At 51.1% G+C, this 137316-nt stretch overlaps 10 protein-coding genes and 1 non-coding gene across 25 annotated transcripts in view; 5 read left to right on the forward strand and 6 right to left on the reverse strand.

The window, feature by feature from the left end:
- Window positions 1–6395, reverse strand: part of CAPNS1 (calpain small subunit 1) — a 7292-nt gene extending 897 nt beyond the window's left edge. The window contains exons 1-9 of the mRNA XM_032614644.1: window positions 6256–6395; window positions 5226–5446; window positions 4274–4307; window positions 3901–3990; window positions 3675–3732; window positions 3513–3577; window positions 1962–2030; window positions 1782–1860; window positions 1528–1644 (exon numbers count right to left, since the gene is read on the reverse strand). Of these exons, the coding sequence (XP_032470535.1) occupies window positions 1528–1644; window positions 1782–1860; window positions 1962–2030; window positions 3513–3577; window positions 3675–3732; window positions 3901–3990; window positions 4274–4307; window positions 5226–5428 (715 nt within the window). The 5' untranslated portion in view covers window positions 5429–5446; window positions 6256–6395. The remainder of the gene's footprint in view (window positions 1–1527; window positions 1645–1781; window positions 1861–1961; window positions 2031–3512; window positions 3578–3674; window positions 3733–3900; window positions 3991–4273; window positions 4308–5225; window positions 5447–6255) is intronic.
- Window positions 6396–23848: 17453 nt separating this feature from the next.
- TBCB (tubulin folding cofactor B) lies at window positions 23849–33331 on the reverse strand. Of its 2 annotated transcripts, none has more exons than XM_032614649.1 (8): window positions 33231–33331; window positions 32168–32254; window positions 31808–32092; window positions 31265–31408; window positions 27820–27916; window positions 26895–27083; window positions 24277–24349; window positions 23849–24121 (listed from the first exon to the last, which is right to left on the reverse strand). In XM_032614649.1, the coding sequence occupies exons 3-8, from the start codon at window positions 31919–31921 to the stop codon at window positions 24007–24009; spliced, it is 732 nt and encodes a 243-aa protein (XP_032470540.1). In that variant the 5' UTR covers window positions 31922–32092; window positions 32168–32254; window positions 33231–33331; the 3' UTR covers window positions 23849–24006. The 2 variants fall into 2 exon arrangements, with proteins under 2 accessions (XP_032470540.1, XP_032470542.1); XM_032614651.1 differs by having other exon boundaries at window positions 31808–31932; window positions 32031–32254; window positions 33079–33304.
- POLR2I (RNA polymerase II subunit I) lies at window positions 32235–33783 on the forward strand. Its single transcript, XM_032614682.1, has 6 exons — window positions 32235–32635; window positions 32714–32768; window positions 33061–33134; window positions 33222–33296; window positions 33395–33446; window positions 33677–33783. Exons 1-6 carry the CDS (start codon window positions 32577–32579, stop codon window positions 33737–33739), a joined length of 378 nt encoding a protein of 125 aa, XP_032470573.1. The 5' UTR covers window positions 32235–32576; the 3' UTR covers window positions 33740–33783.
- Window positions 33784–33833: 50 nt separating this feature from the next.
- On the reverse strand, window positions 33834–35777 carry OVOL3 (ovo like zinc finger 3). The gene is given in 6 exon segments (XM_032614673.1): window positions 33834–34042; window positions 34559–34690; window positions 34693–34759; window positions 35543–35587; window positions 35590–35609; window positions 35684–35777. Coding segments are annotated over 6 exon segments (567 nt in total).
- A 1796-nt stretch (window positions 35778–37573) lies between these two features.
- On the reverse strand, window positions 37574–85865 carry WDR62 (WD repeat domain 62). 6 transcript variants are annotated; one of them, XM_032614435.1, is made up of 33 exons: window positions 85309–85865; window positions 82445–82536; window positions 81022–81084; window positions 76766–76823; window positions 76359–76529; window positions 75360–75497; window positions 74762–74944; window positions 73214–73374; window positions 71587–71776; window positions 63804–63941; window positions 61984–62162; window positions 60299–60390; window positions 58648–58773; window positions 55459–55526; window positions 55257–55378; window positions 54397–54472; window positions 53510–53621; window positions 53351–53414; window positions 52625–52750; window positions 50808–50941; window positions 48580–48632; window positions 46383–46601; window positions 44456–44583; window positions 44237–44272; window positions 44016–44119; window positions 43554–43661; window positions 43111–43266; window positions 42702–42816; window positions 42436–42577; window positions 42294–42354; window positions 41429–42112; window positions 40721–40878; window positions 37574–40626 (listed from the first exon to the last, which is right to left on the reverse strand). In XM_032614435.1, the coding sequence occupies exons 1-33, from the start codon at window positions 85483–85485 to the stop codon at window positions 40363–40365; spliced, it is 4698 nt and encodes a 1565-aa protein (XP_032470326.1). In that variant the 5' UTR covers window positions 85486–85865; the 3' UTR covers window positions 37574–40362. The 6 variants fall into 6 exon arrangements, with proteins under 6 accessions (XP_032470326.1, XP_032470328.1, XP_032470327.1 ...); XM_032614437.1 differs by lacking the exon at window positions 44237–44272 and having other exon boundaries at window positions 43111–43245; XM_032614436.1 differs by lacking the exon at window positions 44237–44272.
- Window positions 85866–86090: 225 nt separating this feature from the next.
- Window positions 86091–97859, forward strand: THAP8 (THAP domain containing 8). 3 transcript variants are annotated; one of them, XM_032614641.1, is made up of 4 exons: window positions 86091–86269; window positions 94914–95106; window positions 95268–95660; window positions 97286–97859. In XM_032614641.1, the coding sequence occupies exons 1-4, from the start codon at window positions 86187–86189 to the stop codon at window positions 97424–97426; spliced, it is 810 nt and encodes a 269-aa protein (XP_032470532.1). In that variant the 5' UTR covers window positions 86091–86186; the 3' UTR covers window positions 97427–97859. The 3 variants fall into 3 exon arrangements, with proteins under 3 accessions (XP_032470532.1, XP_032470533.1, XP_032470534.1); XM_032614642.1 differs by having other exon boundaries at window positions 86091–86255; XM_032614643.1 differs by having other exon boundaries at window positions 86091–86255; window positions 95035–95106.
- A 465-nt stretch (window positions 97860–98324) lies between these two features.
- On the forward strand, window positions 98325–111504 carry CLIP3 (CAP-Gly domain containing linker protein 3). Of its 3 annotated transcripts, XR_004347096.1 has the most exons (15): window positions 99442–99542; window positions 99857–100080; window positions 103091–103230; window positions 103316–103409; window positions 103597–103758; window positions 104171–104289; window positions 104798–105034; window positions 107321–107456; window positions 107596–107724; window positions 108364–108507; window positions 108575–108698; window positions 108906–108970; window positions 109351–109423; window positions 109964–110475; window positions 111428–111504. XR_004347096.1 is itself a non-coding variant. In XM_032614554.1 (14 exons), the coding sequence occupies exons 2-14, from the start codon at window positions 99915–99917 to the stop codon at window positions 111328–111330; spliced, it is 1623 nt and encodes a 540-aa protein (XP_032470445.1). In that variant the 5' UTR covers window positions 98325–99542; window positions 99857–99914; the 3' UTR covers window positions 111331–111504. The 3 variants fall into 3 exon arrangements, 2 of the variants coding, with proteins under 2 accessions (XP_032470445.1, XP_032470444.1); XM_032614554.1 differs by lacking the exon at window positions 109964–110475 and having other exon boundaries at window positions 98325–99542; window positions 111297–111504; XM_032614553.1 differs by having other exon boundaries at window positions 99389–99542; window positions 109964–111504.
- TRNAV-CAC lies at window positions 109685–109757 on the reverse strand. Its single transcript has one exon. It is a non-coding gene; the product is annotated as a tRNA-Val (tRNA).
- A 386-nt stretch (window positions 111505–111890) lies between the features above and the next one.
- Window positions 111891–117054, forward strand: ALKBH6 (alkB homolog 6). 4 transcript variants are annotated; one of them, XM_032614634.1, is made up of 7 exons: window positions 111891–111971; window positions 112763–112845; window positions 113160–113228; window positions 114563–114623; window positions 115004–115155; window positions 115359–115475; window positions 116628–117054. In XM_032614634.1, exons 2-7 carry the CDS (start codon window positions 112765–112767, stop codon window positions 116889–116891), a joined length of 744 nt encoding a protein of 247 aa, XP_032470525.1. In that variant the 5' UTR covers window positions 111891–111971; window positions 112763–112764; the 3' UTR covers window positions 116892–117054. The 4 variants fall into 4 exon arrangements, 3 of the variants coding, with proteins under 3 accessions (XP_032470525.1, XP_032470524.1, XP_032470526.1); XM_032614633.1 differs by lacking the exon at window positions 111891–111971 and adding an exon at window positions 112186–112646 and having other exon boundaries at window positions 116628–116919; XR_004347099.1 differs by lacking the exon at window positions 111891–111971 and adding an exon at window positions 112186–112646 and having other exon boundaries at window positions 114983–115475; window positions 116628–116660.
- A 383-nt stretch (window positions 117055–117437) lies between these two features.
- SYNE4 (spectrin repeat containing nuclear envelope family member 4) lies at window positions 117438–121283 on the forward strand. 2 transcript variants are annotated; one of them, XM_032614614.1, is made up of 8 exons: window positions 117438–117599; window positions 117800–117950; window positions 118450–118590; window positions 118849–119043; window positions 119115–119363; window positions 120150–120227; window positions 120931–120989; window positions 121082–121283. In XM_032614614.1, exons 1-8 carry the CDS (start codon window positions 117472–117474, stop codon window positions 121257–121259), a joined length of 1179 nt encoding a protein of 392 aa, XP_032470505.1. In that variant the 5' UTR covers window positions 117438–117471; the 3' UTR covers window positions 121260–121283. The 2 variants fall into 2 exon arrangements, with proteins under 2 accessions (XP_032470505.1, XP_032470503.1); XM_032614612.1 differs by having other exon boundaries at window positions 120931–120978.
- Window positions 121284–125260: 3977 nt separating this feature from the next.
- On the reverse strand, window positions 125261–128492 carry SDHAF1 (succinate dehydrogenase complex assembly factor 1). The gene has a single exon (XM_032614683.1). It carries the CDS (start codon window positions 128385–128387, stop codon window positions 128031–128033), a length of 357 nt encoding a protein of 118 aa, XP_032470574.1. The 5' UTR covers window positions 128388–128492; the 3' UTR covers window positions 125261–128030.
- Between the last annotated feature and the right edge of the window lie 8824 nt (window positions 128493–137316).

The following is a 137316-nucleotide window of genomic DNA, read 5'->3' on the forward strand; positions in this document are numbered from 1 at the left end:
TCCAGTGGGTAACACTCCACACTCCCAATGCAGGGGGCCCGGGTTCAATCCCTGGTTCGGGAGCTAGATCCCGCATGCATGCCACAACTAAGAAGTCCGCATGCCACAACTAAGAAATCCACATGCCACAACTGAAAAAAAAAAAGATCCTGCATGCCACAACAAAGATCCCACGTGCCACAACTAAGACCCAGTGCAGCCAAAATAAATATTTTTTTAAAAAATGAAAACAAAATAAGGCACAGAGAAGTGCAGTTATGTGCCCCATGTCACATAGTGTAAAAGTCAGTAAAATGGGATTGGAACCCAGACTGCTACCCACCTCAATAATGGGCTCCATATCCTGACCTGCATGCCCCCCATCACCCCTCTGCCCAAGCCCCAGCCTCCCACCGACAGGCTCCACACGCCTGGTACCCCGGAAGCTGCACTCACTACTGGCCCTCTTGCTGGTAAATCGAAGGCCATTTCTTGGGCCCTCTCATACATGACTTTTGGCATCATCTGCCCTATTGTCCTCTCCCACCTTCCCTTCATGTCCCCGACACACCTGCCCCTTTTCCTCTCCCCAAACTCTTAATGCATTGTCTTCCCTGGGCTCTTGGGACACCGGGAGATCTTCCTAAAGTTAAACCTGAGACCCTGTCATTCCCCTGCCTGGACCCTGTCCACTGTCCCCAGTAGAGTCTGAGCACCCCTGAACTTGGCATTCACAGCCTGCACAGCCTGACCAGGCCCATTGCTCCTGCCTCCTTTTATGCAACTCTCAGACAAATCTGAGTTCAAATTCTAGCTTTGCAACTTCCTAGCTAAGTGGCTGTGAGCAAGAAATTTTGCCTCCTTGAACCCTAGGTTCCTCCTCCAGAAAATAGGGACAATAATTCCCACTTCGCAGGGCTGTCTTAAGGATTCAGTGCATTAATGTTCACAAGAGACCACATGATCCAGCCCCTACTGACCCCTCCCAGCCTTATGTCTCCCCATCCCACCCCCTTCCTAAAATGTTTAGCACTCTGAACCAAGTCCAACCAAAATCATCCAAAGCACCATCTACTCTTTCCTTTCTAGGCCTTCGCACAGGCTGTTCCCGCTGCAACACTCGTCCCCACCCTTTTGCTGGGGTCACTCCTCCTCATCCATCAGGTCTCAACTCACATGTGCCCTCCCTCCTCCAGGAAGCCCTCCTTGACCCCTTAAGCTGCATCAGGTACCTTGTTAGGGTTGAATAGCTGTGAGAGCTCCCCCAGTCACAAATCTAAACCCAATCTGCCCTGAGCTTCCCCCTCACAGCCCTCATCACTCTGCCTAGGCTTCCCCGATCCCAGCCGTAACCACTGTGAGCTGTCACTGTCTGGGAATTTGCCTCTCCTCCTCTGGACTGTGAGCAACATGCGGGCAGAAACTAGGGCTATTTCAGCCGCTGCTGTGCCCCTAACACTGCCCACCTCAGGGTCAGGCTCAGAGGAGGCTTGGCGGATGGAAGTTGGACAAATCCCCACCCAGGAAGAGAGCTGGGGTGTCACTCACGGAACATGGCATCCAGTCTGACCAGGCAGCTGATGAAGTTGTCAAAATCCATGTTCCCCTCCTCATCTGAGTAGCGTCGGATGATCATGTTGTAGAGATGCTCATTCAGGTGGAATCCTGAGGACGACTGTCTCTCAGGTGTGGGGGCCACACAGCCCAGCCCTCCCAGCCCCAGGATTCAGGCTCAGCCCAGCTCAGCGGGGGCTGCCTCACCAGTCCCACCCCCAGCCCCATCACGTTCCCGCCAGCCACACCTGCTGCCTCAAAGGCCCCCGGGAGTTCACTGCTGCCAATGGTCCCTGAACAGTCAATGTCAAACCGTTTGTATATGGCCTGTGGGGACAAGGAGGTCAGGGTTCAACTAAGCATCATGGAGCATGGCATCTCCATGGCTTGGGGGTCTTCGTGCTAGGAGTTTCAGAGGCTGCACACACCTGCCACTTTTTGATGTTGTTCCACAAGTACTTGAATTCCTCGAAGCCCAGCTTGCCGGTCGTGTCACTCTGGTGAGAGGGTGTTAAGAATAAATGTGCCCTGTGTACGCGATGAGGATAATGGCCAAGCAGGGGAACCTGGGCTAAAACCCCAGCTCCCATCCCACCCTAGTCATGTCACCTTGGGTGTGGCTTCATTGTTCATTTTGCCATACTTACTTTAGTCTATATTTCTAAATATAGACTATTTTAGTCTATATTTCAAAATATAGACTCTTCAAACATAACCACGGGGAGCTCCTCATTTATAAAATTCTTCAACAGTAATTCAATGTTATAAATGTTAGGACATGTAAAAAACAAGGGTATCTTAAAACTCTAAGGAAATAAGGGATAAGAGTAAATACCTGCTGGGTTGCTGATAAAAAGTGAATGAGGGGCTTCCCTGGTGGCGCAGTTGTTAAGAATCCGCCTGACAATGCAGGGGACATGGGTTCAAGCCCTGGTCTGGGAAGATCCCACATGCTGTAGAGCAACTAAGCCCGTGCACCACAACTACTGAGCCTGCGCTCTAGAGCCCGCGAGCCACAACTACTGAGCCCGCGAGCCACAACTACTGAAGCCCTCGCGCCTAGAGCCCGCGCTCCGCAACAAGAGAAGCCACCGCAATGAGAAGCCCGTGCACCACAACGAAGAGGAGCCCCCGCTTGCGGCAACTAGAGAAAGCCCACGCGCAGCAACAAAGACCCAACGCAGCCAAAAAATAAATAAGTAAAAAAAAAAAAAAAAAAAGTAAATAAAAATAAATAAATAAAAGTGAATGAGAGGGCTGTATATTGGTATAAAGACCTTAGCTCAGGGGTTGGTACTTGATAAATTCTCAATAAATAGCAACAATGGCCAAGACTTATCAAATGACCAAGTACACGTCAGACAGTGCTAAGCTTCTCAGGAACATCACTTTTGTCACTAAATCCTCAAGACACCAGTCCCACCAGTATTACACCCCAGTGGCAGAGAAACAGATTCAGAGCTGAAAAATCTACCTGGGTGAGATCATGGTACAGACCACTTATGTGCTATATACTGTGCTAAACCTTTTGCATGTAACTCCAATTTGGTATCACCATTATCATTCACCCGATTTTACAGAGAGGCAAATTGAGGCACAGAGAGGCTCAGTAACCTTGCTAAGGGCAGAGCTGGATTTGTTTAACCCTATGCAACATGTTATGACAGCTGTTATTATGTATTGCCGCATGTCCAAGGTGGGTGTGTGTTGTGATATATACACGTCTACATCTGTGGATATGAAAGCTACACACTGACCGCCCCAATCAGGCGCTCAGAAAATCCCCTCTTGGGAATTCCCTGGCAGTCCAGTGGTTAGGACTCAGTGCTCTCACTGCCGAGGCCCCGGGTTCAATCCCTGGTTGGGGAACCAAGATCCCACAAACCATGGAGCACAACCAAAAAAAAAAGAAAGAAAGAAAAGCAAAAAAGAAAATCCCCTCTTCACCAAGGCCTCCGCCAGACTGCCCTCAAGGATACATCCATGACAGCCACCATGCTGCGACATGTGTCAATGCCAAAACCATCAGTCTTCAGATCAGGATCTGTGGGATGCAGGTTGAAAGTCAGAGGCCAGAGATCACAGCTACCCCAGTCGCCATGCCTCTAAACCTGCCCTGTGTGTTGACCCCAGTCACTCACGTCGGGTCACGACTTTGTTGAGAATGTTCATGAGTTCTGTGGCACTGACCTCCATGTCCTAGGGGGAGAAGTTAGGAATGGGTCAGGGGTGACTGAAAGGGGTCTGGGCATGTCATGAAGGAGGATGGGAACTTTGGGATTGCCATGGTCGAATGTACATGTAAAGGGCATCCAGAGGGAAGGCATGGAAGGGTGAGGACACTTCTGGGGGCCCCAGGTTACTTACCTCTCCAGCCAGCTGGGCAAAGAGCCTCCGGAACTGCCGGACCTCCTCACTCTCATTGGCCTCGATGTTGGAGTAATGGGTGCGAGGGGGCTGCAGAGGGAGGAAATCTCAGAGCAGGTAGGGGGAGGGGTGCCCTGGCCAGGACAGCCTTAGATGGGAAAGTCAGAGTGGGCTGGGTGGCTGAGTGACCAATGAATGAGAGGTGGTCAATGAATAGGGAGTGGATATAGCTAAGTTTAAGGATGTTACAAGGGAGAGACTTAATGAGATAAATGTCATAAGGAGGAGTGTGGGGCTTCTTCAAAGGGACAATGATGGGTGGGTCCTTGTCCCTTTGAAGAAGAGGGGTCTCCGATTGTGAAGGGTGGCTTACCGGGGGCTCTGGGTTGTACTGCGCAGCCGCCTCACTGAAGGGAAACAAGGGGCAGTTAGTGCCAGGGGGCGGGTCCTCCAACGGGCAGCACCAGCCCCCACACCCCAAGCCCCCAACCCCCAGCTCGCCGCCCTACCTACCTGTTCCCTCTGCCCGCCACATCAGTCCTTGTCCTCACCTGTCCCTATCCTCGCTGCCCTGGTTGTGCCCCCACGGTAGGACCCCCTCTTGCCAGGACACACCCACGCAATGGCAGATTTCTCAAAAGACGGGAGCTCATTTCATAGAAGCTCGGCCCCAGCTTCCCGGGGCCCCACCCTCCTGGGTTCCACCTGTCTAGGAACCTGCTCCATCGCCACGGCTTCTGAACACTTGTGTCTTCCCAAGATCCCACCCCAGCTCCATTAGTTCTCACCCCTTTAAGGGATCACACTCAGTGGCCAAGACTAACGAGGCCCCTACCGACGCCCTGCCCTACCTCCACCAGGACATTTTTCTATTTTAACCAGCCAGTTCCCAGCCAGGCCCTGCCCCTTCAAGGACATTTCCCCTGTCCCATTACGGTTAGACCTCTTCTGGGCACACCTCATTGACCCACCTACGAGGGCCACGCCGCGCCCATAAGACTAGCCGTGCCCCCATGAAGTGATACCCAGCCTCACTGGCTCCGCCCCCTTAACGTTTGTCTCCAGGTTAGCGGAAGTAGGCCGCGCCAGCCCCATTAAGCCCCACCTCCCAAAGCCCATCAGATTGTGTCCCCACAACAGACTACTCCCATGTCAAGCCCCGCCCCCATGAACTCATCACGGTCGGCCCCCTCAAGGCCGGTCTCCTAGCCCAGTCCAGGCCCAGCCTAATTAAGGTTCCTGGTCAGTGTCCAGGTTACCCCACTCTATTCTGGCTGGTCAAGCCTCTTCCTCCAGGCCCCGCCCCTCCTCAGGCCCCGCCTTACCTAATGGCGCTAATGACCCCGCCCAGGATGCGCATGGCAGTTCCGCCACCGCCGCCGCCTCCGCCACCTCCTCCTCCGCCGCCGCCGCCGCCGCCGCCGCCGCCGCTGATCAGGCCTCCGAGCACATTCCCTAGGCCCCCGCCCAGGCCCCCGCCTCCCCCGCCGCCTCCTCCACCCTTCAAGAACGAGTTAACCAGGAACATGGCTGTGACTCAAGATTCCTGAGGAGGGAAAAAGGGGTCAGGTGGCTGTCTCGTCCCTGAGCCCGCCCCTTCCCCCACAGAAATACGCATTTCTGACTGCTGGACTTGGGGGAGTGATATGAAGCCGCTAGGCGGAGACCTGTCCTCCGGCTGCGGCTTGAGGGTCCATTCGGGATGGGGTCTGGGCTTCTGGGGGAAGGGTCCGCGTCTGGCTTGAAGGACTCTGGGCTGAGTCTACGCATAGGCATCATTAAGCACCAGACACCGGCCAGGTCAAGTGGGGTTCTCGAGATGGGGGCCCCAAGCTGACTCTCGAATCTGAGATCCAGAGCCCTAAGACTGATTTAGGGGTTTGGGGTGGGTCGGGAGCGTGGATCAGAAATTCTCCGCCTGGAGGCTCCTGGAGCAGAGTTTAGTAAATCCAGAATGTGGGCTTGAGGGTTTAGGTACAACCAGCAGCGGGATTAGTCTCATCGCTGTGTCTATGGGTTCGGGTCTAAGATACTGAGTGTGAGCCGCGGGGCCGGGATAACGGAGTCCTCGTTAGAATTGAGAGCACGGATGCAGGATCGTAGTCCTGGAGGCCACACCCAGGGCTGAATTTACGGGGTACCTCTCAAATCCATGGGCTTCTATTTTAGATCCTGAGAGGGAGGGTGGAAGAGTCCCCGGGGCGGGATAACTAGGGCCGGACAGATCTGGGGGTTCGAATCTGAGATCGTGGGTGTGGTGGACCCCTGAGGACAAGATTTGAGCATCTTTTCGGGTCTGGAGGCCTCCAGGGCCGGGTTTACAGAGTGCAGGGGGAGTCCGGACTGGGCGCTCACCGCCTCGCTCGCGCGTCGGCCGGTCCGCTAGTCTGTGCTGCTCTGGGGCCTCCTGCTGCGTCCGGCTTCGCAGGGAGGGGCGGGTGACTCAGGCGGAAGAGGCCGGATTAGGCACTTGCGGGGCGGCCCAGCGGCATCCGCACGGTCCTAGAGCCGACATTGAAACTGCGCGTGTGCCTGCGGGCCCCGCCTTCTGTAATGGGGCGCGGCCGCCCAGGCTCAGTCCTGCGTTTCCGGTGCTTAGCGTTCCGACACCCACCTGACAAAAGAGCTGAGATTTTTCCCTACACTTATTGGTTCCAGGTGCAGGCGCCCGGGGACGAGAACTCCGAGGTGACTTGAGGACTCGTCGTGCCCAAGGTCACCCCCTAGTGTTGTAGTGTGAATGTTCGCCCCAAAATCAGCCTCCACCCAATCACAGATGTGGTTTTCAGCCTCCTCGGAAAGGAACTCTTGGGACTCTTGGCACTTGTCGCCTATCCTAGCCTTGTCGCGACAAGCAGCAGTTGGAGGCCCCGAATTATGTTTGGCCCACAGTCCGGGGACAAGCGCCCGCATCTGTGGCGGGGATCCTGCGGCACAGCCCTGATGGCGTTCCAGTTCCGCCTACGATTTGGACTGTCTTGTGCCTTCTCCATCCACACCCCTTGGCCCCCTGAGTCAGGGTCACCAGAATCATTTTTCCTGGACGGGCCCAAAGTGTAGTCTCAGTCTTACAGTCTCTAAAGAGGGGCCCAGACACAGGATGAGTCCCCTGGCCACAGCCTAGTTTCTGAGGCTAGATGTTCCCAAGGTCGGGTGGTGGGCAGGGTGTGGAATGCAGCTGAGAGGGAAAATGGCAACTGAAGCCACCTTTGGGTATCTTTCCCTTGCTCTCTGCTTCCAACGTCCAACATGTGAGGGCCCAGTACTTTTTCAGGGCTCCTCAGAGGGAGCTAAATCTGGCTCCCCCAGGCAGTCTGGCTGTCTAGCCTTTAGCCTCTCCCTGGGAAGCTGGCTCAGCCTGAGTTTGAATCCTGACTTTGCCCTTAATAATTTGGGATCCCAAAACAGTGAGCTGAGCAACGATCTCCTAATCGGTAAAGTGCAAACGAAGGTTTCCATGCCCCCACTTTCTAGGCCCCTATCAAAATTAAGCAGTAAATGCTTCGTAAATAGTAGCTATTATCCTCTGTGTCTCGCTCCTCCTTAGGTAATACTGATAAAAAAATAACTGCCAAGCACCCTCCCAAGTACTTTATGTATATCGGGTCATATGTCCTCATAACAGTCCTATGGGATGGATGCTATACATTATCTCCATTTTACAAATAAGTAAACTGATTCTGAGGGTAAACTCCCAAGCCTGTACTCTTGAGCACTACTGAAACCGAGCAGGACCCTGTAGGGCTCCTGGGCACAGAAGCCTTTCTGTGTCCCCTGTTTCTTGTTTGTAGGAAATAGGCTTCAGCCTCCAGGACCTTCCTTGAGCTCCAAAGGGCAGGTTCAAACAGCTGCTAATCAGGGAAGGGAGGGGATGCGGAGACAAAGGGAGGAGCAGTCAAGAAAGAGTAGCGCAGCCTTGGAACAGGGTCCTGGCTCCTCAAGGAATACACATAACAATATCTTTGAGCTCTTCTGCAGAACTAAAACCCCCAACAAATGGAAGATGTTAACTATTTGATGAAGCATTCTTCATTCCAGAGAAGTGCATCAGGAGACCACCTGAGGCCAGATTAAAGAAGTGCAGGCCCTGCACACACCCTGATCCTTGTCACTAACCCTGCCCTTGAACCACTACTATTAAACTCCTCACCAAATCCCCCGGTTTGGGACACAGTTTTTGAGGCCATGAGCCTGTTGTGTCCCTGTTTGCCTGGCAAAGCAATAAAACTCTTCTTTTCTACTTCACCCAAAACTCTGTCTCCAAGATTTGATTTGGCACCACTGCACAGAGGCTGAGTTTTCAGCATCGTTACCCTAACGCATTGACTCTTCAATAATATAATTAATATGATAATAGCTCAAATAACAAGCGCAACAGACAAAACCCCAGTCACAGCTATGCTTCCTGAAGGCTTGCTGGGGCTGCCACATAAGCCTTATCTATGAGGCAGGAACTAACAGGAGAGAAAATGGAATCTCTGAAGGCAGGGTCACTTGCCTGAGGTCACAGAGGGTGGCAGGCCCAGGTCTGAACCTGGGCTTGGCTGTTGCCAAAAACTTTTGGTGATGACTAATCGGGATTCCCTTCTGACCACACCCCTCCCTGCCAGCCTGAGTAGCTTCCTTCTCTGCCCTCTCTGGGGCTCACTTGCTGACAGGCCTTTGCATGGGCTGTCCCCTCTATCTGGAACACTCTTTCTGCCTTTTTTGCCTGGTTTTTTAGCCACTCAGGTTTTAGTGTCAGCTCAGGAGTCACCTCTTCCAGGAAGCCCTCCCTGTCTGAACCTGAGACTGAAACTGAAGCTTGCAGTTACATGCTTGTAACATACTTTCTCATAGCACTCACTGCCAATTACAATCATATTGTCATCTAGGTCTGGCTCCCTGACCTCTTAACCCTGGCCAGCTCTAAATCTTAGTCCTTCTCTCTAGTTTACTCATGCCATCATGGATCTCCCTCACATGCATGGCTAAAATTCTATCTCTAGGCAATTCCCTGGCGGTCCAGTGGTTAGGACTCCAAGCTTTCACTGCCAAGGGCACGGGTTCAATCCCTGGTGGGGAACTAGAATCCCCCAAGGTGTGCGGTGCAGCCAAAAAAAAAGAAATCCATCTCTAGGCTATCAACACCCAAGTTTCTATCTTCAGCCCAGATAGTTCTATCTTCAGGATCCTACATCCTGCATCCTACTCAATATCTCCATGGGGGTCTTAGAGATGTCTCAAGCTTGACACATCTTAAACTGAGCTCCTGACCTTCCTCCCAAACCTGCTCCCTCCCCACCTTCCCCATCTAGGTTAATGGCACCTCTATCCTTCCAGTGACTGAGACCAAATACCCTAGGTCCATCCTTGACCTCTGTTTCAGACCCACTCCAACTGTCAGCAAACCTTGGTGACTCTACCTACAGAATCTAAACTCTCCTCCCCTTCCGCTGCCCCCAACCTGGCCCAGCCCCCACTCTCTCCTGCCTGGACAGTAAAAGCAGCCTCCTTCCTGATCCCCCAGTTCCTGAGCCTGCCCTCCCAGGCTTTTCCCTAAACGCAGCCAGAGGGAGCCTGTGAACACCTGAGGCAGATCAGAAACCTACTGGCTGAGCCCTCCCTTGGCTGCATCTCACCACAGTAAGAGTCAAAACCCTCACAAGGCCACCAAGTCCCTAGTGATCTGCCCTGTCACCTCTCTGCCCTCATCTCCTCCCCCTTAAGAAAGTGAGGCTTCCCTGGTGGCGCAGTGGTTGAGAGTCCGCCTGCCGATGCAGGGAACGCGGGTTCGTGCCCCGGTCCGGGAGGATCCCGCATGCCGCAGAGCTGCATGCTGGGCCCGTGAGCCATGGCCGCTGAGCCTGTGCATCCGAAGCCTGTGCTCCGCAACAGGAGAGGCCACCACAGTGAGAGGCCCGCGTACCGCAAAAAAAAAGAAAGAGAGAGAGAGAAGAAGTCCTACTGGCAGCTTGACCTGGATGTTCCCAGTTGAACGAAGAAAAGACATAGACGAGGAGGCTCTGCAAATGCAGGAATATCCAGAGCCCCTCTCTGGTCACACTTGGGGGCCCATACTCCATTACCAAGGCCCTCTCTAGCCCCTCCTTAGCGTCTTACCTCTTACTGCCTCAAGACTACACACCTAGTGATCTCAGGAGGGTGCTCTCAGATCTCCGCTTTAACCCCACACTCCTCATCCCACCTGACACTGCTCTAACCATGTATCACCTGCTAACACAGTGTACAGTTTAGGGACTTCCCTGGCAGTCCAGTGGTTAAGACCATGACACATGGCGGGCGTGTAGGATCTTAGTTCCCTGACCAGGGATTGAACTCACGCCCCCTGCAGTGGAAGCACTGGAAGTGCAGAGTCTTAACCACTTGACTGCCAGGGAAGTCCTGTAGCTTATGCTTTTAATTCTCACAATTTTCTGCCTCAACGATGTTAATGTTATAATGCCGCCACCAATTAATAAACTCAAAATAGTCATAACTATCCTAGCTAATGCCTCCTGAGGGTTTGATGGGACCAGGCTGGAGTAACTGCATTACAGGCATGTCTTTCAAGGCCTCTCACAACCCTCTGAGAAAGGAACTAACATGAAAGGAAGTGGAGGTTCAGAGAAGTAGAGTCCTTTGCCTGAGGGGATGGCAGAGCCAGTTTGAACCCAAGCATGGTTGATGCCAAATAGTTCTGTGATGTCTACTCCAGTTTACTGTCCTTTCACTATCCTCCCTTCACCAGTGTATTAGTCAGGGTTTTCCAGACAAGCAGAACCAATAGGATATAGAGAGAGAGAGAGGAAGAAAAAGATTTATTATAAGGAAATGGCTCATGAATGATTATGGAGGCTGAGAAGTCACATGATCTGCTCTCTGCAAGCTGGAGGCCCAGGAAAGCCAATGGTCTAAGTCCTGGTACAAGTCTGAAGACTGGAGAACCAGGGGAGCCAATGGTGTAAGTCCCAGTCTGAGTGCAGGAGAAGAGGAGAAATCTGATATTCCAGCTCAGTGGTCACGCGGAAATGAATTATTCCTTCTGAAACTGAGCAGGATCTTGTGTGGCCTTCCTGGGGACAGACACCTTCCCCTCACCCGTGTCCCCTGCCTCATGTTTGCAGAAAAGCTTTAGCCTCCTAGGCCTTCCCCGAGTTCCAAAGAGCAAACTTAATCAGAGAAGTGAGAAAATGCAGAAACAAAGGAAAACAATCAAGCAAGACAAAATAATAATAGTTTAGCCATAAAACAAAGTCAAGGACCTTTAGTTCCTCCTCAAGGGCTATAGATAATATCCTGGGCCATATCCTTCAGTTGTTTTGCAGATACTACGCTCATCAGGTGGTGGAAGAAGCTAACTGCATGATGACCGTGACCATGTACTTCTCAGACTGGATGGAGCCTGAGAATTGATAATGCTGACCCCTGTGATCTCTTGTGGTTACCTCACCACCCACCAATCAGAGAACTGTGCACAAGCTGATTACCTACCTGGTAACCCTCTCCCTCACTTTGTCTTTAAAAACACTTCCCTGAAGGAGTTCGTGTCTGTTGTGCATGACCTACCCATTCTCCTTGCTTGGCCCTGCAATAAATGAATGCTGTACTTTCATTCTCCATAACTTGGCGTCAATAGACTGTCTTTGCTGTGTGTGGGGTGAGCGGATCAGTTTGGTTCAGTAACACTTTCTGAGTCTTTTTTTCTATTCAGGCCCTCAAAGGATTGGATGATGTTTCCCACCTTAGGGTGGGCAATCTGCTTTGCTTAGTCTACCAATTCAAATGCTAATCTCATCTGGAAACACCCTCACAGACACACCCAGAAATAAAGTTTAGCCAAACGAAAACCTGGACACCCTGCACCTCAGTTGAGTTGGTGCATAAAATTAGCTCAGCAGAGGGGACTCTGGGGACCTAGAGGTGAGCAAAGCCCAAGATGGAAGGAGCCTGGGTCTCTGAAAGACTCTGTGGAGCAGAATGACCCCACTGACTTGCATTGGACTATGGTGTGAATTTAAAAAATAGATTTATTAATGGGGAATTCCCTGGCAGTCCAGTGGTTAGGATTCCATGCTTTCACTGCCGAGGGCCAGGGTTTGATCTCTGGTCAGGGAACTGAGATCCCACAAGCCATGTGGTGCAGCCAAAAAAAAAATTAAGAAGAAAGATTTATTAAGCCACTGAATTTGGGGGGCAGGGGGGATCTTCAGTTAACGGCAGCTAGCCTTATTTACTTTAACTAATACACTCCATGAAGAAAGAGCTCTGTGGTAGACTGATTGCAAAAATAGCTCTATCTTCCACCCCTCCATGTATCCTTGCCCTGTACAATCTGACTTTGCAGTTTCTCACATCAAGGGGTAGAGTCTATTTCCTAACTCTTTGAAGCCAGATTGGCCTTGTCATTAACCAACAGAATGAGGTGGAAGGACAGTGTAATACTTCCCAGCCCAGGCCTCAAGGGGCCTTATGTTCTTTTCTCTCTCTCCCTGCGTGCTCTCAGACAATGCCATCATAACTGTCCAGGGCCGAGTTGACCCTCTAGCAAATGACAGATGCAAAAGTAAGCCCAACCAAGATCAGCCAAGCCTGGTCCAGATCAGCAGAACCATCCAGCTAATCCATACACTTTTTTTTTTAATGCAATGTTTTCTTTCATTAATATTTATTTATTTATTTTTGGCTGTGTTGGGTCTTAGCTGTGGCACGTGGGATCTTCGTTGAGGTGCGCAGGCTTCTCTCTAGTTGTGGCGCATGAGCTCAGCAGTTGTGGCACGCTGGCTTAGTTGCACTCCGGGATGTCGGATCTTAGTTCCCCGACCAGGGATCAAACTTGTGTCCCCTGCATTGCAAGGCAGATTCTTTACCACTGGACCACCAGGGAAGTCCCTAATCCATAGACTTGTGAGAATAATAAATGATTATTTATTTAATTTATTTTTGCCTGCATTGGGTCTTCCTTGCTGTGTGTGGGCTTTCTCTAGCTGCGGCAAGCGGGGCTGCTCTTCGTTGTGGTGCGTGGGCTCTAGGCGCGTGGGCTTCAGTAATCATGGCATGTGGGCTTAGTAGTTGTGGCTTGCAGGCTCAGTAGTTGTGGCTCACAGGCTTAGTTGCTCCGTGGAATGTGGGATCTTCCCAGGCCAGGGCTCGAACCCATGTCCCCTGCATTGGCAGGCGGATTCCTAGCCACTGTGCAACCAGGGAAGCCCAAAGACTATATTTTTGAGCCACTAAGTTTTGGTGTGGTTTGTCACATAGCAATAGCTATCTGATACAGGCTCCATGACCAAACAAATTCAGAAAATGATGCCTAGGAGATTCCCTCTTGTAGAGTTATCATGGACTCTAGCATGTTAATGAAAATTCCTGCAACGAAGCAGCTCATCTAACTTTGTTCAAGCCAGCAAAGCCCACATTTCTTTTATCAAGGAACCCTTTTATCTTTGAGTATTCATTAACATCTCCTCGGAAATTTGTGAAGCTTTTTTTGCTTTGTTTTTTCTTGTTATAATAATACAAAAAAAAAGTGCCATGACAATACTTTCACAAGACCTTACCCACTTCCCTGATTATTTCCAGGGGCCAAATTCCTAGAAACATTAATGATGGGTCAACAGATGTCCACATTTTCAGGCTTTGGACTCAGGCTACACAGTCATTCTCCAGAAAGGTGGTTGCCATTCATATCTCAACCATGGCAGATGGGTCCCTTGTTGCCCTGAACGGTCCTCAGCTTTGAGAAACCAAAATTTAAACATCTTTGCTGATATGAGACAAAAGGAGTTATCTCAGTATTTTAAGTGACATTTTTCAAATACTAGTGGGGGTAAACTTGGCTTTCATATTTAGTTGGCCATTAAGATTTCTTCTATAAATTGTCTTCCTATTCTATGCTCATTTTTATTTATTAGCTTTTCATGTTAATTTCACATTACTTTATTAATATCTTCACTCCTTAAGGGTGTTAATCACATTTCTATCATTTTTTGTTGCAAATATACTTCTCTAATGCATATTTACTTCAATGTTGGCCATGCCTTTTAAAGAAAATTTATATCCTTTATCTTTTTTTTTAATTAATTTAATTTTTATTTTATTTTTGGCTGCATTGGGTCTTCATTGCAGTGCATGGGCTTTTCTCTAGTTGCGGCGAGCAGGGGCTACTTTTCGTTGGGGTGCACGGGCTTCTCACTGTGGTGGCTTCTCTAGTTGCGAAGCACAGGCTCTAGACGCACGGGCTTCAGTAGTTGTGGCACATGGGCTCAGTAGTTGCGGCGCACAGGCTTAGCTGCTCCGTGGCCTGTGGGATCTTCCTGGACCAGGGCTCGAACCCGTGTCCCCTGCATTGGCAGGCGGATTCTTAACCACTGTGCCACCAGGGAAGCCCAGCCATGCCTTTTTTAGACATATAAAACATTCGGCTTTTTATACAGTCAAATTCATCTATCTTTTACTTGGTGGTTTGTTCCCCCACTATACTGAAGTTCCGAAAGTCTTTCCTCATACAGAGGTCATTTACTATTTGCTGGTGAAAATCTTTAGCTCTTCATGGTGTAATTCCCACCACCACCAAATAAAATACCTAAATGATATTTTTCCCTCAAACGGTGAGGGATCAACCCAATTGGTATGACATGATGCTTCTATTCTATTATAAATTCTTACATTCTCCAGTCTGGCCAATGATTCTTTTATATTACCCAATAGATTGTTCTTACACTGAAACCACACTTTAAATTATGTAAGCTCCATGAAGACAGGAGTTTTGTCTGTTTTGGTCACTGCTGTAGCCACAGAACCCAGAAAGGTGCCTGGCACATGGCAGGATCTCAATAAATATCTGTTGAATGAGTGAGTGGATTGATGGGTGAATGAATACATATTCCAGGCCCGGTGCTGGTATTGTGATTGTTTTTATATTGTGAAAAACATGTTATTCCTTCTTCCGCAAACCCAGAAAACATTTCCTTAATCCTGTATCGGTTAGCTTTTGTTCCATAACAAACCATACCAAAATCAGTAGCCTAAAGGAACAATGATTTTTATTACTTTTCATGATTCTGTGGCTCAGGATTTAAACAGGCACAGCTTGGTCTTTAAGCCATATCTAAGACAGGAGCAGGAAGCTATCCGGTTGACAACCAATGTGTACATCAGGAAAGGGTCTGGGCTGGAGATAGGGCTGGGAATTGCATGTAGATGGTGATTAAAGTTACCAGAATAGATCAGAGGAGAATGTGTAGAATGAGGACAGAGAAGGACCCAATGTTTTAAAGAATGTTCTTTACAGCAAGGTGGGACTGTTTGAAAAATGACGACCAGGGCTTTGACATTCCTTGTAGCAAGAATTCAGATGTAGGGGGACTTCCTAGTGGTCCAGTGGTTAAGACTCCACGCTCCCAATGCAGGGGCCCAGGTTCAATCCCTGGTCAGGGAACTAGATGCCGCATGCCGCAACTAGAGATTCTGCACACTGCAACGAAGATCCTGCGTGCAGCAACTGAGACCCGGCGCAGCCAAATAAATATTAAAAGAAAAGAATTAAAGTCTATGTGGCCTCCTCTTGAATTTGGGTGTGTTTGTAATAACTTTGACCAATAGACAGCGGCACAAGTGATACTATGTGACTTCTGAGGCTGGATAAGAAAAGGCCATGCAGTTTTTGCCTGGTTCTCCTAGAACACTTGCTTTGGAGAAGCCAGCTATCATGTAAAAAGTCCAACTACCCTGGGACAGCCATTATGGAAAGAACATGTGATGTGCTCTATTTATCGTCCCCACTCAGCTCCCAGCCAGTAGCCAGTGTCACTGGCAGCCAAGTTGCTGAGTCACTTTGGAAATCCTGCCTGGTCAAGCCTTGAGATGACTCCAGCCCCAGCCAACTTCTGATTCAAACACAGGAGGGATCTCAAGCCAAGCTCATCCCAAATTCCTGATCTACAAAACAGGAAAAATAAAGTGGCTGTTTTAACTTGCTGAAGTTTAGATAAAATTTAATGCAGTGGGCTTCCCTGGTGGCGCAATGGTTGAGAGTCCGCCTGCCGATGCAAGGGACGCAGGTTCGTGCCCTGGTCCGGGAAGATCCCACATGCCGCGGAGCGGCTGGGCCCGTGAGCCATGGCCGCTGAGCCTGCGCGTCCGGAGCCTGTGCTCCTCAACGGGAGAGGCCACAACAGTGAGAGGCCCGCGTACAGCAAAAGAACAAAAAAAACAAAAACAAAAAAACCCATTTAATGTAGTTACAGATAACTGGAACACAGATGCATTAGGTAGTTATTGCTGCTAACAAATTAAAACCAAAATTTAATAGTTTAAAACAATATTTATTATCTCACATTTTCTATGGGTCAGGAACACAAGAGTTCCCTATTCCTATTGGCCTACTCCTGGTCTATGCACAGGGCTGCTGGCAGGAGTTCTCAGTCAGTTCCTTGCTGACTTGTGGCAGGACTCAGTTTCTCATCTATAGGGATGCTTGAGTTTTATCACATATGGAAAGCTGCCTTCTTGCAGAGCCAGTGATCCCAGAGAGAGAGCAGGATGAAGATACAATGCTTTTTATGACCTGATCTTAGAAGTCCCACACCATTACTTCTGTTATGTTCTATTCCTTAGAAGAAAGGCACTAAGTCCAACCCATACACAATGCGAGGGCTCTTAGAGAAGTGTCAAAGAATTTGTGGAAATACTTTATCTTTTATTTATTTATTTGTTTATGTTCTCTTTTTTTAACTGAGTTGATGTACAATATTATGTTAGTTTTGGGTGCGTTGTGGACATATTTTAAAACCACCACCCATAATTCAAAAGGACACAGGTACCTCAATGTTCATTGCAGCACTATTTACAATATCCAGGACATGGAAACAACCTAAAAGTCCAACGATAGATGAATCAATAAAGAAGATGTGGTACATATATACAATGGAATATTACTCAGCCATAAAAAGGAACGAAATTGGGTCGTTTGTAGAGACCTGGATGGACTTAGAGTCTGTCATACAGAATGAAGTAAGCCAGAAAGAGAAAAACAAATATCGTATATTAACGCATATATGTGGAATCTAGAAAAATGGTACAGATGAACTTATTTGTAGGGCAGGAATAGAGATGCAGACATAGAGAACAGACGTGTGGACATGGTGGTGGGGGGAAGGGTAGGGTGGGACGAACTGGAAGATTAGGTTTGACATAAATATACTACCATGTGTAAAATAGATAGCTAGTGGGAACCTGCTGTATAGCACAGGGAGCTCAGCTCATGCTCTGTGATGACCTAGATGGGAGGGGGGGAAGGGGGGAGGGAGGTCCAAGAGGGAGGGGATATAGGCATACATATAGATGATTCACTTCATTGTACAGCAGAAACTAGCACAACATTTTAAAGCAATTTTACTCCAATAAAAATAAATAAATAAAACAATCACAACAAGGATTACAAAAAAAATTTTTTTTAATGTTTTGGCTGCACTGCCCGGGGGATCTTGTTGGCCCCGACCAGGGAAGGAATCTGCGCTCCCTACATTGGAAGTGCCGAGTCTTAACCACTGGACCACCAGGGAAGTCCCAGCGATCACAAATTTAACCTCTAAAACTCTAATCCTAAAGCAGCCAGACATGTCATGTAAATCAGTAAGCAGGGTCGGGTGTCAAACAACAAGCCATGGTGGGAACCCTGGTGCAGAGGGGGTACCATGCTGTGGTGCTCTGGGCTGTATATATCCCATCTGTTCCTTGACCTCCCCTTTCTGTTCCAGGCCACAGTTCCCAGTCTCCCCTTCATCTAGACGCACCTGGGGTACTGCCAATGGGAAATGTGGGCAGGAGACCAGAAAGAGAGAGGAGCTCTAGCAACTTCCTGCTGAGCTAATTTCCCATCGGTTTACTGGCTCCTGTTTGGCCCCTCAGCTCCTCCAACGGCTGTATAACCATCTCCATGTGTTAATGTCCCTGTTTTTTCGCATAGGAGTGGTTTCTGTGTCCCAGTTAGGTCCTGACAGGTATGGCAGATCCAGTAGAGAAGTGGGCTCTGTGTTGTCAGATACCCCAGTGCGGAAGCCAGAAAACAGGATTGTCACGGGGAATGTTTGGATATTTCAGACACTGGGTACACCTGGGTGTCCTTGAGACCTTTTCAGGGGGTCTTTGAAGTTAAAACTACTTTCATAATAATACTATTATTATTATATACTAATATACATTTTTTCCTTTTCCTTTTCCACTCGAATTCTTTCACGAGTGTACAGAGGAGTTTTCAGAGGTTATATGATAATATTTAATAGTTTGCATGCAAAAGCAGATAGGAGAATCCAGCTATCTTCTCTTAAGCCTGACGTTAAAAAGTTTTTGTTTGTTTGACTCCGCGCGGCTTGCTGGATCTTTGTTCCCCCACCTGGCCCTCAGCGGTGAAAGCATGGAGTGCAAACCACTGGACCACCAGGGAATTCCCTAAAAAAGATTTTCAAAATGTAAAACCATGCCACTCTTCTTGCTAGTTTTTTCAAAAGTTACTTTTTATAAAAAATTAATAGTTAACATGTAATCGTTTATTACTTTTAAAATGAATGTTTAAACATTTTAATTTCCAAAGCGGTAAATAGCTACAGATATAAACCTCATAAACAAAAGCTCTTTTTTTAAAAAAAATTTATTTATTTATTTATTTTTGGCTGTGTTGGGTCTTCGTTTCTGTGTGTGGGCTTTCTCTAGTTGCGGCGAGCGGGGGCCACTCTTCATCGCCGTGCGCGGGCCTCTCACTGTCGAGACCTCTCTTGTTGCGGAGCACAAGCTCCAGACACGCAGGCTCAGTAGTTGTGGCTCACGGGCCCAGTTGCTCCGCGGCATGTGGGATTTTCCCAGACCAGGGCTCGAACCCGTGTCCCCTGCATTGGCAGGCAGATTCTCAACCACTGTGCCACCAGGGAAGCCCAACAAAAGCTCTTTGGGGCCTCAACGATTTTTAAGAATGTAAAGAAGTCCTGAGACACAAAAGCTTGAGAACCATAGATCTAAATGTCAGCTGTCATTGCAGGACCAGTAAGTTGAAGTAAAGAGCTGCCTCTTGAGTTTAGCAACAAGGAAGGGCTTTATTTTTTACTTATTTAAAAATTTATTTATTTACTTATGGCTGTGTTGGGTCTTCATTGCTGCGTGCAGGCTTTTCTCTAATTGTGGTGAGCAGGGGCTACTCTTTGTTGCCGTGTGCAGGCTTCTCATTGTGGCGGCTTCTCTTGTTGTGGAGCATGGGCTCTAAGGCACACAGGCTTCAGTAGTTGTGGCACATACGCTCAGTAGCTGTGGCGCATGGCTTAGTTGCTCCGTGGAATGTGGAATCTTCCCAGATCAGGGCTCAAATCCGTGTCCCCTGCATTGCCAGGCAGATTCTTAACCACTGCGCCATCAGGGAAGTCCCAAGGAAGGGCTTTAGCAATAGAAAGAGTTTAGTTTTTGTGGAGTTAGGAGAGGGTTGCAGTAAGGGCCATGTAGACACCTCTTTTCTGAAGTTTGGCTGTGGTTTTAAAAGGGATGGATCAGGCCGACAACACAAAATCCAACATTGGATCTTAACATCACAGAAAGAGAGAGAACCTGATGGTATGTGCCTCCTGATGCGAAAACTCAACACCACCCATAAAGTACATTTATCCTAAAATTGAACCTGGATCTGACCCAGCTTTTGGATCTACCAGTTTGTAGAATACACAGGGATAGAGGGATATATTAAAGGACAACAGGGGGGTACAACCAGCCAAATCAGACAGTGGGAGATCCCACAGGGAAGTTGTAGAATAGAAGACTTAGAGCTCTATCAGCCAAATGCACTGCCTGAACCCTACTTGGATTCTGATTTGAACAAGCCAACAGTAAAAAGACGTTTATGAAACAAATGGGGACTTTGTTTCATATATAATAATATAACACTGACCATATATTAAATCATATTAAAGAATTATTGCAATTAGGTGTGACAAAGACCTCATACCTTTTAGAGAGGTATAGAAACACATTTCTGGATGAGGTGATATGGTACCTGAGATTTTTTAAATTATTAATTAATTGTTTATTTAGGCTGCACTGGGTTGCAGTTGCCACATGCGAGATCTTTTAGTTATGGCATGCTTACGGGATCTAGTTCCCCAACCAGGGATCGAACCCGGGCCCCCTGTATTGGCAGCGGAGTCTTACCCGCTGGACCACCAGGGAAGTCTCTGCTGGCTGAGATTTAATTACGGGAGAAATAGGGGGAGGTCTGAAAAACTGAACATGATTGGCCAAATGCTGACAATTACTGAAGTTGGGTGACAGGTAAGAGGGGAAAAGGGATATTTTTTCCTTTAAGACGGGCGCTCCTTGACCCAGCTTGAGAGTTAACCGAGACCCTGGAGAGTGACCGGTGAGATGCGGGAAAGCGGAGGGAAGACATTTGTTCTCGCTCACTGATTAAACCATGGCCGGTTCGGCAGGCCTCCCGCACCTGCGCAGCCCCGTCCTCCGCGAGGGAGCCAAACCCCACAATTCCCCGTGCCGCAGGGCGGGAGCAAGACCTCCGCTTCCAGACGTGAGCAAGGTTAGGCCGAGGGTGTCGCATGCTTTTCTGGGAAATGTAGTTTGCGTGTTAGGTTGGGAGACACCTGTCAATGCCAGCGAGACTACATCCCACAATGCACCGCGCGCACGGTGCGCGGAGCAGTGCGCTGCTGCCCCCACGTGGCGACTGAGAGGTTATTGCCCGAGTCTGGGATAGTACAGAGATTAGGGTTGCAAAGCCTGCAGGGACTTGGGAGGCGGGCGCTGTCCTGGGAACCCCTTTCGGGGAGCGTGACCCCAGAATTGGGCCAGGAAAGATGGGGTGGGGAGGTGAAAACGGTGAAGAAATTGGGGACAGGGCCCACTGTGAGGATTAAATGAAGCCAGCATTGTAACTGTTGACTGTATATAAGCATTTTTATTCCTATGGCTTATACAGCACTTACCTGCGTGCCTGGCTCTGAATTTAAGTGCTTTACATGTGCTAGCTCATTTAATGCTCACAAAATCGTTTGGTAGGTACTATTATCGGCTTCAATTAAGAAATGAGGCTGAGGGCTTCCCTGGTGGCGCAGTGGTTGAGAGTCCGCCTGCCGATGCAGGGGACATGGGTTCGTGCTCCGGTCTGGGAAGATCCCACATGCCGCGGAGCGGCTGGGCCCGTGAGCCATGGCTGCTGAGCCTGCGCGTCCGGAGCCTGTGCTCCGCAACGGAAAGAAATGAGGCTGAAACCCAGGGAGAAAGACTTGTCCAGTGCCCAGCTGGTGACACAGCTGGGGTTTGAACCTAGGCTGTCTAGCTATTCCTAAGGTTGCACCACCTGTTAACCTACTGAATTATCCCGAGTTTGTAACTGGTACACGAATGAACTCAAGTGGGCTATTAGCATATTCAGTTAGCAATTTAGCTCAGTTCCAGGACAAAGGTATTCAGCCTAAATTTAGCACTGGGATCAAGTTTCTGATCAGCATGAATCACGGAAGGGATTACTTCAAGCCTACAAAGCCCAGTCCCCTTTTGTTCACATGACTCCTATTCAAGTCTCCTCCATCCCATCCCTTCCCTCATACCAGCACCACCTGGCAAATTTAGTGATTTTATTCTCCCTTCCCCTACTGCCAGCAACCTTATTCATAATGAAATATCACAGTCAAAAAAAAAAAAAAAGATAAAAAAGAGGAAATGTTTGGTAATTATCTGTTTGTCTGCCTTCAACTCCCAAGCCAGTACTGTGTTCATTTCATGAGTGTGTTTCCAGCATCAAGCCTGACATACAGTGGGGATTGGGAGGACTCAAAAAATGTGGGGAAAGAGTGCTGGACATTCAGTGTCTTCCATCTGCACTGACCTGAGGATTAAGGGCAGGGTGGTGGATGGTGCAGGTCAGGCACGGGCAGCTGGTGGGGGGACAGGAGGATTTAATGGGCCTGGTGGATCCCATGGCCCTTTCCTGCCGCTTCCCCTGAGGTTATGGATCTGGGGACCTGGTAAAGGGTGGTCAATGCTGGAGCCGCCAAAACCCACGGTCCATTTTCATAGTAGTGGCTGGGAGGGAGCTGCTCAGCCCAGGAGTATGTTCCAAAGCCCACTCTGCATCTAGGGTGGCTGCATGACTGACACGTACTCATCAATACAATATGAGCAGAAATGGAACATGTAGGACATGTTTTTAAAGAAAATGGTGAAACGTCCCCACACTGTCTTCTCCTATTTGCCACCTGGAAGCAGCTAATTCCAAGCACATGAAGATGATGGAGCCCCAGTATGGTCTGGGTGTGTGAATCATGGAGATTGCTGTCAATCAACCAGAAACTCTGCATTGGACTGTGTGTGTACGGGGATATTTGTTACAGCGGCTGGTATTGCCTTAACACATTGACTACTGTCCCCCTTCCTTTCTGGACCCCTTAAAGCTTAAGCACCAGGTCATTCTGTAAAATGTGCCTCCCCAATCCCTAACTGTGGTTGACTTTCACACAGCAAGTGTAGGTTTCCTAATTAGAAATTACCAGCATGATCCCTTCCATTGTCATCAAAAATTTTAATGTTTCCCATGTTCTGATGGGTACAGCTTCTTCCATGCTGACAGCTGGAAGGCATTAAAGCACACCCTGGAAGTCTGTGCTTAGATCTTCCACTGCAGCTTGACAGATCCTCATATACACTGATGCTGTAACCCTTGCTGGGAGCTTGGAGGTATGACTTTGGGTGATCACTGTGTCCAGGAGAGCACATGATCGTCTTCCTGCCCTTATTCTTTGGCCTCATCACATGGGGGTGCACACTGGGCCTGATCTTAAAGTGAGCCTCAGATCCTCAATGCTGAGCTAATTCTGCTGAGCTCTGGCTGAACTAAGGCTGGTAGATTCTGGTTGAGAATTTGGGGACACCCCCTCTAATGTTCCTCACTCTGACAACTCCCTCATGTGAAAGGGATCTAAGCCTTGGAGTCCTTTTATAAAGTAACCAGTTTTGTTTTGTAGATCGACAACTTCACTGATGTGTGTGTGTGCACGTGTGTAGGTGTATGTCTATCCCAGATGGGTGTTTGATGTGAATCTGAGTATATCCTGTGTGTGTGACTCCCCTGTGTGTGGGGGACAGAATCTTTGTGCACTGACTGTATTTCTGCACATGTGACCTCTAGTGTCTGTGTTTCCGGTGTGTTTGAGTATGAGTCCAGGTGTGTGAATGTTCTGTGTATCTGAGTGGGTCCACGTACCTTACAGTGGGCATGAGAGGATGTATGCAGCAGGCTGTATGTGCATGTGAGCAGCTTCCCCAAGGACCCCTTCAGCTCTCAAGCATTTCAACCTTATTCTGCTTTCTGCGGTTGCTCCCACCAGTGCCAACTTCTTCTCCAGAAGCTATAATAAAGTAATTTTAACAATTAAGTAGAATCTCCCGAATAGTCATTCCATCAGGAATCCCTTCAAGGAGCTAATGAGGAGTTACTGCACATGCAGACATACACATGGTGGAACAGGCTCCCTAGAACACCTGGGCTGCATGCACACGTCACACACCTGAGGGCGCAGGCCTCTTTGCCCAGCTCTACAATGCTGTGAGGGGCCTCATGCTACTTCTAAAGACTTGAGATTTCTTTTTTCTTTTAAATATTAAGTGAACAGGTCCCCCACTCACAGGGACAGTGGTAGAACTACTTGTTGACCCCAATATCCCTTTTCCCCAGCTTCTGTAGCTGGAGGAACTTGTGATATTTGGCAAGGAAATGGCCACCCAGTATAAAAACTACATTTCCCAAGCCACCTTTGCAACTACAAGTGGCCATGAGACAGAATTCTGGCCAATGAAATAGGAACAAGTTTTGAGTTGTATATACATATTCCTTAAAAACAAGGGGTATCCCCTCTCCCTCCCCTCCCCTCCCCAGCTGTCCCCAGCCCCCCCCATAATCATTGAGTCTTCCAAACACTTCCCAGGTTTCCGGCAAATTTAATACATGTGTCTCAAAAGTCAATGGCGAGGGTCAAGTGAATAAAATAAAAATGGGGTCATGGGGAAAGGGCCATGGACACACACAAGGAAGGGCAATAGGTGATTTAGCTGGAGCAGGGGGGTGCCCTTCCTTGGGCATCACATCTCGTCCAAACCGTAGTCCTCCTCGGGGAAGTCCCCCACTGTCACAATGGATGGCTTGACGAAGGCGCCGTACTTGGCCTGGCATTCAAAGTAGCGTTTCCCATTCACACTGCGGGGCATGATGGGGAAGGCAGTGTCAGAGGGCTCCTACTCCAGATGCCAGCATGGCTGGGCTCCCCCAGTAGTACATGTATGCACTTACACATAAATGCACACATACGCGCACACAGGCACACACACAGACACTACAGGGGGGATCTCTACCTGCCATCGTTTTTCCCTAGCGGCTCATCATAGCGGACACCGATCCAGTAGCCAGGCTTGAAATCTGTGAGTCCTGCCCAGGGGAGAAATCCCAATGAAACCTCCTTAAGCAGCTCACCCCAGATTCGCACCTGCCCACTGAGTATAAAGCCTGTCCTGGCAAAAACCACTCCTTGCTACCACCCAGGACAACCACCACCTCCTGCCCACATCAATATGGTAGCCCCCTTCACTGGTCTCCCTGTTCCTACCCTGACCCCCATTCACTCAACACCCCCAGTCAAAGGGGGCTCTGTAAAAATCAAAGGGAAACAGCACCACTGCCTTGTCCCAAATTCCTCAAAAGCTGCCCGTTTCGCTCAGCATAAAACCCACACTGCTTCTGGCCAAATGATTTCTGACAAGGGTGCCAAGACAGTTCAATGAGGAGAGAACAGTCTTTCCAACAAATCGTATTGGGTCAACTAGCTATCCACATGCAAGAGAATGAAGTTGAACTCCTACCTCACACCATAACCAAAAATTAACTCAAAATGGGTCAAAGACCTAAATGTAATATGTAACACTATAAAACCCTTAGAAGAAAACACAGGTTTAAATCTTTGTGACCTTCTATTAGGCATTGACCTCTTACATATAATGCCACATGCATAAGCAAAAAAAGAAAAAAAAATTGGACTTCATAAAAACCAAAAATGTTTGTGCTTCAAAGGACACTATCAAGACTGTAAAAAGACAACCAATCCACAGAATGGGAGAAAATATTTGCAGATCATATATCTGATAAAGGAATTGTATCTAGAATATATAAGGGACTCTTACAACTTGTTATGGGCTGTACTGTGTCCCCCCCAAGTCCACATGTTGAAGCCCTAACCCTCAGTAGCTGAGAATCTGACTGTATTTGGAGACAGGGCCTTTAAAGAGATAACTAAGTTAAAATAAGGCCGTTAGGGTGGGATCTAATCCAGGCTGACTGACATCCTCATAAGAGGTTATCTGGACAAAGACTCCAGGGTTGTGCTAGCCCACAGAGGAAAGACCACGTGAGGACACACAGAGAGGGTGGCCATGTGCAAGCCAAGGAGAGAGGCCTAAGAAGAAATCAAACCTGCCAAAGCCTTAATCTTAGACTTCCCGCTTCCAGAACTGTAAGAAACAAATTTGTTTCTTAAGCCACCTGGTGTGTGGTACTTTGATATGGCAGCCCTAACACACCAACCAATAACAAAAAGACAAACCACCCAATTAAAAACTGGGCAAAAGGTCTGAATAAGCCGTCTCTCTAAAGAAGATCTACAAATGGCTGTTAAGCACCTGAAAAGAGGCTCAATATCATTGGCCATCACAGAAATGCAAATCAAACCCATAATGCTCTACCACTGCATACCCATTAGAATGATTGTAATCAAAAAGATAGGTAATAGTAAGTGCTGATGAGGGCGTGGATTAACCGGAGCCCTCATTCATCGCTGGTGGGAATGTAAAATGGTGCAGCCATTGTGGAAACGGTGTGGCAGTTCCTCAAAAAGTGAAAGAGTTACTCTGTGACCCAGCAATTCCACTCCTAGGTACAAAGAAATAAAAACACATGTCCGCACAAAAACTTAAACAAGGATACTCAAAGCAACGTTATTTGTAATAGCCGAAAAGTGGGAAGGACCCAAATGTTCTTCAACTGATGAATCAATAAATAAAACGTGGTGTTGCACACAATGCAATATTATTTGGTACTAAAAAGAAATGAAATACTGCCACATACTACAACAGGGGTGATCCTTGAAATTATGGTTCTAGTGAAAGAAGCCAGTCTCAAAAGACCACGTATTATGTGACTCCATTTATATGAAACTTCCAGAATAGGCAAGTCTATAGAGACATAACATAGATTAGTAGCCAGCTATGTGGATTGGGGGCGCTGGGGTTTCAGAAATGGGGAGTAGCTGCTAATGGTTATAGCGTTTCCTTTTAGGGTGATGAAAATGTAAAACTGACTCTGGTGATGGTTGCACGATTCCTGTGAACTAAAAGCTAATGAATGATACTCTTTAAATGGGTGATTTTTTTTTTTGGCCGTGTGGCGCAGCTAGGGGGATCTTAGTTCCCCAACCAGAGACTGAATGTGGGCCCTTGGCAGTGATAGTGTGGAGTCCTGACCACTGGACCGACAGGGAGTTCCCTAAATGGGTGAATTTTATGGTATATAAGTTTTATCTCAATAAGACTGTTATTAAAAAACCCAAAAAAACCCCACACTGCTCTCTCCTGTCTCCGAGGCCCAGCACAGTCCAGCCTTGCCCATGGCCCGGGTGTGCCCTGATCACTTCGGTCTGTGCTTCCCCTATCACAGGCCTAATAATTCTGCCTGTTTCCCCATCTCAGCTCTGACCACTGTGCCCCAGGCTTTCACCTCAGAATTGATCCCTCTGGCCTCCACGTCCTCCATCACAATTCAGGTCATATGGCCTCTGCTTCCCACTTCCCTGCCGTGAACATACCAGGCTGTCAGAGTTAGTCCCTGGGTCCGTCTCCCTTCCTGGACTGAGATCCCCTTGAGGGCTGGGTCCCCAGCACTGCCCACCTCAAGGCAGGACACGAGGCCTCGATGAGCCACGTACCTACATACATGACGGTGCCCCGGCGAGGGGGCTGCCCAGGCGCCTGCACCTCACAGCGGCTGCCCACGGGGATGGCACCGGCCTGGGCCTCCTCAGTAAGGCGCTGGGAGCTCTCGGCCTCCTGCTGTGCCCGCTCTTCTTCACTGTATCGACCTAGCTTGTTGCGCTTCAGGAAGGAGCGGACTGAGTCTGTGGGTGGGGTAGGGGGTGAGGGTCAGACATGGGAGACCATCTGGAAGACCTCTGGCCTAATGAGATAATCTGCCACCCGCACGGGGCCAACACTCCGAGGGAAACGCTTCCGTGCTGGGTGTTGAAGGGCTGTCACCCAAGCCCCCCAAGTCTCCCACCACAGCCCTGGCCTCTCCCCAGGACCCCTGGGCCTCCCCACAATCCCGAAACTAAAGGGAAGGTGCCTGCTTGTAGTCTTTCGCGGTACCCCATCCTCCCGTCCCTTCAGTATCATGCTTGCCTCCACCCAGGCTCGGAAACCTTCATCTTCCCCACCACACATTCTCACCTGTCCCCACATGCCCGCACCCCATTGTCCTGTCGGTTCCACATATTCTACCATGCTCTGTCCCCTACACCGTGCCCCCAGTGTGACCCTGACTGCCCCCCCCATCCGACCCCACATACACACCCCAGACCTTCCTCTCAGGCCCCCTCTGCTTTCTCATGGCCCTGTCTGCCTGCTTGCACTCGGCCACACCCCCCAGCCTCCATTCACACCTCATGCCCGCCCACCCCTGACTGTTCTCCCATGAGCCGTCTGTCCCCACGCCAACCTCACTCTGCCCCCTCCACTCCCCCACACTTGCCTGCCCCACTGCCCACACCACTGACTCGCCCTCAGTGTCCCCGTCTATCCTGTCTGCTCCCTACCCCCTCCCCTAGCCCCCACCCCTCCTTGTGCACCCCGTACTTTGCCTCTGGTCGTAGGCTTCTTGTGAGATCTCGTATTTCTCCACCTTGGACATGTCCTCATACTCCCCAAGACGGGCACCGCTGTGGTCAATGACCTGTAGTGAGGAGAGGGAGGTCAGTGGGGATCAGGGTCTGGGCAGAGAGGCCTGGGATGCTGCGGGGGGGCGAGTGTGGCTGCACGTTGGAGCGTTCCGTAGATTTAAGTCTCTCCTGTCTCGGAAAAACCACATTACTCTACCCTCACCTTTACCCCAGCCTTCTTGCCTGCCCTGAGCCCAGCCGAAGGGGTAAGAGCAGGTGTCTACAATGGCCATCTCCCTCTCTACCAACCATCCAAGGCCCTGGAGGCTGCATCTGCTTCCAGATGACCCCTACATACTGGCATCCACATCACTGATGGCTCCAGAACACTGGAACCGAAGGGCAGAGCTCGGGCCTTGCTCATGAACCCTCCGGGCAGTGTGTCTATCCTCTCTGGACCTCTGGGACCCTCCTAGGCTGACCCCAACTTCCAGATCCTGGTGCATCTCTTCTGTACCATCCCCAACATTTATTCACTCATCACCTGCTGAGCTCCTCCAAGGCACCCAGCTGGGCCCCGTGCTGGGTACTAGGGACACGGTACAAAAATAGATCAATCCCTGCCCTCAAGGAGTGCCCATTCTTCTGGGAGGCCAACCAGAAACAAATGCACAGAGATGGGTATTAAACACCCGACGACGACAAGGTTCTATGCAGACAAATACAACAAAGAGGCTTCTGGAAGGAGGGGATGTCTGAGACAGGCCTGAAGGAACAAGCACAAAGTCCCAGATGTAGAAATGTCTTTAGCTCCTTTGAGAAACAGCAGGGCCAGCACGGCGGCAGTGGAGTGAGCCAGGGGGAGAGTGGGAGACACAACAGATCACTGGAGACTTTGGCTTTTACCTAGAATGAGACGCAGCCAGGGAAGGGCTCAGCCAGGAGGGCTCTGATCTGACACAGGTGTTTACACGCTCCCTCAGCTGAGTGTGGGAAGCAGACGGAGGGGCACAGGGATGGGAGCAGGGAGACGGCTTGTGTGATGGTCCAGGAGGGAGAGGATGGAGGCTGGGCCAGGGTGGGGGCAATGAGGGAGGAGAATCTGGATTCTGGATAGATTTTTGTGGGTGGAGCCCATGGATCTGCGGACAGATTAGATGTGGGTGTGAGGGAAAGACAGGGGTGAGGAACACCCTAAAGCGTTTGGCCTGAGTCACTGGGCAAAACAGAAACGGCCCTTATTTCTGGCTAACGATCACTAAGAATTTCCACTTTCTATATCAGGGGTTTTTCTAAGTTTGAGGTTGCTGTCATTCGTTGTTGCAAGAAATATGGGTGAGGGCTTCCCTGGTGGCGCAGTGGTTAAGAATCTGCCTGCCAATGCAGGGGAAACGGGTTTGAGCCCTGGTCCGGGAAGATCCCACATGCCGCAGAGCAACTAAGCCTGTGCACCACAACTACTGAGCCTGTGCTCTAGAGCACACGAGCCACAACTACTGAAGCCCACGCGCCTAAAGCCTGTGCTCCGCAACAAGAGAAACCACCACAATAAGCCTGCTCACTGCAACAAAGCGTAGCCCTTGCTCGCCATAACTACAGAAAGCCGCGTGCGGCAACAAAGACCCAACGCAGCCAAAAATAAATTAATTAATTAAAAAAAAAGAAATATGGGTGATATTTATAAACAGAAAAAGAATTTTAGAAAAAATACAAATTCTCCAGAGGCTCCACCTCTGGGAAACTTTCCTTGTATGGCCTCAGAAGTCAGCACCCTGTCTATACCTGAATCCATGTGTGAAACCCTCCTGTTTGAGGACGCCACTGTCCTGCCTGACCCACCAGCATCCCAAGGCTGAAACTGCCCAGGTCAGTCCAAAGTCAGTCCTATGGGCTCAGCACAGTCCCGACCTGCTCCCACAATGGTCCAGGACCCATAACCTCAACTGGACTATGGAAGCAGTCTCCTCCTTGGTCTCCCTACTCCTCTGTCCTCCACTGTCTGTTCCCCACATGCAATCAGAGGGAGCCTGTGAACACCTGAGTCAGACCAGGACCCTCCTGGCTCAGAGTCTTCCCCTGGCTTCCACTTCCCACCAAAACAGGACAGGTCACTCTTCAGCCCCTGTACCCCACTCTCCTCCCTCCCACCTCAGAGTGTTTGCACATGCTGTGCCCTCCTCCTGAAGCACGCTCTCCCCTTCTTCAGTTAACTTCAGGTCTCTGTTCAGGCAGCACCTCCTCCAGGAAGTCCTCCTGGATCTCATTGATGGGTCAGGCTCCCCAGTATAGGATCTCCCAGCTCTGTGATCTCCTCCTGCATGGCCCTCATCTCACTGACCCTTTACATTTGTTCCTGTGAATATTTAGCTAACGCCTACCGCACTCACTGGACAGAGCTAAAACACAGACCTTCTCAGACTTGATTCACAGCTATATCCCTGGCATAATGTGGATGCTCAGTGAACAGTTATGAATAATTGAAAGAGACAAAAAAGACCCAGTTCTCTGGGTACACTAACTTCTGGAGCCATGCAGATTGAGGTAAAAATTCTAACTATGTCTCTCCTCAGGAAAGTAAATTCCATACTGAAACTAAGTTTTCTCTTCCGCAAAATAGGGTTAATTACGCCATTTTCCAAGTATTATCTTATGCATTCAACTCATCATTCAACAATGTTTCACTGAGCATCCTCTCTGTGCCAGGCACTGCTCCAGGTATTGGAGAAAAATACATAGTATGCCACAGGTGATTAGTGAGAAGGACAAAAATCAAAGAAAGTGGGAAAGGAAGGAGGTTTAAATTTTATACTGAGGGCAATGAAGCCCTCACACCCGGAAGGTGACATTTAAGTAAAGACTGGAAGGAAGGAGTGAGACATGTGGGCATAGAAAAAAGAAACATTCAGGCATAGAGAATAGCACACGCAAAGTTCACCTGGGATGCTAGGATGTCTGCAGAGTTTTGGGGGGGCGGGGAAGACTGAGGACAGAGAGGATGATGTGAGCTGATGCATGCAGAGGTCTTCTGTGTTCTGGCTTCTCCCAATATGTGAGCCTCTTTGCTCACCCTGACCCACCTCACACTCTGTTCCCTCTGCCTGGAATGCCCCTCCTGCCTCTTCTCTTAGGTCATCCTTCAGATCTCAACTCAGGCATCCCTAACTTCAGGAAGTCCCTTCTGATACCCCGAGGTGGGGTCAGGCACCTCTTCTGGATGCCTCCAGTCCCCTAGGCTTTTCTCAGCCCAGTCCAGACCAATCTGGCTGCCAATGTCTGGTGATGGGTCTGTCTCTCTCACTGCTGGACTGGGAGCTCCATGCGGTTAGGGCCTATTTTGGTTATCACACAGCGCAAAGCACATCAAGCATCTATTGAATAAATAAATGAATGGAGGGGAGGGATCCCAGGTAGGGAGGCCTCACATGGATGCGACAGCCGTCATCTACGGGGTAAGAGCCCAGCAGTGCATCCTCCTGATCCAGCTTGCTGTAGAACTTGTCGTCAGGTCCATACAGCTCCAATTCCATGCAAGAAGCAGGGCTGCCCACAACCAGCTGTAGTTTACACTGTGGGGATAACAAGATGGGGAGGTGGGGACGAGGTGGAAGGCTGTCAGTGGCCCCACTCTCTGCCCTGAGGCTCCGCCCTTTGTATCAATAACCATCACCCATTCCTCGCTCCTCCAAGAGACCTACCATTTAGGGACCCACCTGGTTAACCCTGGCCCCACCTCCTCTGATCTTGCCCCCACTCCCTGAAACCTCTTTTTTTCTCTGGCCCCGCACCCATTCTCTGGAACCTCAGGTTCCCTCTGGCCCCGCCCCGTTGAGGTCCAGTCCAGAACCTCTGCAACCTCGGCTTATCTCTGGCCCCTTCCCTGCGCTGGGGAAGACCCTCCATTTCTTCCTGACCCCGCCCCCTCAACACTAGCCCCGCCCCTCAGGACCCCGCCCCCACGGCCACACCTTGAACTCAGCTATGGTGAGGCTGCGACTGTACCGCTTCTGGGAGCGAAAACTGTTGAGTGAGCTGCTGATGAAAACGTTCACTGTAGGCGCCGACAACCCCGTCACCTCCATCTCGCCGCGCCCTGCAGGGTCCCACAACCCAGTCAGCCGCCTCACACCGGCTCCGCAGCCGCCGTCGCCGCCGCTTCTGGGATATCAGCCCCTCCCCCTGCTCCCGGACCTGGCCAATCCACGCCCTCCCGCCAGGGGGGTCCGCCAATCGCCGCGTCTCTTCGCCACCGCCTGGAAGAAGTCCTGGGTAGGCCCAGCCAATCCTGAGAAGCCTCTCACGGTGCACAGTTCTTCCAATAGCGTCACGGGAAACGGCCTGGCGGGCGAAGGCTGAAGCCGAGAGGAAGGACTGGCAAGAGCTACCCCTGTCGCGCATGTGCACTGGCCTTCAACCTGCAAAGAGCCAAGGCCTCTCCGTTTACACTCAGCACTTTGCGGGTTACGTGACGCATCATTTTTCCCGGTTCTCGTACCACACTATTCTGTAAACTGGGGAAGAAAGGCCCAGAAGTTGGAAGCCATATTCTAGGATATCAAAAGATTGAAGCAAGTAATTAATCAAACCTCAGCTCAGATCAGCTAGCACAAAGCCACTGGAAGCCATTACATGTGCGCAGCTCCTCCCCTCTTTTGGCGAAGCTAAGAGATCTGACCCTTCCCGCGACCTGTCGCGCGGCTGAGCAAGCGCTGAAGGCTAGGCGGGCAGAGAGTCGCCATGGAACCCGATGGGACCTACGAGCCGGGCTTCGTGGGTATTCGATTCTGCCAGGAATGGTGAGACCCGGCCAGCACTGTGGAAGGGGAGCAAGTAGTGGCCCCAGTACTGACCTCAGACCTCCCCCCTCCCCACAGTAACAACATGCTTTACCCCAAGGAGGACAAGGAGAACCGCATTCTGCTGTACGCGGTGAGCGCGAGCCAGCCGGGCGCCCCGGTGTTCCGTGACCGGCCCACAGGTTCCCAACGTGGCCCGGCCCTACTCCCAGTGCCGCCCCGTCCTGGTCTACCCTCCCAACTGTCCCCCTAGTGAACCCGACTTTCTCGTCTTGCCCATCCGCGAGGTGATTCTCGATTACACCCAATGATCCCAACCTCAAGACTCCATCCCCTAGTCATCCCCTCGGGGGAAGGCCATGCCCTCCCAGTCCCATCGGGGATCTCTCTGTGACCCCCTTCCCGCCACTCTCGCCCTCTCGCAGTGCCGGAATTGTGATTACCAGCAGGAAGCCGACAACAGCTGCATCTACGTCAACAAAATCACGCACGAAGTGGAGTGAGTGGCAGGGCCCGAGCTCGGAGACGGGGTTGTTGGCTTGGGACGCCCGGTCTAAGCATACTTATTCACCCTTTATTCCCTCAGCGAACTGACCCAGATCATCGCTGACGTGTCCCAGGACCCCACGTTGCCGCGGACCGAAGACCACCCTTGCCAAAAGTGAGCGCGCAGGGGAGGGAAGGTGGCTTATCCTCACCGGACGGAGAAGGGAGGAGGGAAGGGTATGGCAGGCTCTGAGTGGCTGACTGTCCCCTCAGGTGCGGCCACAAGGAGGCGGTGTTCTTCCAGTCACACAGTGCCCGGGCCGAGGTGAGTGGTGAGAGCAAGGCTTCGGAGTGACCTGGGCCTGGTCCTTCCCAGGGGTGGGGATACCAATATTGGGGAGATCCTGCCCTTCCAGGCATCTCGAGCTGGACCTTAAGTAGTGGGGAAAGCCCCCGAGTCTGTTCTTTTGGGGTGAGGCTTCTCTGGATGGAGGTTCGTGTTGTACCCAGCCCTGTGGATCCAGACCCTTCCTAACCATATATCCTTTCTGCCAGGATGCCATGCGCTTGTATTACGTGTGCACAGCCCCACACTGCGGCCACCGCTGGACCGAGTGAACCACTCTCCCCCTTGTGTAATAAATGCTGGGTTCTATGCGTGCCTTTCCTCTGTTTATTTCCCTCTCATGGGTTGGACACAGGGTTCCCAGTCTCAAGCAGCGTGGTGCAGGGTGCGGTGCTGCGCGTAGGTGTCAGGCCTCGAGCTGGTGAAGCCTCAGTCCTCACACACATGTAACTTCTCACGGCGCTCACGATAAGCGTAGCTGGCCAGCTGTCCGTGTGCCTTGGCAAGATGCACTTCAAGTGAGCAGCGCTGCGTGAATGCTTTCCCCCAAACTCCGCAGCGGAAGGGCCAGATCCCTGCGCAGGTGGGCCAGAGGGAGAGAGGACAGACAGGGCAATGGCCCCCAGACCAGCACCCTCCGACCTCGACCTCCGTGAGCATTCCTCCTTTCCTACTCCAAGTTCGCCAGACGTCAGCCTGCTTCCCACCATCTGCTACCTCCACCCCATGCAAATGTGGGAGCTGTGTGTCCCCACCCTTCTCACCAGCATGTTCCTTCCGCTGGAGGAGAAGGAGGGAGGATTTCCCTTGCACCCTTCAATATGGGACCTGAATCCTGTAACCAGTACCTGTTTTCTCTTTGTATCCCTCAGCAGGCCCCCACCTTAGCACCACCCCAACACCCACTGGCTGGGAGCTGAGGTGCATGGTATTCCCAGCCTCCTGAAGGCTGAGTCTCTGCCCCACTAACACATGCCCCACTTGTGCACGGAACTCAAGTGCACGGAAACTCCACATTCCATGCACCTCCCTCCATTTCATTCCATCCCCCCGCCAGCAGCGCCTCCCAGTCAGTCCCTGTCGCCGCTCACCCCTGTGAGTCCTCATGTGCCGCTTGAGGTCAAAGGCGTCATGAAAGCCCCTGCCACAGCAGTGGCACACGTGGTGGTGGGCAGGGCTGTGGCACTTGAGGTGCCGGGTCAGCATGCGCTGCAACGGGAAGCCTTGGGGCAGAGGGGGCAGCCAAGCATCCCAGGGCCCCTAGGAGTGGCAGTCAGTGTGCCCTGGGAGGGCTGTGGGAGGGACATGGGAGTTAGGACCCCACCCCACCCCTCCACTGGACCAAATGGAGCACCTAGAACTGGGAACCAAGGAGGTCTGGGAAGGCTGGAGACTGCAGTTTGTGTGTGCTTATGCCGCCCCCTCCCCAAGGCCTTCGCTCACCACCCTGCCCCCATCGCCCTTACTTTCTATTTCTCCATAGTACATACCATCTTACAACATAATATTTTTTCCCCTAATTTTATTATCTATACCTGCAGCTCCCACCAGATTATAAGCTTCAGGAAGGAATGAGTTTTTGTCTTACTCCTAAACACCCATTACCTAGAACAGTCCTGGCTCCCAATAAAAACTGAAATAATCTCCAGCACATTTACATCCCGCCTAGGGCTTTCCTTCTTCCAGTGCACGCACAGCTGAGTATCCCTTCTGAGAGACCCCAAAGCTCCTCCCCCATCCCCCATCCAGCTCCTGTCACCTTGTCTGATTCTCTGACATAATGCAAACCACCATCCACTTATTGGTTTGAATCCTGTTCTTCTGCCCCACTGGGCAGAGAATCCCTGGGGGCAGGGGCTGTGGCTGCCCACCCTGGGGAAAAGGTACTTGGGGTGAGGGCTAACAGTGAGCCCACTACTAAAAAAGAAAAGGCATTTCCAGCAGAGAGGACAATGGGTGGAAAGGTCCCGAGGCTGGAGTGGCACGAGGAGGTAAGGGGCAGGCAGCTTCTCTTGAGGCTGAGAGCGGGCAGGGGTGAAACTGAGCAGGGTCTTGTGGGCCAGCTGCAGACTCACCGCTGCCCAAGAGTCCTGGAGGCCAGAAGACTGGTGTGCCAGTGGCACCCCCCCAGGCTGCTGCAGTCTGAGGAGAGAAGCCAGGTGGTGATGCTTTGTGTCTCCCCTGCCCCTCACCTCTAGGCCCAGTGAGGGGCCCACCTGGGACATAGGCATGTCCACGGAGCTGGTCAGGCAGGTGGCCCCAGTTGGGTGGCTGTGGACGCCGACTCCTGACCAGGAAGGCGCGGGGCATCACTACCAGGAACAGCTCCCCCCACACACAGGGCTGCTTCCTCCACCTACTGTCAGACCTCAGGCCCAGGAGGACTATTCCAGGTAGGAAGGGAGGGGGAAGTCACAGAGAGGTCTCATTCTCTCCATGCACATTTTGTGACAGGCCCAGGGGGCAGACTTAGCTGGCTCCAGTTACCTCTGCCTTGGGCCCTGCCATTCCTCCGCCTTCTCCTCTGCCAGGTTCCTGAGGGTACTCTCCAGCCTCCAGGGGAAGACAAACACTAGGGCCCCCAGGGAGGGCAAGCAAGGGCAAGACTGGAACCTAAGCAGCCCTTGGGGGTGGAGAGAGGAAACAGAGACCCCAGTGGGGCTGAGTGTTTTTCCATATTACCAGCAGACCTGAGGGTCTGTTTGCCAAGCAAATCAGTCACTACCGGACATCCAACAGCCTGCTTGGTTATTCAAATCACAGCAGCCGTCTGAGGAAGCAGGGGAGGGGGTGACTGTGATTGCTTGCTCCAGAGGGTGGAGAGACAGCAGGGTCCAATTGGTAAGGTCAAAGTGAGGATCTAGCCTGTGCATCTCCAGGCAGGAAACTCTACCTCTCTGATCCGCAGATGCCCAGAGCTGATGTTCAGCCGGAAGCACTGTTCAAGTGTATGGGGTATCACAATACTGGTTTGTTACTAGTGCAGCTCCTAGTAACTCCCTCACTCTCCTACGGTCCAGGAACTATAAGGGGTCACCTGACACAGCCAGGGGCTCCCAGGACCCTTACCCCAGCACTCTGGCCAGGCTCCGTTCTAGATTGGTCATTGGCTTCTTAGCCAGGGGTTAAGGATTTTGAATATTCCCCATGCAGTTACTTTCACTTATTCACCCAACGATTTTCTGATCTCCAACTATAGGCCTGGCCTAGCTCAGCACTGAAAATGACATAAAGGTCCATGGGGGAGACACACCAGTGACAGTCCAGAATGACCAAGGCTGTGATGGGGGAAGCACAGGCAGAGCGACCCAAGCTTCAATGGGGAAAAGCCAGGGGGCTCAGGGGACCCAGAAGAGTCTCCTGATCCAGTCTAAGGGTTCAGGGATGACTTCCTAGGTGTGAGCCTTGAAGGAAGAAGAGGTTTCTGGTAAACAGGGTTTTCCAGGCATAAAAGGCTTGATGGTGAAAGAAGCAATATTTATTCATTTCTTCACATTCCCTGAGAGTCAGTCCAGCTAAATTCATTTGCGGAAGCAACAGAGGAAGCGCTGGAAGCCTGCCGGCCCAGAGCTCTGCCACTTTATCTCTGCAGGACCTGGGGCAAGTCACATCTTGTCTTGCTGAGCCTGTTTCTTCATCTGGAAATGGGACTAATGAGTCTTCCTACCAATGGTTTGTGTTGAAAATCCATGTAGATCACCCAGGGAGAGGATCTGGCATGCAGCAGACATATAAATGTGAGTTGTTCAAAAGTCTTGAAGGGTGGGGTGGCTAGGCAAGCATCTGAGTTTCAATCAGCCCATGTAAAATGGGATTTTTTTTTTTTTTTTTTTTGGCTTCACTGCACGGCTTGCGAGATCTTAGTTCCCTGACCAGGGATCGAACCTGTGCGCCCTGCAGTGGAAGGGTGGAGTCTCAACCTCTGGACTGCCAGGGATGTCCCTGTAAAGTGGGATTTTAAGTGTCTCCATCTCCCAATTGTTGGACTTAATGCAGCTGTGACTGGTGTGCCTGGCCTGGGTCAGCAGCCCAATATCTAGGACCTGACCGACGCAGGGCCAGATGCACTGGGGCCAGATACACTGAAGAACAAGCCAGTGAGCAGGTTATGGGAGCCATTTTATTTGTCTCAGTTGTCCAGTTCTCCATGCCCAACACCACATCTCTTGGGACAACTGGTTCCTAAGTTGTTGCTGAAAACACATTAGGGAAAAACCCCGGGGCCAGGTATCTTTACTTGCCCCCAGGTCCCTTTTCTGTCCTGCTCTATGTCCTGGGAAGCTGACCTGGGTGGTCAGTATCATTTGGGCTCCTGGGCCCTCTGGCTTCCAGTGGGGTTTAGACAATGGGAAGCCTGGCAGAAGATGGGGGAGGGGTTCCCCCAACTCCCTCCCTGTGGGGTTGCCAGGAACACAGCTCCCTTAAGGGCAGCTCTCTCCAGGATTTGCTCTTCTGGGTTCCACTTTGCTCCCTTGTGCCTTGTGTGGGGAGTAACACCTCTCCTCTGTTACCAGTCTAGGGTAATGCACTGGCCCTGAGGTTTCCCTGTTCCCTGTCCACTTCTCTGCAAATGATCCCTCTGCTAAACTCTCTTTCAAATATCCCACGTGAGCATGCTGTCCTCTTGCTGCTGGCACACTGTCGCACGCACACACGTTCATCAGCAGTGGTTTCTTAACCAGTCGGTTTGTCTGGTCCTTCCAGGGCTGAAGAGCTTGGAATTACGAGGTGGAGACTGGCAGACACACTGGATCCTACCAGCCCACCTTCCTTTTGTGCTGAGAGAACCCAATTTTGTTGCAACAGTAACAGGCCCAGGACAGGGGAGGTGGCTGGTCCAAGCAAATTAAAGGCATCTCCAATCCTGTTGCCTGCAACTGCTCTGAAAGGGGAGGCATCTAAGAAAGCTTTGCACTTTTTCCCCACTATCCTGGTGGCTGCCTTGCTTTGTGTCTTTGCTCCTGGTTGGGTGAAGGTGTACTGCTGGGAGCTATGGCAGCCATGTTGCCACCATGAGGGCCTAATCTGGAGAGTGAAACTCAGACTCATAGAGGGTGAAATACAACAGGAACAGAATCAAGAGTAACAAATGTCCCTATAGCTTGGGGCCCCTTAAGCCAGGTGTTTGCTAGCTGGAGTTGAAGAGTTAACTATGATACAGGGTGGGAGGAGGGGTAAAATCAATGAGGGACCGAGGCTCAAGGTGGTCCCCTGGGTGTCCAGGGTCCTGGAAACCAAACACCTCAGAGATCTTAGGCACCTGTGGCCAAGGCAGGCAGGGGCAGGTCAAGTGGGTCTCCAGTCTGCAGGGGTGGCCAGTGGGCTGGGGCAGGGAGAGGGAGCCTTGAGAAATAAACAATACTGGGCATCTTCCCAAACACCAAGATCAGGCATTTTATTTAGGGGAAAAAAACTGTATTGTGAATGTGTCTTGGATTTAAATGTCATGAAGCAACAAGGCCCTGCCCAGTGGGACCCATTCTTCCTCCCACCTCCTCTCCTACCCTCGCCCTGAGCTCACTCCATTCCAGCCTCCTGGCTTCACTGCTATTCCTTTCATGTACGTCTGAGCTTGCCATGGGGCCTTTGCACTGGCCTTTGTCTGCCTGGATACTTGCCCGAGTGTCCACACGGCCTGTGCCCTCTATCAAGCCTCAGCTCCAACATCACCTAAGAAAGTCCTGTAACCAGCACAGGGAATGCCCTCAGTTTACCTACAGTTAGACAGTTATTTTAATTTCTGTCGTGTTTCACTTTCTAGAAGGTGAATGCCATGAAGGCAGATGCTTTGCTTGTCCTGTTCCTTGATCTACCCCTACCGTGTAGAGCAGTGACAGCAGCTGGGACCAGCAATTCCTCGGGGCTGGTAGGATTTTTTTCAACAACTGCATGATTGGTTCAGTGTTTACAGGGCCAACAGAGAGCCACGTCCTCATGTTAAAGAGTCTACCACCAGGCAAGCCTCATTTGACTCTCAACTCTATGGGACCCGAGGCAAGGCACTGGATCTCTCTGAGCCTGTTTCTGGTGGGCCGTGATCACCAAACAGAGCAGTGAGGAACTCACAGGTAAGTGGGGGTTCAGGCCAAGCAGGCTGCACAGTACGACCGTGCTCTAGGAGGGTTCTGCTCCTGCCGGCTGCCTTTTTATAGACTTGGGACAGTGAGGGCTTTTGTGGTCACAAGAGTGTCCTTCTTAGCAGACATGCCACGTGGCTAGATGCCTGCTGCCCAGGGAAGCTGGTACCAGTGCTGGGAGCTCATGGGATGTTGAAGCTGGACACAGTCTTGCTGGGGAAGAAATTACTGGTCCCAGCTGCTGGGTGGCCTAGGCATGCTCCCTGGATTTGTCCTTCCTCACTTTGCCCTGCTGCAAGTGGGAACAAAAGCCTGAAGCTCACAGGATCCAGCATGGGACTGGCCCAGGGGCCGTGAGCCAGTGTTGTGGCAGTATGTGAACTGGTGGCCAGGGTCCGGGACATGGTGATCACAGAGGCTCCAGTGGGTTCTTGCACATCAGTAGGGGGCAGAGAAGAAGGGCTGGCCCCTCCCTAGAATACAGCTGGGCCCCACTGGGCAAGGACCACACGGGACTCCACAGCAGCTCAGTGGGCCGGGGACAGGTGACGTGGGAGCCAGGTGCTGGGGTCATCATTATTGCAGTTCCCCAACAGTCCTGTGTTGCCCACGACAGAGTCCTGGAACAGGGCCTGGCACTGGGGCATCTGTGAGTTCCCTGGGCTCTCTACCCTCTCTCCCTGCATCCATCTGAAGGGGGCTTTGTGGATGCGCCAGAACAGGCACCAGGAACCACTCCTCCAAGCTGTCAGTTTATTTGCGTAAAACAACTATCTCTTCAGAAGCAGCAGGGCTGCGGTGGAGGGGGCTGCTGGCTCTCAGTCCCCCCGTGCCTTCCTCCGCACGGCCTGCACCAGCAGCTCTGAGTAGTGTTCCAGCAGGGCACGCAAATCTGGGCTGGCCAGGGGGCACAGTGTAGGTGGGGAGGGGGGGCCTGGGTTGGGCAGGGCCTGGGCTGGGGCCACATCGGTCCCAACCAGCCAGTCGTTGGCCTCTAACTGGCTGTGGATCCAAAGGAAAGTGGAGGCCAGCTCAGTCCGTGCCTGCCGCTGCTCGGCGCTCACCTCGTCACTGGAGACCATCTGCAAGGGGCGCCCATCTTGTTAGGGGCCACCTGGGCCAGGCAGTGCCAGGGAGCCCCTCAGTCCTTTCCCCTGACCCTGGGGCTTGGCTCACCAGGTGGTAAAGGTCCAGGGCTTCTTGGAAGGTAGTCTGCAGTCTGTGCACGACGGTCCCCACATTGCTCAGCTCAAGGGGATCTGGGGGCAGGACCCTGGCTGGCCCCCTCGGTTCCCCGCAGTGTCCAGGGCAGCCCTGGACTGGACTGAGCGCATCTGGCGGTGGAGGGGACGAAATGAGAAAGACACTTCTACTTTTTAGCTGGTCTAAAGAGGCCAGTGTTGCTGGGCCGACCACAACTGTTGTCCCTCTGCCTGGGATGCTTCCCTCAGTCCCCAAGGCTACCTTCCCACCCCTTCTGCAGGTCTCTGCTCAAATGCCACCTTCTCCCTGAAGCCTTTTCTCATCATCCTGTTTAAAACTAACCACTGCTCCCACCTGTCACTCCCTAAACCCTTTCTTTCTCTTTTTCTCAGCACACATCACTTTGTGATACACTGAACACTTTCCTTATTAGATTTAGTCTGGGCGTCTCCCCCAGTTAAGGTGTCAATTCTCTGTAGTCTTGTTTACCACCAGGTCCCACGTCCCCAGGGCCCAGAACAAAGCCCAGCACAAACGAGGTACTCACTAAATATGTAAGGCAATGAATGAATGAGTGGCACAGCGCCTGTGGCCAGGTCAAGTGCCCACCTTTGGAGCTGAGCCAGCTGTTACATGGGATGAGCTTAGGGGACAATCCCTTGTCCCAAGGATGGTACTCACCAGGGGTGGGCTCCAGGAAGGAGGTGATGCTGCCAGGGACCCCAGGCCTGGCCTCTGGAAGTGGGGGGCTGTTGGGATGGGAAGGGGTATTGAGGGACTCGGTGGCCAGGAACCTTGGGAGAAAGGTGGCGTTGTGGAGTCTTGGGGCACTCCCATCCACAGGGCTGGGGGCCAGGAAGCTGGCTGTTGTGACCATGACATTGGGCTGGGTGGCCACAGGCTCCTGGGACCAGACACATGTGGTGGGAGGCTCCAGTTGGGGTGGGGGCAACACGAGCCTGTCACAGATGCTTGGCAGGGTGAGTTTCAGGCTGGCGCGGGCCTCATGGTTGCCCCGGGAGGGCAGGGCAGCTTCTTGGCCCCCACTGTCAGAACTGGGTGTCACTGTGGTGGTGATGACTTGGAGCTCCTGGCCCAGGGAGGCCAGCTCCCCCAGGGACGAGGACCTGTACAGAGGCCTGGTCAGCTCAGCCAGGACAGGGCCCTCACTGTCCTCAATGGAAATGCTGTGTGGTATCCTGGCACAGGAACTGGCAGTGGCTTCCATGCAGGAGCGGGCGGCGGGGGTGTGGAAACCCTGAGCCAGGCCTGGAGTGGGTAGAGCTGTGGGTGTCGGAGGCTTCTTGTCTGTGGGCGGCACAGAGGAGGGCAGGATGCAGGGTGCCAGGCCTGTGAGGCAGGGGGCTAGAAAGGAAGAGGCAGCTTACTCTCACACCCCAGCTCAGAGCTGATGGACAGGGAGCCCCAGCCAGGGTGGCTGCAGGGTCTGAGTGGATCCTGTCCATCCCCACCATGGCTCAGCTAGGCACCCAGGGCCATTTGCTGAGAAGGCTAGGGCTTTTCACCTGGGGGTGGGGACACTCACTCAGCGGGGACCAGGCTTCCAGGGTCTCGAGGGGCTCCTCAGCCTTCCCCCCAGAGATGACCTGCAAGCATAGCCTTGAGGTGAGGATAAGGCCACCAGGCTCCCAGCCCTATGTCTCGAGGGAAGCGGCCCCAGTACTCACGTTGGTCCTGCCTGGGCAGGTGTAGCCAGTACCTGCTCTCAGGGGCTCTGCTCTGGGCGGGCTCCCCCTAAGATCCATGAGTTTGACCTCTGGGGATTTCACGAGGTGCAGGGGCAGCCGGGAAGGGAAGGTGTGGGTGAACCTGTAGGGGGGAAAACAGGTGGTTGTGGCTGCCCTGGGGACGCCTGAGGGCACACAGCCCCTTCCCGCGGGGAGACAGAGAGCTGGAAGGCGGGATGGGGGTTCACTAGTTCACCAGCTCCCACCTGGATGTCTTCTGGAGGCGGGAGAGGAACTGGCCTGAGATGCTCAGCCGGGGATTGAAGAAGTTGTCCTCGGCCTCAGAGGCCTTCAGGTCTCTCAGGGATCCGTGGAAGGGCTCTAGGGCAAGATGCCGAGGGCGCCCTCAGAATCCCTCCAGCCAGCCAGCCCTGGGCCCAGGCAGACCCACAGACCAGCAGACAGATCCTCAGAAACCCCCATCAATAGACAACACACACTTTGGGAGCAAATGGAGCAGGCAGAAGAAACCATACAGCTGGGCCCCTAAGTAAAACACATGCCCTCCCACCACCCTTGCCAGCCCTGCCAGGGAAAGCCTAACCCCAGAGAAGCCCACACTGAGCCCAGTCCTGGATGCTGCCCAGGCACGGGTCAGAGAGGGGCATGGTCTACCCTCAGGGTGGGCGTCAGTAAGTGTCTCGAAGTGGTGGCGGAGGAACTTCTCTTGCTCAGGGGTCTGGGGCAGGGAGCCGTTGGATATGCTTGGCACCTCGGGCTGGGACAACTCTTCTGTGGTACCTGGGCATCCTGGGGAGAGGAGAAGGGGGTCTGGGAGAGGGAGTGGGCAGGAGAGAACCATCAACACCATGAATCATGGCAGACGCTCTGAAAAAGCCACCGGCCACTTAACAATGGAGAAAGCTGGACTTGCCCATCACACACCCTGTTGCCACCAGGCGGAGAAGGAAGGGCTAATGTGTCTGTCTTCCAGGGGAGGAAACTGGTGCTCAGTGGCCACCAAATGCAGGGTTGATGTTGGGCCAGTGGTTATCTATCGTGACCAGCCCCTGGCCAGGCCCACACACTGCCCTTCCCCACATCTGGCCCCTACTTACCTGGTGTAGGGGGCGTCACATCAAACTGAGGGTCTGGGTCTGGCTGTGGAGGGGAGGAATGGATGGTGGTAAAGCTGCACTCCAAGTCGGCCTCTGACTCCCCTGAGTCTGGAAAACAGGGTGGGAGGGGTCAGGAGTCCAAAGCTGGGCCCTGACTGAGTCAGGTAAGGCGCTCTGGGTCTCAGGGCTTCAGTTTCCTCATCTGCAGAAAGGGGATGATAAGACCGCCCCCTATTTTTATGGACCAGCAAGGCTACACTTCGAGGAAGGTGCAGAGCTGGGCTCCCACTGGTGGGAAGTTGGGCTCCAGAATTCTAGAGTGACAATAGCAGGGACCATGCCTGTCTCTGTGACAGACTCCGGGCTTCAGAAAGGCTTGGTCAAGGTCACCATCAGTGCCCAGAAAGGGACCTGGCCACATGAACAGACTACTGCAGGGTGTACTGCCTGGCGCTCACTCACCCTCAGGTGGCCTCTGGTCCTTCGAGTCGATGGAGGGGGCCCTGAGGCAGGAGTCACCTTGCTGGTCTCCTGGCGCCCTCTCTACTTCTTCCGCACAGGACTTGCTGCAGTGCCCGTGGGCATGGGGCAAGGGAATGATAATGTACTGGTTAGTAAACAAGTGGCCCCCACCCAGAACGCCTAGACATCTGCGCCTGCTCCTGCTGGGAGCACAGCCTCACCTCTCCTGCCGCCTCCGGAGGCCCCTGCACCTTCTCCTGGAACCAGAAAGACAGGCTGCAGCAGAGGCTGCAGGGCTGGGCTCCTGCACCATCCGGGCTTCACCGCCCGCCCGCCTCCCTCCCACAGGCCCACTGGGAGAGTGGTTCTTCCACGGTGTGCCTACCAGCTGAGGCTTCCTCTCTCCAACTAAGGTTCCCATTGGTGCAAAAGACACCCACCTGTCTGTCCCTGTGACTGTCACCTCTGTCTCCAGGGGGTAGATGACGAGCTCGCTGGCCTCAGAAGACTCCCTCTGTAGGGGTGGTAAGGAGGGAGGCCCGCAGCCCTTGTCCTGGGGACTCTCTGACTGGGGGGAAGACAGCACAGCCATCAGAGGCAGCTGTGGCAACCAGGGCCCTCCCAAGCTGCTAGATGTTCCGCCAACACCGACGGTAATGGTAAAGATGTAGGTGGTGATGGCAGCCCTCACTGCTGGATGCTCCCTGTGAGCCAGGGCCGGGGCTGGGGCCATGAGCTCACTCTGCATTATCATCAGCCCCTTTACAGAGAAGGAATAGGCACAGCTCGAACACACTAAGAGTCTACTCATATGAAATTCAAGAACAGGCAAACCACTCCATGGTGAAAGAGGTCAGAATGCTGGTTACCAGGGCTTCCCTGGTGGCTCAGTGATTAAGACTCCGCCTGCCAATGCAGGCGACACGGGTTACAGCCCTGGTCCGGGAAGATCCCCCATGCCGCGGAGCAACTAAGCTGGGCGCCACAACTACTGAGCCTGCACTTTAGAGGCCGTGAGCCACAACTACTGAAGCCCGCGCGCCTAGAGCCTGCGCTCCGCAACAAGACAATCCACGGCAATGAGAAACCCGTGCACCGCAACGAGGAGCAGCTCCCGCTCGCTGAATCTAGAGAAAGCCCACGTGCAGCAACGAAGACTCAATGCAGCCCAAAAAAGAATGCTGGTTACCTCAGTGGGGATACTGATTGGAAGAGACACAAGGCGGTCCTCCAAGATCCCCTTCCAAGAGGTAGAAAATGCTCTATATTTTGACTTGGGTGGTGGATACATCGGTGTGTACACAGGTAGCAATTCATCAAACTATATATTTATGATTTATGCACATAACTATTTATATTATGCCACATAAGCAAACTTATATAATAGAATAAAAAAGAATTTTGTTTGAAAAATAATAGAATAAGAGCTAAAGTTGCTTCAGCACCTTTTAGGGCCCAGACCCTGTTTCTAGAACTGGATTACTGTAAAAGCCCCTTGTGCACTTTTTTTTTTTAATTTTATTTTTAAAAATGACCTTTTCTGAAATCTTTTCTTAGTCACCTTTTTTTTTAAAAAATGGTTTTATTTATTTATTTATTTTTGCGGTACGCGGGCCTCTCACTGTTGTGGCCTCTCCCATTGCGGAGCACAGGCTCCGGACGCGCAGGCTCAGCGGCCATGGCTCAAGGGCCCAGCCGCTCCACGGCATGTGGGATCCTCCCGGACCGGGACACAAACCCGCGTCCCCTGCATCGGCAGGCGGACTCTCAACCGCTGCGCCACCAGGGAAGCCCCAGTCACCTTTCTTTTTAAAAAATATTTATTTATTTATTTGGCTGCGCCGGGTCTTAGTCGCCGCGTGCAGGATCTGTAGTTGCAGCATGCAGGCTCTTAGTTGCAGCATGACCAGGGATCGAACCCAGGCCCCCTGCATTGGGAGCACGGAGTCTTAACCACTGAACCGTCAGGGAAGTCTCTCTCTCTTTTTTTTTTTAAATGACCATATTTTTGAAAATCAAAGCCCAGGGAATCAAGCCTTGCTGCAGGTTACAGAGCCGGGAAGGGGTAGGACCAGGGCTCCACCTGCTCAAATGCCCCCAACTCAGGCACAGGCCTGCCCTCGGGCCCAAGCTCTTAACACCCGAGCGACCCCATCTTCCCGCTTTCTGGTCTGCCCTGGGAAGTTTCACTGTGCACCAGGTCCGAGGCTCACCCTCCTGCCCTCTACCATCTCATGTAACCCTTTTCGCACCCCTGGAGTGGGACAGTCAGCTTTATCTTTAGAACGAGAGCACTGAGGCCCCAGGTCCTGCGCCGGCAGTCATGGTGCAGGGGCTGTAGGCCGGGCTGGGGCAGGCAGTCTATACCTCGCTCAGCAGGCCCGCCAGTCTCTGCGGCTCCACTGTATCTAGAACAGAATCCTCTAGGCTCTCGGGCTTCATGGGGGTAAAGCAGCAATCCAGGTCCCGCGCATCCAGGATGGTCTTGAGAGGCTCCTGGTCAGCCCGCTCCGCCCAGCGGCCATGTGGCTGGTAGCTGCGCTTGGCGTGGAAGGCCGAGCTGTCTGCCACATCATCATCTCCTAGCTGAGGGTGACAGGGGACGGTCAGGCAGCTAGCCAAGTGCTCACCAACTCCAGTGAGGGCCCGGGACACTGCACGGACCTCCATCCAGGCTCGTGGCTTTAAACATCAATCAGAAACAACTTCCAGATATTTGTTTCCAGCCTGAACCTTGTTCTTAAACTTTGGAAATGTACATGCAACTGTTCCACATCTCCACATGGATGTTTAGTGATCTTTCAAAGCAAACATGTTGAAGACAACTGACCTTCCCCCTAAACCTATTCCTCCTAACGCCTTCCCTGTCTCAGTGATTCTTTGCAGCTGCTCAGGCCCCAAACCTTGAGGTTCTCCTTCATTCCTCTTATTCTGTCCCTCACACTTCCCATTGTATTTCTTCAACTCTGCCACCCAAACACATCCAAGATATGGCCACTTCTCTTCCACGGTCCCTAACCCTAACCCTGGTCCTGCCCACCACTGCCTCCTACCAAGACTTGCTTGAGAGACAGTGGAGGGTGGGTGCTTGACAACTTAGGCTCTGGAGCCAGCCTTCTAGGGTCGACCCCACCTCCCCTAATTCCTAGCTTGACCCCAGGTAAGTTACTTAACCTCTCTGGGCCTCAGTTCCCTATCTGTGAAATAACAGGGGATATGAAAAGCCCGTACATCCAGGAGGATTAAACAATACATATAAAAGACTCAATAGAACCTGTACAGAGTAAGTGTTCTGTGAATATTTGTTGGATGTAACTCCAACTGTAATATGCACTGATAAGGGAAAGCTTGGGGGCCTGAGAGAGCAAAGCCACATGCCTGACCTGGTCAGCAGTGCAGGGGCTGATAACAGGGAGGATTTCCCTGAAGAGCTGACATTTAGGCTTTGATTCGAGGTCTGACATTGTTCCTGAAATAAACCCTTCAACCTGGGGTTTAGGATTCTGCTGCCAACTTCTAACCCACCAGCGCCTGGCCTGCCCCTCCCTCAATTAACGATCACTCATTCAATCCTACCTTCATCTTGGTCCCTCTCTTTCTCTCACATCCAGTTGTTTGGCTCCACTTTCAAAATCCATCCAGAATCCAACCACTTCTCCCCTCAGGTCCAGCCTCCAACCTCTCCTGACAGGATTATCACAGCAGTCTCCTCCCTGGTCCCCCTGCTTGCCCCTCAAGGTCTGTTTTGCCCAGGCAGCCATAGGGACCTGTTAACACCTGAGTTAGAACACGACCTGCCTTGGCTCAGAGCTCTCCCTCCTGTCCATCTCACTCAGCGCCACAGGGGAAGAAATAAGTGGAGAAGGACAATAAGGGGTGTTGAGGGGACGCAGCAAGCCCACACGGTTCCTCACCACCTGGCCCCCACTGCCTCTCCGAGCCCTTCTCCCCCATTCTGCCCTCATTCACCCTCGACCCAGGCATCGGGCCTCCCTGCACTTCCTGGAACATGCTAATAAGCATGATCCTGCCCCACGGCCCTCACCCTTGCAGACTGGTCTCTCTGCCTGGAACATTCTTGCCCAGGATCTGTATTTCTCACTTGCTTTAATTCTGCTCAAATACGTGAAGTCCTCCTAGTGAAGCCTTTTCTTTTTACCCTAAAATTGTCACCACCCCCAACACTTTGTATTTTCCTTCTCAACTTTTTTGTCCTTCATAGCACTGATTATCAGTTCCCCAAACACTATATAATTTACCTGTTTAATGTGGCTATTGTCCACCTCCCGAAGTAGAGAATGAGCCTGTGAAGGCAGAGATTTCATCTGCCCTGCTGGTTGCTGTATCTAAGGGCCACAGCAAGGCCTAGCCCAGGGTAGGCACTCAGTAAATATGTGTTGCATGAAAGAAGGACTGTCTAAGCGGAGAGTGGAAGGATGACAGGGGTTCTCCAGGGAAAGGAGACATGTGGAGGGGAAAAGTGTTCCCAGAAGAATGAGGAACATGGAGGAGGGCACCCCTTCTTTGTCCGCTCCTAGGCGTCCCACTCTCCAGGCAGACTCACCAGCCGCTTTGCCCAGAGTGGCAGCTTGCCGTTGGTCAGCAGGCACCGAGGATCTGGAGAGACACATGGAATCCATGCAAAGAGAATAAGCAACCCAAGAGACAACGGGTAACATAAACAGCAGTTCTCCAGAGACAACACAGGAAACGACACATCCAAAGATGGTCAATCTCACTAACTGTCAGGGAAGTGCAAATTTAAACAATGGGATATAATGTTTTACCCTGAGACTGACCAAAATTAAAATGCTTCAAACTATCAAATGTTGGCAAAAGTGTGGGGAAATGGAGGGCTTAACACTGACTGCTGGGTGGGGCAGTAACTGGATTTGGAGGGCCGCTGGGGTTCTCTTTCAAAATAAAAAGTATATCCGACTTCCCTGGCAGTCCAGTGGTTAAGACTCTGTGCTCCCAATGCAGGAGGCATGAGTTCAATCCCTGGTTGGGGAATAAAAATCCCATATGCCACGTGGCACAGCCAAAAAAATAAAACAAATGTTAAAAAAAAAAAAAGTGTATTAACCCCAGGATCTAGCAATGCCAGTCCTCGGCCTGAGGCCAAGGAGTGGTCAGCACAGCCTCATTCACAACAGTGTAAAGTTAGAAAACACACAAATGCCCACCCAGAGCAAAATCACTGGTTATGCTTCTGGTTAAAAGAGGGAGGCCTCTGTTTTGTATTCACCGACCTATAGGTCAGTAAGATAGTTTTGAGAAGAAAAAGATACAGAACGATATCTGCAGTATAATACAATTTGTGGACACAGATGTTTCCTATGGATATGCACACGTGTATATTAATGTTCAGGAAAAGGCCTATAAGGGTTCACACCAAACTCATCAAAGTGGCCACCTGGGAGAGGACGCTGGATTGGATGTGTGGGTGGTGACAAAGAGAATGAGCTTACTCTCTATTTGATTGTTTCCCAAGGCTGAATCCTCACACTGCTGTTGCCTACTAGTCAGCCAACCAGTTGGCCCCTGCCTGTTTCCTCCTTCTTGGCAGCCTACTACCCTCGCTAAGAGCACCCAGTACTGGTCACTGTTCCCAGCCTCTCTCACAGCTGGAGCAATCATGGCCAATGGGACCTGTGAGAAGCCTGCAGGGGCTTCTGGGAAAGAGTTTCCTCTGTACAGGAGATTCCAGGAGGGAATGTCCTCTTTCAACCATGTCTCTGAGGACACAGCGGTGGAAGGGGAAGCTGGGACAAAGTGAGAGGGTAGCACTGACATATATACACTACCAAATGTAAAATGGATGGCTAGTGGGAAGCTGCTGCATAGCACAGGGAGATCAGCTCGAGGCTTTGTGATGACCTAGGGGGGTGGGATAGGGAGGGTGGGAGGGAGGGAGGCTCAAGAGGGAGGGGATATGGGGATATATGTATACATATAGCTGATTCACTTTGTTGTACAGCAGAAACTAACACAACACTGTAAAGCAATTATACTCCAATAAAGACGTGAAAAAAAAATGTCTCTGATGACTGGAACTTAAGCAGCCATCTTGTAACATGAGGGTCTAAGCCAAGGCGATATGCAGAGGGGCAGAAATTTATAGAAGGCCTGGCCTCTCATAAAGTCACTGAGCTACTACTCTCCCTTCTGCCTGAACAAGAGAATCTGGTCTGTCTTCTGGTGAACATCACCGTTTTACCCCTGGGACACCCCCTTACACCCACCCCTCGCCTTTGGTCAGGTGGTTCAAGTGGAGCTGACTAAAGCCTCCTACCCTCAGGGATGACCACATAACTCAGGCCTGGCCAATCACAGTGACTCAGAAATGGGCAGGTGACTCACGGCAGGAACATGAGTCATGAACACAGGACTTTGAGCTATTAGGAAAGAAGTGCTCTCTTTTCTAGAATGTTATAACCTTGAGCTGCTGGGGATACTTTGCCCCTTGTACAGGGAGATTCTGCCTGAGAGTAAAGTCAACATGGAGAAAAGCAGAGCCAGGAGACAGAGAAACATCTATTTCTTTAACATCACCTGACTACCTGGATCCAGCCATGCCTGAACCAATACTCTCAAATTTTCATTTACAAGAACCAATAGATTCTCTTTCCAAATTAAGCCAGTGAGAGTCTAGGTGCTATTACCCTGAAAAAGTCCTGACTGATATGATTATTGAGCTTCAATATGTGCCAGGCTGTGAAAACAGAGTAGTGGCCAAAACCCAGCAACGATCCCTACACTGAGAGGTCAAAATAGGGCCCCTTTCCCAACCTGGATCCAAACTCTCTTTTGATGGTGTCTTTAGTAACTCTTCCGGTTCACATTCTTCCTCCAGCTTATCCTCCGTCTGCTCTCCAGGGCTTAGGGAGCAAATCTCGTTGGGCATGGATGCATATGTCTCCTGCCTGAAGCCAGGAAAAAGGACGGCAAGGAGAGAAACATAGGTAAATGGGGTGGTAGAGGGGACCTGTCTAGGGCTGGGCCCTGTGCTGGGGTCCATGTGAACATACTCTTGGCTTCTGGTCAAGACGGTGCTGGAAGGTCTCACCTGCCACACCCCCTCTGCTAGAAACATACTGCCACAAAAAATGAGATGTAACAAAGGCTGGGCTCAAGAAATAAGACAAACTCTTCAAGGGCCACAGCAATGGAACAAAAAGCAAAGCAGATGATAGTAGGGCATGAGTCCTGAGCTGCTGGCTTCTGTTCTGGGAAGTGGGGTTAGCAATGAGGTTTTAGCTCCACAAGCCAAAGAGCTGCCCACTCTCTTGGTGCCTAGATCTGCATTACCTCAAGATCACTGCAAAATAGATGGCCCATGTCAGGCCTGGTCCCCGTGGGGAAGCAATGCAAAGCCTCAAGACACAGAGAGAGAGATAGGGACAGCTCTGGAGGTGGAAGAGAAGAAAATTCAAAACCTCCCACTCCAACTGAAACTTCCAAACCAAAATCCCAAATCAAAAACCAGAACAGGAATTCACTCCAAATAAAACTGGTCTTGCAACATAAAGACTTAAGAAATACGTTTAGGAAATTCAAAGATATAAGTGAAGGAATAACTTAATTAAAAGATTAAGAAGGGCTTCCCTGGCGGCGCAGTGGTTGAGAATCTGCCTGCTAATGCAGGGGACACGCGTTTGAGCCCTGGTCTGGGAGGATCCCACATGCCGTGGAGCAACTAGGCCCATGAGCCACAACTACTGAGCCTGCGCGTCTGGGGCCTGTGCTCCACAACAAGAGAGGCCGCGATAGTGAGAGGCCCGCGCACCGCGATGAAGAGTGGCTCCCGCTTGCCACACTAGAGAAAGCCCTTGCACAGAAACGAAGACCCAACACAGCAAAAATAAATTAATTAATAAACTCCTACCCCCAACATCTTAAAAAAAAAAAAAAGATTAAGATAGGACTTCCCTGATGGCACAGTGGTTAAGAATCTGCCTACCAATGCTGGGGACACAGGTTCAAGCCCTGGTTCGGGAAGATCCCACATACCGCAGAGCAACTAAGCCCGTGCACCACAACTACTGAGCCCGTGTGCCACAACTACTGAAGCCCGCACACCAACAGCCCATGCTGTGCAACGAGAAGCCACCGCAGTGAGAAGCCCGCGCACTGCAATGATGAGTAGCCCCAGCTCGTCGCAACTAGAGAAAGCCCGTGTGCGGCAATGAAGACCCAATGCAGCCAAAGATTAAAAACAAACAAAAAAAATACCTTAAAAAAAAAAAGATTAAGAAGACATCTCTGCTCCACTGGACCCTTCTCTGATCTCCTCCCTCCCCACCATGGGCTGGGTGGGCTGGGTCTGGGGCCTCCTCTGGTCCCCACAGCCTCCTGGGGCTTCCCACCAGAGTGCTCATGGGCTCTCCAAGCACTTTTGCTTTTACACTTCAAAACCCTTCTCATATGCATTACTGTAACTTCCTATTCGAAGTACATCTCCCCTTCTAGGCCCCGAGGGCACAAAGGGCAGGGCCGGGGGCTGTCTGGGCCATGGTTGCTTCCCTAGCCTCACTCCTCCCGGGGCCCAGGGCAGGAAGACATCCCTCTGGTGCATGGACAGGGGACGGACAGGCGGCTGCCAGGACCTGGGGTGGCTGCTCCAGTTCCTGCCCTTCGTGTTCTCCTGCTGCTGCTCACGGTGGTCAATCTCCAGCAAGTGCTGCTTCATGCAGCTGGTGATCTCCGGGCCCAAGTGCCAGATGAACACGCAGCTGCAGAGGCCAAGGAGGGATGTGGAAGAGGGAGGAACAGTGAATATGGAAGCCATCTGACCCCAGAGCCACCTGGTTCAACTGCCAAGACCTTATTTCCTGGCCCGGAAAACAACCCTCATCAGCTTAGCACAGGGCTCCGGACCAAGTCAGGTCTACACCCTGGGAGGGGTCCAGGGCATCCCAGCAAACCAAGGCTGCTCTGAAGACCCTGAGACCCAAGGAAGGGGGCTGTGAGGAAGGAGTGTAGTATTGATAAACTGAAGAGAGCGCCAAAAGGGACTTCCTTGGATACCAACCATGTGCTAAGGAACTTATGTCATCTCATTTGACTCTCACCATACGATTTTCAAGGTAGATGGGGTCATCTCTCTTTTACAAAGTCAGAGAGGGGAAATATAAGTGACAGAGCTAGGATTTGAACTCAGGGCTGGGCACACACTATCCGAGGAGAGTAAGCTGGCATGCTCAGAGAGCTCTCTGCACAGGCAGGCTGTGGGCATGGGGTTCCGGTGTCTGAGCCCTTGCTCTCCCAGCAGGATAGGTCCCACCCACTCCCAGAGGGAGGCCCAGCCAGGGCAGCCTCCAGGCCTTTCCCACCTGTCTCCGGATACTGTGATCAAGTGACGACAATCGTAGGTGAACTTCATGCCAGTGACGATTTCTGCAAGCAGAGCAGAGAAGCCGTGCTGGCCTTCTGAGCCAGAAGGCTGGGTTGGGGTAGGTGGGGAGGTGTCCCAAGCAAGGAGGCAAACCCACCTGAATGGCCAAACATCTTGGCAACGCACTCCCCGGAGTAAAAATCAATCACCGAGATGCTTTTGTCAGAGCAGCTTGTGGCCAGGAAGGTGCCTGAGGGGTCCACATGGACCTGCCGAGAAGAGGACCCATGTGACACTTGGGCTGCCTCCTTCTGGAATAGGCCTGGGTCTCAACACACAACCCCACTGAGGAACGCCTTGTGCTGGGCGCTTGGCACATGAACTCAGGTAACCCTCACGACACACACCATGGTAGGCAGAAGCTCCTGCTCCCATTTCACAGGTGAAGAAATTACCAACCACAACAATGGTACTAATGGCAGCCAGGCCCTGTGCTAAGAGCTGTACGTGTGTGAACTTATTTCCCCCACAGAACCCTGTGATAGAGGCAATTTTTATTTGCATTTTACACATGATGAAACAGGTTCGAGAGGAGATGACATTTGCCCAAGGTCACAGTCAGCCCGAGGCAGAGTTGTAAGAGGGTCTGACCCTGGAGCCTGAACTCATAACTCCCCTAGTCCAGAGGCTCTTGAGAAGGTCCCCACCTCATCCTGGATAACATAGACAGGGGCAAGCCTGGAGAGCCCTCTGATTCCTCCCACCACACTCTATTGCCACTCACAATGAAAGCCACTTAAATGTCCCCACTTGGGGAAGGATTCCCCAATAAAGGTAGAGCAGTCAGGGCCAGCCCTGGCTCCCAAGCATCCTTGGTCAGCCAGGCCTGAGTAGATGCTGGCCAGCAAGTGATCCTTTCATCCCTCTGATCAGGTGCCAAGGAGGACCCAGGTCTCAGGAGGCCCAGCAGGGCAGGAGACAGACAGGGGGGCCTTGTGTGTGGGTGTCTGTGTATGGTTTTCACCCGGGGCCCCAGCTCCTCACCTTCAGCAGGGACCCTTCATCACCCTGGGAGCCCTTGTAGCACTTCTTCTGCTTCCCGTTCATGGTGTTGTAGACTCTGGGAAGGTGAGAGCAGAAGTGGCTAACATGGCCCTGCCCACCGCCCTCTCTTGCTCCCTTGTTCCAACCTTACCTGCTGCCCTCCTCTCCCCTGGAAGCCCCCAGTACCTCCTGTCCCCCACCCGATGCCTGGACTGAAACCCCGTATCAGGGAATGAGACCCTGTCTTAGGCTGAGGTCACAGAGGTTACGTCTTGGGGTGTCCACTGAGTTAACATCCATCTCCCTGCCACACAGCAAGCTGAGTGCCTGGCACCCAACTTGAGTGAGCAAATGAAGGAGACGGAGAACCTCTCTGCTCATGCTTACTCCTCCACATCCTTCCCAGGTTAAGCTCAGATGTCCCTGCCAGCGACCCCAGGCAGGGTCGGATGTCCTCCCAGGGCTCTGTGCAGCCCAGCCCTGACCACTCTGTGCTGTCCCTGTCTGGTCAGTCTGTCTTCTCCTCCACTGCACTGTGAGCTCCACGAAGGCAGGGCCTGTGACTCCCCCACTGTCCCTCCCAGACAGGAGCTCAGGGAACGAGGATGAGTGAGTATGAGCCACATCAGCAGCTCTCAGTTGCCCCACACAGGCTCCTGAGATCTAGGAGAACCCTCCGTTTGACCTGGAGACTAGGCCTGGGTGAACCCAGCTCCTAAGAAACACCCACTGGGTCCCATCACTCCACCCAGCTTCTCAGGGACCAGGTGAGCAGGGGGAGGAAAGCAGAGCACTCATAAGACAGACCCAACCAGGCCCCACTTAGTCTGGCCGACTAAGAGTCCAGGGCAGTTCCTCACCTTACGTTGCGGTCCTGGCACGCCACAGCCACATACTTCTGGGTAATGTCAATGTCCATGTCATACAAGGTGGTCTTCTCTGCCACGTGGTGGGTACGGACAAAGTGTAGTCCATCTGAGGCCTGGCAGGGCAGGCAGGGCCTTCAGAGGATACCCCTGACAAGCCCCCTACCCAGCTCCCAAGGAGGCTGCCCCACTCTACCTGCTGGGCACTGCGGAAGTAGATGCTCTTGTCTGCCCCACAGCTGATCATCTGGATGTCCCTGTGGCCTGGAGAAGGAAGCAGTGACTTAGGCAGGGCTGGGCCACTGCTGGGCCCAACTGGGGCTGGGGATCCTAGCTAGGGAACTCTACTGTAAGGGCACTTCGCTGGGGGTCAAAGAGGGTTTCCCGGAGGAGGTGAGGTGAGTGCTGGGTGCCGGTAGGACACTGTAAACTGTGAGCTCTGTGTGATGGTGCAGTGGGCAAGGCAGGAATCTGCAGAGCAAGAGCAGACAGGGAAACAGAAGCCAGGGACACAGCAGGGGCACCATGTTTAATTTGGGATTTGGAGAGGTGACTCTGGCCTAACAATGGAGGCGTCAGTGAAGCAGGGAGCAAGAGGAGACAGGGAGACCACTGGGAGGCTCACACCATCAAGAAGGATCAGAATATCCACACAGGGGCTTCCCTGGCGGTCCAATGGTTAGGACTCTGCGCTTCCACTGCAGGGGGTACAGGCTCGATCCCTGGTCAGGGAACTAAGATCCCGCAAGCCATGCGGTGCAGCCAAAATAAAAAGGAATATCCACACACAGACTTCGGGCCAGGTCCTGTGCCACATGTGCCTCCCCTTCCTGACTATCACCAGCCACTTGTACAAATGTGAACCCAGGGGCTCAGAGTCACACAGTCCTTGTCCCAGGGTGCAGAGAGTCAAGATGGGGCCAGGGCTGATCCCAGGCATTCTCTGGTTAAACACTGTGCTCTGAAGCCAGGCTTCCTCTCCGAGCCTCAGCTCCCGTCTGTTCAATAAGCCTGTATCAGCCACTGCCCTGTGGAGTGGTATGAAGCCCTTGGGACAGTGGCTGCTACCTGGTAAGCACGATCGATGTTCTTACTTTTATTCTTCTTTCTTTATAGAATAAGAATAATCACAGCACAAATATCTTACAGAGTTGTGGTGAGGATGAAGAGACAGAACAAATATAAAACATGTACAACCTTGGTACAATAGACACTGCTCCTTCATGACAGGACATTTGAGAGCACCCAGGCCCGACATACAAGTTAAGATGTTACTCGAGGGCTTCCCTGGTGGCGCAATGGTTGAGAGTCTGCCTGCCGATGCAGGGGACACGGGTTCGTGCCCCGGTCCGGGAAGATCCCACATGCCGCAGAGCGGCTGGGCCCGTGGGCCATGGCCGCTGAGCCTGTGCGTCCGGAGCCTGTGCTCCGCAACGGGAGAGGCCACAGCAGTGAGAGGCCTGCGTACCGCAGGGGAAAAAAAAAAAAAAAAAAAAGATGTTACTCGAGCAGAAGTCACTGGTTTATAGAAGGGAACGAGTCCTATGTTGGCGAGGAATCCAGAGAGGGCCTGCAAGTTACTACTGGTAATGTTTTGCTTCTTAACCTGGGGTGGTGAGTCCAAGTATTTAGCAATATTAGGACTAGGACCAATCAGAACCGTTGCTGGCTATAAACAATGGGTGTGTCTAGTTCAGACCTACTGACTATGAACCTTGATGTGGATATTCATTGTATTATTCTGTAAACTATTCACAGATTTTTCTGTTCACTTTTTTGGATATATGTTTCATAGTAAAGAATTAAGAGACTGATTCATTCTTTAGCTGGATAGCTTCAGACAGTTTCCGACTGGCTGGTGCCCAGTTTATATGAACTATCAATGTTTTGAGTGTAACGTCCAGTTGAGTCAGCCCAGCCAGAGCAGGGCTCACAGGACTGGTTTTAGGATATGCATCCTCTCAGACCGGCTGGGGCTTTAACAGAGGCCCATGCCTTCAGAAGGTGACCTAAAGGACCGACTCCTGGGCCATCCCCTTGGCCAGTTATCACCTCTCCTGGATCCAGACCATTCATTAAAGGTGAGGTCACTGCTGGCCAAACTGCTAGATTTACCAATCTATTCTAACTACCTCTACCCTGTGGAATGGGATGGTCTGAACAGTTTTTTACAGGTGTCTGAGAAGTTTGAGCTGATCAGCTTTTGTCAGGTCCTCATCAAGACACAGCAAACGTGTTAACCTGTTTTTGCCCAGCTCCCGACCACCTGAGTTAGACAGAGACAGGGCAGAAAGTGGGGAAGACCAAGGACATTAATACATTCTCAGCCACAAGATTATATGTACAAAACACTTCAAAGTCAAGAACTTGGAGTCAGTGGACGTATTCCCTCCATGAATGGATTCTTCTTGAATATAGTTTTGAACATGTTCTTGGGTTCTGATCAGTTAAACCCCCACAGGGCCTACTTCCCCTCCTCTTGGAATCCCTTAGGGCCAGGGATCTCCGCACTGGATCTTTCGAGTCTTGGAGGGATCCCTTCAACTGCCTGGTTGAGCGAGGGCTATAAAGGACAGCCTTATGCAAAATACCAGGCCTGCACCTACTGGCTGTGTGACTCTGGCTGTAAAGTACAGTAACTGCTGGGGCAGTGCAAGGATCACATCACCCAGCACAGAATTAGCCTCCAGCAATTGTCACCGTCATCTATTTTTCGGCCAAGGTCACCCAAACCTATCCCACCTTGGACCGGCATTCTGATTTCTTTCTGCGGACTAGCACTCACCTAATGTCAGTCCTTCTGGATCAGGGGTGGAGGCAGGTGGAGGCTGGGGGCACACGAGTCACACCCAGCCCAAGAGGATACTCCAGAGCTCTGGCACCAATAACTGTTCTGGAAAGGGCAGGTGCCTCAAGCCAGCACAAGGTAAGTAAGCTACCAATTTCTGCCAAACTTGACAGGAAGAGGGAAAATCTCTATCCAGCGGCACAGTGACCACAGAGATCCTGCCCACGAGAGAAAGGCACAGCTGACAGAGGGAGAGGGTCCAGGTAACTTTAAAAAATTCAACCTTTGGGGACTTCCCTAGTGGTCCAGTGGTTAAGACTCTGTGCTTCCACTGCAGGGGGCACGGGCTCAATCCTTGGTCCGGGAACTAAGATCCTGCATGCCACGTGGAGCGGCCAAAATAAACGATACTCCAAAAGCATTAAAAAAAATTAGTCTAAAAAAGTTTTTTAAATAAATAAAGATTCAATCTTTGGATCCAGCTGTGCCTGAGCTTGCCTCTCCCTTTTTTCTCTAAGCTAAAGGTGGCTTTCGCTGTTACGTGCAGTCAAAGGAGCCCATCTAATGAGGCACGGGATGCAGAAGGAAAGGGCTCACCAGCAAACTTGATGGCTGTGATGGAGGAGGAATGGTCATCCAGGGTCTGCTCCAGGTTGTAGTTCTTCTCCACGTTCAGCACGTGGATCAGTCGGTCCCGACTGGCTGAGGCCAGCAAGCTCAACCCTGTGGATGGAAAGGGTGCCACTGGGTTTCTGGGAGGCTGCTTGATGGCTTGGCCTCCCAGAGAGCAGTGTGACCAAGCTTTCCTGGCCTTGAAGAAGGAGTTCGGTTTCTTAACTGCAGTCAACTTGCCACAAACCCGGAAAGGGGCCACTCCCCCACTCTGTGCAGTCTTTCCCCAGAGCCCCAAACCCTGGCATTTCACACCCCTTGCCACCAGTTCCTGCAGGATGAATCTTGATGTACACGTGGACACTCCTCCACTTGTGCCCACACCAGACATTCCAGCAGAGCCCAGCATTCCTCCCTACCAAGTCCAGCTACTTGGCAGCTATGTGAGGCCCTGCCAACTTCTCAACCTCCCCAAAACACTGCCCCCTCACTCTCTGAGCTCTGGCTACACGAGCCTCATCTCGGCCCTACTGACCACATGCTGCCACCTTTCCTTCAGCCACTGGACCTTCGTGCTGGCCCCCTCAGACAGTGCCTAGCCTGGACACCTGCTATGTCTGAGGCCTAACACATGACCTGAGGTGGAGGGGAGCTCGGGAGAGGTGTACTGAATGAAAAGAAATTTAAAGAAAATTTGGTGGGGCAGAGGGTGTGGGGGAAGGAAGAGCATGGGAAAGAACATGAACATTATCAGGACATAACTCCACCTACATTATATTCCTGCCAAAAATGTATCATCGGAATCAAATCATGAGGAGAACAACAAACCCAAATTGAAGGAAATTCTATAAAATTCTGCAGAAAGCCAAAGTCATAAAGACAAATTAAATAAGGCTGTGGAAATATTCCAAAACAAAGGTGACAGGAGAGCCACAACAACTGAAATGTGAACCTGGACTGGAAAAACAAAGGTGCTATAAAGGACAGCATTGGGACAACTGGCAAAATGTGAATAAGAACCCAAGACAGATGACAGATTTGATAAGATGCACATTTGATAAGTGCACTGTGGTCATGTAAATAGATGTCCCCATTCCTAGGAAATGCTCACAGAAGCATTTAAGGGTGAAAGCGCAGCATGCCTGCAACTTACTCTCAAGTAGTTCAGCAAATAATAATAATAATAATATACACGCTTTAATAATAATAATACACATGCTATTATTTTATTACAAGTGTATATATACACAGGTGCGCAAATACATAGAAATGGAAAGAGGGGAAGCAGATAATTCTGTCACAGGTCAGACAGGATTTAAAAGAAAAAACTTGGGGAGCCTGGGTGAAGAGGCTACAGATATTCATTATAATATTCTTGCAATTTTTCTGTAAGCATCAAACTTTTTCAAAAGAATATGTCTGACTACTGATCTATCTTTATCTTCTCCAGCAGAGGAGGAGCTCATTCATATATTCACTCATTCAACCTTCACCTCTCTAGCCTGAGCTCTGTTCGGGGCACTGGGGACCAGGGTAAACAAGTCGAGTCTTGCCCTGTCATTCACGGTCCCACCAGACACCAACTACTCCTCCCTGTGGCTCTGCCAGGCAGGTTGCTCCCCTACCATGGGCTCACCTGTCTCAGGCTTGGAGTACTCCAGGCACAGCACCTCAGCATCATGGGCCTCCACCTTGACCAGCTCGTCCATGAAGTGCAGCTCGTGGATCCTGAGAGATACACACTGCCTGCTGTACCCTGCCTGGCGTCCCCACCCCTCAGCTCCAGGTGCTCTGCCACTACTAGAAAAGGTCAGAGCAGCCAGGTAGGTGACGTGGAGAACACCCTACCCTGGCCAAGTAGTCTACAGGTGCCCAACCAGTTTCTCATCTAAAAACCTGCCAAGTCTGCGAGAACCTCAGCGGGCACCCCGCCCCTTCTGGTTCCATGGGTAACACCTAGGATGGTCTTCTGGGGGAACAAAGGTTAGGGTAGGGATATATCAGAGGTGATTCCTGGGGCTGGGGCAGGGGTCAGAGGTCATACTCAAGGATAGGACCAATGGGTAGGAACATTGGATTCCAATCTCTCATTCTTTTTTTTTTTTCTTTTTTCTGGTTGCACTCTGTGGCTTGTAGGATCTTAGTTCCCTGACCAGGAATTGAACCCAGGCCCTCAGCAGTGAAAGCGTGGAGTCCTAACCACTGGACCCCCAGGGAACTCCCTCTCATTCTTAAAGAGTCTCAGATCCAGACTTTCCTCACATTCTTGCCAAATGAAATCAGACAACAGGTCATCCAGGACCGAAATAAGAAACAATAATTCCAGCTTCTCCACTCTCTACCCGTGTGACCTTAGCCAAGCCACTTGGCCTCTCTTCCCTCAGTGAACCCATCTGAAAGTGGAGTGAATAACAGCACCTATGCCAGAGGGTCGGTGAGAGGATTAAATCAGTCAATACCCATGGTACTCAGGCCAGCGGCCAGCCTGGGGGAAGATCGCTATGCCCATGTTACCTCTCCTCACTGTTTTCACCGTTCACAGCCAAGTGCTGTCAACGGCAGCAGCCCCCTGACATGTTCAGTTTGCCTCATGCAGTGACTGACATCACAACAGTTGCCAACATTTAAAAACCATGGAACGTCACAGAAAAAATCTGCACTTTATGTTCTTCTTAGACAATGGGAAGATATGACAACTTGGAGCCTATACTACTGGTGCTGTGTGGTGGCTGCCCTGTTATGGGGCACATGCTCTCCAGTGCCCCAGTCCCTCCCATTCTGCAACAGCTCCACTACCCAGGTGGTCACAGCTGTCATTCGCCACCTTAAACCTGATCCCTGTGACAGGACTCATATTCTGTCAGCACCTATTGGGCCTGTCACATCTTGAAAAACCTCTGCAGGGTGGTAAACAGCCCGAGCCCTCAGATGTCCCATCCTCTGGTCCCTCTCTCAGGGCCACCAGAAATGCCAAGCTGCAGCTGGCATCTTCTCTGATGGTTCAGCAGTGGTACCATGTGGCTGAGAAGGTGTCACCATGCCCGAGAGGCATGCAAGTTTGCCTGTCCACCCTGCAGGCAGAGTTCACATGGCCCAGCTGCTGAGGCCCCGGTAGCTACCCTGATCTACCCTGAGCTAGCCCTTCTGGAAGCCCCTTCTCAGCTTACGTTTCCAGGGGTGGCTGGCTACCAGATTGCTACTCACAGTCCCTCATTCCCAACAGGCAGCTGGAGGTGCCAAGGCCAGGGCTCCTCCCCACTGCCCTTAGTACCTGAGCCCAAGCTGGGAGATGTACACTAGACAACACCAGGGCCCACTTGCCTCAGATTTCCACTTCGGTCGCCTGAAGCCAAGTGTTGGCCATCAGGACTGACCTGCATGACTCGTACCCCAGCTTTCATGTCCACAGGCATCCCATTCTCACTCCCCCGGTCTGGGAAGTGTGACATGTTCTGCAGGTGCTGGATGTCATTCTCCACATACACAACCTTCAGCAGGGTCTGCAAGCGGGAAAGGACTTAGGTCAGTGCTATGAGAAGCTTTGGGGCACCTCTGCAATTTTTTCTCCTGATAGTCTCCATTCTTCATTAGTAACAGAATTCTAATTCTGACCTGGGAGCTTCACCACTCAGAATAATAACTATGTTTCCCAGACTCCCTTGCATCTAGATGAAGCTGTGTCAATAAATTCTGGTCAATGAGGTGTAAAGCAAGTGAAAACTCTTCTGCTTCTTTCCCACTATCCTGCTGCCTGGAACTTGGATGTGATGACTGGAGCACCAGCAGCCATCCTGGACCACGATGACAAGGGCCACTCCTTCAAAATGGGCAGAGTGGAGAGCTGGACAGCCCTTGGGTCTCTAAGGGCTTCCTACAGCTGCCAAAATAGCCTGGACTAGTTACCTCTAGACTATTTTTACAAGTCAGAAAATCAAACTTTTACCTCGCTTTGGGTTCTTCTATTGTGTGCAACCAAATATAACATGGTCATCACAGATGCAGAAAAGAAGATGGTAGTATGGCAGGGGGACGTGGGGCGCTGTGAGGGGAGTCATAAAGGAGCATTTGCTATACACACCCTGCATTAAGAGCTTTTTTTGTTCCAGCCACACTAACCTCTTTTGGGTTTTCCAACTCATCAAGCTCTTTGCAGCCATAAGGCCTTTGTCCCTTGGTGTAGAACACTCTCTCCTCCCCTCTTTACTCCTCCCAATCCTCCATATCTCAGTTCAGTTATCTCCTCCTCCAGGAGGCTGCCCCTAACGCCACAGATAAAATCAGATGACTGATTTTAGATATATCTTACACATACCTTACAACTTTCTTTCATGGTGCTTACTATGCTTGTGATTATATCATAATTTGGGCAGTTATTGGCTGGCTGCCTCCCCCTACTAGACTGTCTAGGTGTCTAGACACCTACTAGACTGTAGGTGTCACGGGGGCAGGAGAAGGGTCTGCCTTAGTCACTGATGTGTCCCCAGCATGCAGCACAGCACTTAGCACTGACCTTAATAACTATCTGTAGAATCAGTGAATGCATGATTCAGGCCTCAGCTCCTCAGAGAAGCTCCCTCACTGACCTAGCAACACCAACCATTTCTTCAGTAAAGTGTTTCTCCCCAGCCTCTCATCATGGCTCTCTTTGGGATCCTGCCAGCACCTCCACCTCAGGCTTCACTGAGTGGCAGCTAGCTAGACAGGAGTCACCCCTGCCTGGTTTGGCCCATCAGGTGCTCTCCCAGGGAGTTCTAACTCAAGACTTGGGGAGCAATTTCTTATTTGTTGAGTATGTCGGGTTGCCTGGAGTGGCTGTGTCCACACACACTGAGACAGCAGGAGCTGAGTGGTAAAGAAAAGCAGAGAGGACCACAACCAAGACCCGACACAGCCAAAAATAAAATAAATAAATAAATATATATATTTTTAAAAAGCAGACAGGAAAGACCATGTCACCTAGAAAGAAAGAGGGAGAGAGAGAGAAATGAGATAGGAGACAGAGAGTGACCAGCCTTGGTTCCTGGTTCCTGTCCCTAGTGAAGCTTAACACTGAGGTTCCATAAAACTCCCTCCTACCCCCCATCCTAGATTCAAGTAGGCCTTTGTTCCTCCTAAAAGATGTTCACAATGAAGCCCCTTACATTACTGAAGATGTTCTTCTGCCAGTGAGAGTCAGGGCTGCCGTCCATGTTCCAGAAGCGGATGGTATTGTCTGAGGAACAAGTCAGAAAAGATCCTGATGGCAGACAAGCTCTCTGATCTTCAAACTCAGGATACACCTACAGTCCCCAGAGAACAAGGCAAAGGAGATTCATTACAACCACTTCAATGACGGCACTATGATATACTATTGCATGGTGAAATAAAAGTAAGCTGCAGATAAACGGCCTTAGTGTAATGCCTTGCAAGAAAAAAAAGACACAAAATGCTACCATGCCCCATCTTCAGTCCAGTCCATAAAACATCCCCACAAATGAATTTCTAAGGAAAATGGGTAGCGCAAATCACTAAGCACAAAAGGAAACAAGGTACCACGAGCAAGAAGCAGCAGAAACAACAAAGTCTAGCTTCAAATACTGGAATTATCTAACAGATTATAAAATAACTATGTTTACTATGTTTAAAGAAATAAAAGATAAAAGAACTTTGACAAGATTAAAAGTATGAGTAGCCAACCAGAAACTATAAAGAACAACCAAGCAGAGCTGAAAAGGAGCAAAATAGAACTACTCCTAGAAATGAAAAACAAAACATATTAAAAACCAAAGATTTGACACAGTTGAAAAGAAAATTAACTGAATTGAAAGACAGAACTAAAGACGTTATTCAGAATGCAACTCAGAGAGACAAAGAGATAACATATAAAGAAATTTCAAAATATGGAAGCCTGGACTCTGAAATGATGATGACAGCAGCATCACAGATTTTTAATCCAAAATTCCCACGTGAAAAAGAGAAACCTGAAAGCAAAACCAAAACCCCATGGACAATATTTATAACAAAAGTAGGTGAACAAGATATTCTCATAACTCCCCAAATACAAGCAGGTAGGAACAAATTACCTCCAGTCATAAGACCTACATGTTCTCAACATGTATATGGGAGAAAGCAGAGCGGAGCAATGAGGTATTCTAACCTCAAAGTAGCCAGCAGGTATTCACTGGAAAGCACAACTGGCCAAACTGAACAGTACTTGAACTTGGCAGGGTGGGGGTGGGGGGGTCATCCACTCCAATAGTGGTTGAGTGCAGGGCTCAACAGTAAGGCCTGAAGGGGCTGGAGAAATCAAGGCCTGGTGAGCTCTCAAAACTAACCTACCAGGGCTCCTTTCAGGACAAAGGCCTATACTGAGGAGAAACTGCTGGGAATGGAAACAAAATGATCAGGATAGGGACAAGAGAGACAAAGTAAACAAGTACAGATAAAAGTAAGGACATAACAGGGCTTCCCTGGTGGCGCAGTGGTTGAGAGTCCGCCTGCCGATGCAGGGGACACGGGTTCGTGCCCCGGTCCGGGAAGATCCCACATGCCGCGGAGCGGCTAGGCCCGTGAGCCATGGCCGCTGAGCCTGCACGTCCGGAGCCTGTGCTCCGCAATGGGAGAGGCCACAGCAGTGAGAGGCTCGCGTACCGCCAAAAAAAAAAAAAAAAATCCAACTATATGTTGCCCACAAGAGATTCACTTTACATCCAAATATACATACAGGTTGAAAGTGAAGGTATGGAAAGATATTCCATACAAATAGTAACCAAAAGGGAGCTTTGCATGTCTATAGTAATGCCAGACAAAATAGACTTTAAGTAAAAAATTATTACAAGTGACAAAAAAGGGTCAATTATAAAGAAGATATAACAAATACAAACAGACAACTAACACAGAGACCCAAAATATATGAAGAAAAAGTTGACAGAATTGAAGGAGGAAATATACAGTTCTACAATAATAGTTGGGGACTTCAATATTCCATTTTCAATAAAAGATAGATCTAGGAGACTTCCCTGGTGGTCCAGGGGTTAAGAATCTGCCTTTCAATGCAGGGGACGTGGGTTTGATCCCTGGTCGGGGAAGTAAGATCCCACATGCCATGGGGCAACTAAGCCTGTGTGCTCTAGAGCCTGTGCACCACAACTAGAGAGCCCACATGCCGCAACTAGAGAGCCCATGTATCTCAACTATTGAGCCCATGTGCCACACCTATAGAGCCCACATGCTACAACTACTAAGCCCGTGCACCACAAGAGAGAAGCCCGCGTGCCACAACAAAGAGCCCACGCGCTTCAAGGAAAGATCCCACGTGCCGCAACTAGGACCCCACACAGCCAAATAATAAATAAATAAATAAAATGAATGACTGCTTCAGCTTAAAAAAAAAAGGATAGATCTAGAGAGATAAAGAACACCCAGTAACAGCAGAACACATTTTTCTCAAATGAACATGGAACATTCTCCAGAATAGACCACATACAGGCCACAACATAAGTCTCAATAAACTTAAAAGGCTTTAATCATATAAACAATCTTCTCCAACCACAGTGGAATGAAATTACAAATGAATAACAGAGGAAATATGGAGAATTAACAAATATGTGGATATTAACACACCCTTACATAACCAATGGGTCAAAGTAGAAATCAAAAAAGAAATTAGAAAATACTTTGAGACCAATGAAAATGAAAATACAGTATACCAAAGCTTATGGGATGCAGCAAAAGCAATGCTCAGAGGGAAATTTACAGTTGTACATGCCTACAAAAAAAGAAGATCTCAAATCAATTAACTTCTCACCTTAAGGAACTAGGAAAAGAAAACTAAACCAAAAGCTAGCAGAAGAAAGGAAAATATAAAGATTACAACGGACATAAACAGTCTTTTTTGCAGAAATGGAAAAGCTGATCCTAAAATTCATATAGAATTGCAAAGGATCCCCAAATAGTCAAACCAAATCACTACAAAACTATAGTAATCAAAGCAATGTGGTACTGGCATAAAGATAGACATATGTCAGTAGAATAAAACTGAGAATCCCAAACTAAACCCATACATCTATGGCCAGTTGATTTTCAACAAGTGTGCCAAGATCACCCAAGGAGGAAAGAACAGTCTGCTCAACAAGTGGTGCTGGGATTATCCATCCACATGCAAAATCATGAATTTGGACCCTTACTTCACCATATATAAAAATTAACTCAAAAGAGATCAAATACCTAAGTGGAAGAGTTAAAATAATAAAACTCTTAGAAGAAAACATAGGAGTAAATCTTCATGACTAGGAATTTGGCAATTTTTTTTTTTTTTCTCGCGGTACACGGGCCTCTCACTGTTGTAGCCTCTCCCGTTGCGGAGCACAGGCTCCAGACGCGCAGGCTCAGCGGCCATGGCTCACAGGCCTAGCCGCTCTGCGGCATGTGGGATCTTCCCGGACCGGGTCACGAACCCATGTCCCCTGCATTGGCAGGCGGACTCTCAACCACTGTGCCACCAGGGAAGCCGGGCAATGGTTTTTTAGATATGACTCCAAAGACACAAGCAACAAAACAAAAAATAGAGAAATTGGACTTCATCAAAATTAAAAACCTTTGCTCATCAAAGGACACTATCAAGAAAGTGAAAGGACGACATAAAGAATGGAAGAAGGGCTTCCCTGGTGGCACAGTGGTTGAGAATCCGCCTGCCAATGCAGGGGACACGGATTTGAGCCCTGGCCTGGGAGGATTCTACACGCTGTGGAGTGGCTGAGTCCATGTGCCACAACTGCTGAAGCCCGTGCGCCTGGAGCCTGTGCTCCGCAACAGGGGAGGCCATCACGATGAGGCCTGTGCACTGCAGTGAAGAGTGGCCCCCGCTCGACGCAACTGGAGAGAGCTGGCACACAGCGAAGAAGACCGAACACAGCCATAAATTTAAATAAGTAAAACTATAAAACTTCTAAAAAAAAAAAGAATAGAAGAAAATATTTGCAATTTATATACCTGTTAAAGGTCTAGTATCCAGGATATATAAAGAACTCTTACAACTCAAAAGCAAAAAGACAAACAGCCCAATTAAGAAATAGGGAGGGGGAGAGGATATGGGGATATATGTATACATATTGCTGATTCACTTTGTTATACAGCAGAAACTAACAACACTGTAAAGCAACTATACTCCAATAAACATGTTAAAAAAACACCAAAAAAAACAGGCAGGAATTCCCTGGTGGCGCAGTGGTTAAGAATCCGCCTGCCAATGCAGGGGACATGGGTTTAATCCCTGGTCCGGGAAGATCCTACATGCTGTGGAGCAACCTAGCCCATGCACCACAACTATTCAGCCTGCACTCTAGAGCCCATGAGCCATAACTACTGAGCCCACGTGCCGCAACTACTGAAGCCCGTGTTCTCTAGGGCCCACATGCCACAACTACTGAGCTCGTGTCCTGCAACTACTGAAGTCCGTGTGCCTAGAGTCCGTGCTCCACAACAAGAGAAGCCACCGCAAAGAGAAGCCCACACATCACAATGAAGAGTAGCCCCCGCTCGCCACAGCTAGAGAAAGCCCGTGCACAGCAGCGAAGACCCAATGCACCCAAAAATAAATTTTTAAAAATTAAAAAAGCAATAGGCAAAAACCTTGAATAGACACTTCTCCAAAGAGGATATACAAATGACCAACAAGCACATGAAAAGAGGCTCAAAGTTATTAATCATTAAGGAAATACAAGTCAAAACCACAATACCTTGCAAATACTAAGATAGTTATAATTTTTAAAAAACCAAACAGAAAAATAGCCAGTGCTGGCAAGGATGTGGAGAAATTGGAACTCTCATACATTGCTGGTGGGAAAGTAAAATGATGCAGCTGCCATGGAAAAGTCCGGTGGTGGTTCTTCAAAAACTTAAACATAGAATTACCACATGACCAGTAATTCCACTGCTGGGTATACACTCGAAAGAAGTGAAAACAGGTGTTCAAACAAAGCTTTTACACAATAGTACTATTCACAATAGCCACAATGTTATTTTGGCTATTATTAATAGGGAATAAACCAAAAAGAAACAACTCAAATGTCCATGAACTGATAAATGCATAACAAAATGTATTATCCATATGATGGAATAGTATTATTCAACCTTAAAAAGGAATAAAGTACTGAAACATGCTACAACATAGATGAACCATGAAAACATTGTTAAATGAAAGACATCAGACATGAAGTCCACATATTCTGTGATTTCATTTATATGAAACATTCAGAACAAGCAAACCCATAGCAACAGAAAGCAGATTAGCTGTTGCTATGGGCTGGGAAGAGTAGGAATGGAAAGTGATTGCTTAATGGGTACAGAGTTTCCTTTTGGGGTGATGAGAAAGTTCCAGAACTAGACAGTAGTGATGGTTGTATAACACTGTGAATGTCCTAAATAACACTGAATTGTATATTTAAAATGATTTAAGTGGTAAGTTTTATGTTATGTATATTTTACCATAATATATATGTACACTTATACTCCCCTCAAATAAATGGGGTCAAAAGGGAGAGAATATAGTATATAATGGCTATATCATCAGATCATATAGATACAGAATAATTAATCTAAAAATCAGGGGAGAATGGGGAGAACATTTGCAAAAAAAATTGTTTTAACTGTTTTCAGAATTGCATTATCATTCTTAGGCTGTTGTATTATAATGTGGGAACAAGGAAATGATTAACTGGGGATACTCTAATTCCATCATCCCCCTATGTCTTTGAGAACTAGGATTCTGGAAGGATCAATCCAACAGCTATAAGCATCCCCAGCACCCAGACTGTGACTTTGACATACCAATCAAAGTGAAAAAACGAAACAAAACAAAAAACAGGGCTTCTTCAAGAAATGGCTGATTCCAGGTTTGGGGCAAGAAATGCAAAAGATGAGGCTAGAACACCTTGCCATCCCTTGTCATTAGCAAGGTAGCTAATCAAAGACTACTGGCATTATGTCCAAAGGACTCAGGAGCCAACCTGAAGAGGCTTCCACTGGTCAAAGATGGGACAATTTGAACTCCAATAATGTTAATAATTGCAGTCAATTAAAATATATCCAATATATTTAAATATATGAATTTATAATGATATTAAATAAAAACAACTAGTTACCTTTAGAGGACAAGGAACCAATTCATTATCTTGAAAACTGGTAATTAAAGGGAAAGAATCAAGCATTTATCCTGCCTTTCCTATAGGAAGTGTACCACTGGGTGACCAAATGGTAGATGAAGGGAAGTTTCTCTTCATATAAGCAGTCCAACTAATAAAAAGAAATGATAGAATTAGAATATCACCATATTGCAACCCCCAATAAATAAAGGGATCGAGGCATCGAGTGTCAACAGCTGCTAACAATAATCAATCAACTGCACATTTCTTTCGTGTGGTTTTCTAGATCTCTGTTTTATTGAAAAAAAATATGAAGGATAGAGAAAGACAGCAAATTAGAGTAACAGAAAAAGAGAGAATGGGGTAGAGGCAACTCTTAAATCCATATTGGCTGAGAACTTTCCAGAACTGATTAAAAGATCTATCCACAGATATTTCTGTTGAGAATATATATATATAAATAACCAGCAGATGGAAAGAAAATGAATTGAAAGAAAACACATAATCAACTGATAACAAGAGTGAGGGTGAGAGAGACAGCAAGAGTGGGGGTTGGGGAGGTGATCAAAAAAGACTTTAGCTTGATCTGTAATATCTCACCTTTTTTAAAGGATAATATATTTATATATAAATTTCAAAAGTTATTTAAAGAACATTCTTGTTAAGTGAGAAAAGTGCTATCAACAGAAATGTCAGATCCACGAAGGGAGATGTATTCAAGCAAAGGGCTGAATAATGCCTATTCAAAAGGGTAAAGTTATTTCTCACAATCCTGAACTGGGCCACTGAAAACATAATTTCTCTAGAACAAACATTCCTAATAATAAGAAATTTTCAGGAAAAAAAAAAAGCAGACTACAATTCTTTCTCTACCTTATCTTATCTACAAGTCTTATCTGCAAGAAGTATTATACTTAGAACAGCTTCAGAATGAAAAATCCCCACAGATTCATTCTCAGAAAATAAAGGCTTCTTCAACACTTAAATAAAAAAGGGCTTCTCTGGTGGCACAGTGGTTAAGAATCCGCCTGCCAATGCAGGGGACACGGGTTCTATCCCTGGTCCAGGAAGATCCCACATGCCATGGCGCAACTAAGCCCATATGCCACAACTACTGAGCCCGCGTGCCACAACTACGGAAGCCTGCGCGCCTAGAGCCCGTGCTCCGCAACAAGAGAAGCCACTGCAATGAGAAGACCGCGCACTGCAACGAAGAGTAGCCCCCACTCGCCGCAACTAGAGAAAGCCCACGCGCAGCCATGGAGACCCAACACAGCCAATCAATCAATCAATCAATTAAAAAAAAGCCGTGAACTACGCAAACGCCCTCGACAGAAAGCTCCCTGAGGTACACACGCTGCTGCTGAAGGACCTTTGCACTTGCCGTACCCACAATGGTGGTGCGCCTCACCCCTGACTTCCTGCAGGTCCCGCACTCGAATGTCACATCTTCAGAGAGGCTTGCCCTGATCACTCTCCTTTCTAGAATAGCACTCTTGAACCCCCTTTTCTCCTAGGCGGCTTCATTTTTCTTCAGAGAAGTATTGTACTTGGCACGTTCCATATTGATATGTTTACAGGTTTACTCTACCACCCGGATGTGAGCTCCAGGAGATCAGGACTTGTATCAGTTTCCTGCCCAGCTGTGTCCCCAGCACCCACAACAGCACCTGGCACATAGCAGGGGTCCATGAGTATCTTTTGCAGGTATGGCCGAATGGGTTCCCCAAACTCTGTAGAAGCTTCCTCAGCTGAGCCCAGCTGGGGGCTAAGCAGGGGGAGGGGGAGGAAGAGAGGAGCTCACCTCCACGTTCCAGACGTAGGAGCTGTGGAAGAGCTCTGACCACACCTTGCCTACTTTGTTGATGTCTTTGACATCCCAGATGTAGATGCTGTGGTCCTTATACACACAGGACAGCCACTGGTGGATGGGGTCAAAGATCAGCGCCACTGTATCCGGGTAGATGGCTTCTGCCTTCCTGTGGAAAAGGAAGCTGACAAAACCACGTGAGTCATCAATGACCATCAGTGTCATTGTGAGTAGTAACAACTGCCTCTGGTGATGCTTGAGCTGCCTCCTGCCTGGCAATGCCATCCCTTACGATCTTTGTGGTGACCCATCTCTCCTACTCCAACTCCACTTCTCACTCCTCCATCTTCTTTCTTTGCTTTGCTTCTAATACAGAGACTGTAAACTGGAAGCTTCTGCCTAGCCCCTAAGAGTGTTTGAATTTTCGACTCCTGTTAACAGTTCTCTCCCCTCTTTTCACTCAGCCCAAGCTCCATCCTCTCTCTCTGAGCATAGGATAATGGGCACAAAGATCAGGCCTTCTCTCTCTCAGCCTCACAAACACATGATCAAAATTCCCTGTGTAAGGGGGCTGGTGAGCCGTCCCCTGGCTTGGGGCCTTCCTACCAAGGCTACAGTTGACTGAGCACTTACTGTGTACCGAGCCGAGAGCTTTAGCTGTGCTGAATTCCCACAGTCTCCATGAGAGGTAGGTACTATATTTTACAGACGAGGAAACGGAAGCACTCGTTGATACAGTGACCTGCCCGAGGCCACACAGCACACAGCAGAAGGTGGCAGAGCTGGGCACCCCGGCCACTACAACACACTACTGTCTGTGGGTTGCTCACCCACCTTCTCTTTCCTTTGCGACATCCAGTATGCCCCTCCACGCGCTCTCTTAGAAAAGGCACACCCAGGAGGTAGTGTCCAGCAACCTATGAAGAGGCAGCCCCAGGCACCCCGATCTCTCTGGTTAGGTAGCCCCCCAACCCCCACAAAACAGACTTACAACAAAAGGGAAGATACACCACAGCTCAGCCCCTCCACCTGCTCTCAACATGGCAGCCAGAGGAGCTACTACTCAAGGCCTGAACCAGTAACACCAGTGCCTAAGGTCCCAGTAGCTGCCCAGTGACCTCAGAATAGGCTCCAAGCTCCTCTCAGCAGCTTCCATCAATGCCCACACCTGTCTCCTACCACGCTCCCCCCAGCACATTGCGCTCCAGCCACACAGCCCCGAGCCGTTCCTGTGACACACGGAGCCCAGTGTGCTGTCCCCTTAAGGCCTCTGCATTTGCTGTCAGGACCCAGCTCTCCACACAGCTGGCTTGTTCTCACCAGAGAGGCCTCCCCTGGCCACCCAGTCAACAGCCCCACTCCCAGACACTCTCCTTCTTGAGTCCCTGCTTTATTTCACCAAAGCATTTACGACTATCTGAAATGATCTTGTTTATGCACTCATTTATCATCCAGCACCCTCACTAGACTGCAGACTTCACGAGATCCTGCTGCCTCCTTACAGCCTGTGTCCTGCTTCCAGCCCAAGGCTGGCCAGTAGGTAGATGGATCTGGAAGCATGGATGCATACCAGCCGACAGACTCTAGGTAGGCCCCTCTCCCTCCCCGTGCCAGGCAGTACCTGGGCTCCAGGCCCTGGGCCACATCCACTCCAAGGTAGTGCGGCTTGGGCAGGTTGGTGAGGTATTGCAGGCTGTGGGCCTGGAATATGCGGACTATCCCATCTGTGCAGCCGCAGAAGATGAGCTCCTGGCTGACACAGAGGCAGGAAGACAGCGAGACCTGTGGGGGCAAAGGGGACCCAGGTGGACTTCGTGTTTTGTGTGGCCCAGTTCAGGGATATGGGGGCTGACAGAACAGCCTTGGGCCTCCAGAAAAGCCTTACACCTTTGGGGTCTAAGGAACCCATTTTTGCAAATGTTAAGATTTTTGAAATCAGGATATAGTGCTCAGTCACTACTGAAGGAAAGGGGGCAGCAGGCAGACAGAGGCACAAATTGGGACAGAGTTATCATTGTTATAGAGGAACTCAGCTATGTGTGGAAAATATCTCAGCCGATTGTGACTTCAGATAGGTTGCTTGCAGTAGCAGCGTTGAATTTTAGGCTTAAATTAAATTTTAGGCTTTATTCCTTATTGCTTAAAAATACCTTCATAGAGATTATACTTTAAAGCAGCATAGAAAAAAAGTTATTATATATATAAAATATATATATATTATATATAGGAAGGACTGTCTCTTCTGCCAGGGCATGCAGATAGAAGGGGCAGGAACTGCCAGACCTCTGGATAGAGCTTAGAGGAGCTTTTCCAAATCTAGAGGGACTAAGTTTATGGGTCATTTAAGACACCTGCTCGGGGGCTAAACATCTATCTATCCAAAGCTTCTGACTTGCTTAAAAGCTGCATGAGTTCTAGCAAGAGGATTCAAATGAGAGAAATAAATGATGTTTAACCAACTAGGAAAGACAGATAAAGCTCGGAATTCTTCCACACACCTCTTGCCATGCCATTAACCCTAAAGCTGAGCTCCAGAGGGGAGTCATAAGAGCAGGAATAGGACAAGGAGGACAACCGTGATGCTCCTGCTAGCAGCCAAACAGGCATCCAAGCCCAGGATAGGAAGACAGCTTGGATTCAAACCCTCAGATCCTGAAGAAAAGTGGTTCTGTAATTTATTGATATATCACCTTTTAGTTTAAAATTTAATGTATTTTATATAGTCTTTAATGATAAAAGTAATATAAAAATTATTACGTCAATGATACCTTAGATTAAAAAAGAAAAAAAAAGCGGTCCTCCCACCAGCCAAGAGTGCCCAGTGAAGAAAAGAAACGTGAACTGGGTCAAATGGTGATGGGAAAGCAATTGTAACCCTGACCCCCATTATAGGGGAACCAGGCACTGTGCTAAGTGCCTTACATATATTATCTCGCATGACTCCCCTGTCAACTCTGTGAGGTAGGCAGCAGTAATTCCATTTTACAGATAAGAAAACTGAGGCTCAGAGAGGGAAAGTCACTCTCCCAGAGTTGTACAAGCAGAACAGGAAGTCAGACCCAGAGCTGTTGTGACCAACTATCACGCAGGGGGACTGCTGAGTGTCCCTGTAGACACATGTCATGGGGAGTGTTTCCCCCACTGACAGCAGAGAGGGAGGCTGGGGTACCTTTAGGTTGATCCACTTCTCCAGCACCCTCTTCTCGTTGAACTGGCAGAGGAGGCCCGAGTAGGACACACAGAAAGTACTGCCTGTCATCTGGCCCCGGCCACAAGCCACACCACAGAAGACGTTGTTGTGCAGCTCACCCAGGATGCCTGAGCGCCCCACGAGGGGCACTGTGCTCGTCACCTGGAGGCAGAGCAGGGCACAGTGAGACAGCGTCCACATGGCCTAGCCCCCAGCAAGGTCACGGCGGGCCTCTCATGACCAGTGGATACGACACAGCTAAACAGGAGAACTCTCAGAAACTCCTCCGAATGGAGAAGGGAAGAACAAAGAGAACACACACTTCCAGGCACAGTGGCTTGAGGCAGCAGGCCAGGGATGAAGTCTGGCCCCGGGGTCCAGCAGGGGAGGTTACCCAGCAGGGCCTACCAGTCAGTCAGCACCTGGAGAGCAGGTCCAGAAGCAGAAGGCAGACCCCTGAGAGGCTAGACAGCCTCTGAGACCACTGCCCCTGAATCTCAGGTAGAACCAGGAGTCCCTACTACCCCTGACAGTTCCTCCCCTGGGCCCGGATGAGGTGGCAGGGACAGCAACTCACCTTTGCTTCAGTGGAGACTTCCAAGAACCAGAACCTCACATGCCGGTTCCCAACAGTGACAAAATAGCTGCTGTCCTCTGAGAAGGAGAGGGCGATGACCCTGCATGATACCTTGTTGGAGGCCACCACGATGTCTTTCTGGAAGAATCGGTGCAGAGAAGTTCACGCCAACACCCACCTCATCAGACTCTTTGAGCCTTTGCCCTCAGCCCTGCGTCTTTCCACCCTCCCCTGCTCCAAGTCTGTTTTTCTTGGGCCCTCCTTTTTGGGGAAACCTATGCGTGACACTCTTATCATTCCCAACACAGAGGAGACTGAGGCCTGCAAAGGTTCCCACGTGAAAGTAAGTTCCAGAGCTCTCCTCAAGAGTCCAAGCCCTGCAGCCCACACATGGTGTTGAGGACAGCCACAGCTGGAAGGTAAGGACAACACGACCCATGCTGCCGGATATTGGGCTCTTACTCTGGGCCCTGCTCAGCCCTTCACAGGATAACTCGTGGAATCCCCTCAGCAGTCCTACAAGGGAGGTGCATCTCCCCACCACCCTGTCATGCTCAAAGGGGGCTGTCACATGCTCAAGGTTACACAGCAGGTCATGAACAGAGGCAGGACTTGATACCCACTTCTCCCGACTCCAAGTCCTCCCCAAGCTGTTCCAAAGTCCAGCCTTCCAGCACATATCAACTCACTGAATTCTCACAACTCAACAAAGCAGATACTATTATACCCATTTTACAGATGAGGAAACAGACTCACAGAGAGGGTAGGTCCCTTGCTCAAGGTCACAGCTGGTCAATATAAAAAGAATTATATGTTCCCTGGGTTGACAACTTGTCACATGCCCTGCAACAGGTGCCTAGAACCGGCATCGGCATGTAGTAGATGTTCAATAAATATTTGTTGGTTAAACACTTTACCAAGTTACCTTATTTAGTTCTCCCAATGCCCAAGACTCAGGGTGTTCTGGCAGCTGTCACACACCTACCAGTCAGCTCTTACCTTCCAGTCCCAGACGTTGAGTACCATGTCGTGCTGGTAGCCCATGGACACAATGTGCTTCATACTGGGGGAGAAGGCCACACAGGCCACACCGTACTTATGGCCCAGCATCTCCGCCACCTGACTCTTCTCTTCCACGTCCCAGATGCGCACAGCGGGCCTGTGCCCGTTCTGGGGAAGATGGGGCCATTTACTGCTGCCGGGTTCTGCACGCAGGTGGGGCTTGAGGGGCTTTAGGGCTGAAGTTGGCATTGCCCCAGGGTGCGCCCGAAAGCCACCTCCCCCATCTGTCACGGGGCTTTTCTAGCCCAGGAAGGAGCTATTCCAGGGAGTCCTCAGGCCTCCTGGGGATAGAAGGAATGGCCCCAAGGCCCCTCCCCACCCACTCAGTCATGATCACAACTCACCTCCCCCGTCACTATGTACTTTCCATCAGGGGAGAAGGCCAGGGCACTCAGAGACTTCCTGGGGGCAAGGAAAGGGGTTGATTACTGATTCCACTGAGGGTGGGCAGCCAGACTCCAGCCTGGCTGTGCTCACAGCACTCGGCCCACTCCTCACTCCCAAGAGGTTGGGAGAGGTGAGCGCCTGCAGCTCCCAGAGAGCCAGTGCTACGTCCTTGCCCAGCATAGCACCCAGTGCGTTCCTTCCTGCTGGAAGAAGCGGGGGCAAGCAGCACAGGGAAATGGGGTTTTGTGAAAGCAAAGGCCCCTTCCTCCCCAAAACCCCAAACCCTGACGGGGTGGATGCTGTATGGAAACCCTCCTTCCCTCTCCCTCTGACAGGGTGGTCTCCCTAAGACCCCATGTACCCTGTAACCCTGAGAAATTCAGATGCAGGAAATGGTACAGATCTGGCCTAACTATGCAGGTGGTACTGATGAAGGATCCTGGCAGACATCACACTGAGACAGCCTGCAGCCTGTGCTCCACTGCTAAACGCTGAAGGTGTCCTGGAAAACCCATAAACAACCAACACACTTCTCGTCAACACTCCCAGCTAGCCTGCAAGAGCCCTGAATGATCAGTCTAATTTGCATGTTTTGTGGCAGCAAGTTTCACTATTCCCAGACTGTGTTGTTTTTTCTCTCCTCTCTCTCTTTTAATCCTGCTTTTACCTCTGTTCCTTAGCAGTCTAGTAATTGTCCACCTCGAATGAGTAAACTGCTGTGCAGATAACTAAGTCGAGGCCTCTAAGTGAGTCACGGAAAATCTCATAGAACGTTTATCTTTATCAACTCAACCCTCTGCAGCTTCCGATGCTCCTTAAGGTAGCAGCCAAGGTGTGCTGCCCATCCAATATCCACTCGTCTCTCTTTGCTCACGAAGGGAAGCCCAGTTTTCATGGGGATGGCAACGGCCCCAACTGGAGTATATCTCCTCACCTCTCCTGCAGCCACACAGGCACAGCTACATGACGCAGTCTGGCCAATGAGAGGTAAGCTGAAGTGTTGTGTGGGACTTCCAGAAAAGCTTCTCAAAGGGAACTCTTTGCCCTGCTCCCCACTTGCTCCCACATGACAACCAGAATTTCACCTTGGGCCAGGAGGTGATCTTAAGCCTCCCAATAAGCATGGTGAACAGAAAGACAGAAGGAGTGGGGCCCCTGATGCTGGCAGAGACACCAGCCCCCTAAGTGCCCACTTCCTGGTTTTGTCTGTGCAGGAAGAGCACACCCTTGTGTTTTAAGCCATGCCTGTTGGGGGTGGGGAAGAGGGCAGGTATGCCGTCTGCAGCTGCCCCTAGCCTACTGCACGCCTGAGCCTGCGCCTGGCCCTCTGCCAGATGGGCCCCCGCTACTGATTCCTCACGCACACTCTGTCCAGTCAAGACCCTTCCTAGCCAGTTTTGAGATGAGGAGACCTCAACACAAGGAAGTCGTGCCAAGGTTACCTAAGCAGACAGGGCACATGAGAATTCCCCAGGGAGCTTTTGAAAAATATCAAAGCCATGCTAAAACTAGTGAGTAAAAGTTTGGTAAGGAACAGGGTAGTATCTGCATAGTTTCAGAGAAGCTCCCCTCAAGATACTCACTAATCACAAGGGGAAAAGGGAGGCTTCCCAGTGGAGAAGCCTGGCAGACACCATCTTAACCCAGGGCTCGAGGTGATCACCACGAGCCACAGCAGAGAAAGACATCACGCACCTCCTGACAGAATGCACTGAGCAGAACGCAGCATTCCTTCGGGGGTGGTCCTGCACAACCTAATTCTACCTATGAGGAAACAGCACACAAACCCAAACGCTGGGACATTCTACACAACACCTGGCCTGCAATCCTCAAAGGTGTCAAGGTCATGAAAGTCAAGAAAAGATGGAGGAAACCTCTTTAGATTGAAGGAGGCTGAAGAGACAACTGAAGGCAATGCGTGATGCTGGACAGAATCCTTTTTGCTGTAAAGGACATTCTTGGGACAAATGGTGAAGGCTGAATGAGGAGCAGATGGTAGTGATGTACCAACTTTAATTTCCTGACTTTGCTCAATCTTTGTGGTTTTGAAAGGTCATACTTTTTTTTTGCAGTAAATTCACACTTAAGTATTTAGAGGTATAGGGGTATCAGGTATGCAACTTACTTTCAGATGGTTCAGAAAAAAATTACTATGTATATAGACAGAGAATCAGAGAATGATACTTTTTTTGGGGGGGGCGCACAGTGCAGCCTGCAAGATCTTAGTTCCCCAACCAGGGATTGAACCTGGGCCCTCAGCAGTGAAAGGGCGGAGTCCTCACCACTGGACTGCCAGGGAATTCCCATAGACAGAGAATGATAAAGCAAATGTGGTAAAATGTTAGCATTTGGGAAATATGGGTGAAAGGTGTACAGGTGCTCTTTGTACCATTCTTGTAGGTCTGAAATTATTTCAATATAAAAAGTTTAAAAATTGGCAGTGCTTAGGTCTTACTCCAGACTAACTTACTCAGCCTTCTCTGGGGGCGAAGCCTGGGATCAGGTGACTCTGAAATGCAGCTACAATGAACACCTCCACTCTGGCCACACTGCCTCCTAAGACAGACCCATCTGTGACTGAGAGTGGATACTTCTATGCTATCTGCTTCGGATCAAGGTTACCTACTCTACCGCCTACAGGACTCAGGGAGGCAACAGGGAGGATGAGAAGAATTGGGCAAGGGGCATTCTGACAAATGCCACCAAGCTCCAGCCCATCCCTGCCATAGGAGAATGTGGGTCCCAGAGATCTGAATCTCTCACATTTCTAAAACGAGAGGGCATCTGAATTTTTGTGTAGAAAACTTTAAACGTTGTCAAGTAAGTCCAATATTTAATTTAAAACATACTGTCAGACAAGTCTGTGGGCCCCTAGTTTGTGATTATTGACAAGCAGTATTTCACCTGAGATCACATAGTGAATAAACACTTAAGTCTGGATTGGAACCCATCTCTGCCCTCACCACCAGTGACAGAACCCACAGTCAGAGTCAAGGGTCCAAGAAGCCCCTTCTGAGAGGGAATCTGTATCTACCAAACTGTATCTTAGGGACCTTGCCTTAGGGATCGTAAGGGAAGAAGAAAACCCACAACTTATCCGTCCACCTGGAGAGCCCGGCCAAAGGAGCTAAGCTTGAACTATTTGTGCAGTATTTGTGGAATAAAAAGTTGCAGTGAGGTGCCTCCCAAAGGTCACAACCCGGTTGGGACCAAAGCCCCAGGATGACACAGTGTTCAATCAGCCCCAAGGCAGACCCGGGCATCATCTTGGGCCTGCTCAAAGCCAAGGGCCTTCCTCAATAAACTGGCAGCTGAGGGATCTTTCTAAAATCCAAATCACACTCATTCATTCAGGAAACGATAAGTGTTATCAATGTGCTAGACACTGACCCAAGGTATAGGGACACAGAAATTAACTAAGAGAAAGTCCCTGCCGTCAGAGAGCTCACACTGTGAAGAGAGACAGTAAATATCATCGCTGAGGAAATCAGACAGCATATCAAAAAGGAGTGCATTTTGTGGAAAAAAGTAAAGCAAGGAAGGGAGATAGAGTGTACTGGAGGGCTGGGGTGTGTGAAGTATATCCTTAGCCTGCAAATGCCCTCTCGTGGCTTTTCTTTGCAATCAGCATGAGAGCCAAGCCCTCCCAAGGCCCCTGATGTGGCTTCTGCTGGTTCCAGCCCCACCTCCCCCTCACCCATGGAACCCTGACTGCTCCTCAAACATCCTGAGATTCTTAACCACTGCAGGTCCTTTGCTCTTGCTGTCCCCTCTGCCTGGAATGCTCTACCCACACCTTCACATGGGTCACCCCCTCACTTTCTTCAGCTCTCAGCCTCAGGGAGGCTCTGATAAGACTCTGACGAGAGTCCTTTGCCTGCGAACCTGCCCTAACACATCCCCGTCATTTCCTCCATAGCAACAGTCATGGTCTCATGGTCGGCTAGGAATTGCCAACTAGTTTAGTCTGTCCCTCCCCCCACCACCCAAGCTGTCAGCTCTACGAGAGCAGATTCTCATCTCTTTTGTTAACTTCCATGTCCCCAGCACCTGGAACAGTACCTAGCACTGAGCAGACCCTTGGTGAATGTCACTGAACCACCAGGTGAATGAATGAGTCACCCACCCACAAGCACTTCCAGGCAGTGTGGGGAAGGAGGGATGTGCCAGGACCCTGGTCCCACCCCTACTCCATGCCTGGGTCCCAGCTTACCTGGCTGTATTAAAAATGTGCTGCTGCTTGTTCTCCTTGGGGTTCAAAATCACCACCACACAGCTGGGGAGAAAGAGGAAAATGTGCCCAAACTAAGGGGAGTATTGGGGTCCAGGGATGATTCTATTCCCAACACAAGAGCCCCCATATAAACAAGGCTCTTTCTGAACAGATGCTTCTCTCTTCAGTCTCCTCCTCCTCCATTATCTATGTTGAGGATTCTGGGCACTTAACATTATTATTATTTTAAACATCTATTTATTTATTTATTTATGGCTGTGTTGGGTCTTCGTTGCTGCATGCAGGCTTTCTCTAGTTGCAGCGAGCGGGGGCTACTCTTCATTGGGGTGCGTGGGCTTCTCATTGCGGTGGCTTCTCTTGCTGCGGAGTGCGGGCTCTAGGCGCACGGGCTTCAGTAGTTGTGGCACGCAGGCTCAGTAGTTGTGGCTCATGCGCTCTAGAGCACAGGCTCAATAGCTGTGGCACATGGGCCTAGTTGCTCCGCGGCATGTGGGATCTTCCCGGACCAGGGATTGAACCCGTGTCCCCTGCATTTGCAGGCGGATTCTTAACCACTGCGCCACCAGGGAAGTCCCAACATTATTATTAATATCAATATAATCTTAAATAGAAGCCAACACTTCCTCTGTGGTAACTGTTAGGTTCTGGGCTAATAAAGACATACTGTGCACAATCTCTTTAAATCCTCACAACCGCCAGATGAGGTCAGGACTCTTTGTCGCTTTTCATAGATGATGAAACTGAAGCCCTTTACAGAGAGGGAAGTCCTTTACCCAAGACTCCCCAGCAGGTCGGGGACAGAGTGGGTAAGTGAATCCACACCTGTCAGATTCAAGAGCCCAACCCTGTCCTCTATTCTGGCTGCTTCCCAGAGACTCAGTAACAGACACTGTTCATCAGGAATTACTATGGCGCTGCTCTGCCCTGCCCTGTGGGGGTGAGGGGTCCCCTCGGTGCCTAGAAGAGTGCCAGGCTAGACCAGTATTTGTGGGATAAACAGTTGCAAATGTCCTTCAGTCCTCTCAACTAACTACCCAAGAGGAGGGTATCACTAGTTCTGTTTTACAGAAGCAGAGGCTTGGAGAAGGGCACACACAGTGGAGCTGGGACACAAATCCAGATGGCTGACACCAACCATGGCTTGGACCTTAACCACCTACCTTTCCCAGAATCACCGCCACCTCCCGCCTGCAGTCACAATAAGGCTTTCTTAGCACTCACGCATGGCAGGTACTGTTCTATACACAGAAGGGCCCATGGAATCCTTCCCACAGCCCTCAGAGGTAGGCAGCATTATACATTCTACAGACGGAAAAGGCGAGGCCCAGAGAGATTCATTGAAGACTTCAGGCTCTGAACTCAGGATCAGTGATCAGAGGCTGAGGCCCACCCACTCACTCACCCTGCCAGGTAGGCCACGTGGCCTGTGCTGGGGTCACAGGTTAGGCCATTGCTGTTCTGGGCTGTGATGCCAAGCACCTTCTCAAGTGATACCTGCAGGGAAAAGGCCCAAATTAGAAGCAGCTGCCCCAGCAGGCCCCACGTGGCACAGTCACCTCAGCCACCCATTCAATCCCTGTCACTCCAACACATTCACTGAGCGTCTAGAGTCATCTACCAGCACCTAAAGCTTGTCGTCCCCAAATGCTGCTCTGGTAAATACAGTGCTACGTGAAGGGCACACAATGGTGAGGAAGATAGACAAAAAAACCCCTGTCCTCCTGGAGCTCCCATGCTGGGGGTGACGGGATGGTGGACATCGAAAATGAACAGAACAAATATGGAAAATAGATGTCAGGTGACGATGGGAGCATTAGAGAAAAACTAAGCAAGGAAGGAGATTGAGAGTACAGAGGAAGGGGAGAAGGCCTCACTGAGAAGGTGAATAAGACTCTAAGTATTTTATATACTGCGAAGAAGCTGCTATTATCACCACTATTTTACAGATGAGGACAGAGGCCCAAGGTCCTACCCCTGTGGAGTGGCAAGGTTGGGATACAAACCCAGGCAGTCTCTGGCTTCAAAGCCAGCACTTTGTGTAGCACTTTGCTTACAGCAGTGAACAGAAGTGGACGCTGTCCGTTCCCTCAATAAATTCACAGTCTAGAGGTTCAGCGAGTAAGGAAACAAGTGAACTTGAACAATCGCACTTAAAATTTTAAAATTCTCTAAGCAAGGTAAGTCAAATGAGCCAGTCCTCATCATGGCTGATTAAACAATTTAGAGGATGAACTAACAAACCGTGGTATTTTCATATTCTGAAGAGACTAGTTTCTAATTATTATAAAGTAAAACATTCTCAAGCAAGGTGGGGGGCCTCAGAAATGAAAGGCAAATAGAAGATAGTAATAAGTAATATTCATTGAGCATCTAACCAGGAGACAGGCACTGTTTAAATACCTATAACTGTATTAACTTATTTAATGCTCACAACAGCCCTGTGATGTGGTCACTATCATCATCATCATCTCCACCTTACAGATGAGGAAACAGAGGCCCATGAGGGTAATCCATCTGGAAGGAGCAGTGCCAGGACTAACCCAGGCAACCAGGCAATGGCAGTCACGTTTTTTTAATCTGTTAATCAGCATTACTGGGCATTAGCATAGCTGGTCATTTTTAGACTAGGTCTTTCGCAAGCTGGATGGACCCTACACCACCAAACAAGAAAAATAAATGACCTCAATCACCCAAAATATTGAATACACAATCACAGCAGTAACTAACACCAAGAGAGTACTTACTTACAGTGTGCCAGCTGTTGTTCTAAGTACTTAAGATATGTGAGCTTACTTAATCTTCACCAGTACCCTAAAAGGGAACACTTATATTATTATCCTCATTTTACAGATGAGGAAACTGAGGCACAGAAAAGATCAGGAAAGGAAGAACAGAACTAAGGTTAAAGCCCAGGCAGTCTGGGTTTAGAGGTGGTGCTCTTAACCACCTTGTTATACTGCATCTCTGAAATTACTATTGTTATTCCTCTCCTTTATACACTTTAGTGCCCACAAGGCACCTTCAGGAACATACAAGATAAGGGCTATGAAGTACAGGGTTCTGGGTGAGAGACTTAGGTGGGGGTCTGCTTTAGGCTGGGGTTCAAGAAGGCCTTTCAGGGTAGGGATATTCAGGCTGAGACTCGAGGGATAGGAGCCAGCCAGGTAGACTGCAGCAAAAAGCCCAGAGAGAGGACTCAACAAACACAAAGGCTAAGAGGCGGAAAAGAGATTGGAGCCTCAGGAAAACAGAAAGCAGGCCAGTGTGACTGAACCTTCATGAGAGGTAGGCCAAGGGAAGTATGGCGAGAGAAGTGGGCAGAGGCCACTTGCCTAGTGCCTTGCACCCAGGAGTGGGTGATATAATCAGAGTGTAGCAGAAAGCCACGGAGGAGGAACGAGATCCACAGCAGCTACCAAGTACTGACCCTCTACCTGGACTTTGTGCCAAGTAGGTCATATTCACAATCTTGTCGCATCTCCCTGCAACACCATGGTTATCGTTATCTCCATTTTATAAAAACAGACTTGCAGCTCAGGGAGTTGGAAAACTATTTTTTAAATTGCTGCTGTGCTACTGGAATTTCTTCTACCTACTCTAAAATCTTTGTTTCTGTGTCTCAGGATTTAAGGAACTGTTCCACACGCCGTCTCCCGACCTCCGGCAGTGCTGCTGAGATTTTACAAATATTACTCACATCCTGTCCATAATTTAGGGTGGCAATATGGACTAAGAATCCCACCTTGGTAAAGGAGAAGGAAAGAGAAGGCAGCGGATGAAGGAAGGCAGGCTAGAGCTGAGGAAGAGTTGGAACAAGTAGGACTCGGGACTGAACCCTGGTAGAGACCCTAAAGACCAAGAGGGGGGTGAGGTCAACAAAAGTGGAAGGATACAAAAGTGGCCCAGAGATACATCTAAAGGTAACTAAAGGGATAAACAGAACTAGGAGGTGATTAGCAAAACTAAAATGCGCTCCAAGGTACAAGGCCAGGGAGGAACCCCGGCAACGCTCCAAGGGCTAAGGGTGGGGCCAGGGTTTGAGAAGTGGGAGTAGGAACGACGGGCACTACCCGAGAGAGGAGGAGACAGGGCAGTGGGATGAGCCTTGGCTAAGGGGGCGGGGTTTAGAGGACTAGTCGGGTCAGAGAGCAACTAAGAGGGGGTACCAACCGGGGGCTGAGAGGCGGTGCCAAAGATCTAAGGGCGGGCCCAAGGGAGACCCAGGGGAACCTGGAACTGAGATGGGCAAGGCAAGCAGCTCCTCACCCGGTTCTGCACCGTGTCCTCGGGCGCCGCCGAGAGTCTCGTCCGCCGCCGGAGGCAGAGCGGTAGAACGGGGGGCGGGGAGGACTGGGCCCTCCGCGCCGGAACTCCCGCCATGATGGATGGCAACTTCTCGACTGCATCGTTCCGCGCGTAGCCTCCGGGCCCCAAGGCCGCCATCGTCACTCCGGAGCCCGGCGACCGTTACGCTCCTCAACTGCCACCGAACTGCGAACGGCCGCGGGAAAGCCGGCGCCGCCGCCCATTGGACGCGGCCGGCTGCCGGTCTGGCCAATCTCAGGGTTGCCGGGCGGCGCTTTTGACCAATGAGAGCTAAGAGTCGGAGCAGAGGGTCTGGCAGGGTGGAGCCACGGCTCCTCAGCTTGATACTTGATCGAGCGTTGTGGAGTTTTTTTTAAATCCCGTCTGTGTTTTCATCATTCATTAAATATCAGGTTTTAACTTTTACGAAGCTAATACCAAAGCCTCCTCGCCTCGCTTTTTGCTGCCCCCCCACCCTCACCGAAGGGCGACTATCCGCGCAGTGGCAGTCGCCCGGATGTAAGCGTAGGGTGGAGCTGAAAAAGACTGAAGAGTTGGCGCAGACTCAGAAACGCCTTGACGCCACCTCTCCCCCATCATGTGATGAGGTCCGGGTAGCAAAGAGCCGGCTTTGCGCAGACATTCTCGCTTGTCTCCATTTGCCACGTGATGAGGGCGTAGCTGTGGTAACACTGCCTGGCGCGCAGTACGCAGGCACATGACGGGGCCCCTTACGTCAGGCACGCTGCAAGCGCGCAGGCGGGGCGGGGTTCGGCGGCGCCCGGCGAGGACCAAAGTGCGTCTTCAGACCGGGGAAAACCCAGTTGGGTTGGACAGCCATGCCCAAGTACTGCCGGCCTCCGAACTGCTCCAACAATGCGGGCCAACTGGGCGCGGACAACCGCCCGGTGAGCTTCTACAAGTGGGCACAAGCGAGGGGCGGGGCTTGCAGGGAGGCGGGGCCCTGTGGGGGCGGGCCCGAGGGTAAATGCAGCAGTGCGGGGGACCTAGTCCATCTTGCCGGTGTCTGGAAGCAGGGTTAGCAGGTTGAAGAGACCGTGTTCCCAGTGTTTCACTAACAGTAGACACCGCACATGTAAAGGTGCAGATGTGTGAAACAGCAGGGGTAGACGATTAACTGCAGGTAGTGAACGGGGCGAGCGGAGGAATGGGAGGGCCGTGTAGACAGAAGTGAGGTTGGTCCAGGCTCAGAAAGAGCCTACAGTTGCCCACTCGCCATCCCCACGGATTTGAGGCATCTCAAACTCAAAACATCCGAAACCAAGCTCCTGATTTTGTCTCTCCTAAAACCTCCCATATCCTTTATTATCCTAGTTAATAGCTTTCCATCCTTACCGTCTTTCAGGCTAGAAACCCTTAGAGTCATCTTTACTTCTTCTCTTTTCTCACACTTGAGAAAGTAAAATTAGCTTGAACTGTAAAACAAAAAAAACCCAATAACAACAAAAAACCTGCTCTCTTATTTATTTGGCTGGAATGACAGATACGGGAAAAGCTAGCTGAAGAGTTAATAGGAAAAAAATTTTCTATATTTTTCTCAGGGACGTGTTGCAGATGGAAAGTGACAAAACTCCCCTTCTTTTTTTTTTTTTTTGGTACGCGGGCCTCTCACTGTTGTGGCCTCTCCCGTTGCGGAGCACAGGCTCCGGACGAGCAGGCTCAGCGGCCATGGCTCACGGGCCCAGCCGCTCCGCAGCATGTGGGATCCTCCTGGACCAGGGCACGAACCCATGTCCCCTACATCGGCAGGCAGACTCTCAACCACTGCGCCACCAGGGAAGCCCAAAACTCCCCTTCTTTTGAGTGACTGCTGCTTTCTTACTAGGAAGCTTTGTTCTCTAAAATCGTAGGCCATCACAAACTGCTGTTTGAAATTACATCAGTAAGAATGAAACCTCTTACTTAAGGTTTGGAGAAGTTGAGTCACTTTGACACAGAGAAGCAACCTTGATTTACAGTCCAGGTGCAGAGCTTCAGGTAAGGGGTTTCTGGACACAGTATTCCACATCTATCCAAACTTTATTGCTTCCAAGGAGACAGACCCTGGGTCCACTTTGTAATCCAGGTCTGATATTGATCCCTTTACACACAGTTCTGCTTTGCTTTGAGCCTATCCAAACACTGTTTCACTTACATTTCACCTAAATTTCACCTATTCACCAAACCCAAATAATGATAATTTTCCTGTTTGATGAAACTCCCCACAGTATCTCTGGTGTACAGTTCCCTTATTGCTGTGGTAAATAAACCTGACTTCCCTAGACTACATGTTTGTCCCTGGTGGCCTTAGTCTAAGTGGGCCAGGACACATTTCCTCATCCAGTCCATTAGCAAATCCTGTTGGCTCTCCCTTCAAAGTCTATCAGGAATTTACCACTTCTAACCCCCTTCCTTGCCCCCACCCTGGTGTTGGCCAGTGTCACCTCCCGACTGCATGACTGCACTATTTTAGTAGCCTCTCCATTTGTCAGCCTGCTCCCACAGTCTGTTCAGGGCTCAGATCCCCTCCCCAGCTCCCACCTGACTCTGTAAAGACAAGAAGGTGAGGCTGGAGCAGGCAGAGAACAGGCCTACAAAGCCCTACAGGAGCTGGATCCCTACTCTCTGTCTGACCTCATCTCCTCCCTCCTGCCCCTTACTTAACTCCGCTCCAGTGTCACTAGCTTATTCGATGTTCCTCTAGCATGCCAGGCACATTGTTGCCCCAGGACCTTTCCCTGTTCTGAACAGCCTGTGCTGTTCCCTCTGCCTGGAAAGATCTTCCCTTTATGACCACCACTCTGTAAAATGATAACCCTCTCCAAGTACATACATATTCTCCCTATTCGCCTCCTGCTTTATTTTTCCCTTTAACATTTACCACTTTCTGGCATACCACATATTTGATATATTCATTTATTGGCTCCTCCACTGGAATGTCAGCTCCATGAAGGCAGGGATTTTTTTCTGTCTTATTCCCTGCTGTGTCCCCACCACCTAGAACAGTGCCTGGCACGTAGTGGGTGCTCAGTAAATATTTGTTGGATGAATTCAATGAATGCATTTCAGGTGGGCTCCTCAGGAAACTCAGAATGCCATGTCCCAGCTATCCCTTGAGGGACCCTGGTTCAGGGGAGGAGGAGGGCAGAGGAGTCTTTGAACCTAAATCAGTATGTCCAGACTTGCTTTTTAATATATATCACTCTGACATCGTTTATTAAGTCAGCAACTCCGAGTGTCTCCTGTAGTAAGTAAGCTCCTGCTGGACACAAAGGACCCTGACAGATCTTGTTCCTGCCCTGACAAAGCTCATAGATAGGTGCGGGGTCAATCACTGAAGAACTGAGGACACAAGTTGATCCTTTCTCTTCTTCAGCACCACTGCCCCCAATCTAGTCCATTAATCCATCCTTTGACTCTACCCTCCAAAACAGTCCCATCCTGCAGCAATCACAACAAAAGCCCTAACTCCTTGGCAATACAGTTGTAAATGCAAATGACAGAATCCTCACTAAACTATTAGGAAATAAGGAAAGAAAGAAAACCCACCACATTCCTAGTCTGACCACTTCTTATCACCTCTGCTGTCACGGCATAGCCCAGGCTGCCATCATTTCTTTCTTTCTTTCTTTTTTTTTTAATATTCCTTTCTTTATTGATTTTGGCTGTGCTGGGTCTTAGTTGCAGCATGTGGGATATTTAGTTGTGGCATGTGGGATCTTTAGTTATGGCACGCGGACTTCTTAGTTGCATCATGCAGGATATTTAGTTGTGGCATGTGGGATCTTTAGTTGTGGCACGCGGACTTCTTAGTTGCAGCATGTGGACTTCCTAATTGCGGCATGCATGTGGGATCTAGTTCCCTGACCAGGGATCGAACCCGGGCCCCCTGCATTGGGAGCGCGGAGTCTTACCCGTTGGACCGCCAGGGAAGTCCCCATCATTTCTTAATGAGACGCTGTGATAGATGCTTGCTGGTCTCCCTACTTCTACGCTTGCTTCCCTTACAGCGATGACAATAATAACTTGCTTAAAGAGCACTTCCTGTATGCCAGGTAAGTGTTCTAAGTGCTTCACACATAATAATAAGGAGAACGGTGAGAACTGTGCATAGCAGCCAGGCGACCGTATAAAAATCAGTTCATGCCTGTGTTGTTTAAATCCCACCAGTGGCTGCCAGGCTGTTCCTCACACAGGCTGACACATTCCCACCTCAAGGTCCATCCCTGAGTCACTCTTGAAGAAGCCATTTAGCTAAGAGTTTGGTGAGGAGCAGTCTCCAAAGGAGATTCAAGAGAGGGCATGGATGCTAGGAAGGAACAAGGTGAAACACTGAGGGAAGTGGCTGCTAGGAAGTAACTCAAAATTCCTGCCTGGGTGCCAAAGGAAACATTCATTAGTTGTGATTTAGGCCCTTTCAGGAACAAATGACAGTCATCTCTCATGGCAGGGGGAGGTGTCTCACAGGTAGGAATTGCATCTGTCTGGTAGTAACAAATTCCTGAAATAATAGTGGCTTTACCAAATTACGGGGTCTGTAGGAATCAGCGTGGTTAGGTTATGCTACAGTAACAAACTCACAGAATCTCAGTGGCTTACCACAACAAAGGTTTATTCCTCACTCACACTAATGTCCTTTGTCGGCCATTTGTGGCCCTTCTCTACTGTATCTTAATTGGGGATTCAGGCTGAAGGAGCCTCCCCTACCTGGAATATTGGTGGTCTTGTGGGAGGGGGGAAAAGAGAAAGTGGGGAGAATCACCCAATGGCTCCTGGTAAATTGCATATTTAGAAGTGGCCCATATCACTTTTACTTCTTTGGCCACAGCAAGTCTATGGCAAGCGTCAGGTCAGTAGAGTGGAAATGTGTATCTTCGTGTGGGGAAGGGCAGAAAATGTCTTGAACAATAATACAGTTTACCGCAAGGTTTATTTTTCTCTCACATGAAGCAAGTATAGAGGTTGGCAGATGAGCGCTGGTGTGACAGTTCCACAATCATCAGGGATGAGGGTCCCATCTTTCATATCCATCCAGTGGCTGCCAAGTACCTTAGCCATCATGCCCAAACATTTCTGGTAGGGAGAAAAGAGAAGGGACGAAGAGCAAAAGAGACACAACTCTAAACTGAGCTGGTCCCCTTTACAAAGCCTCAGAAATCCCACCCAACGGCGGGTTCTTCATCATTGGTCACCCTCCCAAAACTGCAAAGGAGCCTGGGAAATGTAGTCTTTTGATGGGCAGTTAACCACCCTGAAGACATTCTGAGTTATGTTAGTAAGGAAGAAAAGAAGAACTCCTAGCAGTGCTGTAGATAGAATGGCCAACAAGACTAAAATATTCTATAAAAAAAGGAGGACACTGGCTGTGCACTTAAGGTAGAATTTTAGAGAGAGACATTTCCTATCATAAATGTTGCCATCTAGAGGAACAAAAGAGAATAAAAACAAGACCAAATTAGGAAGAGGTTTTCTATGATATTACTTTCCTCCTTTGCGCCTTGAGCTGCTTCTGATTCCATTTGAGAACCCTCTCACATTTAAGGTACCATCCTAGATGTCTCACCCAACATGAAAGTATTGGCCAGAACTTAGTTACATGGCCCACCTACTGCAAAGGAATCTGGGAGACAGTCGTCTAACAGGGCACATTATGGCCTCAAAAAAGTTGGAGTTTGTTAGTAAGGAAGAAGAGAGTGGACGTGGAGTAATCAGTTGGCAGTCTCTGCCCAGGAGTAGGTAGGAAGTGCTGGTACAAGGGATTTCATGTTCGTGTCCAGGCAGAAGGAGGCTGGTGAGAACATTTGGATCTCAGATTGAGGGTGAAGGAACTGCAGCAGCCAGAGTTCCTGGCTCTGTGCCCTGGGGTTCTGCTCTTTGGATGCCATGCTCTCCTCTGAGTCAGCCCTTCTGTCCTCATTCACCAGCTATCCCCCACTTCTCTCTCTGTCTGCCTTTCGCCTGAGAAGCCTTCCTTTGCTCCCCACCAACAACCTCTGTCCATCCCATCCACCTTCTCCCCACTGGTGGCCTCTTTACTTTCTTATGTGTCTTTCCCAGTGTTTCTTTATGCAAATGCAAGCAAATCTGAACATATGTTCTTGTTTCCCCCTTTATTACTTTGTTAGTTTCCTATGGCTGCTGTTACAAACTCCTGGTGGCTTAAAACAATAGGAATTATTCTCTCACAATCCAGATCGGTTTTACTGGGCCAAAAATCAAGGTGTCAGCAGGGCTGCATTCCCCAGGAGGCTCTAGGAGAAAATCTGTTCCTTGCATCTTCCAGTTTCTGGTGTCCACAGGCATTCCTTGGCTTTTGGCCACATCACTCCAATCTCTGCTTCTGTCGTCACATCGCGTCTCCTCTTTTATCTGTGGTAATATGTTCTTCTGCTTCCCTCTTATAAGAATACGTGCAACTGCTTTTAGGGCCAACCTGGATGATGTAGAGGATAATTTTCCCCATCTCAAGATCCTTAACTTAATCACATCTTTTGTCATGAAATGCAATATTCATAGGCTCTGGGGATTAGGACATGGATGTCTTTTGGGGGACCGTTATTCAGGCTGCCACAATTACTAAAAGCTGATATACTCTATTTGGAACCTTGCTTTTTTCACATAATGTATGCCTGACAATAGCATATCAGTTCATACAGTGCCTTCAGCCTACTTTAGAGCTGCATGGTATTCTTTTGTGTGCATATGCCTGAGTTTATTTGTCCTGTCTCCTATGGATGGGATTGTCCCCCACCCTCTAACACTCCTTACTCTTTAACAAAGAGAGAGCAGGCCTTATAGCCCTCAGCAAGTAAAGATATCAGGTGTTTTTATGGTTAACTCCTATTTATGGAATTGATACTCGTATTCCATTTTCAATTGTGGTTTAAAGTTTCTCTTTTAGGTATCTTCATTTAATACTTAAGTTGGTCAATTTTAAGAAAAATGTTAAGTAAATAATGTCACAGGGCTTCCCTGGTGGCACAGTGGTTGAGAGTCCGCCTGCCGATGCAGGGGACACGGGTTCGTGCCCCGGTCCGGGAAGATCCCACATGCCGCGGAGTGGCTGGGCCCGTGAGCCATGGCTGCTGAGCTTGCACATCCGGAGCCTGTGCTCCACAGCGGGAGAGGCCACAACGGTGAGAGGCCCGCGTACCGCAAAAAAAAAAAGTCACAGATATGGAAGACATTGTGAAGGTGGGATGTGGATGACTGACTGTATTAGTTATCTAATGCTGCTTAAAATAAACCTTTAATGTTTCACAGTTTCTGGCAGCTCCCACAGAACAAACTGGCCAGAACTTAATCATGTGACCACCTCTAGCTGCAAATGAAGCTGGGAAATGAGGTCTTTATTGTGGACAGTCTTGAACCAAGGTCTAAATAGAAAGTGAATTGCTATAAAAGACGGCAAAAAGAGACGTTGGGGACAGTGGCACCAGTTAATGGGTGGCACTACTTCTTATGGACACAGAAGTCGTTGGGCGCCTGTAGAGGGTGCTTTATCAGATAATCCCTATCACTCCCACTGGGAAAGCTTTTATTTAATTCATTAAAAAATAACTTTAAAATTAAAAAAAATTTTAATTGTGGTAAAATACACATAACGTAAAATCTCCCCTCTTAACTATCTTTAAATTCAGTAGTATTAAGCACGTTCACATTGTTGAGCAACCAATCTCCAGAACTTTTTTTTTTTAATTTATTTATTTATTTTTGGCTGCATTGGGTCTTCATTGCCATGCGCAGGATTTCTCTAGCTGCGGCGAGCAGTGGCTTCTCTTGTTGCAGAGCACGGGCTCTAGGCACGCGGGCTTCAGTAGTTGTAGCACGCAGGCTCAGTAGTTGTGGCTCGTGGGCTCTAGAGTGCAGGCTCAGTAGCTGTGGCGCACGCGCTTAGTTGCTCCGTGGCATGTGGGATCTTCCCGGACCAGGGATCGAACCCATGTCCCCTGCGTCGGTAGGCAGATTCTTAACCACTGCACCACCAGGGAAGTCCCTCCAGAACTTCTCCATCTTGCCGAACTGAAACTCTATACCCATTGAACAAGAACTCCCAATTTCCCTCCCCCTCCCCCCAGCCCCTGGCAACCACCGTTCTACTTTCTGTTTCTTTGAATTTGACTACTTTAGATACCCCATATAAGTGGAATCATACAGTATTTGGGTTTTTTGTGACTGGTTCATTTCACTTACCGTAATGTACTCAAGATTCATCCATGTTATAGTATGTGTCAGAATTTCTTTCCTTTTTAAGGCTGAATAATATTTCATTGTATGTATATACCACCTTTTGCTAATCCATTTGTTGATGGACCCTTGGGTTTCTTCCCACTTTTGGCTATTGTAAATAATGCTATTATGCACACGAGTATGCGCATATCTCTTCGAGACTCTGCTTTCAATTTTTAGGGGGTGTGTATCCAGAAGAGGGATTGTTGGATCATATGGTAATTCTATTTTCAATTTTTTGAGGAACAGCCATACATAGAGGCTGCTCCATTTTACATTCCCACCAGCTGTGCACAGCATTCCAGTTTCTGCTCCTCCTTGCCAACACTTGTTATTTTGTGTTTGTTTGTTTTTGTATAGTAGTCATTCTAATGGTTATGAGGTGATATCTTGTGGTTTTGTTTGGCATTTTCCTGATGATAAATGATGTTGAGCATCTTTTCATATGCTGGTTGGCCATTTGTATCTTCTTTGGAGAAGTGTCTATTCAAGTCCTTTGCCCATTTTTTAATCGGGTTATTTGTTGTTGTTAAGTTGTTTAAAAACTTTTTAACATGTTTTCAAGCATACACAAAAAATAGAGTTGTTCAAATGAATCCTCGTGCATCTATCACTCATTTACACCAGTTGTCAACATTTTGCTAATGTTTTTCATCCACCTTCCTCCCATGTACATCTTTAATGTAGTATTTTAAAGTAAATTCCAGACATTAGGTCTTTTATCCATAAATATTTCAGAATATTTTTCCAACAGATGACTATTTAGAAGGTTAAACCAATATAATTATCACACCTAGCAAAATTAACTTCTTACAATCATCTAATACCCAATTCATGCTCAGTTTCCCCCAATCGTATTAAAATGTCTTTTTACAGAATGGCTTGTTGCAGACAAAGTCCACATCTGCCTTTGGACTGATGTTTCTTAAATCTCTTTTAATCTATAATCCCACCCCTACCCCCATGAATATGGGATCTCCCACATTCTAGATTTGTCCAATTCTGTAAACTGCCTCCTGAGGACAGACTGGAGGGGAAGGGAGAGTGACAGTGGGTAAAGAGACCAGGAAGGAGACTGTTGCAAAAACCCAGCCAGGGGAGGCTGGAGGCTGGATGCGAGGGTCAGCGGAGGTGGGAGAGGTGGGCTGATGCTGGGTGTTTAAAAGGTGGAGCCTGAAGAACTGGATGTGAGTAGGAGGTTGAGAGCCTGGTTGGGAGGCAGGGCCAGATTCTGGCCCAGGGGAGGCAGAGGTTTGGAGCTCAGGGACCTCTGGGTGTGCATATCCTCGTGGAGGGGTGGGGTTGGACCTGATCTCGCTGACCCCGCCCCCCGGCAGGTTCCCCCTGAAGGATGGCCCCCGGCTGCAGGCCTGGCTGAGGCACATGGGGTGTGAGCACTGGGTGCCTAGCTGCCACCAGCACCTGTGCAGCGAGCACTTCGCCCCCTCTTGCTTCCAGTGGCGCTGGGGCGTGCGCTACCTGCGGCCGGATGCTGTGCCCTCCATCTTCTCCGGAGCGCCGCCCGCCAAGGTGAGCTCAGGAGAGTCCCATTGCTGGAGTCTGATCCCCCGCCCTCCCCTCTGAGGGAGGTCCCTCCTGCAGGCTGACTCTCAGCCCTCCACTCCTGAGGAATTTTCCTTGGAGTCCGGCCCTGATGTCCTCGATCCCCCAACCCTTGCCTTGTCTTCCAGAGGCAGACGAATTCCCGAAGCACCGAGAAACCAGTCGTGCCTCCAACTCCGCAGGAGGCCACGTCCCTGTCCCCTGGTCCAGCCGTCCCGGCCCCTGGCCCCGTACAGCTTGTGGTGTTGGGGCCAGCATCCGGGGGCCCCGAGGTCCCAGCCACCGTGTTCCTGACTCCCCTGCCGCTTCCGCCGGTTCCCACGGGGCCGCGCCCTGGAGTGTCGGCCCAGCACCCCTGGCTCGGGCTGGGCGCGGCGCTGGGAGCGCTGCAGCGGCGGGTGCGGAGGCTCCAGCGGCGCCATGAGCGGCACCAGGCGCGGCTGCGGGCTCTGGAACAGCTGGCGAAGCAGCTGCGCGCGGAGAGCCTGCTGGCGCCGGCGCACCGGGGCCGGCTGCGCGCGGTGAGTGCCCTGCCTGGCCCACACAGTGGGTGTGCTTTCGGCTAAACTAGAGTCCAGAGTTGAAAGTCAGAACATTTCACCCGTGTTTCCAAATTTCTGGCTTGAAAAAAATCAGTCTGGCAATGCCAAGCAACTATCGGTGGGAGCTGAATAGTGGCTGCTCCATCTATTAATAATATTATAATATTTAAGCAGCCCTTACTCTCTTCTAGACACAGAGTAAATAACTTATTGAAAACTCACTGTGACCTTGATATTGAAACTGCTCGTGTCCCCATTTTCCATATGAAAAAACTGAAGCACAGAGTGGTCCAGTAACTTGCCCAAAGCCAGGCAGTCAGTAAGTTGCAGAGCCAGGATTCAAACCCAGGTGTCTGGCCCCAGAGGAGGCCTGTGCTCCTCTGTGGGAGCACTCCCTGCCTGGCCCCTATAAAGCTTGAGTTTGCAACTCTATACTAGAGTCTCCCAGGCCCTATCTAAGGCCCTTTTGCCCCTATGTTTTACTGCTGAGTATTTTCTGGCGTGGGGAGCGGAGGGGCTCATGTCTTTTTTTATTTGGCCACGCCACGCAGCTTGTGAGGTCTTAGTTCCCCGACCAGGGATCGAATCCGTGCCCCCTGCAGTGGAAGCACAGAGTCCTAACCACTGCACCACCAAGGAATTCCCAAGGGGACCATGTCTTTAAAAATCAAAATTTGACCAGGCCTTTTTCCTGCTTAAAACCCCAGGGTCAAGCTTGAGGTCCCAGGGCCCTTGTTCCTGCCTGGACAAGGGAGGTGGGAGGGGGTTTCAGAAAGCCCCTGAGGTACCTCTGTATCTAAGGTGTCTCAACCTGACAGCCAGTGGGTTGGGCCTGGCCCACAGATATTATTCTTTTGGCCTCAGTAATGCTGTAAAATATTTTCTGGTCTTTCCTGAAGGCTCAGCAGATCTAGCAGCACTGGGTTTGCATCCCCAGATAGTAGCAGTCAGCTAGAGCTGCAGTGGCTGTCCCCGGAGGCTTCATGTTTGAGACTGTGGCCTGAACCATGATGGAGCGCAAGAGGGACATATGAGGGGGTGGGGGTGGGGGCAAGGACATAACTCAGACTCAGGCCTGCGGCTCTTCATGGACCCTGCCAGGGCCCCTGGGCTGACAGTGTCTCTCTCTGCCTCCCCTGTCCCCATTCCATCCCTGTCTCTCAACCTCTTCCTTTCTCTCCCACATTCACCTTTGTCTTTCTGCCCCCATGTCTCTGTCATCACATCTATCTCCCCACTTCCCATGTCTCTCTTCATCTGCATCTTTATCCCCCATATCCATATCCCTGTCTCCCTGCCCCTACATTTCTCCCACCCCCCATATCTGTCTCTCCGTGTCTCTCTTCCCCCACATCTCTCTCCCTGTTTCCCCATACCTCTTTATACCCTCATGAATGTGTCTCTGGTTCTCACATCTCTCTCCTCACATCTCTCTCTGCCCATATCTCTCTCTGTCTCCTGATACCCCCCTCCCACCTCTACCTCCCTGTTCCTCACCATTTCTCCCCCTGCCCCCACTTTTTCCTTCCCTCCTTCCCTCCCCTCACTCCCCTCATTCCCCTGTGTCTTCCATCTCTACTACTTCTTTGCCTGGGACGGCCCAGCTCCCTGGACCTGAGGAGTCCCAAGCCTTCACCATCATCTGTGGAGGGCCTGACATAGCTGTGGTCCTTGCCCAAGCTCCTGCACCTCCCACCCTGGACACCAAGCCTGAGCTCCTGGACACTCAGACTCCCAGTGCATAAGGACCAGGACAGATGACAGAAGACAGAGGAAGAGAGACGCATCAAATGTGGGCTTGGCCCAGCCCCATAACCCATGCCTGGGGCATAGCAGTGCCTCCCCCAGGACCCTGGCTCCCACCACCTCCTCCTAGGGACCCCTTGAACCTTAGGGCTGACCTGGGCCCAAGACCCCTGTCAGCAGTGATTACCCTGGGAACCAGGTCCCAACCCCACCTTCAATCTTTGCAGTCAGTAAAACATTCTCAGAGCAGAGCAAGGGTTGTTTGTTTGGAGAGAGTTGTACCTGGTTCTGAAGAGCCCCTTGTACCCTTTGCCAAGGCTGGTGCCAAGCTGGGGATACAGCAGTGAACACAGCTGACAGAAGTCCTGTCCTCGTGGTGCTCACTTTCTGCTTGAGCAGAAGATGAACTAGTAAATAAACAGTATAATTCCAGGTTGTGATAAGTGCCATAAAGACTGAATGAAAATGTAATGGGCTGGGTGGGAGGGAGGACTCTCTAAGGAGACAATGTTTGAGCAGACACCTGATGATGAGAAGGAGCTGGCCTGGAAGGCACGTGGACTGGATGTTCCAGGGAGAAGAACGGCCTCTGCACATACCCTACCATCTAAGGTATAAGCCGGAGGAAGACAGTGTTGCTATGGCGAACACTGAAGCAGGGAAGGGAGTGAGTGTGTGTGAGGAGGGTGGGGTTGGGATGCAATGTTAGATAGAGCAGAAAAGGTCTCATTGGAAAGGTACCAATAAGCGAAAGCCTAAAAGAGAGGAGTAAGGGAACCAGGTATCTGGGGAAAGAGCATTCCAGGCAGAAGGAACGCCAGTGCAGAGGTCCTGGGGTGAGGAGGAACAAGGAGGCCAGGGTGGTTAGAGTGGAGTGACTGAGGGGGAGAGTGAGAGGAGGTGAGATTGGAGAGATGACAGGGAAGTTCACACAGGGACTTGTGGGTTGTGGTTGAGACATTGGCTGTTACCTGCAGTGAGGTGCAGCAAGCAGATGCCTTTAGGAAGGTCTTGATGTGATAGGTGTTAATAGGTCCCTCTGGCTGCATATTGGAGTGTTGTGGCGAGCTGCCATAGTCCAGGTGGGAGAGGATGAAGGATGGACCAGGATTAGGGCCTGGGACTGGGGTGAGGGATGAAATTCTGGAAAAATCTTAATGGAGCTACTGGGCCTGCACATTAGAAGGATGAGAGGTGGAAGGCAAAGTCAGCTAGCCCTGTTCAGGCTGGGATGATTGTGGACAGTGCAGGCCACAGCCAGTCAGGTGTGACAGCCCAGCCAGGATGATGGGGCCAGGAAGGCCTCATCCCTGGGCTGGCTCCTGGAGGCCTTTCTGGGGGGAGGAGTCCATTGACAGATCTATCCCCTAGGCACTGCCAAAGCCATGTAGCACGGTGATTAAAAGCCCAGGCTCTATAGCCAGGCCACTGGGATTCAAGTCTTAGCTCCATTACCTGTTTGCTGTATGCCCTTGGGTAAATGGCTTAACTTCTCTGGGTAAGTGCTGTGTGCGCACTATGTGATAATGACAATGACAATGACGGTGATTATAGGAGTCTCCACAAAATCATCCCTCTGAGACATCCCTTGTCTAGGGTGGACATGGAGTAGAGGTCAGGTCTGATATGTCAGAGAGAGAAAACACCCACCACTACCACACATCGAGACCCCTGCCCAAACTGGTCTGGTTTGCAGGCCTTCGCAAAGGCGCTATCACAGCGGGATGGACAATAATCCATGTGCCCGTTTTCCCATCCCTCTCTTTTTGCCCTTGTCCCTGCTTCATCTCTCTCCTTCTGTCTCCATGCCTCACATCCTTCTTCGTGGCCATTTCTTCTACTCCCCGTCCTCGGTGTCTACACCCTTCCCTCCGCTGCCTCCAGCCGTTTCATCAATGCGAGCAGCCTCGCAGTGTCTCCGCCCCCGCGCCTGGTTGGGGGTGACAGCGCATGCGCCGTCAGCGCCCCTCCCTCTCCACCCCCATCCCCCGTCGGCGACCGGGCCTCGTCCCCTTCTCTCTGTCTTCTTCTCCCCCATCACTTCCCCAGACACTGGCACCCCATTACTCCAGTTTCCCCGGTTTCAGCTTTGGTCTCCAGCCCCAGACACCCGAGGTAAGATGGGTAGAGGGGAGGCCCGCGGAGAAGGGGAGGGGCAAAGCATCCTGCATCCTGAGATAAACAAACCGGGGGAGGGGGCGGCCTAGACTGAGGGCCCTGACGCGGGAGGAGAAGAATGGGGGACTGGCCTGGGGGAAGTGGTAGGCGTTGGGCCCACAAACCAGCGTCCTCTGATGGGTGACTGGCGTCCCTATGATTGCCCAAAATCCAGAGCTGGGGGCGTGGGAGCCACCCGGAGCCCGGTGAGCGTCTGGGGGGCTCAGATTCCGGAGACTGGGGCACCCTCTCTAGCTGACCTCTGCCCCCAGGATTTGCCTGAAGGCCACCTCCAACTCTGCACCTGCCCACTGAGGGCCACCAAGGACCATGACTAAGACAGATCCCGCCCCGATGGCCCCGCCGCTCAGGGCGGAGGGAGAAGAGGAGGAGGAGGAGGATGAGCCTGTCCCAGAGCCCCCCAGCCCCACCCAGGAGCGCCGGCAGAAGCCTGTTGTGCACCCCTCGGCACCTGCCCCCCTCCCCAAGGACTACGGTAACCACCCTCCCCACTCAGCAATATGGCCTGGAGCCTTGGGTTGCCAGGGAGGTTTGGCTGAACTCTGCTGGTGGAGATGGTGGGAGGAATCTGGAGGATTTGAAGGTGTTCTGGAGGAGTCGTGGCCCTTGGATTCCCCCCCCTTCATTAATTCATTCACCCACTGGAGAATGGAATTGGGATAATCATAATTTTTGGTTCATGACACATCATTCAGTCATTTAGTCATTAAACAAGCATTTTTGGAAAGCCTGCTATGGACCTAGGAACTGGGGGCACAGCATGGAGCAAGACAGATCTAGTCTTTGCCTAAGAGAAGTCACAGGCCTCAATGACAACCACACAAATAAGTATAAAAATATAAGTACATAATTACAAGACTTGATGAGAATTGTGTTTGCTAAGAACCGAATTCTGCAAGAGCTTTTTAAGATATGCTTTCCCTGAGGAAGGAACATTTGAGGGAGACTCAAGGATGAATTGAGGGTTAACAAGGGACAAGATTAGGGGAAGGGGGTCCCAGGCAAGGTAACCGCAGGAGTAAAGGCTCTGAGGTAGGAAGATGTAGAGCTGAGAGGGTGGCCTCTTGGAGAAAAGGAAAGTGTCTACTCGTTCACCAAGCACTGTTTATCCATCACTGCTACTCCGTGACAAGCCTTGTGCTAGGAGATGGAGATTTAATGGTGAGCAATCCAGGCATGATCCCTGCTCTCAGGAGAGAAGGCAAGACTGAGCAAGTAACAGGTATATAAATCGGATAAGTTCAGATTGGAGTGGATGCTATGAAAGAAATAAAAGATGGAGATATAATAGAGAATGACTAGGGGGCAGCACCTTGAGACAGAGTGGTCAGGGTGGGTCTTTGACGAGGTGGCATTTAGGCTGAGACCCAGAGCATGAGGAGGAATCAGCCATAGGAGAGCTGGAGAAAGAGTGTTCCAGGCTGTAAGCAGCAAGTGCAAAAACCCTGAGGCAGGACTGAGCTTGGAGCAGAAGGAAAATCCTGGTGTTGCTGTTAGGGAGTGATTGGAGCTGAGATGAGAGGTTGGCAATGGCTAGATCTGGAAGGGCCTTAAAGGCTACTGTGAGAACTTTGGATATATTCTAAGTGTGATGGCGGGGGAGAGCAGTTTGTGGGGGGGCAGGTCTGATTTATATTTTTAAAAGCTCCCTCTGGCTACTGGGTAGAGAGGGTGGAGCTCAGCCAGAATTAGATATAGGAGGAGGCTTTTAAAAGATGTTGGCTGGGAATCCCCGGCAGCTGTAAGTTCGGAAATGAGGTTCCAAGTTCAGAGAGTAGGTGTCATCAGGATAGGGCAGGAGGGGTGGCATCTGTGGACATGTCACCCACTAGAGGTGGGTCAGAGAGGCCATAAGTTGCCCTCAGTCTGATAGAAAAATAAGAACGTTATCTGGGTGTCTAGGGCCGGGTATCCACCCTGGGAAACTGGAAAATCTCCACTGGAAATGTGGCTGGATGTGGCTGGGACCTGTGGCCTGCTGGGAACTCAAAGAGTCTAGGGTATCTGCCCCCTGTCCCCAGGAATCCTGCCTGTAGAACAAGGAGGGTTTCGTCACAGAATGTGAAGAAATCTGAAAATGTAGTCTAGGACAGAGAGAGGGCTAAGGTGGACTCCAAGAGGAACTCGTGTATTTATTAAATTTGTACATTAATTCAGCTAGACTGACAGAGCGCCTCCTGCATGGATAAGGGAGTGAACAAGGCAGCCTGGAAACGTCCTAGTGAGGGGGACAAGCAAGAAAGGAAGAGAATGAGGAAGAAGAGAAAGAGAGGAAAAGAGGGGGGGAGGAAGGAGTAAACAAGTAATGTTAAGTAGTGATTTTTTTCTTCTTTTTTTTCTTTTGGCCACGCCGCGTGGCATATGGGGATCTTAGTTCCCTGACCAGGGATCGAACCCAGGCCCCCTGCATAGGAAGCACAGTGTCTTAACCGCTGGACCACCAGGGAAGTCCCTAAGTAGTGATATTTTTAAAGAAATGAAAAAGGGCAAGAGATAAAGAAAGGCAGAAGTGCTGATTTAGCCAGGGTGGTCTGGGGAGGCCTCTCTGAAGCCTTAGGAAGATCTCAGGGAAGACGGGCCCAGGCAGGAAAAACAGCAAGCACAAAGCCCTGAGAGAGGAATTTGCCTGGCGAGTTGGAAGGACAGAAGGAGGTCAGTGTGGCTGGGGGGGGAACGAGTGAGGGGGAGAGGGCAGAGAACAGATGAGGCCAGTTTGTGCAGGGCCTGTGGGCCAGGCTGAGGATTTGGGTCTGTACTCTGAGTGTGATGGGAGCCAGGGCAGGCTTAGCCAAGGAGAGCTGTGCTGTGACTGGGGTTTTAAAAAGAGCACACAGGCTGCTTCTGGGAGACACGTTCTATGCGGTACGTCCCTGGGCCCTGTGTCATCTGGTCATTCGTTTGCTCATCCGTTCAACATGCACTGGGCTCCTGCCTTGTGCCAGCCCTGTGCTGGGTGCTGACGTTACTACAAGGCAACACTCTAAAGGGGGGAGGGAGATGGAAGTTCCTCTGGGTACCCCCTGGCTGGCCACGGGTTGGATCCTGCCCATGGATCCATTTTATGTGGACTGCACAGTAATTGAAATTTGGGGAGATTTTTCATAAAAACCGTGACTTCCGGCTTTTTAATTTTCTTTACCCTGGAGATTTGGCTAAACCATGCCCTGACGGGGCAACATGTGCTAGAGCAGTAGCCCCCTTGGGCATGCAGACTCCTTACCACACTCTTGTTTCATGGGGTGGAGTTTGCTGCTATATGATCTTCCAGTTTTTCAAGACACACCCGGCATCCACATTTTTATGTGAGACCTGATTTTGAAACCTCCCGCTGGCCACACAGAAAGTGCCTGTGGCCCATGTGCCACCAGTGTCAGACTCTGTATTAGAAGGTTTTAAAGGTCTAGAGCTCCTCTGCCTTAGGATGGAAGGAGGGGGGGTCAGTCCACAGTTTGCCTGGGGTGATCTTGGACCTCTCACCACCCCAGCCTTCACCTTCTTCGACCCCAACGACCCTGCCTGCCAGGAGATTCTGTTTGACCCGCAGACCACCATCCCTGAGCTGTTCGCCATCGTGCGCCAGTGGGTGCCCCAAGTCCAGCACAAGATTGATGTCATTGGCAATGAGGTGAGAGCGCTGGGGAAGCGAGGGAGGAGAGGAAGGGGATCCTCACGTGTTTGGGTAACCCTCCCTGGTCCCCTGGTACTCCCAGATTCTGCGTCGAGGCTGCCACGTGAATGATCGTGATGGGCTGACCGACATGACACTGCTCCATTATGCGTGCAAGGCGGGGGCCCACGGAGTAGGTGAGGGTCCAAACCCCCAAACCTAACTGCCACGCCCAACACTCTCAGAACCCCGGCCCTCAGACCTCCATCCTGGACCCCACAGCCTAAGATCCCAAAGTGCAGTCCCTAAATCCCTGGGCCTTCCCCATGCCTTGGGCCCACACTCTGGAGGAGGGAACCCAAGCTGACCTGGGCTGTCACGCAGGGGACCCCGCGGCGGCTGTACGCCTCTCGCAGCAGCTGCTGGCACTGGGCGCAGACGTGACCCTGCGCAGCCGCTGGACCAACATGAACGCACTTCACTACGCGGCCTATTTTGACGTGCCGGATCTCGTGCGCGTGCTACTGAAGGGTGCACGGCCCCGAGGTGAGGAGGAAGGGCCGGGTTGGGAGGGGCAGGACCTAGGCGAGGACGGGGGGGCTGGAAGCAGAAGGAGGGTACCCAGGTGTTGGGGGAGGAGACGAGTGAGAAGGCGGGGAAGGTGACTGATGGGGCCTGGCATGGGAGGCCAGGGTGGGAGGCGGGAGGCGAAAGGTGCGGGAGAAGGAGTTCAGGGGTCCAAAACGTCAGGGCCTGGCGGGAGCTGGTTGGGAGGGGGGTGGCCGAGGAGGGGCGGGGCTCTGTGTCAGAGGCTGCCGTGGCGGGGGGTGGGGGGTGCGGGCTGGGGCCTGCGGGTTAAGAGATGGATGAAGAGGTGGACTTTGGAGGCTGGAAGGCAGCGGGAGGGCTGGGGTGCTGAGGGCGCTCACCCGGAACCCTCCTCTCACCCACTTCCCAGTGGTGAACTCCACGTGCAGTGACTTCAACCATGGCTCAGCCCTGCACATCGCTGCCTCCAACCTGTGCCTGGGCGCGGCCAAATGTTTGCTGGAACACGGTGCCAACCCGGCGCTTCGGGTACTGCCACCCTGGCCCAGTCCTGTTACCTTCCTTCTCTTTCCTCCCCAACCGCTTTCTGGCCAGCAGGCCTCTGCAGAGGATGGGAGCGGGGGAGGGGGCGGGGCAGGACCACTTGAGTTTCTTGAAGCTCTCATTCCCCATTGGCCCAGTTGGATCCTTAACCCGGTACCACAGGAGCCCATTTTCAGTGTTTGTCCTTCACATGGCCCCATTCCGGGCTTGGGGTCTTGGCCCTGAGGGCATGACCTACAGCACTGGAGTGGGACCTTCATTCCCTATTGGCTCCATACTTGACATCCCCAACCTGAGGTCTCAGGGGTGGACTTCCCTGGGGATCGTGGGCTGTACCTTAATGCCCCACCCCTTCCTCTTTCCAAGTCGGCCCAGGGTATGACCTACTCCCACCTCTGCCTCACCTCGACCCGGGGTTCTGGGGGTATGGGCTCATTGGGAGTGCAGCCTATGCCGCTGAGTCTTTGCTCCCTCTCTTCCTGTTGGCCCCCAGAACCGAAAGGGACAGGTGCCAGCGGAGGTGGTCCCAGACCCCATGGACATGTCCCTGGACAAGGCAGAGGCGGCGCTGGTGGCCAAGGAGCTGCGGACGCTACTGGAGGAGGCTGTGCCGCTCTCCTGCGCCCTCCCCAAGGTTACGCTACCCAACTATGACAACGTCCCAGGCAATCTCATGCTCAGTGCACTGGGCCTGCGCCTGGGAGACCGCGTGCTACTGGATGGCCAGAAGGTCAGGGACTGGAGCAGGGAAGGGCGGGCAGGACTCAGCCCTTATCCCTCAGAGCTGGGTCTTTGGGCAGAGTGCAGACTCTCCCCTTTGCCTGCCCACCCTCCCAGTCATGCATACAGTATTCATTTTGTCTAACAGTTGTTCTGTGAGTGCCTCCTTTGTGCCCCACCCAAGCTGAGCTCTCAGTCCAAGGGGGAAGACAGATCCACCTCCTGACAGTGACAGCCCAGAGCTGTCACGGCTCACGAGGAAGCACATGCAGAGTGATCAGCACAACTCTGCCCCATTTGGGTCCCCCTGGGCCTTGTGGTTCCCATCCAGGGGCCACTTGTGTTCCCAGAGTGGTCAATACTTTGCTCACTTGAAGATGCTGAGGAATGAGCCAGGAGAAGAAAGGGAGAAGGGGGCCCTAGGGAGGGGGAGCAGGTATAAAGTCCCAGAGGACAGAGAGATCTTTATTCATCCAATCATTCCAAGTTTGATTCATTTACCTGGTGTCCCTCAGGCTCCATGCTGGACCCAGCCTGTCCTTGGGGTAAAGGCCTGTGTTAGCCCCAGCCCTGCTCTCATAGAACTCCATTTCTATTGAGGAAGAGACAGTCAATAAAGTATACCCATAGTTAAGATAATTTCCAGTAGCAACAAAGGCTTTGAAAACCATTAAATGCTTGGATTTAATAAATTGGCCCTAGCTGAGGGCCGAGGTGGTTTTAGCTAAGGTCTTCTGAGAAGGCTTCTCTGAGGAGGTGATATCTGAGCTGAGAAGGGAAGGAGCTCACCTTGCAAAAATATGGAGACAGAGGAGAACGCAGGTACAAAGTCCCAGAGGAGGGGAGGGGTAGTGTGACTGGAGGGGAGTTATCTAGGGAGGGTGAAGTGGAGACATTAGAAGGGGCTGGATCTCACCAGACCTGCAGGCCACTGGAGTGAATTTGAATTTTGTTTCTTTGTACAGTGAGAAGCCATAAAAGTCACATTTTGTTTCGTAATCAAGAGTTTTGCGTGCATCAGCCCCATCTGGAAAGTTTCTGTACATGATTTAATCAAATCAGTGTGACAATTTTGAAAGCAGGATGGGTTGATTCTCTCCATTTTACAATATCGAAGACTGTAAGAAGCCCGAAAGGTGAAACTCTTTGTCTGAAGACATGTAATAACAATCTCTGCCTGTAGAGAAGCAGCATAGCACAGTGGTTATGAACTCAGGCTCAGGGATTTGCTCAGGCAAATCTCAGCTTTGCCACTTACCAGCTGTGGGGCCAGTGATTTCACCTCTGGGCATCAGTTTCTTCATCTGTAAAATGGGGCTGATAGTACCCACTTGAGGGGGGTTGTTTGAGGTTTATTTTATTTTATTTTATTTTTTTAAATTAATTTGTATTGGCATATAGTTGATTTACAATGTTGTGTTAGTTTCTGCTGACCAGCAAAGTGAATCAGTTATGTATATACATATATCCACTCTCTTTTAAGATTATTTTCGAGGTTTAAATTAGTTAAAATGTGTAAAGCCCTTAGAATAGGGCTTGGCTCTGTGGTGCCAGGCACTGTTCTGATCCCCACACCAACTCTCCAAAGTAGGCACTATTATTTAGCCCATTTTATAGATAAGGAACTGAGGCTTAGAGCAGTGAAGAAGCCTCTCACAAATAATAACCACACTCACTGCAGCTAAGCAACTTCACATATATTAAAAATGTTTCCACCGAATAACCAGCCTCTGAGGTGGACTGTTATCCCCATTTTCCAAATGAAACTGAGGCCCCGTGATGTCCCTTTACCGAAGTTACAGGATAATAATAGGCAACACTTACTGATCCCTTACTCAGCACCAGGCCCTGTTCTGAGGGCTTTTGTGTCTCTAGCATTCATGTCCAGTAGACCTTTCTGTGAGATTGGAAATGTTCTATGTCCGTGTAGTCCAGTGAACTAGCCATGAGCCACATGTGGATATTAAGCACTTGAAATGTGGCTAGTGTGATTGGAGAAATGATATTTTAATTTAATTTTAGTTAATTTAAATCGTCATGTGTGGTTAGTGGCCGTTTACTGCGTTGGACAGCGCAGCTCTGTAACAATCCTGTAAGGTGGGTGAGATTTCTGTTCCCATTTCGCAGATGAGGACATTGAGGCACAGTTAAGTTATACAACCAGTGAATGGTGATGTCCAAGCTGAGATTTAAGCCTGGGGCTCCCTCATCCATCCCACCATGCTGCCTGTGTGCCGGTGACCTTATCATGGCCTCTCAAGGCGCACCCAAGCCATATCCTCCCTTGTTTCCTCAGACGGGCACACTGCGGTTCTGCGGTACCACGGAGTTCGCCAGCGGCCAGTGGGTGGGCGTGGAACTGGATGAACCTGAGGGCAAGAATGATGGCAGTGTTGGGGGTGTCCGGTACTTCATCTGCCCTCCCAAGCAGGGTCAGTCCCACTGGGGCCCAGAAGGTGATGGTGGGGTCCACTCAGTAGTTCTGCTGCTGAGTGCTGGGGTTGGGAGGTGATGAGGGGGGTCAGAGGGCAGAGGCTTGGACAACTTCCAGCCCAGGCTCTGTCCCCCCAGGTCTCTTTGCCTCTGTGTCCAAGATCTCCAAGGCAGTGGATGCACCTCCCTCATCTGTCACCTCCACACCGCGGACTCCCCGGATGGACTTCTCCCGTGTCACAGGCAAAGGCCGCAGGGAACACAAAGGTCAGAGGGGGAGCCCTAGGAGTGACGAGAGCCATTCTTGAGGATATTCTGTGGATAGCCCAGCTTCTGTGACTCAGTTTCTCCTCAGGCTCAAACTCCCATTTTAGAAGATGACCTCTGAGTTCCTGACTTTTGTGCCTCAGTTTCTCCTTTGACTCAGTACTGGTCCCACCCAGTTCTTGCAAGGACCTGTGTGTTCCCTGCCCCCTATGACTTAGTTTCCCCTTAGACCCAAAGGTTTTCTCCCAGTTTTAGGGAAGAATCTATGGGGTTCCTGGCTTTAGTGACTTGATTTATCCTCAGACCTAACTCTCCCCTTCATTTTAAAAGGACAGTTTCTGGGTTTCTGACTTCTGAGACTCAGTTTTTCCCTTGGCCCAAATATCTTCAACTTTGAGAAAGAGTTTTGAGGTTCTGTAGATTCTTGACTTAGTTGTCCCTCAGGCCCAAAGCCCCCACCCCCATTCTCTGGCAGCTGGGATTGTTTCCTTTCAAGCCCACCCCCCAACCCCATTTCAGGGGAAGGCTCATCTCATTTGAACCAGGATAGTTTCTACCTTGTGGCTTTCTGGGTGACATGGGGCCCCCAGGGCTGGCATCTGGAGGCCTCACCCTCACCCCTTGTCCCCTTCCTGCCAGGTAAGAAGAAGCCCTCATCATCCCCATCTCTGGGCAGCCTGCAGCAGCGTGAAGGAGCTAAGGCTGAGGTTGGAGACCAAGTCCTCGTCGCAGGCCAGAAGCAAGGGATCGTGCGTTTCTATGGGAAGACAGACTTTGCCCCAGGTGAGGATAGCTATCTGGGCTGGGGGCAGGCAGGGCCTTGAGGCATCCTGACACTCTCCTGTTGCAGGTTACTGGTACGGCATAGAGCTAGACCAGCCCACCGGCAAACATGATGGCTCTGTCTTTGGTGTCCGGTACTTCACCTGCCCCCCACGGCATGGAGTCTTTGCACCAGCATCTCGAATTCAGAGGTGAGCCCAAACTCTGGTCACAACTCAGGGCACCACCCGGAATCCTGATCCCCTGCTTGGATGTCTCCTCCTCTTGGACCAGGAGGACAGTGTGGATATCCACCCCCACACCCTAGCTCTTTCGTCGTAGGCCCCCCGGGGCTCCGCTCCTGGTCAGACCCTGGCCTCTTGCGGCTCTGACTCCTCCCACTCCTCGTGTCTCCCCAGGATTGGTGGATCCACTGACCCCGCTGGGGATAATGTTGGAGCCAAAAAAGTACATCAAGTGACAAGTGAGTTGGGGGCTGGCTGTGGGAGGAGTGTGGATTTGGGGATAGGAAGAAAGGTCTTGGGTCCTCAGGTATATGCTGGTGACAGAATCTCCAGTATTTAATTGGGGACACAGGGTCCAGGAAAATGATGAGACAGGATCCCAAAAAGGATGGGCACTATAGGGATGGGGGTGTTAACGACAAGGCTCTGAGCAGGCACCGGACACATGGGTAGGTCTTGGAGGACACAGGGAATATTATTGACAAGAGGTCTAGATGACTATTGGGAATGTAGGATATTGGGGACATGGATAAATATTAATGAAAAAGAGTCTGGGTAGATATTGAGGACAGAGGTCGGTCTATCATGCCCTCACCTGAGACCTTGCCCTTCCCTTCAGTGACGCAGCCCAAACGCACCTTCACAACAGTCCGGACCCCAAAGGACATCGCATCAGAGAACTCCATCTCCAGGTACGTAGCAACCCTTGGTCCCCCTCTCCTGTGGGATATTCAGGGAGAGGCATCCACCAGGCCATTGGACACAGGGAGTCTGGACTTCTGGGTTGGGGCTGGAAATAGAAGTTAGGAAAACATACGACTAGTTAGCTTACCCAGAAGCAGTCTTTAGGGAGTGAGGCCCCATAGTGAATTCTGGTGACTTCAACTTTTATTTGGCTGCGCCGGGTCTTAGTTGTGGCATACGGGATCTTCACTGCGGCATGCGGGATCTAGTTCCCTGAGCAGGGATCGAACCTGGGCCCCCTGTGTTGTGAGCACAGAGTCTTAACCACTGGACCACCAGGGAAATCCCTGGTGACTTCCAACTTTTAAGGGGCAGGTAAAAGAGGCAGAACACCTTCGGCTCCACGGGAGCCTGAGAGGGCACAGCTGGAGAGACAGAGGCAGAATCCAGAAAGGCCAAATCCCAGACACTCGGGGAAGAGCTGGGCGGTGATGGATCCAGATGCTCCCGCATCCTGCACCAGCGTGTGACACAGTTCTCTTCCCCAGGTTGCTCTTCTGTTGCTGGTTTCCCTGGATGCTGAGGGCGGAGATGCAGTCTTAGAGGCTCTGGACATCTGAGAGAGACACAGAGCCTCCTCTAGCATCTCCTGACACAAGGAGCCCCCGAGTCACCCTGAGATAGAGATTCCCAGTAACACATCCAGAATAGAGACCCCCATTAGCCAGCCCTCGATCACTGAGGCCCCATTATTAACAGACTCCCTCATGATAACCCCCCAAATACAGACCCTATGTTACCCAGAAAGAGATTCCCTAAGTGTAGTACCTTCAGGCTAGTCCCAACCCCTCAGAGGAGATTCCCCCAATAACAGGTTTCCACATCACCCCAAATGACGGTGACTTTCTCTACATAATGCTCCACAGCAGAACATTCCTGAGTCACTAGTCACTGGATCAGAACCCTTCCCTCTTAACAAAGACCCCCCCCCCTTCCACCATCAAGTCCCCTTGAAAGAAACACCTCCAAAGCAAGAGTAACAAACCCACATTTAATATCAGTCCCCTCAAGATGTTGTGACCTCCGTGGTCACCCCAAACCCCCTACACTGCAATCAGAGACTCCCTCCATTAACGAACGCCCCTGCTCTTACCCCTTAAGAAGAGACCCACATTAACCAGCCCACTGTCACCCCCAATTTACAGATACCAAAACAGTACTGGAAGTGCTAATTACAGGACCCCCAAGTCTTCCTATCCTCTGCACCCTCAAGAAACCCCCAGTGCCTTGTACGAAGCCCACCCCATGCGGCCCACAGCACCTGTGCTGGCCAGGCTCCCAGAAAATTCTCTATTTTTAAAGTAATTATTTCCCCCTTTGGGGGGACCCCAAAATTTGGAGGTCCCATTCTGGGACTCTGAGGATCCCAAACCCCAGAGTACATGTCCTAAACTCCCCTGTGCCCCCAAGTCCTAGAGCCCCTAGGAGACCCCAAAGCCCTAACTCCCAGGATCCCCAAATCATGGAATCCCCAAATCCCCAGGGAATCCCAAATTAAAAAAATCCAATCCCAAGCCCCCAGGAAACCTCAATCATGGAGGTTCTTGTGCCTGGGATGGAGGAGATATGCATCCTGGGCCCCCAGGGCACCTCAAGCCCTATTCATAGGCACCAGAAACCCCAAACAGGAATTCTCATCCCTGGAAACCAGAGGACTTCAATGCCCTGAGTCCATGGATCTCAAGACACCCAAATTCCAAGAGCCCCAGCCCCAAGGGAACCCCAAATCCTCAAGCCTCCATCTCATACATGAGGGACATCAAGGCCTTGAGGGGATCCCAAATCCTGGAGTCCCCATTTCAATCTACATTCTGGTCACAGGTCCAAAACACCAAATCTAAGTTACTGGCCCTGAAGGACCTCAGAGCACCCTGGCCAGACTAACAGCCCGACGGAGACCCTGAAGGCCCAGGGGTCCAGGGCAGACCTGGGGCCCTGAAAACCAAGGACAGCTCACGACTGCCCCTTCACTGCATGTCCCCAAACTCAGCATGACCCCTACCCCCTTCAATAAAGACGTTTCTACGGCTCTCTGTGTCGGGTCGGTGTTTAGGGAGTTTACCGCCCTGCCTCCGTACCCTTGCTGGGTACAGAAATCTCGCATCCCTGCGGCTTTGTATAGGATGGCCTAACCTGCGGGGAGTCCTTCCAACCATCGCGTTTTTCCTGTGCCGCCACGGCTGCCCCTCCTTTCTGGGCTCTCCGCAGCGTGGACAGGTTCGATTCTGGAGCTCTGATTGGTCGATGCCAGACGAAGACCCGTCTCTGAAGGAGCCCCAGTGGCTCAGAGGCCTGGAGGCACAGCCTGTCACCGAAGGAGGGCGAGGGGGCGGAACAACAGTGTGTGAGAGCGCCGATTGGGTGGAAGGAGGAGCCTTAGAGCCTTTGAGAATTCCCATTGGTCTGAGAATTCCTGCGTCGGCCATGTGGGTAGGAAGTGGCTGGGAAGGGAATGGGGGTGTTGAATTTGGATTTTGGAGGGGTCACTGGTGGACGGTCAGTTTGGGGCGCCGAGGGCGGAGATGGGGGTCCAAGAGTGCTGAGAGTGGGGATCCGGGGAAGCTCAGATGGGAGTCCGAGGAAGCTAAAAGTGTGGGGTTCTAGAAGACAGAGTCGGGGGGAACCAAGGGGTTCAGGGAGGGAAGGTGTGAGAGGGGTCAGGCTCAGGGTCAAAGGTCCAAGGGGGCTGCAGGGAAGGGGCGCTCGGGAAGAGAAGTCTGAGGGGAGTCTAGAGTGGGGAGGATACAAGGAGACTGAAAATGGATGTGTCTGAGGAAGCTTAGATTGGGGGCACAAGCGTGCTCAGAATGGGGCGTCTGAAAAGGCTTGAGGCGGGAGGAGGGTCTATGAGGACCTCGAATATTGTTAGAGAGCCGGGCTCGGGATTGCAGGTCTGAAGTTTTTAGGATGAGGTCTCAAATCAAGGTGTTTAAAGGGGGTCTGGGGTGCAGCCCTGGGGGATATGTGTGGAGCTCTTAAGAAAGGCTCCCAGTGGAGTCTGAGGTTGTTCTCTGCAGAGGCTTGAGAGGGCAGACATGTGTAGTTTGATGGGTATTTGGTGGATGGAGTCTGAGGGGAGTACTGTGGGTGCTCATTGTGTCTGGGCAGGGAGCCTAGGGGTGCATTGTGTGGCTTTTGAGATGCTGAGGACATCTAGGTTTTCGAAACCAAGTGAGTTTCACTAGAGGGCTGAGGTGAGGCCCTGGCCTATGATGAGACCAGAAAGCTGGATCACAGTCTGCGGGTGGGAGGCTTGGTGATTTCAGCATGTTCTCCCCTCCCCACAGGAATGACCGGGTACACGGACTTGATGTCAATGGAGGATCAGGACGCCAGGGTTCCAGCTCTGGAACCATTCAGGGTGGAGCAGGTTGTCAGGACCGGGGGTGCAGAGGGTGAAGGTGGGAACTAGAGGGCGGGAGATAGAGTGGGGATAGGCAGGCTGACTCCTGGGTTTGTGGGCTGGGACTGCCCCCCCCCTCAATTCATCCTTACCCTCAGGGTCTAGCCCTACCCTCACCCCCACCTCCCCATCCCCCAAATAGCCATTGGTCCCTCGACTTAAGGCCCTGGCCTGTCTGGGGACATCCTGAGCTCCGCTCCAGAGGAGGGGCTGCTCATGGGTGGCAGCATTCCTGTGTGGGTCCAAAGGTCACACCTTCAGGGGGGATCTCTCTATCCTAGGCACCACCTGTAATCTACTATGTCCCTGACTTCATCTCCAAGGAAGAGGAGGAGTATTTGCTTCGACAGGTGACCTGTTTATCCCCTCTTCCCAGAACCCTCTTCAACCCCCAGTTCTCGTGGGAGAGCCCGAAAGGTCACAGTGAGGATTCTGGCAGGAGGGAGAGTGCCACCTGGCACCCAACCCTCACCACCTTCCCTATTCCTTTCTCAGCACCTGCTGGGGCCTGTCAGAAAGGGCTTTTCCCAGGAAGCTTAGGGGAAACCAAACTGATTCTTTTTTTTTTTGGCCACGCCACGCGGCTTGTGGGATCTCATTCCCCTAGGGATTGAACCTGGGCCATGGCAATGAAAGTACCGAATCCTAACCACTAGACCACCAGGGAACTCCCCAAACTGATTCTTAGAAAGGTGGTGGTTATTATGGAGCTCAGACTCCCTGTGCTAAGACAGCCCTATCCGGCTACCTTAGAGAGAAGGAGGTTATAACATAGGCTGAGATAGCCCAGTTCACTCCCTTGAGATTTGGGGAATGAAGAATTTACAGTGTTCAGATTTCTGTGCTGAGATAACCGAGGCCTCAGAATGTTAAACGCTTCCCTGTGCTAATAGCTCAGCATAAACCCAGAGTCTTGGGAACAAGGTTACCAAGCACAGACCACCCGTGTTAGATAGCCCAGTCCGTACTCTATTCTTAAGGTCTGGGGAAAGGAGAATTTTACAAAGCTCAGAGTCTGTGCACTGGGATAGCCCTTTGCAGCCCCAGAGCCTTGGTTATAGAGCACAGATCTTCCCTGTGCTATCCCAACTAGTCCTGTCTAGTTTGAGTCCCAGGAATGAGTTAGCTCCAAAACTCGGACTCTCATACTGAGACAGCCACTTCCAGCCCCATAACAATGAAGGAAATAAGGAGATTTCTTAGACTTTCTGAGATAACCCTTTTTAGACCCTTGGGGTCTTGGAGTGGAGAATTTTCAACGTACTCTCTTGGCTATACTGAATAGCCCAGTTGAGCACGTTTTCTCCCCCAGGCAAGAGGAACAAGGAGGTTCCAGGACTCAGACTGTGCTGAGATAGCCCAGGAATCACGAAATTACAGAGTGCGGACTGTTTGCTGGGCTGAAAGAGCCCAACCCAGCCCAGAGCTCTGAGTAGATTCAGACCCTGCTTGTGTAGCGCTGGTTCCCTCCCTCAATCCCTAGACACAGAGGGGCTTTGAGGCCAGTGGCCTCCACAGGGGGAAAGGGCAAGAACAAAATCCTGGGAACACTGTCTCAGAGAATGATCCCACAGACACTGAGATGACCTATTTCCACCTTAGGTGAAAACCCCTATGTTGGCCTGGGTGGGAGAATCAGAGAGGGTGGTCCTGGAAAAGGACTGACCCCCTTCCCACCTCCCAGGTCTTCAATGCCCCAAAACCAAAGTGGACCCAGCTCACCGGGAGGAAGTTACAGAACTGGGGTAAGTGTCTCCGGCTGTGGGCATGGGTGATTTAGGGCTGGGGACTGGGGTAGGCAGCTCAGGTTGGATAGTCTTAGGACATTGAGGCGTCAGGGTGCCGGGGGGAGGTCCTTGAGGGTTCAAGGGGTCCTAAGGGCCAGGAGGATTCTCAGGGGTCAGTGGAGGTCCTGAGGGCTTAGGGATTTCCTGATGAGTTGGAGGGTATCTCTAGGGGTTCGGAGAAGTCAGGAAACCTTTGAAGGGTGGAGTGGTGATCTCCAAAGAGTTAGGGGTCCCCGAGGAGGTCAGAGTGCTACCAACCACTGGGATATCCCTAATGGGGGCTCCACATGCCAGAGCTCCTTGTTGGGTGCCCTCAGCACCCCATTTCCCTCCCCCAGGTGGGCTCCCCCATCCCCGGGGGATGGTTCCGGAGCGGCTGCCACCGTGGCTCCAGCGTTACGTGGACAAAGTGTCTGACCTCAGCCTTTTTGGGGGTCTCCCGGCCAACCACGTCCTCGTGAACCAGTATCTGCCTGGGGAGGGCATCATGGTAACCACGCTCTCACCCCGACCCCCAGACCTCGGATCCACCACGGGGCAGGGCGTCATGTCGACCCACATCACTCTCATTAAGCAGCCACATACCCCAACCAAACACTCACCTCCCTGTCCCCAGCTGGGGAGCCCCGCTTTGACCTGAGGGTGGGGGGGTGTGGACTCCTGCCCCGTCCAGCCCTGGTACCCACTCCCCAGCCCCACGAGGATGGGCCACTGTACTACCCGACTGTCGGCACCATCAGCTTGGGCTCCCACACCATGCTGGACCTCTACGAGCCTCGGCAGCCAGAGGATGATGACCCTACAGAGCAGGTGGGCCCTGAGACACTGCCCCAGCCGCTTGTGGGCCCTCCGACACCCCATATCCTCTAAGAGGCCCCAGTCCCACCTGCCGGCGGGGTACCCCTGATACCCTTCCAGAAATCTTCCTCTGTCCCCTCATGGAGGGCACCCACATCCGCCCAGATGCCCAACCCATCTGCCTGCAGGGTGCCCTAGAAATCACGATATCCACGGATACCCCAGTACCCCCATCTGCTGAGTGAATATCCTGACATCCTACCGATCCCCTGGCTCCATACATTCAGAGCGCTCCAGTACCGCATGCAGGGCTCCCCAGTTCTCCAACAGACACTGATATCCTCAGATACCCCAACACCGGCCACTCAGGGTTGTCTCTGACATCCTGCCAGACACCCTGACTTTCAGTGGCCACTGCACAGGCACCCCAACACTGACTTCCTACCTCCCACTCCAATAATGTGATCTGTCATGCAGGACACCCCCAGATTCTCCTTGGCACCTCAACACATGACTCGCTGCTCAAGGGCCCCCAGATATCCTGCCTCCCCTCTGTGTTGCTCATGACAGCAGCTTCCCTGACCTCTTTCTTTGCTGTATGTCTGACACCCCAGTGTGCACAGAAACTCCCCTGGACACCCCGACACCAGCTGCTCCTTACGGCTGCCCTTTTTAATCCTACATGCTCCTAGATGCACTGACACCCCCTCCCACTCTGCTGGTGTCCTCAAAACATCCTGATATCCGCACATCCTCCCAGACCACACCTGCTCATCTCTTCCTCCCTTCCTGGCTTCAGCCAAGTCCTCAGCCCAGTTCCACTCAGTTTCCTGGGACCACTGATCCCTCAGTCCCAGCCCCAGCTCCTTGCAGAGCCCAGCTGCAGTTCCCTTAGGCCCTTAGACACCGCCATCTGCAGCCTAGTCCCTGCCGAGGGGCTGCTGACACCCCACCACCTCCCCGTCTCCACTTCCCTGGAAGCCTGGCCCTGGCCCTGGCCCCCGCGGGATTTTCACTCCAAAGCCTCGATCCCTAGGAGCACACTTGCCCCTCAGCCTTTGCCCCTGGGACTCGCTGACCCTCGCCCCCTGAACCCCCAAACCCGCTGACCTCTCGCCCACCCCTAACTTCTGGGGACCCGCTAACCTTCAACCCGCCCCGCAGCCCCGGCCCCCGCCCCGGCCGGCCACCTCGCTGTTGCTTGAACCGCGCAGCCTGCTGGTGCTCCGTGGCACCGCCTACACGCGCCTCCTCCACGGCATCGCAGCCGCCAGCGTAGACGCGCTCGACGCCGCCTCCCTGCCGCGCAACGCAGCCGCCTGCCCCTCGGCGCAGGCTGGAGCCCGCCTGGTCCGCGGCACCCGCGTCTCGCTGACCATCCGCCGCGTACCCCGCGTGCTGCGCGCTGGCCTCCTGCTCAGCAAGTGACGCCAGGACCCAGGACCCGCTCGGATTCCCGAGCTCTCGCCTGCTCTGGACTGCTGGCGCCCAGTGGGCAGAGGCGGTTCCCCCCGGGTTATTTTCCCAGTACCTGTGAAGGAACCACAGGAAAAGGCCCCATTCCAAATAAACCACCAACAAAACAATCTTACTCTGGTTTTGGACGTTTGGGAGTGGGGGGCCAGATGTTTGGGTTCCTGAGGGGCGCTGCGTCTGGGACCTTAGATGGATGGTGTGGGCTCTCGAGGTCAGATGTTCAGGTCACAGAGTCGAGAAGAACCCAGGGCTCTTGAGGGGCAGGGTTATATCTGGAAACCCCTTAGGTGAGTGGGGTGAGCTTGGGAGGTTCAGCTACTGGTCCGCTGGGGAGGAAGGAGTTAAGTGGTGCTACTATCACCTGAGCTGGGCATCAAATTACCTGGGTCCAGGTTCCTCCTAGAAAGAGGTGGAGCTGAGCCTGCCCCTGGGCTTCTGGCTGCCTCAGGCCTGGGTGAGTCCTACTGAGGAAGTCTGGGAGGATAGGAAAAGGGCTCCTACTCACTGACTCTCTGTCCTCAGGCTCCCCAATATGGCCCTGCCCCCACGCCTGGGCCCTACACCCCCCTCAGAGCCCTTCAGCCACCCGCCTGGAGCCCCTAGGGAACTGAACACATCTGGATGCACCATCTGCCCTGCCTCTGGAGAGGAGAGAATCAGGTACGAGCTGGGGCTTTTGAAACTGTGGTCCCAAAAGGGTGGAGGCAGTAGCAGGGACCTTTTGAGGGTAGGAGGTATTGTAGCTAAGATCACCTGGGGACATGAGAGAGGTAACTGGGGACAGGGGTAGGGTAGGGTGGATAATGGACACCTAGGCTCACCCAGGGGCCTGTCAATGCCTCCCCCCCACCCCATCCCAGGTCAGAACGGGCCCAGAAGCTGGGGCAGGACTCCTTGGACCCTCCCGAGCCCTTCCAGGGTGGGCCGAGGGGCACTGAGCCTGCTGCTGGCCTCCCCAGATTGCCAACGCCCCCTTCTCATGAGGACTCGGCTGGGGCCAAACACCGTGAGGTGAGCTGAGGTGAACTAGGCCCCTGTGCCAGCCCCTACCTCCTGTCTGTCTCCCAGGATCTGGCTTCCACACTGGGGATGGGGTGATGATTCTGGAAAAGTGTTGGGCATCTGTGTGGGGAGGGATGCTCTAGACAATGATTCTTTAACTATCACTATTCAGTATTTTACCAACTGAGAGAGAATTCTTTCATCATTGGCCCTGGTGTAGCCCCATTCCTTGTGGGGCTATCCAGCTCCACCACCCTCTCCCTCTCCAGAGTCCCAGGCCCTATACGTACAAGTTTCTAGGAGCCTTGAAAACCTGGAGAATTTGAACTAGAGGTTCTCAGGCCTGGCTCCACTGGGAAGTTTCTCTAGGTGGGAGCAACCCTGGTGCAGACCCAGAGATGGACTCGGCTGCAGAGAAGCACCCAGAAGGCAGGAGCCTGGGTGCAGTGGGTGCGGGCCAGGCCTTGGTTGGCTCACTGGCTCTGACTCAGCCCCCTGTGTTCCCCAGCGCCCCATCTCTGGCTGGGGATTAGAAGCTGAGCAGGACAGCCTGCATTTTTGCCTTTTGGGGCTGGGCCTCCGGCTGCAGGACCTGGAGCAAGGCCTGGGGCCCTGGGCATCAGCCCAGAGCAGGATGGTCCAGCTGCAGGTGAGCAGTGGGAAGCCAAGACATGGGAGGGTGGGCAGGGCCTCAGGAGTGGGTGCCAGCTTCCCAGGGTGGGAAATGGGTTAATTCCATGTTCCAGGTGTCTGGACGGCAGAGGGGGTGGGGATAGTGCTCCAGCTCTCAGGTCTCTGGTGCCCCTGCTGTGTGTGTATGGAGGCGCGGGGGGGGGGGGGGGGGGGGGGCGGCGGGGGGAGGGTTGGGCTGGTGTGGTGTTGGTGATGTCCAACCATGTGTACCCAGGCCCTACAGGCAGACCTGCGTGGGGCAGCTGAGCGTTTAGATGCACTGCTGGTGTTCGGTGAGGGGCTGGCACAGCGGAGTGAGCCTCAGGCCCGGGCATCCCTGGAGCAGGTCCTGAGGGCCTTCAGAGCCCACCGAGACAGCATCTTCCGGCAGCTGTGGCGGCTGCAGGCCCAGCTGGTCAGCTACAGCCTGGTATGGCCCACCCTGGCGGTCCCTGGCGCAGGCACCGATCCCAACCCTCATGACCTCTGTCCTCTGACCAGGTGTTTGAGGAGGCCAGCACACTGGAGCAGGACTTGGAGGTCGAGGGGGACTCAGACGGGCCAGGACCTGGTGGGGTCTGGGGGCCCTGGGCACCCAGTAGCCTCCCCACTCCCGCAGAGTTGGAGTGGGACCCGGCGGGGGACGTTGGGGGCCTCGGGCCTTTGGGGCAAAGGACAGCCTGGACACCAGGGACTCCCTGTGAGCTGTGTGGCCGCAGGGGCCCCCAGGGCAGGGGACAAAGCCTTGAGGTGAGAGCAGGTGGGGTCACCTCCCCCCAGGCACCCAAGGGACCCTCTGTGTGTCTCCTAGCAGGGCCCTTTTTCCCTTTCGAGGAGGTCTTCATGGCTCTGTCTCTCCCGGTGTCTCTTTTGCTTTTGGTGTCTCAGTGGTCTCCTCCCTCGTCCCTCTGCCGTTCTTGGCCTCCAGGTGTCTCTGTTGTACCTATATTTCCTCATTTCCTCTCACTCTCCCCCTCACTTACCCCACCACAGCCACACTAGCCTCCTGGCTCTTCAAATATTCCAAATACACTCCCATCTCAAAGCCCCCAGAGGCACACCGAGCTCACCTCCTCACTTCATTCCATCCAGTCTCTCCTCAGATGTTACCTCTTCAGAGAGGCCTGCCCTGGCCTCCAAACATTATCACTCCTTATCCTATTTTATTTCCTAACAGCACTTACCACATCTTGACATTATACATTTATTAACTTATGGTCTGTCTCTCTCCTGCTAGAATATAAACTCAATGGACGCCAGGACTTTGCCTGTTTCCATGCTCACAGTGTCCCCAGCTCCTAGAATAGCACCTGGCATGTAACAGATGCTCATTAAATATTTGTTGAATGAATGAATAAATAATGTCTCTTTTTTCTTGGTTTCTTTGGCTCTGCCCCTCTCTTCATCTCTCCCTGAGATCTCTCTCTTCCCCCAGAATCTAATCTCTGTGACACTTACCCCGTCTTGGCCCTTCCCCAACTTTGTGTCTCTTTGTCACTGATTCTCCAAGGACCCCACTCCTCTCTCTCCCCACAGGACATGCTCATGTCAGGCCTCAGCCACCGGAAACACTTAACAGGTCACCGAAGACGGTCCCTGCTCCGGAAGTCTCAGGTGAGTTGGTCCTCGGCCAGGTGTATCACTCAGGAATGTTGATGGCAAGTGACAGCAACCCAACCCAAACTGAATTACACACAAAAAAGAGGATGCTGTTTTTTTCATGTAACTGAAAAGTCCAGGTGGTGTTGAATTCAAGACCTCAAATACTGTCAGGGCTCAGTCCCTCCCTGTCTTGGGCTCTACTTCTCCAGGGTGGATTCCTTCTCAGCAAAATGGCTGCCCCAGCAGCTACACACTCACTTCTCACTGGCTTAACCACCCCAGGAGGAGAGAGTGCCACTGACCTACGGCAGCCAAGTCCTAGGGCTGACTTCTGCTTCCCCAGCTTGGGTCATGGCCTACACCCTGAACCAATCACAGTAGCCAAGCTGATGGAGGGCTCTCGTTGGCCAGATCTGGGTCACATGCCTAACGATGGAGGTGGAGTTTTGAGTTCAGGAAAGTAGGGAGGTATGATACCCTTCTCCCCAAACTGAACCACTGTTACCAGGAAAAGGGAGACTGTTTGGAGGGCAGGCACTGACAGACATCCACTATACCTGGAGATATTCCAAGTCCATGTGGGGTCTTGGGGATGGAGGGAGTGCTAGGAAAGGAGGAGAAATAAGCCCAGCTCTGTAGGTCTGTGGGAGTAAGGTAAAGACCACATTAAATATCACTTCCACCCATTCTACTGCTGGCTGCTCTCTACCTTTAGGACAAGATGAGGCAAGCATCTCCCAACGTCCAGGACGTGATGCTGGAGGTAGACCCTGGGTGAGATGCCTGGGAGATGGGTCTGGGGGTGTGGGGGTAGGGCTCATGGTGGCAGCCCACCCATACATTGAACACTGCATTTCCCTTTGCAGATCCCCCACTCCTGCATCCAGGCGGCCCCTGACCTTCCTCCTCCTCCTCCTTTTCCTTCTGTTGGTGGGTGCCACATTGCTCCTGCCCATGTCAGGGGGCTCCTGCTGCTCTCCTGCCCGACTGGCCAGGACACCTTACCTGGTGCTCAGCTATGTCAATGGTCCTCCCCCAATCTGACTACACAGTCCAGACATATGTAATAAATGGTCACTGTCAAAGGATGTGTCTTAGTCTGTTCGGGCTGCTGTAACAAAATAACATAGACTGGTGGCTTATAAACAATAGAAATTGATTTGTCACCGTTCTGGAGGTTGTAAAGTCCAAGATCAAGGTGCCTGTAGATTCAGTATCTGATGAGGACCCACTTCCTGGTTCATAGACGGCTGTCTTTTCACTGTATCCGCACATAGAAGAAGGGGCAGAGAATCCTCTGGGGGTCTCTTTTATAAGGGCACTAATCCCTTTCATGAGGGCTCCATCCTCATGACCTAATCACCTCCCAAAGGCCTCACCTCCTAATACTATCACTTTGGGGGTTAGGGTTTCAACACATGAATTTTGAGGGGACACAAACATTCAGTCTATAGCAGGATATGTGGGGATATTGGGTGCTTGAGTACTGAGAATCTTGGGTATGGCCCTGGTACATCTGGACAGCCCCCTCCACAGATCCTTTTGCCTTGAGCACAGAACATGGAACTGAATCAGCCCATCTTGGGTTGGGTTCCCCCATACCCTGAGACCAAGATTCAAGCACAGGTAGTTTTTTAGGGAGTTGATCCCAGGCAAATGGATTAGGGGAATGGGAAGTGAGCCATGGAAAGGAGTTAATGAGCTGGTTGCTGCTCTGGGCACCTAGAGTGCCATCCCCCTAGGGACCTCTGGGAGACTGGGAGACACACTCAAAGTTGTCCCACCCAAGAGGTGAAGAAGTTGTGGCATATATGTACCAGCTCCCATCTTTCATTGGTTAAGGATTATTCCTAGAGATATTAACTCCCCAGCACTTCCAGCCTCTCCTGCCTGTAAACGACCCTCAGGCAAAGAGGCACAGGTGCTTGCTACAGGATGCTAGAGGAGGGGTGCAGGTGTGCAGGAGGGGTGCAGGTGATGTTGGTGCTGGGTTGCCGACAGTACTTGCTATAGCCCCTGACCTGCATTCATCCACGTGCTCTGTTCAAACACTCCACATGGTGGGCTCCCAGGCTGGCCATCACTGATGCACGACTGTGAAAGCCCCCTTCTCCCAGGTCATCATGCTGAATTGCCAGGCCTCAGTCCTGAAGTCCAGTCCCCAGCCCCAGGTGTCTAAGCTCATTCTCTCCCCAGAACTTAAGGTATCAGGACAAGGGGTAGAGCAGAACCAGACTCAAGAACAGAGGCAGAAGCCCTGTGCTAGGCTCCTGGATGTGCACTTAAGACAGATCCCTTCTCCTTTAATTCTCACAACCACCTGATGATGTGGCCCCGCTTAACAGAATGGGAAACTGAGGCTCTAGACGGGAAGCCACCAGCCTGAGGCCACACGGGAGCAAGTGACTGAAGTCAAATCCGCACTGATTTAAAAAGAAATGGGAATTTGTTTTCGTGGGTAACTGAAAAGTTCAGGACTATAGCACAGCTGGATCCAGAGGCTCAGTTCTTTCCTCTGTTTTGGCTTCACTCTTATGCAAGTGATCGCCAGAGTGCCCCTCAAAACCTCCAAGCCTACATCCCACCAATTTAGCAGCCAATAGGAGAGTTACTCTTCCCTTATAGTTCCAGCCAAGGACCCAAAGCCAGTGTCACATACTTCACTGGGGGCTGCAGTCAGCCTTGACTGAACCATGTGTACTGAAAACAGGGGGAGAAGTCGTTCTCCAAAAAAAATCAGGGAGCTGTTACCAGAAGGGGGGATGGACACTGAGGGAAGGGGGCAGGAAGGAGCAGATTCTGGGAGTGACTCCAAGTTCGGGAAGAAGTCGGGATGCAAACGTAGATCTGTTCTGTTTCAAATGCCAGGCCAGGTCCTGTCCCCGAGGAGGCATGGTGTTCCTGGGGTTACCAGCAAATGGGACAGGCAGAGTCTTGGCAATACTGACCTAACTGATTGGGTAATGGAGCAAATCCATGCCATTCATTCATTCATTTAATATTGACTGAGTCTGCTATGAACCAGGTCCTGGTCAAAGAGCGGGGCTATGATCGTGAATAAGTCAGGCTAAAATCCTGGTCCCTGTGGAGCTGACATTCTAGTGGGAGAAAGCAACAGTAAGTAAAAGAAACAGGTAAAATAGGTAACAGGTCAGAGAGTGGTTAAGTGCTAAAGAGAAAACTAATGTGGGCAAAGGCAAAGGGAGAGGGGTACAATTAGGATGGATGAAGAAAGAATCAGGGAGACAATTATATCATTATGCTATCATTAAGTCATTATACCAAGTTGCAGTGAGAACACAAACCAGGGGGACTCCTAGAGGGGTGCTGTCCAACAGGAATATAATGTGAACCACAAATATTATAAATTTCCTAGCTGTCACAGTAAAACCGCAGAAACAGGTGAATTAATTTTAATTTAATTTATACTGTAACGCAACATATCCAAAATATTATCATTTCGATATGTAATCAATATAAAAATAATGAGGTATTTTACAATCCTTTTTTCTTACTAAGTCTTTGAAGTCTGGTATGTGTTTTATACTTTATAGCACATCTCAATTCAGATGCTTAATTTTCAACGCATAAAATGAAATGTAGTGCTACCAAAACAATACAGCTGTGTTTAATGACAAAATATTTTACACTGCTACAGTTTAAAATTTTAAGATTTATAAAGTTAAAAAAAATTCCCCAGTTGCACTAATCACATTTCAAATGCTCAAGTCACAGGTACTTCCCAGATACCATACTGGACAGTACAGGCCTGGAGGAAGAGCATTCTAGGTAGAGGGGACAGCAAGTGCAAAGGCCCTGAGGTAGAACTGTGCCTGGCGCGTGGGAAAGCCAGTGTGGTTGGAGTGCGAGAATGGAAGGAGGCAAGGTGAGAGAGGCAGTAGGGCCAGATCAGGTGAGGCCTTGTGGACCACAGTGAGGACTTCTAGTTTGAGTAAGATGGGCACTGGAGGGGCTTTTGTTGTTGTTGTTTTCAGCTTTCATTCTGATAATTTTTGAACTTGTACAAAAGGAGAAAGAACAGCATTACAAGTCCTTGTGAACTCATCACTGGCTCCAAATATTATCAACTCAGGGCCAATCCCATTTAATGCTCCCAGGTGCTCACTCCCCTCTTCCTAGATTACTACTTTGAAGTCAATTCTAGACATTGTATCTTTCTATTCACCAGCAATTCATGGACCATCTCCAGAAGATCGATTCTGTTTTAAAATTTAATCACGGAATTCCCTGGCGGTCCAGTGGTTAAGACTCCATGCTTTCATCACTGAGCTTGTGGGTTCGATCCCTGGTCGGGGAACTTAAGATCCCACAAGCTGTGCTGCGTGTGCCCCCCCCCACACCCCCGCAAAAAGTCCAATCACAACGCTCTTACTACTATAAAAAAAATTCTAGTCATTCCTCTACATCACTTACACCTAGGATGTCACTATTTGAGGGAGGGAGCTGAGCAGGAGTGCTGGGAATTTGAGGGTGTGGCTGGCTCCTCATCCTCATCAGGTACTGTGAGTTTCCCAGAATTCACCAAGGCCCCACTGGGCCACCTCATGCACCTGGTCGCCCCTTTGGGACCACTGAGCTTGTGACCCAAGACAGGAACATATTCTAGTGACCCATCACTCCCAATAGGATGGAGATCAGAATCTCTAAGGGAGAGCAGATGTTATTATTTCAAAGGTCAGAAATTTAATTTAAATTGATTGTTAAATCTGCGAAGAAGGTATGCATGAGAGATTTATAAAGTCTCAGAAGATGCAGGCTTTACTCTTCTCAAATCTCTTGTAAAATTGTATCCTCTGTGTGAAGATCTCTGGTGCCCAAAGAGGAATGACCAGTGATATGACCATCATCTTTTTTGTAACTTTTTGTTTTGTTTCAAATTACTGAAAAGCTTTAAGACGAGTACAACAAACCCCCATATACCCTTTACCCACATTCACATAAAATGTTAACATTTTACCCCATGGGCTTCACCATTCACACTCTCACTAATATATATGTGCACATAATTTGGAACCATTTGAGAGTAAGTTGTAGACATGATACTTTTAATTCTTAAATACTTCAGTGTATAGTTCTTAAGATCAAAAGTACAGATCTTATACAACTAGAGTACAGTTATTGGAATCAGGAAATTTAAAAACTCAATTCAAGTCTATTATTAACCCACAATCCATATTCCAAGTTATTCCAAGCCCCTTAAGTCCTTTATAGCAATTTTCTTAGATCAGGAGATTCTTTTAACAGACAGGTTGAGAGGCACTGACCCTGTGCCTTAGAAGAGTGAAAAACACAGCAGCAGACACAGAGATTACCAACGGGGGGGCTTTAACGTCAGCACTGAAGTGAGGTGGTTTATTTGGGATGTGATCCCAGGAGGCAGGAGTTAGGGAGTGGGGAGAGACAGGGCAGGGGAAAATCAAAAAACGTGCTCATGGAGTGATAGCTACTGTGAGCAACTGGGGCTCAGTCCCATGGGGGCACCTTGTAGAACACATTTCATTTGTCCCACCAGACAACAGGCACTTATCCAGTGACTGCTGTCCCCCACAGGCTGTAGTTTGCTCCTAAGGGTATTAACCCACCCCCCATAATTCCCCGAAAGCCCTCAAGCAGAGAAGCAGAGATGCAGGGGCTCAGAGCAGGAAGCTGGCTGCCTCTTGGGAACCCTCCTCTGCAGCTACAAGTGGGGTTGGGACATCATCACCTGCTGCCACATGTATTTAATTCACTGTATCATTATAACAGCCACAGGAGGGAGGCACTATTAGTATGCCCATTTTGCAGATAAGGGTGTTGAGGCACAAAGAGGTTAAATCACTTGCCTCCGATCGTGTAATCAGTAAGTGTTGAAACTGCGATTCAAACCTAGGCATTCCAGTTCCAGGGTCCATGCTCTTAATCACTGCTCACTCACCTACAACCTCCTCCCTCAAATCAGGCAATCCCCTCCCTCATCCTCTTTACCAGACAAACTCCATTCCTCTGTAATACCCGAGTGAATGTCTCCCTTCCTGACCGGGATACCCAGCCCCAGTGAGAACTCAATCATTGCCTGCAGCCCTGCCAGAAGCTCCTATCCTGGAGCTTATTAAGGCTCAAGATCTTGGAGCCAGGAGTGAGCAAGAGGAAGAGGAGGGAGATGCAGGTGGAGATGTAATGGGGGCTGGATAGGTAGGACTTAACCCCTTAAGCCACTTTCAAGACTTTGGCTTTTACTCCAAAATGGAGTCAGGCCAGGATTAACAGCATCACCCTGGCCAAAGAAACTGAGGCAGAGAGACGAACATGGCCGTGGAGGCCGAGCACCAACCAGAGACAAAGCTGAAGTAGAAGCCACTTGCGTGAACAGCACAGCCTGTGCCCTGGGGCACTCCAGGCCCCAGCATTTCTCCCCTCACCCTCTCCAGGCCTTTACCCACACTGGTCCCCCTGCTTGGAAGCCTATCCCTACATTCTGGCAAACACTTTATAATTCTTTAAATTGCACCCCAACTTTATTACTATTTGGGTTCCTGCCTCCCCCACTGGGATTGGGGCAGAGACTGTGTTTCTCTTCTGTCCGTACTACCTTTGATCTGAGGTCTGGGCTCCTTTCCTGAGGTCCTCCTCCTCCTCTCAACTGCATTCAACTGCTTTCCACTTATTTAACCGACATCAGTGCAAATACAGCTGAGGGCTGCAAAGTGCGGTACTCCAGAGAATATCTAGGGCAAGTCTATGGGGCGAGGTATGCCTGTGGCCTTTGGGTCCACCTCTCCTCCCCAACCCCTCAGCCTTGCTAACAAAAATCCCAGCTTGTAGCTGAGGCTGGACTCCTTAGCCAGGTTTGAGGGCCCCACTACTACCTCAGGGGTTACCAGCCAGGTCTCCTCAGCTCCACTATTCCTCTCCTGCCTCATTACCCTCCATTAAGGAGTCTACTGGGGCTTCTTTGGGGTCAAACCAGGCTGGGTCCCCTCCATGGATCTGCCATGGATCTGCTGCTCCAACCAATCTGCCATTCTAGAGGGCTCCAGAGGGGTAGAGACAGCTCCCCACACCCATCCCTTGCCAGAGGGTCACTAGTTGGTGTGTGTGTGTGTGTGCCTCTTCAAAAATCCCCCCAAACATTAAATCTTTAAGATCACCAACAGGGAAGTAAGCACATCCCCAATTTTATTGCCTTTTTGTCCAACAGTCCTGAGCAGGGAAAGGGGCAGAAATCGGGAGTCCCCCTCATAAGTATCACGTAGAGGTCTTGAGGGGGTCTTTAATTGATTAGCTGGGGTGAGAGACTCCCTACCCGCTTCCTCATCGATCCTAGTTTGTCACAATGGGCGAAAGCTTTTTCTAAGGGGATTTCAGGCTTCTCACCGGCCATCAGGGCATCTTCCCAAACTCCTCAGCAAAAAAGTCTGCTCTCCTCATAGTTACAAAGAAGGGAGTCTCCTTGAGGAGCCAGGAGTGTGGTATGTTCTCCGGGGTCTAGAGAAGGGCGTGTCTGTCTCTTTCTGTCCAACAGCGGGGCGTCCTGGCTCCCCAAGGCCTTCGGGTAAGTAGCTCTCAGCTTGACAGTCCAGCCAGCCGGCGACCCAGGCTGCCCCAAGCCCTCATGGGTAAGTTTGACCCGTTACCATACATCGGGCAAAGTCGGGCATCTCTCGCCATCGCACCCTACGTCGTCAGGAGGGCTCTTCAATTCCCCCAATCTGTCGATCTGGTCTCTCAAGACCTCTCACCTTCCATCAGGCCGGTTCCCCGGTCCCCCCACGCAGTCAGGCGGGCCCCCGGTTCCCCTGAGCCACCGGGTGACGGTCACCGTCCATCCGGCGCGGTCTTCGGTACCTCCATGCTGTCCAGCGGTCTCCTTGGGCCGTCACCTTCGTCAGGTGGGGTCCCTGGGGCCCCCGCGCCGGGGGACTCCTCAGTCGGGCCCCGCGTACTCACAAAGGCACCCATGGCCGTGGCGTGACCCGAGCGTAGCAGCTGAAGCTGGCGCCGTCCGCGGCGGTACAGGTACTCGATGCGCAGTACGTCGGAGCGTGGCAGGCGGGCGTGCTGCCGGAACTCGGCCCGCACCCGCGACTCGGCGCCCGGCTTTCCGTGCCCGGCGCGCAGCAACTCGCGGTACAGACTCAGAACTTGTCTCTGAAGCCGGCTGTGCCGGCACATGGTAGCAGCTGGGCCGCGGGCTCACACAGCGGACGCCCCGCCGAGTGGCGCGGCAGAACAGTGGGGAGAAGCGGTGAAACGCGACAACTGACGCTTCCGCCACCCGCCCCCAGCTTTGCGGCGCCGCCGCGTCCCATAGGTTGTCGCTGCTTCTACGTCACAATGTTGTGAGTAAGGGGCGGAGCTTCTGGTTCACTGGCCCGCCCCACAGGAAATCAGTGTCCTTTAGAGGACGGTACTTCTGAGCGCCTGGGTGAGGAGGGCGCTAGGCCCTGAGGCTCTTAGGTTTGGGGTTGGAAGGGACCAGGGGATCCTGACCTGACTCTTGGGTCCTACGAGTGGAGAGAGCTAGAGGTTGGAGCCCTTGTGTGCCTCAGGGCTCTGGGGGCACTGGGAGAGAGAAGACAGGCACAGGCATGCTTTTGTCCTCAGTTATTTATTAAAGCAATCTCGGGAAGCTCCATGCGTTCCCACCCGCAGAGCAGGTGTGCGTCGAGGGTCCCAACCCTGGGGACGGGCAGAGGGACGGGGTCACGCGGTGAAGTGTTGGGTCACAGCCGGCAGGACAAGTTTCTCGGTGCTGAGAAGATGGCGTGAGAGATGGTGTGGGCTGTAAGCCCCCAGACGCAGCCTGTAGCGCAGGGAGTTGGGCTCTTAGCGCCCTCTATCGACATGAGTCGGGTCCGAGGGTAGGAGAGGGAGCGGCCTCCCCAGCTGTTGAAGTCCAGAGTCCAGCCCACATGGCACATTTCGACTAGGCTGGCACCCCGATGTCCAGGGAGTATCAGGTCAGCCTCAATTCCGTTAGAGTCCTCGCAGGCTACGCGGAGGCGTACTCGTAGGGCTGGGAGGCCTGCAATGCCACGATCCCCTCGGACCCTACCAGCACCCGGAGCGTGGGGGGCCGCTGGACAATAACCCGGAACCCTCCGCCCAGCGTGCGACCACGACCCGGCACACCTGGGCGGCGAGCTGCGCTGGGCGTGGGTTCTTATGCTAGAGGGGAGGCGGATCAGGGACTGGGGAGAGGGTCGGAGTTTGGGAGTCAAACGGGAGATCTGAAACCGCTATGAATCCCCTCGGTGTCTCTATCAGAAATACATATCCAGGTCTTTGCTAGAGGAATAAGGTCTGGGATTTGCTTTAAAATCCTCCAGCACAAACGAAACAAAAAGAGCGAGAGGAGGTGCTTCCCTGGTGGTGCAGTGGTTGAGGGTCCCCCTGCCGATGCAGGGGACACATGTTCGTGCCCCGGTCCGGGAGGATCCCACATGCCGCGGAGCGACAAAGAGTGAGAGGAAAAGAAAGCAAGAGTGGCAAAATATTTGTAACTGTAATGGGGTTTCATAACACTATTCTCTCTTCTTTTGTGATGCTTGAAATTTTCCGTAATAAACACTTTCTTAAAAAGGAGATTTAGAGAGAGAGAAAAAAAAGCCTTTGGATCCTGTCACATCTCTCTCACCTGTGTCTTCATAATCTAGTAACTGTTTACTGAGCACTACTCTGTACCAGGCACTCTTTCAAGTGCTTTAATATTTTATTTATAATGTATGACACAGTATGTTAATAAAATATGCAATATAATATGATGCTATTTTAATATCTTGTCACCTAATTTATATTATGTAATACATTTATTTGAAAATAGTGAATATTTAAAACAGTTTATTTTTAAAATAGTGAGTATTTAAAACATTTTTTGTTTGTTTTAAGTTTTGGCCGTGCCCGATCAGGGATCAAACCTGCGCTCACTGCATTGGGAGGCAGAGTCTTAACCACTGGACTGCCAGGGAAGTCCCTAAACACTTGATATTTTAAGTGACATTAAATCCTCACCAACACTCTGACAAGGTAGATCTGCAGGACCATATACCTCTTGCCTCTTAGTAAACCAAGGCCAGAGAAGTAACATAGCCTGCCCAGGTTCACATAGCTGGTAAGTGGCAGAGCCAGGTTTCAGACCCCAGGGATCTCATTTCATGACCTGTGTTTTTAACCACTCTGCTATACATACTGCCTCACCAAAGATAATATAAAAATGGCTGCAAGAGCAATCACAACTTATACTTACTGGGCACTTACTTATACCAAGCACTTAATTTTTTAAAAATTTATTTATTTATTTATTTTTGGCTGCGTTGTGTCTTCGTTGCTGGCGCCAGCTTTCTCTGGTTGCGGAGAGTGGGGGCTACGAGTGGGGGCTACTCTTTGTTGTGGTGTGTGGGCTTATTGTGGTGGCTTCTCTTGTTGTGGAGCACGGGCTCTAGGTGTGTAGGCTTCAGTAGTTGTGGCACGCGGGCTCAGTAGTTGTGGCTCCCGGGCTTAGTTGCTCCATGACATGTGGGATCTTCCCAGACCAGGGATCGAACCCATGTCCCCCACATTGGCAGGCAGATTCTTATCCACTGCGCCACCACAGAAGTCCCCCAAGCACTTTATATGTATCTTCACAGCTACCCTATGTGGTGGGCACCACTCTTATCACCGCTTTTTGTGGATGAGCAAACTGAGGCACAGAGAGAGGTTGAGTCACTTACACAAAGTTACACTAGAAGCTTAAGAGACATAGTGGGGGTTTCTTGACCCTTTAACCAAAGGTTCTGGCTTAGTTTACCTGCCAGGTTGTGGCAGATACCCAAGCTGTTCTCTTGCTGGCCCATCCTCCCACTTCTACAATTAACCTTGAACTCACAGATGATTCTATTTCTCATCATGAGATTTCAGGTTTGTTTTCCTCTTACTTAGAAATACTATCCATTTTGCCTGCCCAAATTTCAATTCTCCTGTTGCTCTCCTGCTTCCAGGTTCCTTGGGGAGCCATGCATCCTCCACCCTGGCATCTCTCCCTGCTGGATTTCCACCCTCTCCTTGTCTGGCTTCTTCCCATCAGCACTTAAACATCCCTGAGTTTCTCTCATCTCAAAATCATCATCATCGTCATCATCATCAATTCTAAGATACCTTTGCCCTCTGGAACTTTCTAGCTGATCTTTATTCTCCCCTTTCTGCATGGACAGTTTGTCAAGAGAGGTGTCTATACCTGCTGCCTCCAGCTGTCTCATTCCTCAACCCTGCAATCCAGGAGCTGACCCCTGCTGTGCTGTGTGATAGAAGGAGCCTGTGTTCCTGACTTGGAGGAAACAAACTGGTTATACTTGGATTGTTCATGAGAAATAAGCTTTTATCAAGTTTAAGCCACTGTAATGTTGCGCCTCTGTTATAGCATTTGGATGTAGAGCCTACTTAACATAGATGCTAACACAGGAAGAGGAAAAGGCAGGGATGAAAGATGGAAACTTGAGTCCCAGTGACATTATTTGGGTCCCTGAATCCAGCCATGTCTGAAGGCCTAAACTTTACACAAATAAAAGTAGATAAATTCCCTGTTGTATTTAAGATAGTTGGCATCATTTTCTGTCAGTTACAGCTGAAAGTCTTACTGATATGGTGTGTTTCAGGGAACATTTTATGATGAGGTACGGGAGACTCTGTGCCTACCCACCCAGGCCTGGAGACCTCTCTGACAGGGATGTTGCATCCACTGTGGAAGCAGCCACAGTGGTCCTGGGATACACAGTCTGTGCCATCAAAGATGAGGCCAGGGTCACACTCACAGCCCTCATGGCATTGGGTAGAACAGTAAGCAGGGCTGAGAGGTGGGACACAGCCCCCATGACAGGTCCATGCACAGATGCTGTAGTGGCTTCAGGTGGACAAGTCAGGGCTGCAGGTGGATGGCAAAGGTGAGTGCTTGTTACTCAAGTTTCCTTTTCCAGTCCTACTGCCTCTTGCATCCAGTCAGGCTAGCTTCCCATTGGTGTTTTCCAACCTCCACAACTTTGAATTACAGTTTCCTTTCCCTTGGATGCCCCTCCCACACACTCTCCAGCCAATTCCATCTATGTCAAGTCTTCTCTGATCTCCATCAGGAGAGAGGGCTCTTCCTGCCAGCCCACAACCTGCCCGGCATGCATCCCAGACCCAGCCAGAGCACTCACAGCAAAGTTGGGGACCCCTCCAGGGTATCACGGGGATCCCAGCCTCCTGGTGAGCCTGCAGTGTAGGCTGTGGGGCAAAGGGGAGACAGATAGTGAGAAAAAGAGACAGGCACAAAAAAACAGAAAGACCTTGTTAAACTGCTGTCCCTCCAGGTCTGGCTGCTTCTTCAAACGTAGTCTTAACTCTTCAAGTCCCACCCTTCTTCGCCTGGCCCCTGCTCAACCAGGCCTAAACTTCTCCATTGGTCCTCCAGCGTCCATCCTCTGGTGGCCCAAATCTGAGTTTCCAGAGCTTCACCCACTATCTCCAGCCAGCCCCACACACTCACAGCAGAATTCAGGTGTCCTCCAGGGCCCAGGCGCACGCCCAGAGCCTGACAGGTGACAATGTAGGCGACCAGGGCTTGGTCGACTGCGCAGCGGATGCCGTGGGGCACACACGTAGGGCAGGCATCCCCCACGGTAGGCGAGGAGGCGGCAGCTGTGAATGAAGGGTGGTGATTCCAAAATTCCATCCACCTCCAGGGAGGGAATGCGGGATGGGAGAACAGCCAGGGAAGGGGGTAGTGGCTGTCAGCAGACATTCCTGGAAATGTCAATGAAGGATCAGAGAGGGATCAAGGAGAACATTCTGGTTGGTTAACCGGGGTTTAGTCATTAGGGATCAAAAGAGACTCAGTTGGAGGCTAAATGGAGGGTCAATAAAGAACCCAATGAGGAATCAATGGTAGAGTGACTAGATCGTCAGAATTAATGAGGGGTCAATGGAAGATCAATGAGGGGTAAAAAGGATAATTAGGGAGTCAGTAGGGAGGGGTCAGTGGGAGATCAAGGGGAGGATCATGAAGAGGGCAAATGGAAGAAGTGGATGGACAAATCCACGCATCACTGAGGGTCAAGAGAAGGCTTAGATGGCTTTGGGTGGCAATGGGAGGACTCAGCTGGTGGGTAAGTTCGGGTGGAGTCAGAAGGTGAGCCGATGAATTAATAGGGCACTTTGAAAGTCTCAGTGAATGAGATAATGAGTCAAAGAGGCTGAATTAGGATAACAGAAAGGTCCAAGAATTCAATGGAGGAGTCAGTATCACTAGGAAGCTCAATGGGAAGCTCCACAGGGGTGTAAATGGGGCCATTAATGGGCCAGTCATGGATCCCTGGGAGTGTCAAATAGATAGCTCAGTACAGATAAATGGGGGAAGGGTGTGGGGTGGGGTCAACAGGGCAGTAAGTAGGGTTAATGGGCAAGTGGATATAACAATAGAAGCATCACTTGGGGAGGCAATGGCTTAAGGGGATGTTAAATGGGGAGGTGAAAGGGAGGGTCAATGGGGAGGTCAGGGCTGAGCCTGTGGGTTAAAGGGGAGTCAATTAGGGAGTCAAATGAGGACTCAGAGTTAATAGGAGGGTAATAGGAGTCTCAAGGGTGGTAAATAATGACAAGTGAGAGTCAGTAGGAAGGAGTCAACAAGCAAGTCAATGAGGAGAGAGGGGGTCAGTAGCCATTGGTAGGGGATGAATAGGGCCACTAGGGAATTGGAGTAGATATCTTTCAGGACCAGTGGGAGAGTCAATAATGGGGGCACCAGCAGGAAAAAGGGGTTACTATGGGTTACCTGAGGGTAGTGGGGACAGTGAGGGGTGGTGGGTCAGTGTGGGCCTTAGAAACCTCACCCAGATATGGTTGAGATCTTTCGGACTCATGTCCAGTATCAGACTGGCTGAGAGGGTCTGGCCCTTGGTGCAGCCACGTGGCTGCAGAAAAGGGATCAAATCCAGACTGAAGGGGTCAAGGTTGGCATGGGCTATGCCACAGAGACCCACCAGGCGGTAGACACAGGAGCCCGGGGATTCACAGCGGGCTTCTCCGAATGTGCGGGAGTGGAAGTCTCCAGTAGCAGTGGAGACCAGTGGCTCCTCCAGGACAGTGGGGCTGGGTGGGGACTAGGCTAACAGGCAGTGACACCAGCCACCTGTGGCAGCCTTGCAATGACCACAGCACTTCTCAGGCCATCACTGGGGCATGTTGCTTACCAGGGCCCCAGTGGCCAGGCAGTGGCCATGCTGAACACAGTTGTCTGTCCAGAAAGTGCAGCCTTGGTGCAGGAAGCAGGAGCAGTGGGCACGGGGCACGCATCAGCCCTCCAAGGCAGCAGATGACCAGACAGGCACGGGCAGGTAAGGGCACGGGCGCAGCTACAGTGCTCTGGGGCTGAGGGGTTGATACCTGTGGCTGTTCATGCAGAGCCACATGGGACAAAGCTGGAGTTAGCTGGGCACTGGGGACTGGGGCCGGGGAGCAATGGTGGGGAAACCAGCAGTGAGGCCGTGGGTCTCAGAGCAGGGGCCAAGGTCGTTGTGGGGGAGAGAGAGGGTCAGGGACCCAAGAGTCCTAGGAGTCTGAGTCACCAGTCCCCTCCTTCCCAAGACCCAGAAGTCATGCCCCAATCTCTGACCCCTCAGACCACAGCCCTGGTCACCTTGCAGTTGACAGCCTAGGGGTCCATCTGTGATCCACAAACCTACTTTGTAGGGCAGCTGCAGGTCACACTGTCCCCCGGTTGGCAGGTATAGGAGGGGCAATTCTTTAAGAGGATAGTCTGGCCAGGCTGTGGAGGAAGGGAGGGAGGGTGAAAGGGGAGGTGGTACTAAAAGGAAGGGCGTCTAGAGGTTGTGACATGAGCCCCATTCAAGGAAGTGCATCGGAATCAAAGGCAAAGTGGAAGGATCCATGTGAAACTCTAACAAGGACCCAAGAGGATGTGCTCACAGGGAAGTATTGGCCATTGCGGAGGCAACAACAGTGGTCCACAGGGATGCAGTCAGCCCACGCCTGGAAGAATCCATCATCACACCTGCAGGGAGTGGGAAGCTGCACCTCCTGGACACACGGACAGGCCACGGGGCAGGGGTTCCACACAAGCTGTAGAGGCTGTGTACGGGGGCGGGGGTGGGGGTGGGGGTGGGGGGAGACTGCATGGCTGGGAAAAGGCGGCTTGTCAGGCTTAGGCAAGCCAGGGGCCTACCATCCATCCCACCAGCACCCTGAGGCTGCATCCTTCTTGAGGGACCTCCCCCCTGGATTAATCATATCTGCAGTAATAACCAGCAATGACTGAGCAATGTCTACATACCACGTCGTGTGCTGGCTACTTTAATGGGTCCTAGATATGACTGACATGGCTTCTCTGCTCTTTGTCTTCTGGGGTTTTGCCCCACCCACCACTCCCAGCCCCTACTGAAAAGGGTTGACCATCTCTTGAACCACCAAGTGATCCCACCTCTTATCCACCTGTTTGGGCCTGTGCGGAACCTGTCAGTAAACTCTAGTAGTGGATGTCTTTTTTGTCCTCCCATCCTTCTGACAATGATACCTCCTTTTTGACAGCCACCCATCCTTACTTTCAACATGTAGGTTGAGATGACTCCACATCCAGGCTCCGGGGTGGGTACAGGAATCGGGGATGGCTAATCAGATTATTCCTTTGGCCCCAATAATTGTTCAAGCAAAGTCTATGGGTAGGGACTCTAGGACTTTGGCTGGGGCCAGTGGGGAAAGGGTGCTACATTTTGGAAGAGGGCTTTGAAGCTGGTAGAATCGTCAGCCTGAAGTTGCAGAAGCCTTGCTGCTACCACAAGGGAAGAATCTGCTTGAGAATAAAGCTAACACAGAGAGAGGAGGGAGGGGAAGTCCAAGACACAGAAGAGAGACCAAGAGAGAGAAGGAGAGAAACATTTCTTCTAACTGCAATTGAAAATTCTTAATCCAGCTAAGCCTGAAAATAGAAATACCCTCTGTCTTTGCAGTTACATGTGCTTCAAGTCCTTTTTTTTCTTTCTTCAGTCTGGGATTCTGACACTGCCACTAAGAGTCCCACCTGATAGGGCTTCCCTGGCAGTGGTTAACGACCTGCCTGCCAATGCAGGGGACACAAGCCCTGGTCCGGGAAGATCCCACAGGCCACGGAGCAGCTAAGCTCGTGAGCCACAACTACTGAGCCTGTGCTCTAGAGCCTGCGAGCCACAGATACTGAGCCCACATGCCACAACTACTGAAGCCCATGCGCCTAGAGCCCGTGCTCTGCAATAAGAGAAGCCACCACAATGAGAAGCCCGCACACCGCAATGAAGAGTAGCCCCTGCTCACCTCAACTAGAGGAAGCCCGCGCGTAGCAACAAAGACCCAACGCAGCCAAAAAATAAATAAATAAAATTAAAATCCTTAAAAAAAAAAAAAAGATTATCACCTGATACAGTGGCCACATTGTGTCCCCATGACCCCACCTCTGCCATAGCTAGTTGGGCCAAGGCTGGACAAATGACCATGGCAGGCAGAGGTGGGAATGGTCATCAATCTATAAGTAAAAAGCAAGCCAAACAAATTCCCACCAGGTGCATTTGAACCTAGAGGCAGGAAGGGGTCAGAGAGGGGTGGACACTGACAGAGAAAGTCAAGGTGGGACCAAGAGTCCATGAGGAACATGGAGGAGACATGTGGACACAGAGACTCAAAGTTGATGAGAATCTGTTAAGTAAGTGAACAAATGTTCAGATGTCAGATAAGTCATTTTCTAGGTGTATGACATTGGGCAAATTCTTTAACCATCGATGACTTGGTTTCCCTCATCCATAAAATATATCTGCTTAGACTTCCCTGGTGGCACAGTGGTTAAGAATCCGCCTGCCAATGCAGGGGACACGGGTTCGAGCCCTGGTCCAGGAAGATCCCACATGCTGCGGAGCAACTAAGCCCGTGCGCCACAACTACTGAGCCTGCACGCCACAACTACTGAAGCTCATATGCCTAGAGCCCATGCTCTGCAACAAGAGAAGCCACCACAATGAGGCTGGGCATCACAACAAAGAGTAGCCCCCACTCACTGCAACTAGAGAAAGCCCGTGTGCAGCAACGAAGACCCAACGCAGCCCAA

The sequence above is a fragment of the Phocoena sinus genome, chromosome 19 (genome assembly GCF_008692025.1).
Source record: "Phocoena sinus isolate mPhoSin1 chromosome 19, mPhoSin1.pri, whole genome shotgun sequence".
In the NCBI taxonomy this organism is placed as follows: domain Eukaryota; kingdom Metazoa; phylum Chordata; class Mammalia; order Artiodactyla; family Phocoenidae; genus Phocoena; species Phocoena sinus.

Coding starts and splice junctions, on each gene's coding strand:
- SDHAF1 (XM_032614683.1), bottom strand. CDS start 128,387: ATGTGCCGGCACAGCCGGCTTCAGAGACAAGTTCTGAGTCTGTACCGC.
- TBCB (XM_032614649.1), bottom strand. CDS start 31,921: ATGGAGGTGACGGGGTTGTCGGCGCCTACAGTGAACGTTTTCATCAGC. Junction 27,917..31,264: donor ATGACGGCTGTCGCATCCAT/GTGAGGCCTCCC, acceptor TCCTCACTACAG/GTCATTGACCACAGCGGTGC. Junction 24,350..26,894: donor GGGCACCGTCATGTATGTAG/GTACGTGGCTCA, acceptor TCCCCTGGGCAG/GACTCACAGATTTCAAGCCT.
- WDR62 (XM_032614431.1), bottom strand. CDS start 85,485: ATGGCGGCCTTGGGGCCCGGAGGCTACGCGCGGAACGATGCAGTCGAG. Junction 76,824..81,021: donor CACATTTTTAATACAGCCAG/GTAAGCTGGGAC, acceptor CCTTGCCCCCAG/GAAGTCTCTGAGTGCCCTGG. Junction 75,498..76,358: donor TCAACGTCTGGGACTGGAAG/GTAAGAGCTGAC, acceptor CGATTCTTCCAG/AAAGACATCGTGGTGGCCTC.
- ALKBH6 (XM_032614633.1), top strand. CDS start 112,511: ATGTGTAGTTTGATGGGTATTTGGTGGATGGAGTCTGAGGGGAGTACT. Junction 114,624..115,003: donor GAGGAAGTTACAGAACTGGG/GTAAGTGTCTCC, acceptor TCCCTCCCCCAG/GTGGGCTCCCCCATCCCCGG. Junction 115,156..115,358: donor TGCCTGGGGAGGGCATCATG/GTAACCACGCTC, acceptor CCCACTCCCCAG/CCCCACGAGGATGGGCCACT.
- POLR2I (XM_032614682.1), top strand. CDS start 32,577: ATGGAACCCGATGGGACCTACGAGCCGGGCTTCGTGGGTATTCGATTC. Junction 33,135..33,221: donor AAAATCACGCACGAAGTGGA/GTGAGTGGCAGG, acceptor TTATTCCCTCAG/CGAACTGACCCAGATCATCG. Junction 33,297..33,394: donor GAAGACCACCCTTGCCAAAA/GTGAGCGCGCAG, acceptor CTGTCCCCTCAG/GTGCGGCCACAAGGAGGCGG.
- THAP8 (XM_032614641.1), top strand. CDS start 86,187: ATGCCCAAGTACTGCCGGCCTCCGAACTGCTCCAACAATGCGGGCCAA. Junction 86,270..94,913: donor CGCCCGGTGAGCTTCTACAA/GTGGGCACAAGC, acceptor GCCCCCCGGCAG/GTTCCCCCTGAAGGATGGCC. Junction 95,661..97,285: donor ACCGGGGCCGGCTGCGCGCG/GTGAGTGCCCTG, acceptor GGGACGGCCCAG/CTCCCTGGACCTGAGGAGTC.
- SYNE4 (XM_032614612.1), top strand. CDS start 117,472: ATGGCCCTGCCCCCACGCCTGGGCCCTACACCCCCCTCAGAGCCCTTC. Junction 117,951..118,449: donor CTGGGGCCAAACACCGTGAG/GTGAGCTGAGGT, acceptor TGTGTTCCCCAG/CGCCCCATCTCTGGCTGGGG. Junction 120,228..120,930: donor CCCTGCTCCGGAAGTCTCAG/GTGAGTTGGTCC, acceptor CTCTACCTTTAG/GACAAGATGAGGCAAGCATC.
- CLIP3 (XM_032614553.1), top strand. CDS start 99,915: ATGACTAAGACAGATCCCGCCCCGATGGCCCCGCCGCTCAGGGCGGAG. Junction 100,081..103,090: donor CCCCCTCCCCAAGGACTACG/GTAACCACCCTC, acceptor TCACCACCCCAG/CCTTCACCTTCTTCGACCCC. Junction 103,410..103,596: donor GGCGGGGGCCCACGGAGTAG/GTGAGGGTCCAA, acceptor GCTGTCACGCAG/GGGACCCCGCGGCGGCTGTA.